The 144179-nt window shown below is 37.1% G+C and overlaps 5 protein-coding genes and 1 long non-coding RNA gene across 11 annotated transcripts; 1 reads left to right on the top strand and 5 right to left on the bottom strand.

Moving 5' to 3' along the window:
- Positions 1-6215: 6215 nt before the first annotated feature.
- Positions 6216-14877, bottom strand: alkbh3 (alkB homolog 3, alpha-ketoglutarate dependent dioxygenase). The gene is made up of 10 exons (XM_084094081.1): positions 14771-14877; positions 14271-14364; positions 13075-13145; positions 12952-12986; positions 12800-12847; positions 12591-12697; positions 10638-10726; positions 10334-10543; positions 8735-8833; positions 6216-6728 (listed from the first exon to the last, which is right to left on the bottom strand). The coding sequence occupies exons 2-10, from the start codon at positions 14344-14346 to the stop codon at positions 6624-6626; spliced, it is 840 nt and encodes a 279-aa protein (XP_083950207.1). The 5' UTR covers positions 14347-14364; positions 14771-14877; the 3' UTR covers positions 6216-6623.
- Positions 14878-15988: 1111 nt separating this feature from the next.
- On the bottom strand, positions 15989-32573 carry hsd17b12a (hydroxysteroid (17-beta) dehydrogenase 12a). The gene is made up of 11 exons (XM_084094996.1): positions 32266-32573; positions 23257-23303; positions 22106-22181; positions 20336-20443; positions 19942-20010; positions 19852-19892; positions 19382-19416; positions 18842-18923; positions 18355-18420; positions 17763-17912; positions 15989-17111 (listed from the first exon to the last, which is right to left on the bottom strand). Exons 1-11 carry the CDS (start codon positions 32441-32443, stop codon positions 17004-17006), a joined length of 960 nt encoding a protein of 319 aa, XP_083951122.1. The 5' UTR covers positions 32444-32573; the 3' UTR covers positions 15989-17003.
- Positions 32574-34160: 1587 nt separating this feature from the next.
- Positions 34161-49251, bottom strand: LOC311070796. Of its 2 annotated transcripts, XR_014603714.1 has the most exons (6): positions 48504-49251; positions 48249-48266; positions 42891-42998; positions 39386-39523; positions 36210-36305; positions 34161-35884 (listed from the first exon to the last, which is right to left on the bottom strand). It is a non-coding gene; the product is annotated as an uncharacterized lncRNA (long non-coding RNA). The 2 variants fall into 2 exon arrangements; XR_014603715.1 differs by lacking the exon at positions 48504-49251 and having other exon boundaries at positions 48249-48496.
- Positions 49252-56108: 6857 nt separating this feature from the next.
- On the bottom strand, positions 56109-66328 carry api5 (apoptosis inhibitor 5). Of its 2 annotated transcripts, none has more exons than XM_084094352.1 (15): positions 66254-66328; positions 64689-65079; positions 63353-63514; positions 63165-63258; positions 62989-63054; positions 62689-62840; positions 61907-62134; positions 61394-61498; positions 61118-61207; positions 60810-60988; positions 59242-59335; positions 57543-57599; positions 57359-57450; positions 57127-57269; positions 56109-57037 (listed from the first exon to the last, which is right to left on the bottom strand). In XM_084094352.1, the coding sequence occupies exons 2-15, from the start codon at positions 64758-64760 to the stop codon at positions 56958-56960; spliced, it is 1614 nt and encodes a 537-aa protein (XP_083950478.1). In that variant the 5' UTR covers positions 64761-65079; positions 66254-66328; the 3' UTR covers positions 56109-56957. The 2 variants fall into 2 exon arrangements, with proteins under 2 accessions (XP_083950478.1, XP_083950479.1); XM_084094353.1 differs by having other exon boundaries at positions 61928-62134; positions 66254-66312.
- Positions 66329-66446: 118 nt separating this feature from the next.
- Positions 66447-77177, bottom strand: prr5l (proline rich 5 like). 3 transcript variants are annotated; one of them, XM_084094354.1, is made up of 10 exons: positions 76944-77177; positions 76468-76504; positions 74874-75021; positions 73304-73384; positions 72134-72182; positions 71300-71357; positions 71088-71179; positions 70858-70992; positions 68609-68729; positions 66447-67262 (listed from the first exon to the last, which is right to left on the bottom strand). In XM_084094354.1, the coding sequence occupies exons 3-10, from the start codon at positions 74990-74992 to the stop codon at positions 66907-66909; spliced, it is 1011 nt and encodes a 336-aa protein (XP_083950480.1). In that variant the 5' UTR covers positions 74993-75021; positions 76468-76504; positions 76944-77177; the 3' UTR covers positions 66447-66906. The 3 variants fall into 3 exon arrangements, with proteins under 3 accessions (XP_083950480.1, XP_083950481.1, XP_083950482.1); XM_084094355.1 differs by having other exon boundaries at positions 76468-76586; positions 76944-77122; XM_084094356.1 differs by lacking the exon at positions 76468-76504 and having other exon boundaries at positions 76944-77158.
- Positions 77178-91711: 14534 nt separating this feature from the next.
- tafa5b (TAFA chemokine like family member 5b) lies at positions 91712-140989 on the top strand. 2 transcript variants are annotated; one of them, XM_084095702.1, is made up of 4 exons: positions 91712-91942; positions 127563-127712; positions 137869-137996; positions 139947-140989. In XM_084095702.1, exons 1-4 carry the CDS (start codon positions 91834-91836, stop codon positions 139953-139955), a joined length of 396 nt encoding a protein of 131 aa, XP_083951828.1. In that variant the 5' UTR covers positions 91712-91833; the 3' UTR covers positions 139956-140989. The 2 variants fall into 2 exon arrangements, with proteins under 2 accessions (XP_083951828.1, XP_083951829.1); XM_084095703.1 differs by lacking the exon at positions 91712-91942 and adding an exon at positions 108089-108687.
- Positions 140990-144179: the final 3190 nt, after the last annotated feature.

Below are 144179 nucleotides of genomic sequence, written 5' to 3'. Positions count from 1 at the left end.
GTATTTTGAACACTTTAAATAAATACAGCACGGGACAGCTGGGTAATCCTCAACAAACTTAACAGTAGACAGGATTTTAGGAGCCTCTCTTCAACCTCAAGATCGAACCCCTTGCCGATGTTACAGAACCAATGTTACAGAAGCAAGCAAATGATTTACAAATCAACAGTCTCATGACTCGTTTTGTCAAACTGGTGCTAAATCTAAATCTTAATTGTACGTTTTTACACTTGTTTTAGTTTATGATTACAGTTGCTTACCTTTTTTATTACAAATTGTATGTTTTCCTACGAATCACATTGCATGAATATATGTACCAAATTTATACTTACTTACGTTTTCTTGTGATATTGGATTATTCTAATTTTCTCATTCTAATTATTTTACATTTTTAAAATGTCTTTAATTCCATAGTTTTTTATTAGGGTTTCAAGCGCGTAGGCCTATTGTAATTGTTAGAATTTCCAAGGATCAGCATTGTCCCCTAAAAGTGATCGGGCAGACCAAACCGTAAGTCATAGAGACTTGAAACTTTGAGGGATGGTAGTACTCACCCCATCTACAACGTCATCAAGGCTCGTCCCAATCGGCCTAACGGTGGCGCTACAGCGATCAAAAGTACTTAATGGCTAATAACTCAACCATTCGTCGCAGACTCAAGTGTCTTATATCATTGGAATCCAATTAGCTCAAGGCGAAATATTTTTTTTTGCGAACTAGTCCTAGTTTTTAGGCTCAACTTCGATAAAAAGCTATAAACCATATATTTCCTAGGTAAATTGTCTGTTTTGGCTGTAAATGGTCTTTTCCATCTATGATCTAGGTGGTTACAGACTTGCTAAATAAAACAGAATACCTTTTTGCATGTAAAGGCCTTAAAGCGCTTGAACCCCATAAATAACTTCTTGCAGCTAACTTAACATATTTTGTTAATTAAGTATATTTAAATTAAATTAGTTTTTTTGTATTTTTATTTTCTTTAAAAAAAAAGTTAGACAAAGCAAGAAGATCTGAGTCTGAAGATTACATTTTTGGTTTGGTGTAAAAAGACCTGGAAAAGTCATGTTAATTTATAAAATCTTAAAATGATTTTATCGGGTAGAAATCGGTATATGTAAGTAAAAAAATAAATAATTAAATCACAAAAAACTGGAAGAGTCATGTAAATTCATTGGTAATAAAAAGTGTAAACCCACAAGAAAATTCGGTTATTTAAACAATTCTAATTTTCACTTTAATTTTAGTAAAAAAAATTTGATTTACCTTATTTAAATATTGTGAGGGGCCTTGGAGTCTAAAAGGTTGAGAACCACTGGCCTTACTGACGGGGTTGAGGGGGTATATAAGACAAAAAAGGAAAACAGGTTTATAGAACACAAAAAGTATTAACATTTTTTACATATCAATATCATTTTCTAGATCAAACTGGACACACATTGAACCATTACATTAAATGATAACATTCAGCAACAAAGCAAAAAATATATCCCCAAAACAATAAATCCCCATGCTGGCTCAGGGCCACTGCGGCTTGATTCAGTTTGTGTCTGTGTTTATAAGGAGCATGAACAAATTTGTTGTCACATTAAGAGGTCTGTCTGTTAACATAATTAAAAAAAAAAGGTGAAAATACCACCGAGCCACTTTATTTTCCATGGACTTGGCCTCATTACAGGGGACGAAAAGCCATATATTTATAGCACAACATGGACACATTCCCATGTAGGCCACTCGCTCGACATAACATCCAAAATTAGCAGAGGCAACATACTGACTTCTCCATCACGGACCAAAACATTTCACTCCTGTAATGGATAGCACATAAACATAAGTTAAATATTACCTCAACAGGTTATTTATAACCATCTCAAACATGTCAGTATATTTGAGGATGAGAAGTATAAAACTATGTATGCTAAGTATGCTAGAACTTTGATTACTTGAAATGAGATACTATTTTTGTCTAAATTAATAATAAAAAAAAAAAACTAAAAACCAAAGTCAAATTGTTTTAAATGCTAATTTATGCATCACACCATTATAATGTACAGTATGAAAAATGGATAATAATTTTGAGATTTGAGAGTCTTATAAATGTTATAATAGAGTGTTAGATGACGGCAAAGGTAATCTAAATGTAAAAATAGAGAAAATGAGCATGAACAATTAAATATCCATTCAGATACTGATAAATCTGATAACTGATATGGTACCGATATATTGAGCATGCCCAGATGTAAACAGTCAGAAATTAGATATACGTCAAGCAAGATAACATCAGGGCCTAAAAATGGATTCCTAGATATGCCTCCACAAAGCAATATTTAGTCCATCTCTTCCTGTAAGTAATGAAACAAATGACAATTAATTAGCTCTGTTGCACTCTGCATTGTGGAAGTAAACATAATCCTTATCTAAATGGTGGTGAGTGCAATGTACTCGGAAAGGATGTTGTTTTTGTTCCAGAGTTCTGCTGGGAAAAGGAGGAGTTTTCCCCTAAGACAGAGGGAGTCCTGGGTCTTAGTATTGGTGGGAATGAAAAGACAGGCCTTGACTTCAACAGACACAACACTGCTCAAGTCTAATGGATTTGTGCCGTCGCCGCACATGTTGCTGTTAGCCTTATGCGTCTAGACTCGTGATGCAGCTCTCTGATCTGAGAATTAGGAGGAGTGGGAATGTGTCTTCATGAAGCTCAAGCACAGGTCAGCCAAGCGAGACAAAAAGTTGTGTACTTTGTAAGTAGTCATTCAACAGATGCTTCAATCCAAAGCCACTTTAAGCTTGTTTGTTGCTCATGTCAACTCTAATCTCTTATTGAAAAGAAACAACTTCCACCCCGTTGGTTCCAAGTCTAACTCGTATGACAAAGAGGGGACGGGAGGCATGGTTTGAATGACTCTGATGTAACATGACAGCAGACCCTTGCGGTTGGACACAAGGGACCGTTTCCAGTTCTGAGGCAGGTGCTGAAAACAAATCCATGCGGTCTTGCTAACCAAGGCCACTGAAAGGCTACTGGGAGAGAGGATCCTGGCAGGACACGGGTTATTGGGCTTCCCAAACATGCTGTTTTTCTGTTGGTTATGATCCCAGTGCAATTGAGAAATGTTGAAAGCATACTGGACACTATGCCAAAAGTTTATTTAAAGGGGCTCTGGAAAGAGGTACCATGAAGGTTTTAAAGAGTGTTATCTTGAAAATCCATCTATGGTAAAGGGTTAGTTAACCCAAAAATAAAAATTCTCTCATCAGTTCTTCACCCTCATGTCATTCCAGACCAGAACAAACCTCATTGGTTCTTACGGAAACTCAAAGGTGTTTGCGCGACACACGTGAACAAACCTCATTGGTTCTTGCGGAAACTCAAAGGTGTTTGCGCGACACACGAGAACAAACCTCATTGGTTCTTGCGGAAACTAAAAGGTGTTTGCGCGACACACGAGAACAAACCTCATTGGTTCTTGCGGAAACTCAAAGGTGTTTGCGCGACACACAAGAACAAACCTCATTGGTTCTTGCGGAAACTCAAAGGTGTTTGCGCGACACACAAGAACAAACCTCATTGGTTCTTGCGGAAACTCAAAGGTGTTTGCGCGACACACCAGAACAAACCTCATTGGTTCTTGCAGAAACTCAAAGGTGTTTGCGCGACACACAAGAACAAACCTCATTGGTTCTTGCGGAAACTCAAAGGTGTTTGCGCGACACACGGGAACAAACCTCATTGGTTCTTGCGGAAACTCAAAGGTGTTTGCGCGACACACGAGAACAAACCTCATTGGTTCTTGCGGAAACTAAAAGGTGTTTGCGCGACACACAAGAACAAACCTCATTGGTTCTTGCGGAAACTCAAAGGTGTTTGCGCGACACACGAGAACAAACCTCATTGGTTCTTGCGGAAACTAAAAGGTGTTTGCGCGACACACGAGAACAAACCTCATTGGTTCTTACGGAAACTCAAAGGTGTTTGCGCGACACACCAGAACAAACCTCATTGGTTCTTGCGGAAACTCAAAGGTGTTTGCGCGACACACGAGAACAAACCTCATTGGTTCTTGCGGAAACTCAAAGGTGTTTGCGCGACACACCAGAACAAACCTCATTGGTTCTTGCGGAAACTCAAAGGTGTTTGCGCGACACACGAGAACAAACCTCATTGGTTCTTACGGAAACTCAAAGGTGTTTGCGCGACACACCAGAACAAACCTCATTGGTTCTTGCGGAAACTCAAAGGTGTTTGCGCGACACACGAGAACAAACCTCATTGGTTCTTGCGGAAACTCAAAGGTGTTTGCGCGACACACGAGAACAAACCTCATTGGTTCTTGCGGAAACTAAAAGGTGTTTGCGCGACACACGAGAACAAACCTCATTGGTTCTTGCGGAAACTCAAAGGTGTTTGCGCGACACACCAGAACAAACCTCATTGGTTCTTGCGGAAACTCAAAGGTGTTTGCGCGACACACCAGAACAAACCTCATTGGTTCTTGCAGAAACTCAAAGGTGTTTGCGCGACACACCAGAACAAACCTCATTGGTTCTTGCAGAAACTCAAAGGTGTTTGCGCGACACACGAGAACAAACCTCATTGGTTCTTGCGGAAACTCAAAGGTGTTTGTGCGACACACAAAATCACTTATGTTTCATTAAAAATAGCTTAATTTGTGTTTTGAAGATGAATGAAAGTTATATTTGTTTGAAACGACCCGAGGGTGAGTAAATGATGACAGAATATTCACTTTCAGTTGAACTGTCTCTTTAACTGAGCACAGGATTTGTTTCTCAGTAAGAGCTGAGAAGAGTTGTTGCACAATGCACACACTATTTACCCTAACCCAACAGATCTCCCTGCACACTCTGGGAATGAAACTTATAACAAAGTTAATTGTAGTGGAAAAATTAATGGCCAGTGATCCCATAACACAGCGAGGGTCCCTGCATTCCAGAACAGAAGCACCATTTCCATGTGCAGGTCAGTCTTTATGGGGAAGCTCTGAAAGGCATTGCGTTGCCAGCCAAGCAGAAAGGAACACCAAGTAACTCAAATTAAAGAGCTCCGACAAATCACTGAAGTCACAAGCAAGAGCAAGAGATTCACGGTTTGCAGTGTCTAAACATTTTGCAGTTCTCTGGATATTATCTGGCATTTGGAATTGCAAAAACGGTTGCTTTCGTTTGATGGCGTTCCCATATTAAAGGATATTTTCTTTAAAAGAGTGACATACAGTAACAGCCCCATATCTGAACCTTTGTGCCTTTAACTCCAGGGAATGAATATGCAGACATTTAAAAATAGACTCAAGAAAAGTTTTAAACGGTGGGTTATATAATATTTGTGTTTTCTTTGATAGCATTGCTGTGTATTGTTAAACTTCCACCGAGTTAACATGGTCTTCGTCTCTCGAGGTTGGTGGTAATGTGTGTGGACACAGAGACATCCATTTAGCTCAACCAACCACACAAGGACTCGACCGTGACTCATCAATTATGTGATGAGAATCTTACCAACCATCTGCACAGAAAACATGGGATACATGTTGAAAAAACAAACGTCTTGGAAAGACTGGCAGCCCTTCAAAAATATTATAAAACCTCATAATATAATAAATACAAAAATAAAGGACATGGATAGTTGTGTTTGTTGAAAAGGCTAGTTTTGAATAAAATGTTTTACATCACCCATGTGTAATTTTAATTATAAAATTGTATAATTATATAATTATGAAGATATGCACAATGGTTCAAGGTTTTTTTAAAGAAATTAATTATTTTGTTCAACAAGGATGCATTTAATTGGTCAAAAAAGATATTTATAATAAATAAAATATTCATCAAAGAATCCTGAAAAAATTTAGCAGGATTTCCATAAAAATATTAAGCAGCAAAAATGTACAATTAAGTTTCCAAACTTTCAAATAATAAGAACATTTATTAATAACTGAGTACCAAATCATGTACTCGACACTGAAGACTGGAGTAACGATGCTGAAAATTCAGCTTTGCATCACAGGAACAAATTACAGAAAACAGTTATTTTAAATTGTAATAATCTCTCAAAATATGACTTATTTTTACTGTATTTTTAATCAAATAAATTCAGCCTTTGTGAGTAGAAGAGACTTTTTTTAAAGCAAAAAAATAATAAAAAAATCTTACCGACCCCAAACTTTTAAACGGCAGTGTAACTAAACCCCATAATGACATTGAACAAATGTTTGTAACTCAGTTTTATTCACCACAAACTATAAATTGAAAAAATTGCAGAACATGCAATATTTAAACAGCAATTTACCTATAAAAAGAGCCTTTGGGGGGGGTTATAACTGAAATATGAGCCACTTGGCACCATTTATTTGACATTCTCCAACGTCATAAACAAATAAAACCTGCAATTCTTGGAACAAAAGCTATTTTGTGGACAGCTGCTGTGAGAAAATAATCATTTATGCAAACAAAAATACAATAATGCCAGTCAAGTTTATCATTGTTCAGGTCTTTGACTGAAAGTGAACCTAAATAAATAATTAAATTGAACAGAACGTATGTGTTTAACAGTATAGTCTGTGAATGAGACAGACCTCTTCAGATCTCTTCAACCCTGCGGTCTCTTCTCTCAGCGATCATCTCACAGATCTCCAACTGGGACTCTCTGGCTCTGGGTATATGGTGCGGAAAGTGAGATTTATCCGAGGCCCGCGGTCATGGTACTCCTTTGCGACCTGGTGCTATTCAAAAAAACATAAATAATGTTAAAACTGCACTCACAATGAGGCAATGTAGCCACTAAACCAACTTAAATAAGGTTAATCAGCCTTGGCGTCCTCCTCTAAAGACAGCGGTGATGCATGATATGCATTTAATATTTCAAATACACGATTACACATGGTGTCATGTATATTTGGACAGACAGATGATAAAGAATGTAGCTTGACTACGCAAAAGTAGTATGTTTACATGCACAGATACAGCGTTGAATTGGTGCCAACAGTTATATATTTTTGACGCAGAACGTCCCACTGACAATTATGTAACAGCTTTCAAAGCCTATAAAAATGTTGTGATCACTTTAAAGGAACCTTAGTTAACTCTATTTTGACAGGTCAATGAGAGTTATGTCAACCTAATAAGATCGCCTGAAAGCTTTTTGGCACAATCCGTGAGTGACCTTTCTTAAACGGTTTTGAGATGTCGCCATTAAATGTTTTTGACCTTTATCTATTCTTTGTGCCTCACCAAAGGCCTGTGGTTCTTCTTGGAGTCGGATTTCTAAAACAACTCTTAAACAGGGTTAAAATAACTTCCAGCAGGTTTTTACATTAAAATGCAAAAAACAAAACAAAAACAAAACATTTAGTTTTCTAAGTGCACTCATCTACACTGTGTGTATAGATATATGGCGTCATGACGTGTCATTTGACGATTAACTGCTACATAATCAATAGAAAATGTACAAAAATGCAAAATAACCCTGTTAAATGAAATTAAAAAGAGTAAAAAAAAGGAAAAAAAAGTGAAATGAGTTTTCAAACATGTAAAATAACTTGTTAAATAAAACTATCAAAAAGTAGGGGGAAAAATCAGTTAAATGAAATTACAAAAAAAAAAAATATATATATATATATATATATTTTTTTTTTTGTAATTTCATTTAACTGATTATATATATATATATATATATATATATATATATATATATATATATATATATATATATATATATATAAAAAAAATATATATATATATATATATATATATATATATATATATATATATACACACACACAAATGTAAAGAACAATTAAATGAAATAACAAAAATTAAAAACCAAAACAAATTAAAATTGTAATTTATATTTAATATTATTATGTCTATATGTTGTTGTTGTTTTTTTTATCACAATATCATAATATTCTATTATCATTACTATTATCATGAAAAGTCGAGTTTACATTTTACAGAAGCATGTTTGTGCTGAAAAGAGTGACTATCATGACTTAATTTAAATGAAAAGCATTGCTATTTTAGGGCATTTAGCTCCCGGTCAACTAGATTGCGAGGGGGTAGGTTTCTGCTCTGAAATATAGTATGTTTTATGATTTCTCTCCAGTGTCTGTAGTATTTTATGTGCACTGTTTTGCAAAGTCTTTCTTGGAAACACTTTCAGCTTCAGTATGCTGTGAAGAAACACGTACATTTTCCATCTTTAAACAATTACACAGACTCTCAACGGCAAACGGTGTGACCGTTCCAGATCATCCCAAATACAGTTTTCCAGAATGTACTGTAGAGCCAAAGCAAAGGAACACTACCCCCCCCCCCCCAACCCCAACACACTGATTTAGCCATTTTCAGCCTTTCTTCACAGTCTGGCTTATCAGCAGCATTTTTAAAGCAGACTGTTATTAACTGGCAGCTTCACCGCTCATTTTAGACTAAACAAATGCTCCTGCCAGTTCTTAGAGTCACATTAAATCTCGAATAAACTCTCGGTAAAAGTTCTTGTAAATCGGCTCAAATTGTTTCCAGGAGGGTGATTCGATTTACTGATACTGATCTCGCCAAAGACACAATCACTTCACACCATCTAAAATACCAGTGAAATCTTAGTGTTTTTCTGCTCCCGTTTGAGCTTGTGGTGCAACTTAGCAAGAAAACAGTGCTTAGATTTCTGACTCTGGTTAACTGATTCTGTTGTGTTTATCAAAATCAGATCATTTCTTCAGAGCAGTACCTGCCAGTCCTCCTGTGTGCAGCCTTCCATGAGCAGGAGGGTCCCGTGGGCCAGCGGGATGCGTATGCGCTCCACATAGCTGTAATCTCCGTTGTCCTCCTGGAACACATACACCCAATTTACCGTGACCTTCAATTCATTTAACATCCAGACCTGTTGGAAAACAAGCTCAAATAATGTTTTACAAACATTTTCCATTCATACTTAAAATGAGACACATAATGGAAACATAATCAGGGTACGCAGACTTCAAAAGCAAACGCAGTTTGAGTCATTCTAAGGGCTTAAAAGAAGGAGAAAATGACTAAATTACAATAGCGCCAGAAACTTTTACTGACATTATAATCAGGATTCTGATAAAAGTATTAAGATTTGCCGTTTTTAAACTAGGGTTGCACTGATGTTCAAATTCTGAAGTCCAAAAATTTGATTAATTAAAACGGTAAATTCATAAAAAATAAAACACTAAAATAAATGCTACAGGTGAATTTAGGCAATACAACATTATACATGTACAGCATATGAAAAATGGATATTCACTTATAGATTTGCTAAACATTACATTAAACCGTGTTATTTAATTATTAAGTGTTTTTTCTGATAAAAAATATTGTCTGCAAATAAAGCTAGTTGGCACAGCTGCACAATTTGGCCAAAACATTTGAGATTCTACATATAAATATGACTATAATAATAACAACAACAATAATAATATTTTGTATTATGATTAGTATTACCATTATGAGTTATGACTAAATCAAAATAAGAAATATTACTACTGTAATATTCCACTGTAAAATAAAAAATGAAATTGAAAAAAAATAAAATAAATAATAATACCGGCAATTATCATTTTTATTATTAGTATTATTATTACTATATAAAAATAAACAAAAGAAGAATTAATACTAATGTAATAGTTCACTGTAAAATAAAAAATGAAATTTAAGAAATCATTATAATAACTATTATTTATTTATTTATTTTACAGTACAATTGTTAAGATACAATAGTAATATTTATGGCTACAATAAATAAATCGATTAAATTTAACAATAACACTATTGCCTTCAGTAGAGCTGCTTATAGCTGAATTGAACTCATTTTAAAATTATGAACTTTGCAGTATTGTTGAATTTAATTGAATCAACACTGAGCTAAATTGAGCAGAACAATGACATTATTGTCTTTAACAGAGCTGCTTTACAGTTGAAATTGAATTTGTTTCATAATTGATCCATTTTTCGACATCGGCACTGTTATTGAACTGAACTGAATCAACATTGAACTGAATTGAGTTAAATAATGACACTATCGTCTTCTGAAAAGCTGCTCATAGCTGAGTTGAACGCGTTTCAAAATTGATGAACTAACATTGTCTTAACTTTTTTCAGTTCAAAACTTCAAATGTTAAACCATCAAGCTCTTGTCCGGTGGAAAACAGCAGATAAAGCTGACACCCATATCATGATTTTGGTTTTATTATGATTAAATCGCGCTGCCCTAATGCATCGTGCATCCTTGTGTAAACACCATAATTCCCATCATTTAAACCCTAGTATGACTGTGACGAGTTATAAATGGCCCATTCACACTCACAGGAAGTGGCTGCTTTCGGAGACTGAACACTCTAGTGTCACCCAGACTCAGAGAGGCGATGGTGGGCTGGGGTCCTAATGAAGGCTCGCTGTCACTGTGCCAGCCAATACTGTCTTTACCGTCCCGGTACAGGTTACACAGCAATGAGTTGAACGTGTGGCCGCTCTTCTGCTCAACAGCCAGACGCAGAGAGCTAAGAACTGGAGGCCACTATAATAAAAGAGAAATATGGAAAGAGATGCTTTAAGATGTCATTTTTGTTTGCTCACTTGCTAATGTAAAAGCAGCAGATCATACGATTTACCTGAGCATTGGCCTCCATAGTGGAGCGTGAATATGTGTATGGCAGTTCTCCATACCAACAAGTGAGTCTGGGTTCCTCGTATGCATCACCTGAAGTGCAAAACACAATGAATATAAAGTAGGTTCTGCTATTTGTACTTTCAATACTACTTAACATCTATTGGGGTTTGAAAGACAATTCATATCCAGTAATACTCAGTTACAGTTGGTAATCTGACTGCACTGACACTATTGAATGAGAACAAAACCTCAACTGAACTGAGCTGGATATTGAACTTGAACTGAATTGAATCATTTCATTTATTTTCCTATTTATTACTGTCAAGCTGCTTCAAAACAATCTGTAATGTATTAAGCGCTGTATAAATAAATGTGACTTGACTTGATGATGTGTCGATCTTCAGCGCACCAAATAGGGGCCGAAAGTTCACGGAACCAGAACATATTCGTCAAAACAAGTCTCGATCAGTCACAGTCATACGTGAACTACTCCTGATCCAAAGCAAATGTTTCAACATTTGTTATATTTGGGACTTTTAAAAAAATGATGTCGGCCCTGAAAGGTAAACAGACGAGAGAACTGAAGGCGGTGGCATTCCTGCCAATTTACTGATGAAGAAGGGCTGGAAAGAGTGAGTCACTGTGGGAAGTGTACTTCGTGAACACGTCTGAGTGGGACAGATGCAGAATGTCATTATATGCTTATTTTCATTCTCCTGTTTAGCACCAAAGCTCAACGTATGCTACAGGAAAACATTTTTTTGCTGCTTTTTCAATATGCTTTATTAAAATGAGCATTTGATCACTTATCAACTTAATTTCATTGTGTTCAGTCCACTTATACTGTATTTAAAAATTGAGGCTTACTTAAATCATTTGTGTTGGGACTACATGAAACATTTTTGCTACATTAACTGAAACTGCATGGGTTGATTCTTAGTTCCCAGCATGCTTTGCATAGAACTGAATTGAAAGGGTCAATGTTAAAATTAAGTGTTATTTTATGCATTTTTGAGTAAAGGCTTGATGTTCAGTTATGTATGAGTTTCTGACTCACTTTTATTTTTTATCTACTTTTATAGACAAATTGACATTTTTAAGGCCTCTAAATTATCAACATGATCAACACTGCTGAAAAAACGCTACTACATGCCTTCTGTCATCTGATTGATAGTTTATATTTTTTAAGTAAGTAAAAGGCCTTGTATAATTGTAAAAATGTCCACCTTCAAGTCGCGGTTCACGTGTTTTTTAGCTGTGATTTTTTTTACTGATTTTCATAAGTAAACATAATAATAACTTTCATATTGTTAGTAATTCAAGATGAGCACTTACTGGACTGAAGCAACTTATGTTTACTTGATTATCCATCTTGGAATAATGTTAAATAATGAATAATGTTAATTAATGAGTGTCAATTATGACCCATCAGGCTTTTGAGAGATGTTTATTTGTTCATCTCTGAATTATCATAGCATTATATGTTTTGCCTTCACAACGAAAACTACAGAGCTACTTTGATCATAAGACTAAGACATTTTATTGGGAGATATAGAGTGACAACTGATATTTATTTGCATTTTATGAAAGTATTCTGCTATACTGTTAAAAAGATATTATTGATTTTATTACAAGCTATCAGAATTTCATCATACTTTTTGACCATATAAATATCAGCAAATGCACCAAATTGAATTTTTTTTTAGATTAAGGTGCTTTTCCTCCTCAAGTATGAGCTCTATATCACACTATATGAGCCAAAAAAGCCTGATGCACCACATTTTTTTTCAAGATGTTTTTAATATTTTGTCTAAAGGTTCAATAATTGTTTCACTTTCAAAGAATTTGATTTTCTGACTATTATTTCATATGTCAAGCTTTACGGGGTTAATCTTGAACATAATCTCCAGAGGTTAAAACCCCTCAATTTACAGTACTTCAACATGCGACTTACCCATCATCCTAAAGTTGGTCTTTTGTGACCAGGGCAGTTCAGCGAGCAGCTTACTAAACATCCAGTCTGCCTCCTCCTGCTGTAGGAACCCCGGTATGAGCCGCAGTCTGGGCAGAAACACAGTAAACAATCACCTAAATGCAGGAAATGTTCTTTTGAAGGTGATTTTTTTTTTAGTTTATGCTACTTTAAACTCTGAGTATTCCTACCGGGACACACCAGTAGGCCCCTGACTAATCTCATAGTCACCGGCATTTCTGGGAAAAAGAAAAAAACAACACAGTGAATATATATATATATACGTGGCATGTCAATCAACAGGGTTTTATTGCTTGAAAGTGCCTTGCACTGAGTCACTCACTCGATCACTTTCTCTGCAGGAATCTCTCTGATGGGCTGACAAAAAGACACAGGATAAATTAGAGACACTCAGATGTGAGCACTGTCCAAGAAAACAGCATAAAAGCTACAGAACGGCTCTTACGTCAGGCTGATTGAACTCAAATGATCGCGGTCCGTATTTCCATGACCCTGACTGGACATCTTTAGCTGAAACTTAGAACACAAATCATATTAATTTAATGAACCATTCAGGAATCACACTTATCACTGTAACAAACAGACCAGAAGCAGAAAACAATACACTGATACACTGTACTTCACCTATATTGCCTGTTGTGTCTTCTGAAGTGCATTTATAAAGTTAGTCAGTGTTTTTTGTAACAAAACAAAAATCCAATTAAGTTTTATATAACCTTTCATACTTTCTCTGACCCTTGTATTTAAACAGGCTGTTTTTGCTACTGTACCTTTAAGATTTCTATATGTAAATGATCTGTTTATGATGATTGTATTGGGTATTGGCAAAAGTTTACAGTGTGGGTATTCAAGGGTTTTTTTGAACAATGAATTTCCATGACTTTTCCAGTCATGTAATCATTTGGGCAAATTATTTATTTAATCATTTATGTTAATAATAATAAGAACATTTACTTAATCTCTTAATTTAAAAACAGAAAATAATTTATTTAATAAAGTTTCCATTACTTTTTCACAACTTCTCAGCTTATTTGATATTACTGCTTAAGGATTTTGGAAAATCATTTATTTGATAATTTATGTAAACAATCATAAAAAAAATCGAAATCATTTGCTTAATCACTCGATTTAAATGGAAAATCAAGTTTATATATTACTTTTTTTTTAGATTGTATTAATTTACATGATTTTTCCACAACTTTTCAAAGATTTTTGAAAATCATTTAATCATTTACGTTAAAAAAAATCAGATAAATAAAAATAATTTACTTAACTTGTATAAAAAAAATCCCTTGTTTAATCTTTCAATGGCTTTTTAAGATTTTATGAATTTCCATGACATTTCCACAACTTTTCATTTTATTGCACAAGGTTTATATAACCATTTACAGAAGAAAAAAAAATCATAAAAATAAAAAATGATTTATTTAATCACTTTTCAACTACCCTTTTCAAGATTTTATTGATTTCTATGACTTTTACAGGCCTGGAAATCACATTTATTCTCTCAAGACTGTAGAAACATGTTGTGGAATACTAAACAGATGTGATTATGTAAATACTGTATATGTCATTCCATTTTTTGGTGTTTTTTAGGTGTACATGTATTATAATAAGTAAACTCTTGGAAAGCTGTCATACCAGTCGGCTGTTGTGGTTTGTGAAGAGGTTTGGCCCAGGAGCCCTGGACCCTCGCTCGCTGCCTTTTATCACTCATCAAAAGCTAAAAAATTATCTGACAAGACAAAAACATATGACATCCGTGGGCTTTAGTACCTAAGAAGGACACCAATATATATATATATATATATTTTTTCCTCCCAGTTTTACAAATGATACATAAGGATTTTGCTGCCATCTTCAGGTATTTTCAGCAAATCACTCATTAAAGGATATCACTCCTATTTCATTCTTGAATGTGGTTATGGGTCAGTTTTTAAAACCAATCACTTCAAAAGTAAGATGAGCGTATAGAGAGCCATATTATAAATGCATAAGCATGTTTGATGTAAACAGACTGATGACATCTAACGTTATACTTACAAGTTACATTTGCACACTTCATAGACAGAGACGTGTTTTAATAACTTTTTAATGACCTGATAGCTGTCCCAAACATTAACACTTTCAATAATACTTACACACAGTCGTTTCGAGTCGATTTTTCTCGTTCTTCAACGCGTTTGAACATTTGTGTATTGTAATACAATCAGTTCTGGTGTTCATCGAAACGTGTCCGGGTTACTACAATGACCGATGAAATATGTCCTACCTTCAGATGATCGTTCCTCCCCCTGCCTTCTGTAAGTACACTGCTATTTGAATATATAATATGCATCATTAAATATGTGTATTATACAAATATAATATTGTATATTTGTTTAAAAATCAACACTAATGCTATAGATAACCTACTAGACTTTCTATTTGTTTTGTAATATTACAACTAACCTTTTGTAGGAAATATTTAGAAGCCTACAAAATTATACTGAAAAAAGAAACGCAGACTTGCATAAGGAAAGTATTTGCTCATTTTCAACATAGAACTAACTTTTAATCAACATTTTATATTAGGCATTAAGCAAAGTATCTTCAAAATGGTTAAATACCTGATAAACAAAGTGAACACCTGTATTCAGGTGCATTATGTCAGGCGTTGCCATTTACACAGACTGTTAGGTAGATTTTTTTTAAAAAAAGCAAGATTATTACATTTTTAAGAAGTAGAAGATAGCTGTAAAATGCTTGGCAAAGCCTTAAACCTTGAAGTTTTACTGTGCAAGTGTAAACACTGATTGGCGCAGATCTGTTGTGCTTCACTCAGGAGAAATTAATGTTCTTTTAGTAAATTAGATTCTGTAGGATTGAGTTCAGTTCCATAAAACATTTGTTTTGAGAATAACAAAGCAACATTTATCTATAATTCTGCCCTCCTTAAAGGGATAGTTCACCCAAAAATGAAAATTCTGTCATTTATTCACCCTCAAGTTGTTCCAAACCTGTATGAATTTCTTTCTTCTGCTGAACACAAAAGAAGATATTTGTGAAGAACATAGTTAACCAAACAATTGATGGACCCCATTGCCTTCCATAGTAGGGGGAAAAAAATACTATAGAAGTCAATGGGGTCCATAAACTGTCTAGTTTACACAATTCTTCAAAATATCTTCTTTTGTGTACAGGTTTGGAACAACTTAAGGGTGAGTAAATGAATTTTAGTTTTGGGTGAACTATCCCTTTAAGTATGCAAAGTGTCAGAGCACCTCAAAACTATTAAGCCATCATAATTTTGTACAAGTAGATCAGTACTGGATTAAGGACAGACATTAATAGAAATCTAATAAGGAAAAAAACAAAACAAATCTTCACAGTTTTATTAAATTTATTTAAAAAGGACAAATACAAGATAATTACAGAAAAGTCATTTTTATTAACAAACAAGCACTTCAGATTGTCATGCATCAGTAAAGCAGCACATTGTGTTCCACTCTTCGACACCCCTGGAATGAGAACATTCAAGTTAAACCAGGGATGACTAATGAGGATCAATCACCTGGATGTTTCAACTTGACTGGCACTTGTCCATAAACAATCATACAGAGATCCAAGCTATTGAGGTAATCCTCAAATCCATCTTTGGATGAAACCCAAGACAAACTGGTGACATTCCACCATACCTTAAAGTCTTCAGCAGAGAAAATATTGTAAACGTGCATTAGATCTCCTTTCAATAATCGTGACCAAGTTTTATGTTCTATAAAAAGGCACAGGGTTTCAATAAACCAAAGCTGACAGGTAAACTTCCAGCCTGAAAAGGCCAATGTACAAAAATACACTTAAATCAGACCTTTGATTTTATATCGATACAGTACAGGATTCAAAAAATAGCCACCATTGATTTGCTAAATATGATAAATTAATGATAAGAAAGGCCAGCACCCATTTATCACTACAAGGCATGATTGCAAACAAGTTTTTTGGAAGTTAACAAGAAGAGTGCAAGTAGATCATCCAAGATAAAAGGAAATATATCTATAATTAGTAATTAAATAAATATAAAACACCACCACCATATAAATAGCCCTCTGCTTACAACAGCAGTGGTCACAAAACCCTCCTCCAAAATGTAATACTTTGTTCACCCTATAAAGAAAGATTGGTCCTCCCATTTCAGCAACAAGTCATTGTGGAACGTAAGCATGTCCAGATATTTATACATGTATATAAAAAAAAAAGAAGAAAAGAAACGATTGTGTGTTATAAGAGGAAGCACTTCAAAGACGCGAGATCCAAAATGAATCTCAAATCTCAGCACATATATATTCTATAAAACATCTTGTCCTGTTTGGTTTCCCATCATAGAATGTCCTCGACCTATCGCAGCTTTCTCCTCCTGAGGTATCCTCCGCGCTGGGACTTGTTCAAGCGCAGGCCCAGGCAGATGACCAGCTGGATGGGGGCCAGGATGGCGATCACCCAGCCCTGCGGGACACGAAGATAAGAAACAAGGTTAGGGTGACAAGCATGCTTACTAGCTAAGTTTCCATCCACCTATTTTAATGTGTATTTGGGATATCACATTAAAAGAAGCTGGATGGAAACTGCAAGATGCACAATCTACAAAAGAAACACATTCACCAAAAAATTATTTGATGCGCATCAAAAAAAAAAAGATGTGACTTTGTGATGGGACGGCATAACTGGACCAATCAGTGGACCGATCTTTTTGCACAGCATCACCAACTCCGTTTTGGTTGTTCTGAAATGCCTGAGCAAAATCTATCAAAGTGTTTCGGTATAATTACCAGCCAGAACTTTCTTACACGATTGCGTTCCTAAACAGCAGGCATCCGCCTCCAAAAGCAAAGTGCAAGTACTTTATTACATACGTAAATTATTATTATTATATACAGTGGATTCTCCTACTGCTGCAACTTCCATTTATCTTAGTGATATTTAGCGGAAGTTTATCAGGAAGTGACGATTTTGTTCTCATCGACTCATTTGAATAAATCGCATAAAATATTTGCGAATAAAGCACAAAGTTAAATTCGCAACTTTGAATGGAAACATGGCGAATTAATGACTTGTGTTGAATTTGAGATTTGAGGCGAGACATTCAGGCAGTCGTACCATGACGGCGTGAGGAAAATATCCGTTGGTCTGGTCCTGCAGTCCCACAGTGTTCAGTTCAGCAGCCACGTAGCGTTCAGGGGTGGGCTTGTCTAGGGTTGGTTTCCTGATCCTCGTCATCTTGGTGGCCACAAAGAAAGGCAGCACACTCTGCGGCAGGGACAGAGAGGTTTGTTAGTCATTAAAAACACTTTCAGCGATTTTTTTTCAGATTTATATATATATATATATATATATATATATATATATATATATATATATATATATATATATATATATATATATATATATATATATATATATATATATATATATATATATATACACACACACACATGCTATATGCATGCATCTATCAAGTGTCAAGTATTATTTCTATAGCACATTTAAAAGCAACAGAGTTGCACCAAAGTGCTGTACAAAACATTGAGCATATAAAAAGCATAAAAAGAAACCATGCAGCATACAAAATATAATTTCTATCCATCCATCCATCCATCCATCCATCCACTTTTTCCCTCCATTTAATAATGTTTCACTCTTTAATAAGGCACATTACAGAAGTAAAGTAGCATTTAATGGCAGTTCTCACCTGGATGATGATCCCTTTGCTCTTGTACTCTGCATTAAGTCCACGAGAGAAGTAGTCCACAAAAGCCTGTAGAAAGATGACAAGTAAAAATCATCCTCGAAAAAACCTCCTAAAAATTAATCAATTTCTAAATGCAAGTGAATTTAAGCATTATCACATTATAATGTACAGTATGAAAATTGTATACTCACTTATATTTTATACTCAGATTTTACACATTTAGTGTTATTAAATTAATGTTTTTAAAGATTCACTTTAAGTGAGCGTTAGATGATGGCAAAGGTAATCTAAATGTAAAAATAGAAAACAAAATGTGCACAAACTATTAAATATACATTATCTACCAATACTAATAAATAAATATAATACCACCGAATTTTTAAACAATTGAATGAACAAGTTAACTTCAGATTGTTCCGTATAAAAACTTTATTTTATTTCTTTCTGAAAGAATTATGAGCACTGATTTTTCTGTGAAGACACTTGCCTTGGTGGAGGAGTAGATGGTCAGCAGTGGAAGGGGGAACATGCCACTGGCAGAGGAGATATTTAGGATGACACCTTTAGCTCTGCAATGAAAAAAAAAAAGGCTAACTTTATTTCAACCGATCACGTTTGACATTGACATCAAATAAGGTATTTTTTCCAGCTGTGGAAACCTGAAAGCAGCCCTCACATCAACACACGTCTAATGATGGTCGCCATGCGTGTTGCCATGGCACCAGTTCTCATGCAGTACCCCTGCAGCCGCAGCAGAGTGCTGGGGAGTGCAGAGGGTTGGACCTATTTGTACAAAATTTGCCCAGCTCCGTTATTGGCCCCAGAGTTGCATGTGACTTCAGAGTAGCCAATCGGATCAGTGCATTGTTGCTTTTCAATTTTACACAAAGAGTCGGGGAGGAAAACAGGAGGGGAGCGACGCTCAGGAGGAAAAACCCTGTTTTGAAAAAGCTGTACTGAATTCCCTTTTAGTGACAGCGGGCGTGTTAGGAATTCCAGTCGCAAATAATGAAACATCAGGACTCACCTTGCCTCCATTCTGGGCAGAACCAAACGAGTCATCTGGCAAAAGAAAAGGGGACCAAAAAAAAAAAAAAAAAAAAAGAGTTAGACTCAAATCTGAAATGCTAATATTGCATTAGAGAGATAGAATGTGTGGGTGGTGAGAGAAAAAAAAAAAAAAAGGAGAGAGAGAGAGAGAGAGAGAGAGAGAGAGAGAGAGAGAGAGAGAGAGAGAGAGAGAGAGAGATGAGAGAAGAGGGGAGTAGATGAGAAGAGAGATGAGAGAGAGAAGAGAGAGAGAGAGAGAGAGAGAGAGAGAGAGAGAGAGAGAGGAGGAGATGAAGAGAGAGAAGAGAGAGAGAGAGAGAGAGAGAGAGAGAGAGAGAGAGAGAGAGAGAGAGACATGTTGCAGTACTTTTAAAATTTCTAATTAGAATTTTCAAAATTAAGAATTCCGAAGCCCTTCAGCAGCACAATGCGTTTGTGTCTACTTACTTGGCACACTGAGGTGATGTTGACATTGATCATGGTGCTTCACAGTAATGTGGCTACTAATATGTAAACCTCCTCAGATGAAGTAGTTACTCACGTTTTCCAAATCAGGGATGTGGAGGAAGAATTCGGGGTATGTATAGGAGATTCCCACATTGTTAACTATGGATCAAGAGACAAAAATAGAAGATTAGATGTGGTTGAATGCGATTGAGAATGTGTATCTGAAATGTTCCAAGAATCACCACTATGTGGCGATAAAGCATCAGGAATGAGATGCGAGCGCTGAACAACACGGACATAAAAAAACTCAATCACGATTTCAGGTGAAAAAAAAAAAAACTTCTGAGAGGATGAAGCCAAATAAAAGAGGTTTCAAACACAGACAGGGAATCGTGAATGAAACTTGCGCGCGTGTTAGCTTTCTGACAAGAGGTTTGTGTTACTTTCAAGGCTCTGCGTAGAGAGAATTTTCTTTTTAACTTACCAAGGATTCCAATCTCCAGTCCAGCGAGACCCTTTTCGATTTTAGGATAGATATCAGCCTGACTGTAGTCCACTGCGATGGTTTTTGTTTCCACCTTATATGTGCTTTCTGTAATCAGAGGCACAAAAAGACATTAAACGCAGAGAAAAATACGCAGAGTGCTGAAGACCCCCCCCCCCGAAAACTGCTGAAATGGTCATCGTTCCAGCTGCAGACCTAATATTGGCATTGGAGAACTCTGTCCAAGAGCAGGCATCCCTGCTATTGCTGCTGTTCTAAAAATAACTTCTCTGGGACTTTGCCCATTGCACCAAAACACAGATTTCTGGCCAGCAGGGGGCGCTGCGTACCAAGAAAAAGCTGTCAGAGGAACTTCCTAAATCCCCCCCCTCCTCCTCCTTCTCCTCTGCTTGTTTGATGTGCCTGCAGCAATTAGAATTTATTGTCCAAAGGCTCATTTGTCTAAACACTGTTCCACTGAGTTATGAGAGGAAAATTCCTCGCAGCGAGAAGCATTTTTTATATATATCGAAGGGTTATTTTAAGAACAAGAACACACACATAAATGAGCTCCAAAGACTTTTGTCCTAGGGGCTTGTGGGATACTGCTATCTGTGACTTATAACACCCTAAATGGTGGGTGATCAATGCAAATGTTAGGTTTGAGAACTAGGTTTGGAAAATTACGTCCCGGTTCGTGACTAGCCATAGCGTTCCCCCCCATTCTGTGTGTTGCTAGCATGACTGTGGTACTGGGTTTTTCAGCCTTCTAACCTCTGCAGTTAAGTGCTTGCATTTAAGACCGCTAAAAAGTTGATTTTAATAACATTTTAAAAACCGCATCAGCATAGAGAGCTGATCATGGCCGAGTAAGACTATCAAGGCATTGTTAGTTCATTATTCAGTACACACATTGGGGCCAAATAAGGACAAGACAACTCCTGTTCACAATCTCACAGCCAGTCATGATTCATTCATACTAAAAGAAAATTGAGGATGAAAATGAAGTTATATATATATAAAAAAAAATAAAAAAAAAGTATAAAAAAAAAAAAAAGACAGACAGTACCTTGAACACTTTGAGAGGATGTGGGGGGAATTAATAAAATTCAACAACACTATTTTATATAATATATACTATACAATATTTAAAAATTCAGTGTTGTACTTAACTAAAAATCATTTTCAGTAACTGAAATCTAAAAAATGCTAAAACAATTATGTATTCTGTTAGATTGTATTATAAAAACTCTGTTTGGTTCATTGCATATAAAGAGATTGAAGAGGAAACTGCTTTCACACCAAAAGCCTTAAACGAATGACCATAGTACAATTAGATGCATAGTAGAGGAAACGAGTCATGCTCCACACATCCGACTGGTCTAAATGGTCGATGTTTGGTCATTTAGCACTTGGTCGGGACAGATGGAAGGACCTTCATGCTATGTGTACATCATGTGAGCACTGATCTAGCATCCAAGTAATTCACATTTACTGGAACAGGAAAGGCAAACAGTGGTTCGACCTTATTCTGAGAAGTGTGGTGCATGACCCCTGGAGCTTGCGTGGACCTTTGACTGTGCACTCCTGCCAGGCTGCATCAGCTCTGCGCCCAGCCAGTGAACCAGGCCCCCACCCTGCCTCTCAGGCCAGGGATAAAAATAAAGCCTGTTTCATTAACATCAGGAGGACTGTCGGTCATTCACAGAGATGAGCACTGCAGTTTGCCAACACACACACACACACACACACACACGGCCGAACACTGACCGAGAGACTTTGCCACGTCGTCGAGCTTCTCCTGGGAACGGCTGATGAGCATCATGGAGAACCCTCGTCGAGCAAGCTAAGAGAAAGAGAGGAGAGTTTGAATCATCTCATTTATGACAGAGAAACAATGCAAAGTATTTTTGCTAATAACTGCCATGAAAACTCCTAAAAGTGATCCATGTCAGCTTCTTTGGCTATTTTCAGGGCAAAACCAAATTGAGTATTAAAACAGAAACTACACAGGATATTCAAGACTATTTTTCCTGACTAGACTAAATCTTTCCAAGGGTATCAACAGAATATTTTTCCTCAGAGAAGTACAAATATTAAAATGTTTGACAGACAATGAGCTTTTGACAAATTTAATATTTGCATTATTATTTTACAAATGCATAACAGATAAAATTTTGTTAAAATATTCTACCATTCACGTTTAATATGTAAAACCAACTATAAATAAGTTCGCAGCGCTCGTTGTGTTCCGTCTTCCGGTTTGTATTTCCACAGCATCTTACAGATTTATGAATTAACCGCTCATTTTAAAATCTTCCCGGTATACTGACATTTGTTATGACAGCCGCTTCAAACATTACAATGCTCAGGATTACTTTCGTTAACTGTACAATAAGTAAATCCACTTCAAATAATTACCCTTCGACAGCGATGCCAAAGAAATATACAGAGCTACCGCAGAAACGGAAGTTCAAACACAAAATTCTAAGTTTCTCTGGCGCATAAAATCTATTCACACATTTTCAAAATCTTTCCATTTGAGAATTCTGAACAGCACGGCAACCGTGGCTCAACCAATGGTGTGTGTTTGGGGGTGGGGCTAGCTGTTTGTTTGACCAATGACACATGAGTCTATTGTCTGAGGGGGAAACCTGTTTGAAAGCAGTCATGCTTTCACATTTTGCACAATGGTGGATTACTCCAATTACTTTTAACTGTTACGAAAAAGCCAAAGACGAAGCTTGATGTTAGCTTTGGAGTGAGCAGTGACTTGAAAGAACTGTACGAGTTATGAGGTAACATAGGAGTAGTCTTCTAGTCACCCTCCTTCTCTTGGCCTCAGAGTGAAACCTCTGTCTTGTGATGAGTCACTGTGCTTTCCGTGGAGCGAAGAGATAAATAAGAAGAGAAACCCTTACCTCCTCCGCATAGGATTTCCCAATCCCATCCGTGGCTCCCGTCACAACTAGAAAAAGTAGAAAGAAAGACAGGATCAGTTTGCGGCAGCTCAATTACAAATTTTTCACCAAAAACAAGCTTATCAAAAGGGACATTCAGGGCAAACAGGTACTCGGATACACTAGGTTCAAATCAATACAACCTTACACCTGCTAAACTTCCAACTTTATTGATGTCAACACTTCCTATATTTGAACTTCATATGCAAAGACTGTTCAAAGTATCCATTTGTAGGTTGATTTCCCTGAAAAGTGTAAGCGCCAACTGTGAATTTTCAAAACAATTCTTTGATGTTAAACTACTCACATATTAGCTTGATATATAAAGCCAACAATTGGCCATTTCTAAGTTGACATCCTCAAAAAGTGTGTACGCTGACAACAAAATATTACTCTGTACTCTTGAAAATACTAATAAACCCAACACGGTAACACTGGGTCAACCAATGGCGTGGGTTTGGGGCGCCCAGACAGCAACAGCGTCGGCCCAGATGTGGCCCACATCTGGTACGCGGGGAATCCACATGTGGATGTGGCTGGGATCTGGGCAGACACTATGTTGCTGTCTAGGGAGCTATCCGTTTGACCAATGGCAGACGAGAACAGCGTTCAGGAAACTGGTTGCTTTTGTTGTTGCTTTTAATTAGATCTTATCAAAAATGCTTTCTCATATCACAGCTCAGTATAAATAAAATAAAAACTAAGAAAGCCATTTGTAGGTTGATTCTCAAAAAGTATAAACACTCTGACTAACATTTGTAAATTTCACAATTCCGACCGACAACACTGCCTCAACCAATCGCATGAGTGGGGGGGCGGGGCAATCTGTGCAACCTATGTCTATATCCAGATGTTTGAAAACGGTCATATTTGACATTCCATTTAGTGATGCTAGCAGCACAGAAATGACACCCGTCACAATTACGATTATGCGTTAAAAGCCTGCACAACGAAATATTACTAATATAACTAAGACCATCTCAATGTCCCATAATGCTCTTGTTTTACAAAACACACACGGAAACACAAAAAGCAAACAATAAGACAAAATGTGTGATTCTGATCAAAGTGTGGCATGGGCAGTGGTCATTGGCAAGAACAGGGCTGTGGGGGAGAGAACGGGGGGTTATGACGTCTGTAGAGCACGACAGCACAGGAGGGGTGAGGAGGGATCCTGGGGGCTGCTAAAAATAGAAACCAGAGGGAGACTGCGCAAAGTCAGATGTGGGTAGAAAGTGAGAGAGCACGACAACGGGAGTGAGAGCACTGGATCGAAAGAGAGAAGGAACAAGGTGATTCACAAGCTCCTTTTCAAATTCATCCCAAGAATGAAGCACGCCTGTGTTTGTCTCAATGGGACAGATTACATTAAAGAGATAGTTCAGCCCAAAATGAAATTTCTTTCGTCATTTACTAACCATCATGTTGTTTCCAACCCTGCCTGGTTTTCTTGTGTGGAACATAAATGATGATAATATGAGTAATGTCTGGTTTTTTTACCAATACAATGGAGGTCAAGGGGTACCAAAACTGGTTGGTTACCAACATTCTTCAAAATTTCTTTTGTGTTTTGCATAAGAAAGTAATTCAGGTTTTGAACAACATGAGGGTGAGTAAATTAATTTTCATTTTTTTAACAACGGCAAGAGCTTGTGAGGATATGGCTGTAGAAAAAATAAATAAAAAAAATATTCAGAACAAATAGTAAATTCTTCAAGACATAACTCCATTCCTCTAACAAAGCAGCATTTAAAAAGCAAACATCACCAAAAATTACCGCACACCAAAAGATTCCGCGCATCGGGCTACATTTTACAAAAGATCAGCTATAGGCGTTTAACATTTTCCCCAAACGTAAGGAATTCCAGACTTAAAGTCAATTGTGCACATACACCAGAACACTTCAAACTGTCCCCAAGTGAGGAGCGCTTGGGGACAATTCCCAGAATTCCACGCAATGAATGGGTTATAGACACGAAGGTGGCGAGCACATGCTCAGCCACACTGTTAAAAAAATTATATGATCAATAATTTAAAACAACATGTTTTTGCATTGCTTTAACTCAAAATAAGTCAAGCAATTTTCTACTTTTGTTTATAATTTATACAATATTCAACTCCAAGTTGAGTATACTTTAAGGCAGCAATTTTTTTTTTACAGTGCACACTGTAGGCCATCAATCCAGCCTCTCTACTGTCAACAACCATCAAAAATGTACACAAAATCCAAGACTAATCAACATATAGATATACAGGGACCATTCAGAGGATAATTTAATGCAGAAGACAGATCATGAACAGACCGCTGCCCATCAAAACCCAAGTCTAAAGGTTTCAAAAGGGTTTTTTTTTTCCAAACACTGGGTTTCCCAATGAGCCTTTCAGTGAACGGTTAAAAAATAAATAAATAAATTCTTAGTTTGAAGAACATTTTAATAATCTAAAAACCCTTTTCCACTTTAAAGAACTGCTTGTACAATAGAAAGGTTCTAGGAGTTTTAAAGGTTCTTTTATTGGCATCAATGGTTATATGAAGAACCTGAGAGTGTAGCATGAACAGTATTAGCAAGATGCTACACAAAAGCATGGAACAAATGATTAAAAACAGGCCCAGAAGCAGCTCCCTGAGTGAGAGAGAGAGAGAGAGAGAGAGAGAGAGAGAGAGAGAGAGAGAGAGAGAGAGAGAGGAGAGAGAGAGAGAGAGAGAGAGAGAGAGAGAGAGAGAGAGAGAGAGAGAGAGAGAGAGAGAGAGAGAGAGAGAGCAAGCAGTCGTGCTCAGGTACATTCACGAACAGTACGTTCAGAAATATGGAGGCGCACAGGCGCACTGGCCCTCCTCCGACTCTATATTCCAGAGCTAAAAAAAGCAGCCGAGTGAGTAAAAATAGCTGCCTCGTCTGGAACAGCCGCAGCACTTTGAATACCAACAAGATGCTGCCCGCTCACCCTCAATCTCCCTCTCTCTCTGCATCCCCCAGCAACCCAGCTAGAGACTTCGGTATGAAAAAAACCCAAAAATGACCGGCTCTTATGGAACACAGATATTATGCTTGCAGCAGAGCGGAGGACAATCGTGAACGAAAACCGTGCTTAAAGGGATAGTTCACCCAAAAATGAAAATTGTCATTTACTCACCCTCATGTTGTTCCAAACCTGTATGAGATTCTTCTGTTGAACACAAAAGATGATATTTTAAAGAATGTTGTGAACCAGACACCCATTGACTTCCACAGTATTTTGTTTTTCCATCTGGTTACCAACATTCTTTAAAATAACATTGGTGTTCTACAAAAGAAAGAAACTCATACAGGTTTGGAACAGGTTTAGGCGAACTATACTTTTAAAAACAGGGGGGGGGGGGGGGGGGTGGGGGGTTATTGGAAGCTAGTGTAGCGCAATTAAAATGAGGGATGAGGGGGGATTCTGCAATCCACATTCAGACCGCTACTGTATGCAATCTGTCGCATCACTCTCTCTCCCTCAATGAATGAACTGTTCTCGTTCTTGGCTCGGTAGCACTGCAGAATGATAACACCTCCGCCCACTCCCCCCAAAGCAGCATCGTGCTTTAAATAGCAAAAGCCAGTCACATGGCCAGCAGGAAAAAAAACTACACACCAGAGCAGTTCAGCACCCAAAATAGCATCTATACTCGGATAAAGGTGGATTGAAGGAAAAAAAAAAACAATGTGGGGGTGAGAGGGTGCAATATCAGAAATAGCAGCAAAAAGCCACATGCGTACCAACACAAAAAAAGAAGTGAAAAATCAATAGTTCTCCCTGCAACAGTTTCCTCCTCGCAAAAAAATAATTAGAACAGAAAAGGGCAGAAATAATTCAAAACATCTAAACATAGACCTGGTATATTTTTGGACGCCAGTGCAGAGGTAGATGCATTAAATATGTGCAAACGTAACACGTGTCATGGACAACTAATGTCAAAGTACTGTATGAAATTAGTGTCTTTAGGACTGCATCATGAAAGCGTGTGTGTGTGTGTGTGTGTGTGTGTGGTAATATCCAAATTGTTAAAATTAGTCTCTTTTAAATCTTAGCCAAAGAGATCCAAATAAACGTCTGCTACACGCTGCTCACAATGGGATGCGAATTGTAGGTGTAATGTTAAACGCCAGATGGAAGATTTCCTTTTCCAGGAAATAAATAAATAATGGAGCAGAGTCGTGACAGAAGAGAAAAAGGGAGGGTGGGGGTTCGCAGAGGGCGAACAAACAGATTCAGGAGGGGAGGAAAGGGGTTCTTACTGAGGGGATGAGCAAGAGATGGAGGATGGAGATAAGCTTAGACAGAGAGAGGAGGAGAGAGAGGAGGAGGGGGCAATTTTACCCAGCATCCTCTGCTCCGGCACGTGGCAACAAGCGTGTTAGTCACATGAACGGCAGCGTTCTCTTTGAAGACCCCCGCCTCTTCAAAGAACAGTCACACGCTGTCATCGTTCACGCCGCACACGGGCTCACACATTCACAAGTTGCGCAGCCGACATTCACTCTCTCACGCGAATACGTTTTCATTCACATTGTCCCATTTGGCTAGCGTGAATGGGCTAATGTTGCTATTCACAAACTTGTGCATATACAGCAAGCAAGAAAAGAAAAGTTGAGCATATTATTATAACAAGGCAACATGCTGGCAAGTTTCAACTAGAGTGAGAAAGGCCCGGATTTTAAACTGAAAAACCTTTGATTTGAATGTCAAAGCAAGTTTGTGTGACAATCGCCCCCATCCCCATGAATGACTGCAGCTCTATTACATAACTGTGAGATTTTCAAACACATTCAGTGTTCTAAGGAAGGATGAAGTGAGCCACTGGAGGACAAGAGAGATGGGGAAGGGTGGGTGGGTGGGGGGGGGTGAAGCTCTAATTCTGGCTTCCTAGCGCTGCTCGGTCAGCATCACAACTCAGCTGAGAGAAAGGCCAACCTACCTTGTTCTCACAGTACACTGCACCAGTCATAGAAACCTAAAAATACTCTTACAGTCCTTATACACTGATGTCATTTATGTTGCATGCATCTATGATCTATGATGGATGTCTCTTCTTCGACATTTAAATGTGAATCCTGTCAAAAACAGGTATAGGTCATACATCAACCCTAAATAAAAAAATAATAATAAAAAAATATAAATTAAAAAAAAAATTACACTTTGGTGCTTAAAGAAAATGGTGCATTTCTTGAAAATAATGATAATAAATTGCCATTTTTTCTCAGTCCAGGTGGAATAATATACACACAAAAAATTTTATTTTTACTTTTATTTTTATATATATATATATATATATATATATATATATATATATATATATATATATATATATATATATATATATATATATATATATATATATAATATTATATTATATATAATATTATATTATATTATATTATATTATATATATATATATATATATATATATATATATATATATATATATATATATATATATATATATATAATATAATATTATATTATAATTTATATATATATATATATATATATATATATATATATATATATATATATATATATATATATATATATATATATATACACACGCGTGTATATAAAACATACATAATTAAATCAAGAATATGAGGACAAGAATCACCAATGAAAAAAATTTAAGTTATTCTTTGTAATTTGGGGGAAAATGTTCATATTTGTAGTCATAATGCAAAATAAATCTTACTTGATCTAAAATAAATGTCCTTTATGCAAAATATAAATTCTCTTATGATTTTTGGGCATGAGATTTAACTTTGGAAACCGTCAGATTAATATCTGATGAATCTCAGATCCTTATTTATATAAAAAATCATTACGGGAGCACAGGAAATATGTAAAAATATATTTCCAATCTCCCACGTTGTATTAACTAATTTTTTATTTATTTAAATTAACTCAATTATAAGGCAACCAGGTATCTTTAAGTTAAACCAACAATATATTTTAGTGCAAATTCACAAGCAAAAAAATTATGTAATGCATAAATAAATAAATAAATAAATAAAAGTGACATCATAGATTTATTTTAAGCTTTAACAGTTCTAAAACACATCTGGGATTCCTTATAAAAGAATGCTGTCTGGGTTTCCTCTGTAATATGTATAACTTAATGCTGAGAGAAAGAGATAGAGAAGCCACATCTGACTAACAATGGTCTTAAAAAAAAAAAAAGGAAAAAAAAAAGTGCTTCCAATCCTTCAAGAACATCATGCACAATAACTAAACCACAGGCTTACAACCATGGTGGTGCAGTTCCCAAGAAAGACACCAGGAGTCTCCCGTAAGCGTCTCAGCTCAGGAATGCCTGGTTTTTCTACAGGAACACCACAGGGCCTTTCTCATACATTCCACTTCATGACTCACCTTCAAGCTACTGCATAGTCAGCACATTAGATCTTCAAAAACACATCATTTTTGACATTTTGTGTCCTCATACCGTCAACATGCAAAGACACAAGTCTGTAAGATGATGCGCTTAGCAAGAGAGGAGGCGGGGGAGACCGCAAACATGTCAAAGAAGCTTCAGTTACACTCATACTGACGTGGACTGAGTTTCGAGATCTGGAAACGCACTCTTGCTCAACCTGACAAGACCTGTGCTTCTGGACTGACAGGCAGAGGAACTCGTTTACCCCATCTCCACTTACTCACCGCCACCTCTAAAGCGCGTACGTTAACCTGAACGAGTCCGACTGGTACCCTGGTTTTTTTTTGGTTTCAGGGAGTGGTATTCATCAGCTTCATTTTTTACATCACACTTACAGAATGCACAGAAAGGAAATGGTTCAAAAAGTCATTGTAAAAGGGAGTGGTGTTGCCAAGAGCAAAGAGGTGATTCTTCTTATACAACCTGCCGAGGAAATGTGCAGGTCATATTTCACTCAAGAGAAACGAGTTTTAGCTTAAAATGAAACCAATTATTTTTTTGGCATTGTGAAATTCTCATGACATTGAGGCAGTTTCCCCCCACACTTATGTTAAAACATATTTCCAATCTCCTACGTTGTATTAACTAATTTTTTTAATTTAAATTAACTCAATTATAAGGCAACCAGGTATCTTTAAGTTAAACCAACAATATATTTTACAGTGCAAATTCACAAGCAAAAAAATTATGTAATGCATAAAAAATGTTATTTGAATTGTGAAACATGTTTACACTATGATAGTGTAAAATAATGGGGAGAGTTAAAGTAAAATCAGTACATTAATTTAATAGTAACACTTTACAATAAGGTCTCATTCATTGATATTAATGTATTAACTAACAATGAGTAATACATTTGGTACAGTATTTATTAATCTGTGTTAATGAACTAATGTTAACAAATACATTTGATTTTAATAAATGTTAAAATTAACTAAGATTAATAGGCTAAACGCTGTCGAAGTATTGTCAATTCTTAGTTCATGTTCACAATAAGAACGTTATTGTCCCGAAAAACAATGTCACAGTCCCCAATTCATTGTTTCTATACAGGCAAAATTAGTTTTTGGTTTGAGTGTTATTTTCCGATATTTTCTCACTTTTTCATATTTATCGAAAATTGGCTCTAGTTTAGTCACCTACCTTTAACCTACATTCAACAGAAAACCACATTGCTCACAGGTGATGTCATTGGTTCTGCATATCGGTTGTCAAACAGTTAAGCAATCAGTAAAAAACAAAACAGGCTGACTTTTACACAAAATATAATTGCTTATTTTTGGAGGGAAGTATCACAGGAACATTTTATTTACAGGTGAGAAAAACCCCAAAATCTAAAAGGTTGTAGGTTCAAACCTGCTGACAAGTGGTACTTTATAAATTAAAGTTATGAGCTAATAAAAATACCCAAATAAAAACCCAATTTGATCAGAATCAGCACACTCACTATAGATACTGCGACCCTCAATTCGCTCTGAATGTGCAATAACCGTGTCGACCGCTAGGGGCGTTGAGTGCTGGTGCACCTGCTGCCTATATAGACAACATCCTAGGCAGTGAAAGACTATGGCATGATGAGCCATTTCAAAATCTTCCACAGTGTGATGAGTTTTGAAGTAACATTATTGAAAGTGCGATTACGGTGTCTGGAGAAAATCTTCGCGCTGAACCTCACGGCTTTTGAACATTTTATACAAGTCTCCCCTCACATGCCGCACGTGGAATGGACCCGCATTATAATTAAGATTGGCGTTTTAAACTGCGTCATGTTGCCAAAAACCAACCTCAGTGCCCTAGTGAGGGGATGAAGCAGACAACAGCGGCCAGAAAAGACATCAAGTAGAAGACTAAACCGCATTTTACCCACGAAAGCAGTGTGGAAAAGAGCGTTTGTCGGGACAAACACTGGCACGCGCAGCCGGGAAAACTGGATAACTGGGTCAGGCCAGGCATAAACGATTGAGGAAAAACTAGAAATGAATAAAATAATCTTGATTTTAGCGAAATATCTGGTTGGTTATCAAGTATGCGTTTGAAATAAAATATAAGATTAAAAATAATGTTGTAACAATAAACTTTTATCTAATTGGTGGTATTTGACCGAATATAATAAGAGCAAGCTTATAAAAAATGTCAGACTGAAACACCTGAATGACTCATAGTGACATGCTTTCTGCGCATAATATATGAATGTATGGCGCAATCAGTCAACCTGAGACACACGTCGCCTCCATTGACCATACGCATAAAATACTAATGCCTCAATTAGTCTGCTGATCCAATCTTTCCTTAAGGATTATAAATGTACGTGAGTGGTATTCCTCCCTTCGTAAACGATCACAATAACGTGTTGTATTAAATCTGATGCGCAAAAAAGTTAAAATTATTAGTTCCCTCCCCCCAAATCCATGAAGTTGTGCTTTATTTAGTTTAAGGCTGCGCCAAATGCGCACTACATTTATCCCACCCATGTCCTGCCAGTGCAGGCGCTCATTCCCAAAGCATGTCGTTCAACTTACCTGCCCATTTTCCCAATTTGGGAGATATCAAATCCCCGTTTCCCAGCACCCATATCCTAAAGCCAGTGATGGCCATGTACAACAGCCACAGAGCCAGCGAGGCCGTGATGAGTGCGCCGACCCAGAAGATCGCTCTGACGGCAGGCTGTAGCGTCTCCACCACGGTTAACGACTCCATGTCTACGGCTGGCTGTGCGTGGTGGTGGATGACCTGCAAAATTAGTCGTTATGCACTGCTTTAAAAGCTTCAACGTGTGCGCCCCTTTATAAGCAGGTTGTGGCATCACACCCCTACAACTCCTCTAACGTACTAGTCTATCCAGATTTAAGTGCACACCTCCCACATACTCCATCGCCGCCCATGCGAGCCCACATCCATTGTTGATTGGTCGAAACTCGCGTCCGTCAATCGACACTTACCGCTTATTGGCCACCGTGCGCGTCAATCACAAAGAGCCCTTTCTCATTCATTCGGTTGCCTGTTTCAATGGGGCGGGACCAAAAACTATTCTGCGAGAGAAGCGATTGGACAAACATTACGGTAACCTCCATTCAAATAATTTCATTGGTTGTGATTCAGAACTGGTTTTTCTGTTTCAGTCAGGGTTACGAAACCTCCAAACCCACGCGTCCAACGATCACCCCCCACACTGTTTTATGAATGAAGGTTGTTACTTATTGGCCACGAGGACTCATATTGTCCCGCCCCCGCTGAGCAGTCGCTACGATTCTATTGGTCGGCACGAACGCCAGTCACATTCATTCAGTTGCGCTGTCACACCAATGAGTCATACCCTGAGAAAAAAAAGACTGGCATGCTTATTTGCTGCATTTTTCTTCGACAGGCACATGTATGACTCGATTTTTCCACTTTCTTGGTTCTCCGAAGAACATCAACGTTTGTGAATTAACTAAAATCCCTCAAATCCGCTAGTTTTCACAGTGCATTAGAGATAAAGGACACATCTATCTATCTATCTATCTATCTATCTATCTATCTATCTATCTATCTATCTATCTATCTATCTATCCTCCATGTCTATCTCCATGGCAAAATAAGTTGTAATGCATTTTCCACCAGTTCTTTGTAGTAACAAGTGGCTTACGCGCTTGGATAGGAAGATACGTGTTATTTTACACCGTAAATAGCGTACAACCTAAGTTAAGATGATTTGAACAGTGTTATTTCGGGAAACTCTGCTTATTTTATAATGTAGACACGCTTATTATTCATAATTCTCACGGTGAACATCCTCGCGCGTAAAACTACAATTACCACACAGCAGTGCTGCACCAAAACATCGCGAGAACTCTGGGCGCGAGTAACGCGGAAGAGAGGATGGTTATGTAAACACATAGGCACGTAGTAGGTATGCAGCTGAGCACCCTGTGAAAATACAATTTAAACTGTTGTGAAACACATTTTTAATCGACTGCAGGAATGAAAGCGATACGCGAGTGCTGTACGCGGTGAAACTCGCGTTTGGCTCTTAGCTCGTGTCTAGCTTGTCAGGTTGACATTCAGTCAGACTAACACACAGACTGGACCACTCCAACACATTCATCCATGTCTACTGTCGCCATTCGGTTCAATCACGACCCGAAACTTAACCTAAAATATAAGCCCACCGATTCGTGCACAATATAAGTAACGCATGAAACATGTAAACCACATAGTGTTTAGTAGAAAAAAGCATTGGCATCGTGGAGAAAAACATTTTAATGTCAGTATTTTGAATTGTATGATGCTCTGGCTGTGGAAACCCCTCTCTCTGTGTATTGCCCTCACGCTACTTTTTGCCTTTTTATATTTGAAAGGCTCATACACGAAAGTTTTCAGTATGTCAGTTTTGCAGATTTTTCCCACACTTACATAAAAATAAGCAAACAGTCTCTAAAATATCGCCAAACATTTTATTTCTACTGACATGGGACAGAGAATACAGATTACAAAATACATGATTCATCACAACTTCGTCACGTCAACAACAAACTTCCAGCTTTTTGATTTTGCAATATGCAGTCACTTTAATTACACCATACACCTACACCATACGTACAGCTTACTTCATGTAATAAAAAGCTAAACAATTAGTCAAATAGTTAACTCAGCATATGTTATCTAAGTGCTCTATATAGAAATTATATACAAAAACATAGGAGTGCAAAACTCGTTAACGTCGTCCAGCAAGCACATGTAACTCATTTCACACAATACAACTTCAGACACGTAGTGTTGCATGATACACAAAAACAGCAAGGCAGAAAAAAACAGTATAAAAATATAAATTAAATAAAAATATATTATATTAAATATAAAATATATATTTATATATATATAAAGACACGTAAAGCACAAATAATCTGATACATAGACCACTGTTATATTTTCTGTTTTTATTATACTACAATGGATATAATATAATACTTTGATAAATTATGCAGAATCTAGATATTTTTACTTTAACATCATTTGCTTATACAAACCTTAAAACACAATTATCGACATTACTTCACACACACACACACACACACACACACGCACACGTTTCCTCTCAGTCTTTCACGTAACACATTATATATTCATGCTTTCCGTCCTCGGCACTCACAGATCTACCACAGACATCTTAAGATGAACTCGACGCCTATAATCTTTATTTTTTTAAATTCAAACATATTTGCTTCTACCTTTTTCTGCTCTACCCAGGCCCTCTGACCCTTTGACAATTCAAACAAATCATTTTTCATATTAACTGTGCTCAAAATGGTCCATAAACACTAGTTATGAAACATTATTACATATATATATACGATATAATAAACTAATCTAGGGAAAGAACGTATAAAAACAGCGTAATGGTAATAAGCTCACTTGGGCCGTGTGAGTGATAGGTCAGCAGCAGCAGCGCGTTTCAGCACCACGTGCAGTGGACAGCTCCAACTCCCCATTCAACTGTCTGCATCTTCAACAATTTGAACAAACTATAGGATCCCAGAAATATGCAACCCTCGCAATTATAAAGCACCACAAGCTAAAAAAAACACATCCGTGTGCTGCGCCTGTAATTTTCATACTCTTCTACATACGCGGACGTTTAATGCGCTCACGTTCTTATTACCAGAGTCACAACAAATCCATTCAAGCTACATATAGACTATTATTTAATTAGCACAAATAAGATTAAATCCGACTACGTTTCCCTCCGCCTCTTTGCGTATTAAAACAACACAAGCGCTCTCGTACGTTTCGTCTATAGTTTTCCTCACTTTGGTGAAGAGTTCCAACAAATGCATCTATATATGAATTTATGTGCAAGTATACTTTTTTTAGTAGCTCAAACACTTTATACATTATCATTTTCATATCCCTTTAGGTCTCACGCAGCTCACACGTGACAGGCGTCTGGATGTGACAAGTAAGCAAAGTCCAGCTCATTTATTAAAACCCAGATAGTTTACAGACAAATATTGCAAATACCTGACGGTGTTATTGTGTTCCTAAAAAGAAATGAACTTGCTGAATATCCATTAACAGGTGTAAAGCAGTCTAACAGACGTTGGTTTGAAAGTTGATCTTCTGGGCAGGATACAAGGTAAAGTTTTCCCAGATTTTCTTATCCTATGGGGGGGGGGGGGATAAAATACGTTTTAGTATTTTTAAAAAGATCACATCTTCTGAATCATGCATCATTTATATATCACCAAAAAAAAGACTGATGGCATTAAATAAAACTAAAATATATATTTAAAACATATATTTCAGGTTTTTATCACCACTTCTGCTCATTCAGAAAATATAGTATTTTATCTATCAGTTTATAAGGTGAAAATCATACTAATCTCCTCTATAACATTTATTTATAGAGAAGTTCATATACTGTCAGCTTGACGCAGGCCACGTTATGTGGTTAAAAAAATACAGGCACTGATGAAATGCCACATACCTTTTTATTTTTCCCTCTCACATGTGAAAGTTCTGGATCAGACGATTAACCGTATGACCCCATCACGATTTTATCACGGCTGAGGCCTTTGCCACGCTAGACGGGTTTCGAAAGACAAAGCATGCAAAAACAGATAAAGAGTTATGATTTCAAATATCAACAGGGATTTTAGAACATTTACAATAATATAAATATTTCCTTAAGTTGTGTTCTTTAACAATACATATTTTCCACACAAATATTCTGAGAAGCATGACATATGCTGTGCACACACACACACACACACACACACACATAAGTCACATGCACATCCACATGTATCATGTCCACTTCCATCCTTGTGCATCATTTTATTAGATTTCAAAACAACCTTTTCATATTGAGCACAACTGTACAGATACCAACTATATAAAACAGACAACATCCTGTATTCCACATTAGTCCTGCTTTCTTAAACATCTGTATTTAAGATTAAAATGATATAGTGTCATTTTATCATTTTGTATTATAGAAAAAGCTGTAATTTAGCTCATTTACTTGTAAAGCAAGTTGCTTTGCTTCCTAAACACACAACAAACCCTTAAATATAAGATGCGCATTACATATATTTACAAAACTGTACATTTAGACTTATAACGCATTTAAAAGAAAATATAATCAATCAAAATGTAGCTACATTATCTTTAACAATGCATTCTGATGTGTTGTATTATATAACTGCATGTCTTTGGCTCGTCTGCCCTGCCGTCTCTTTCTCAAAGCTCATGCATACGTTTCACAACCTCTCGGCCATGTGCTCACAAACACACACACACACATACAGCCCTTTACATGTGCGCAGACAATTTAACGCAAGTATTTACACACACACTGCACTTACACACTCATATATGCTTGCATTCACACACAAGCGGTTTTAGGGCCTCTAAACAATCACATAAAGCCTTACAACATGAACACACACACATCCCTGTATGCTCTTACAGTACGTAAATACACAAACATAATCATAATATCAGTACAACTGACAAAAACACACACGTCCTTTAGACACACACTCACTCATATGTACGTTCATATTCACACAAAACATTTTGCACACACACACACACACACAAACAGATAATGATATAAAGCTTTCTGATATACACTTACACACATTTTGTTCATAAGCAAATGTCACATACATACTGTCTGTAATAACAGCAAAAATTAGCATGCTTTATATTCACTTACAAACACACACACACACACACACACACATGCCTATTCATAAATATCTATTCATGTATTCTTACGTACGTACAAGGTTTTGCAAACACACATGCACCTTCAAATAATACAAAGCTTTTTGACACACACTAACACATACACATTCCTGTACATTCATATTGATGTCCACACACACACTCGCTTCATCCGTCATATTCTCAAACATTTGTTATATATATATAACAATATATATATATATATATATATATATATATATATATATAAAAGTGCATTGATTTACAATGCACCACTTTACAATGGTATGAACACACACACCACAAGTTATACACACACACACACACACACGCATACTTTTATATACAAGATGTTTCAAACACAGACCAACACATGCACACATTTCTCATGCATTTTTGCTGATACGCTGTCTATACTGACAAAAACACACACATCTACCTCTATATTCTCTAACAAACGTACATATATATTCACAAGACATTTTTACACACACACACACACACACACATCCACAATAAAATGCTATTAGAAATAATTCTGACACACACTAACACTCACACACATTCCCAGAGCATTTTGTGTGGGTATGCAAACATATGACACAAGCAACACATCTCACAGTTATATATGGCACTGGATACACACACAGATTTGGCCTGATCAATGAAAATTTGCTCATGACAGTCATAAAAACAACGTCACTAAAGTGAAATGTGTTTCCTGAGACCCCCATGCTGAATACACACAGACTAGTTAAGAACTGACTAGGTACAATATATAGTATAAGTTACTGATATCAAATCAAACACAGAATCAATATTCAAACAGTGTATATACATATGTGTGTGTGTGTAAAATTAGAAATATAAATGTATATAAAATGGTCTGAGTTTACGTGCTTGTACGTCTGATGTTATTACACATCAGTCGCATGGCTCTACGTTTCATACAAACAAAAAACACACACAAAAAGTCCAAAAACAGGGAACATAACTATTTTAACCCTCTAAAAACGTGTGTGATGGCTTACAATGTTAAGGTGAAACTGAGTGACAGTGTTGATTAGCACACTGGTTTCTACAACTTTCCATATGATTAGTATGAAACTAGTTTTACTATGACATTTGTCTTATTTTTAATAGAAGTTTTTGCATTACTAAAGATAAACAGTTTAATACCAAATAAAACACATACTAAGCTTTTAATGTAAGTTAGTTGATGCATCATTAAAAACTTATCTGTAATACATTCAGAATTTGTTTTTATTGCATTCACTTTAACAAAGAAATGTGTTCATTTTAACTCATTTGTTCAGGCAACATTTACGTCTATGTTTTTGATGCATCCATTCTGCATTTCTGGTTTTAAGAGTTTGATAAAAGTGATTAATATTTTCAAATGTTCTTTAAAAAAGACTAGTTGTAACTTTATTTAAACAGTATTAATTTCGGTCAGCAAGACTGCAATAATATAATAAGCGTCTCCCTCTGTACGTTGTCGTCTTTTTATGTGCCGTTGGAGCCTGTACTTTCCTCGCGTCACTATCAGACCTGTTACATCTATATTGCTTTTTTAACATTATATACATGATTAGCGACCACTCAAACATTATTTTGTTCTTTAAATACATGTAATAGGGATCATTCCTCTTTTAGAAGATATTCCACTCTGAGCAGACCACACAGACACAACTGATTGTGAGCATTGAAGGTTTTGCTCACTTGTTTTTTACATAGAGAGAGTTATTTACATTTCTAAATGTGATTTTCAGACATCACACACTCAAAAAGCTGAATTTTGCTTCTTTTCTTATTCTTGCTAAGGTGTGAATGGATGTCAGAAAGAGCGTTTTTGTCATTATAACTATTATAACTAAGTGCGGGACACTCCCATGCTTCCCTGTAGGTGTGTTTGGTGTCGGTTGATACCTCGTTTATTGGTCAACTCCCTCTTTTTCCTCCGTCAACTTCCATTTCTGTCAGCCGTCCTTGTCCTTCCATGAGGAATGCAGTCGGTTCAGCTTCACAGCTCGCTTTTGCACAGATGTCTGGTCATCAGTAGTTTTTCTACAAATAAAAGACACAATTACCAAAGAAACCCTATAAAACATCCAGAAATGCAGCCAAACGCAAACACACACCCACACACACAGCATCTGCATTCTTTATCTGTGCTAAAATGGTTGATTCAATTAAGTTAAATACTTAATTATTCATATTTTTGTATTGTATTGTTTTATTTTATTTTATAGTATTATATTTGTTCTGTCGTTTTTTAGACTGCTCTATGAGTAAATGAATATGCTCTAACATTGTTAAGTTATAATTTCTTCTCCATTACAAATAACAATTTACTTATTTCATCAAATTAATTCTTACACACTTTATTTCAACATACTTTATATGATCTTTTTATAAATCTATATGATCAGCAATTAGATATCTTTTTAAAAAACATTTTTTTTGGTTCCATTTAGTGCTATTTTCTAAGGTAACTGAAAATTTCAGATTTACATTTAAATTAATGTATTTGATCAAAAGATCAAATTTTTACCAAAGAGTAAAAACATAGTAGCTGAATTTAACTGAGAAATGAGATGCATATCATTTTTATATGAATAATTGAATGTGTGTATTGCGGGTGTTTCTGCGGCAGTGAGGTCGTGACATGTTCTCATGACGGGACCACCCTCTTAGGTACAAGCGGACACTCCCCTTCCCTAAAAATTCCATCCGGAACTGACTCATCCCTCACACCTTCCCTGACTCATCCATCTATGGATAGAGGGAATGTGAGAAAAGAGGGAAAGAATGAACGGGGGAGCACATATTCATATATTCCGGCCTTCATTTGAGAAATGTTATTTGTTGTTACGGGAGGCTAATTAGGCTGATTAAAATGACAGTTTATCTCATATGTCATTTTGCAAACAATTTAGGAAAGTCACAGGATTCTTGAGATGGTAAAAAGGCTATATGTGTTATTTAGGATCACCATAGCATGATGAAATGTTTGAGAGGAGATTAAATAACATGACTTGGACACAACATGTGAAAGACCGGGGAAAAAGAGGGTAAAACAGTGAACAACATGAAAAAACTCTGCGCTTTGTTACATTAAAAGCTTGTTTGTCATGCTTTTGAATTCTTTTTTAGCCTGTTTTAGATTGTGGTTATTAATAGTTAAACATTAATATGTGAGTGTTAAAAAGAAATAAAAAACTCTATCTTTAAATAGTATTAATTAGAGAAGGAAAAGCAATTACACATCATTTGTTTAGGAAAAAACAAACACTAGTTTAAACTCACTATAAATCTAAAACTGAACAATAGGGACTTTTACTGAGACATGCATCTTTAATAAGATAAAACTGACTGGGTGAGAATACCGGGTGACGTCTTTTGCTCACCCAGTTAATCAAGCAATAAACGTATAGCTAATTTATAGAAAAAAACAAATGTTTTTAATAAATTGTGTAGGTTTGAATTCATTTTTGAAAGGGAGAGACGTATAGCCGTGAGTGGGAAAAAAAGTACCTAGGTGAAGATCTGAAAGTATCTCAAATCTCAGACTACAGGTATGAAAAAACTATATATATATATGATATTATGACAAAACTATTTGTTATATTTATTTTTAAAGAGGTTAAGTCTTCAAATTAAATAAATTGCTAAATGAAAATATCCCATTGTAGCCAGTGTCGAGTCACTATCCTCACTTAAATTATAATATAATGTCAGTAGAATATGACTCAAATATACAGAAAAGGAACAAAATAGTATTTGTGATATTACAGTAAAGTAATCTGTACCTAAATCTGTATTAAAACACTTTGTCTCTCATTGTTTGTCAGCATCTCAAACGTTATGTCGTGAAATTTCTTCTGGGAGGTTTTTAAAAGTTAATAACAGTGTTTAAAGACCAAAACAGACAATATGTAACCCTGGACCACAAAACTTTTTGAGGAAATGAAATCATCTGAAAGCTGAATGAATAGGTTTTCTATTGATGTATGGTTTGTTAGGATATGACAATATTTGGCCGAGATACAACTATTTGAAAAATCTGGAATCTGAGGGTGCAAAAAAAATCGAAACATTGATAAAATCACCTTTAAAGTTGTCCAGTTATGTTCACGATTTTGCTGCAGTCACTCACAAAAATAAATGTTTTATATATTTACGGTAGGAAATTTACAAAATATCTTCATGGAACATGATCTTTACTTATTATCCTAATGATTTTTGGCATAAAAGAAAAATCGATCATTTTGACCCATACAATGTATTGTTGGCTATTCCCACAAATATACCTGTGCGACTTATGACTGGTTTTGTGATCCAGGGTCACATATTGTGTAACTAATTCCATTAAAAAAAAGACAGAGAAAAAAAAGTTTGGTACCTTCGTACCGTCCAGCCTGTGTTAATACTCTCCCTTACTCTGTAGGTGATAAATATTTTTATGATACACACAAATATAAAACAATGAACCAAAATCATCCTGGACTTACTGTAAACTAAACTGCAATCAGCACGTCAAAATACTGTTAGATGTCACACGCTAAAATCTCTCAAACTAAAACTGTTGACGAGCCAATCCAAATATCAGATTTTCCACATACTAGCTTCATTTTTTATATTTTGCAGCTCAACATATCTCATATAACTTCAGTGGTCATTTCACTTAAGACTTGCAATACAAGTCAATAAAAGTAAAGGCATGCAGTGAAAGCTACTTTAGTGCAGACACAGAAATAATAGAATATTTTCATGTCCTTTTGTTTTTCTTAAAAAAACATTAACTACCTTTTCAAAAATATCTACATATGCATACAGATATGAAATCAGTGTGTGTGTGTGTGTGTGTGTGTGTGAGAGAGAGAGAGAGACCCTGTGCCTATGCACATATCAAGTATATACCTGTGAGAATATGTTTGTATTCTTCCTAATTGTTATAGCAATAAATATTGAATGTGTATTTAACATAAATAGCCTACAACATACAAACCCGAGCAGTGATCCAATTCACAATAGAAAAAAACATCATGCCATATTTACCATCTGCAAAACCAATACCAAAAGTATTAATATGCTTTTCTATCAAAACTTAAACTTATATATTAACAGAAAGACATGAAAATGTAATCGGAATTGTCCTAACACACAGTACACAGGGCGCCACACCCACCTTAGTGACTTTCGGGTGGTTTCATTGTAAACTACAACCGGAGCACTTAAGGCCTGAAACCGTCGAATCCAACGGTTTCATAGGCGTAATAATAACAAAGAAAAAACCCTTCAACAGTTGAAACCTTGTAATATTGACAAACTCAATCACTGCAGCAGCTTCAAACGGTTACTGACAAACAAGGGCAAAAGCAGAGGCCACTCTCGCTCTCGCAAAGGACTGAAGCGGAAAGAATGAACTTACGAAGACGGTGACGTCACGATCAACACCGTTTGGGAACGTTCTGTGACTCGAACCGTTCGTTTCACCTTCTGTACTTGACATGATGGATCCCTCAAGTTTGGTCCTGCCCTATACACAAACACAAGAACACAAAGTTGTACATAAATACCAAGTGGGATCGTTTGAAAAGCGCGGTTTGGACATGAACGGCTTAATGTATAGGCCTACAACACGTTTAGAGTAGATAATGGGGCGAAAATAAAGCTTGGGAAAGCCATTCGCATACATCGTGCCATTCATTCGACAAAAACACGTTTGATGCACTTTTCAAGTAAGTTTACATACGCAGAGATTCACTCAATGTAGAGTCTACTGTACTAAAGTGACGTAAATGTGCGTCACGAAAAGTTTCGTCAAATGAATTAGACGGTACAAAAACCCTATAGGCCATTAAACACTGTGAGAAAACTCAAACTAGCAAACTTTAAAGCTTAAGAATAACTGACGGCATTATGTGTTCGTTAAGGAAAGTTCACTGCACTTTTTGACCACTTGGAATTCAGTTACTGTGCATAAATCTTGTGATATCGAGTTGAAATCGCAGAAATTATCGGTACAAGTGAAACGGATAGAAAAAGATACTTTTTATCATAAAGAGAAAACATTCTGCTCGGCCTATAGAAGCTTCCCCCTGACGCTGTTTATACACCATTGTAATGTTTCTAACCCTATTTAATTATGAATTCCTGCAGTCAAACATGTCATAATGATATCAAATTATAAGGCCACCAATATCCGCTTTTCTTTCCATCCGAAAACCTGTAAATCCCCCTTCAGTCTTCGCTGCTCACCTGGCCTCGTTCGCATGAGCATCAAATGAATCATTTGGATTAAAAAAACATGCAAAACTTGCATGATTGCATATTACATTTTAGCTATCAGCAATAGAGTTTTAAAATAAGGACTGTTTTTAAACTTTAACCACAATGTTCTTGAAGTATGGACAACTTTTTTTTCAAGACTAATTCAATAATCAGGCTACGTAATATGTTAAACTCCATTAAGTTAAAGTTTTCAAATATTTATTAACCAATGTCAGGAGAACCTCGTCTTGACGTCATGTTTTATTGCTCTATTTATAATCGAAGCAATGCATCTCTGTTATATGCAATAATGTGTGAGGGAACACACGCTTGAGATGGAGTTACTGTTAGTCTGTCTGACCTGAGGAAATTTGGGGTTGTCGTCACTAAGGGACTTATGAGCCCTTTCCAAAATGCTGTAGCACATAATGGGGGCATTTTTATTTGCACTTCCTCTAGCATATATAGGACAGGGGACAGGTGAATGTCACCGAAAACGGGAAATGACTTATGAGGCACTTGGGGGACCTGACTTCAAGATTGTAGTGACACGGATCGCGTCACTTCTCAGCTGTTGAGAATTTCTCAATGGACTGTGTCTGCATGGCATAAAAACTTTATCACCCTGTGTGTCTACATGTTATATCCAGAGTGTGCGTAGGTGTGTCATATTTCATCGAGGTGTCATATTTCCAAAATACTGTGTGTGTGTGCGTGCGTGTGTGTGTGTGTAAGAAAGGGAGAAAAGAAATAAAAGAAAAGAAAGTAAGGAGGTTGGGTGAAACCTTGTTGTCTTTGGGCACCTACGGTGACGTGTTTTCTTACACACACTCTCTCTCACACACTCACATACAAACACACACACACTCACACACACCATGACACTCTGTCAATGGGCTGATATTTTAATTTTAAACCTGTGTAGAACTATAACTGCGTCCGGCAGGGTTATACAGCTTACATGTTATTGCGAACAGGGTGGGGTCATTTCAACATTGTTTGGCTTCTAAGTGAATAGCACACTAACGAGATGGCCCCCTATCTCTCTCTCCCTCTCGCTCTCTCTCTCTCTCCCCCGAATGGACCACTGTGTTTTCCCACGTGCAAACTGGGAGGCTCGTTGGTGGAACTGTGGTTTTGTTTGGGTGACTTTTTGTAATCGTATTAACGAGAGCAAATATTCTGGCAATGGAGACGCCAGATAACTCTCGACAGGGAGGGATCTCAGACTTTGGGGACGTAAGTGGGAGAGAAGTTCGGCTTTACATTTGAGCCGCAATACAGTGATGACATTTTTGAAAGAAAAAAAAAGAACAAAGTATTTGTAGAAAATAATTACAATAATAATAATAATAATATTAATAATAATAATAATGCAAGCATTTAATCCACGCAGCGTATGGAGCATCAATCGGTGAATGCGCCTTCCGCAAATGCTTTTTGGGGTAAGGGCTTCCCAGCTAGATACTTATGAACAGCAAGCCCAGACCGCAAAAAGATTCGCGAAAGACAAATCGCAGTCTGAAGTCCGTGACATCAAACAGTGACATCCAGGTGGCTTGTGCATGGCTCTGGTTTCCCAATCCTATTGTGTCCAGACATCGGGAAAAGCGAGACAGCGAAGCCCTTTTCCGTGGCTGAACTGTATCCAACTCATTCACATTCTACGAGCATGGGAAGCTTTGAGAGCAGCCAGCATCCAAATGCCTGTATTCTGCGTGCGAGCGCTGTCCGCGGTGCTGAATTCACTCCTTCCCAGTACTTTATTCTCGCTGGCTTTTCTCGTCGCTCGTGCCTATAACGACGTGCGCTGCTATAATTACATCTAAACAAAAACACACATATGACACAGCGACCATTGAGCTCATTTCTATTTGCTTCGCCGTTTTGTTGCTACTATGAAATATATCCTCTGGTTCGTGATGCCGTTTAGTGGAGAGCTGAGCAGATGAAGCGCTCTTGGTGAGGAGAGAGCAGTCTGTAATCTGCTTGCAATAAATAGAGAGCAGCGAGAGATCTTATTGGCGCAAACAAAAAATCGTCATCCACCAATCGGTTTCTTGCTTATATAGGGACCCCCCTTTTTGAAAAAAAAAAAAAAAAAGAGAAAGGAAGAAAGAAAGGGGAAACCAAATTGTATCCTCGTTGGCGCAAGTGACCAGAAATATTCCGTGTAAGACAATAACATTTAATGTTTTCTGTTTTTAAGCCGAATTCGTTCGCCATGTCACGTTTCAAAATGTCTCTCTCTCACACACACACCACGTCGTGCAATCACGTCTGCAAGTGCATCGTCGTGTGTTCATTCAAAACAGAGATATACACATTAGAGTCATTTTCAAAACGGAGGCGTCCAAACATTTTGGAGGCGTCGGGTTTTTTTTTTTTTTTTTACGTGCATGTAAAACAAAACAAATCGCCAGCACGACGACGACAACAACAACACGACAGGCTTCTAAGAGCAATTTCATTTCATGACCACAGAGAGTTCACTGGCTGATACCACTTAGTGAGGACACGGGGGTCTCTAAACTATCAGCAGAACATAACAAATTCTATACATTACAGTTGCATCACATCTGACATCGCCTGCAGGCACAGCAAACAAAACAATGGTGCGTTATACTAAGCTATATTGGCACCACAAGAACTTTACACAAATGTTCCACAACTTACAACACAACAACATTTGGCAAATGCATCAACAGCAGTCAATTCCTCACCACTTAAGTGAAAAACATTAATAATGGCACGAAAACACCACACAAGGGGGTTCTCAGTGATCCCTCTGGCACATATTTTGGCCGTTCACTAATTCCAGCTGTGGAATGTGACTTCATTTCACTTACCCGTGAAGTTCCACATCCACGCGATCATTTGTCAAATTTCACAAGAGCGTCTCTTCTTGGAACTATGCAAGAAACAATACGAAGTGGGAGGGTCACGATCTATATCTGGAACCCCCCACCACCACACACACACACACACACACACACACATACATACACACACACATCCCTCCCCTCCCCTCCCCTCCCCAGACTAAATTCATCCCGAACCAAGACTCCCCCTCCCTTCCTCTTAATCACTGATATTCTTCTTGCGCCTTCGTGGTGCAAGGGGAGGTTGAAGTGGCTAGGCAAAAGAGATATGGCTTGAGATGTAACAGGTGTAATAATGATAATAATAATAATAATGATAATTAAAAAAAAAAAATCAAGCCCAAATGCCACCATTATGAGGATTTTATTTAGTGGTCGCATCATTTGCGGACGTCTCCAGTCAGTCACGATTCTCCACCTTCTGTCTGCACCGCACAGCGACTGCATCTCCTGACGCAGCCAACGCGCACATATTACTCACTATAGCAGTCACGACTCGGATAAATCCGTGTTTCCACTAAAATTACAACGCCAGCATTGACTTAAGAAGATCTTGTTATGTCTGGGATAGGTGTAGAGAGCCACAGTGTCTTTGAAAAGGTCAAGGTAATGAGTTTTTTTTTCCTGCAAAAAATCCGCGGTCATTCCTGGACTCACTACGACTTCAAGCATTTAAGCGAACTCGCATGTAAATTTTGCAGGGAACATAACCCCTGAACAGTTTAAACCGTGTGCACGCTGGAGGGTTGAAATTAGACACTTATTAAAAGGTGCTTTGATTAAAACAACACTAACGTGATTTTTTTTTTTTTTGCGCAACTGCACAAATGGTGTTGAATGCAACGCGAACGCGTTAGTTTTGGCACAAGATCAGTAGTATAGTCCACAGCAATAGAAAACAGTCGATTGCAGTACTGTATAATGAAAATGACGTGGGCGGAAGAGTAATCCATGTGAATCCGCCTATAGCTACACACAGTCTCGAGCAGATCTGGTGGCCAAGTGTTCAAACAACGCACGCGGGAACATTTGCGCGCACACACACAAAAAAAGTCCTAAAACTTAAGTCGCATTTTGAGAACGTGTGCCTAGTGGCATCCCTTTCACGGGTGGTGGCCAAAACAAGGGCTGACCATTTAGGGCGATTTTGGATGCACGGAACCCCTTGACGCCACACCAGGGTTTCCCTCGTCGGCTGTTGCTGGTGTTTTTCCTTTTGGCGCGGCGTCTTCCACCTATATTTATTAGCCTATTTTCCTCTTCACATATTTTGAGAGATATGTCCCCTCACTCTTCTAGTGTTGTCGGTCACACTTTCAGCTGTAGCGAAGAGGCAAAAATTGACTCAACAGCGCCGTCAGACAAAGGAGTTTGGATTTGCTTTTTTTGCTTCACTTATTTACCATTCGCGAGGTTCCTGCTCTGAGGAGAGAGTGGTTTATTGCATTTCTAACAAGTGGATGAAAACAACAAGGCACCTGTTTGACAAGAGCACACAGTATGCATGAAGCAAATGGTTGCACTCTGCTCGGTGGAGGGAATGGCACGTTACTCAATACATGCAACAAATCGTGCAAAAACAAAAACAAAAAAACATGTAATCGAACCAAAAATCGCTGTGAATGTGTACTTACCAGTGCAGCGAGCCCTTGCTGAAAGCAGGGGAAACACAGACATGAGTTTAAACCATCATACGTGAGCATGTCACACAAAAACAAGCAAGATGAAAATCAAATACTGCCCTTGATACATATCTATCCCCAGCAACACGTCCAAGTTTTCTCAGAATCGCAGTCCTTTTTATACAAGTGATACACTCTTCCTATTTCTGGACCACGATCAAACACTGATGCTATTTTTAGCGCCCAGTAAGAAAAAAACACACTCACAAAGACATCGCTCAGGAGCGTTACGTGGAGTGCATGTAATGTACATTAATTTTGCCTCTCCAACTCCATGCGAGGGCTCCGACTCGCCTCCGATGCATCGCTGCAGTGATTTTCAGTTTTTTTTTTTTTTTAAACGAACTGCCTCAGTGCCCTTCTCTCTTATGTGCTAAATATTTCTAACGTTCGCTTGAGAGTCTCTTTCTTAGCACAAGTTGTTCCCGCTCTCCTCGTTCCTTTATGTCGCTCACCATCCTCTTTATTATACGCGTCTTACGCGGTGTGTCTCCATGCAACTTTCGCTTGGATACTCGGGACGGATTCGCTGCTCATAAAGAAGAAAACACACGCACGCACGCACTCACACAGAGACACATACGCGGGCTCACGCGCAGAAACAACCATAATCAGTTGCACTGCGAGCGGAATATGTTTTGTCTTGAGAGCAGTACACAAACGATGATAATTAAAGCTTGCAGAATCTCTCTCTCTTTTTTTTTTTAAAGGGCTGCGTCAGTTACTAGGCATTGACGTCACGTTTAGGTTTTCCCACTTCACAATCCATGGCTGCTGATTACAACCGTCCCTGATGTGCTCGCAGACAGCCTAACGCTAATGAAAATGGCTCGAAGCAAGCGAAAACGGGCTAAATAGGTGAGAGACGTAAAGTGTCCGCTTTGCAAGTGACCACAGCTCCGGTTTTCGAGAGGGAAACCACTCCTTGCAGTCGCCTGGCGTCGTGGAAAAAACTCACTTGCCAATGGATTCCGTGGCAAAAACGCACCACTAGCATATATATGATGTTTAAGCATGTCAGTTGTCCCATTGGATGCTTTGCACATGTTCTGTGTACATTGTTTAGGGAGATCACTAAGAGACGTGTGTAAAAAGTTGGTGTTGCTATAGGGTTGCACACGAGGAGATGTGTGTCCAATATTTTCGATTTCAGCTTTAAGTCAATGCAATGTTACAAACGACCGTGCAACCCGGACAGAAAGACTATGACTCCTAAACCTGTCGAATTGCAAAGCATACCACTTAAAGTGAATGTTCAGAACACAAAGTAATTTTTACCAGTGCGGTAGAAACATAAGGGGGGACCATCTTGCCGCTTGGTGTCGCCAAACTCCATTCAAGAGCTGCTAAAACTAGTGGTAGTTCACTTTAAAACTGCTTTAAAAATCGCATTAAAATAGTTATTCGCTTTTGTGTGGTTATTTATTAAATTACTTGTTTAATTAACAAAATCAAATGGCGAAAGGCACGCGAAGTCGATGGTTTTGCGACTCGGGCGTCGCTGTCCGTGGTGCTGAAACGATCGGGTCAAGCTTTCTCAACAGACACGAACTTATAATAGGCTACATTTCATGCACCTCAAGGTTGTTTCTATTATATTAAGCACATGAAAACGGCACGACCCTTACCATGTCATCGCCCTGACATGTTAGCTACAAGTGTATGAATGAATAGAAGCTCCTATTCATAAAACAGTGCGATGTCCTGATCCTACCTTCGCGACAACACGGGATGTTCCGGAGTGTCGTCGGACTCCTGCTGCTAAAATTGGAGGATCGTGAATGAGCGGGCGGTGACGAGTTGTGTGTGGGGGGGACCGAAAATAGGTAAATATTTAGATCAAGGGCATAAATATAACATTTGTCATCATGCTTCCCTTAAAATAAATCTGTACTGCAAAGAGTGACATGAGTGGCGGCTTTGATCTGACAATGAAGCTGGACGTTTGCACCCTCCGCTAAATCTAAAAATACCTCGATTTCGGCTGTGTGGGCTTGATCTCGCTCAGAGCTTCTACTCATTGAACCCACCTTGCCAAATTTGACAGGGACAGCAGTCTCGAGTCTGTGGCTCCAAGAGTGAAAATCACAAACCTGCAAAAAAGAGCAACAATTCAGGCGTTTTTAATATATATGTATAATTATTTAATATATAATTAAATCTAATATATAATTTTATATTTATAATAATTAAATATACATTCAATTGTAAATAAAATAAAAGACTAAAATAATGAGAAAAAAATCAAGATTTGTCTCAAGTCTGATCTGATTGGCAGCTGCCAGTCAATAGCAAATTGAGCACTTTAGAAAGTGCCACCAGTGGTGGTACAAAAAGTCTTGAGTGGAATTAAACTTATAGACCAAACAAAGCATTCACCCTTATATGCAAGATTTAACGGGGTTTCTCTTGCCAACCAAGAAACACCATGGTTTCTATAAGTGCATAGCACAAAATGCCAATAATTAACCCAATGTTGTGTTGAATGATCATAATTATGAACGTCAAGTTTTGCTTTGCTCAAATGTTTAATGTGATCTTTGACCATCAGTATCCTTGCATTTACCTGACCAGATATGAACGATTCAGTATTTACGGAGTCCAGAATTACACTGGATGGACATGGTCAGAAACAATACTCAGTGGCATTTAAACGATGATCAATTGGTACGAAGGGGCCCAGAGTGTGCCAAGAAAATATCCATTACACCATTACACTACCAGCAACCTGAAACTTTGATACGAAGCAGGATGGATATATGCTTTCATGTTGTTTACACCAAATTCTGACCCTACCATCTGAATGTAGCAGCAGAAATCAAGACTCATCAGACGTTTTTCCAAACCTCTATTGTCCAATTTTGGTGAGCCTGTGTGAATTGTAGCAATGGAAACAGGTGTCACCGGTGTGTCTTGCTGTAGTCTATCTGTCTATCTCAACATGTTGTGCTCAGAGATGCTCTTCTGCAGACCTCGGTTGTAACCAGTGGTTATTTGAGTTACTGTTGCCTTTCTATCAGCTCTAACCAGTCTGGTCATTCTCCTCTGACCTTTGGCATCAAGGCATTTTCACCCACAGAACTGCGGCTTACTGGATATTTCCTCTTTTTCGGACCATTCCCCTAGAGATGGTTGTGTGTGAAAATCCCAGTAGATCAGCAGTTTCTGAAATACTCAGACCAGCCGGTCTGGCAACAACAACCATGCCACATTCAAAGTCACTTAAATCACCTTTCTTCCCCATTGTGATGCTCAGTTTGAACGTCACCAGATCTTGACCATGTCTACATGCCTAAATGCGTCGAGCTGCTGCCATGGGATTGGCTGATTAGATATTTGCGGTAGCTAGCGGTTGAACAGGTGTACCTAACAAAGTGGCCGGGTGAGTGTATATGCTGGGATGAACGCATCTCATCAATCTTTATTGTTGACAGACAAGTGCTCACATAGGAAGTCTTGGCCATAATCGTCCTCAAAGTCCCATTAATAACATAATCCAAAATATTTGCTTTGGCCTTTCGTCACATGTTTCTTTTTCCTTTGTTTGATGTCCCCCCCCCACCCATCCCTATCTCCTCGATTTGGTTCCACTACGACCAGAGACATGGATGTTCTAGGAAACGGACACTTCTCCCGGTGGTTTCCATTGGAGAGTTGAGAGGGGAATCAGAATTGATGAGGGTTTGTTTGAATTTCAAGCTCAGATTAAGAATCTCCGCCCTTATAGCCCTTTCTCTCTGTTTATTTTTCCGTCTCTCCTGCCTAAATGATGTCAATGGAAGCCGAGCTATAGAGCTATTTATAGAATCTCCCCCCCTCCCATCAGAATCACATGGTTCAGAGCCGAGGCACAATGACTACCTCAAGAGAAGAGTCTGCATGAATAGAGACGGTGAATATTTATGAACGGGCAAGCTGTCACATTATGTCCCTCCTGCATAACATGTTAAGAATGTCATGTGCACGTTCTCACCATCTCCATAAATTTAGCCGTCATTCATTTATTCATTAATTCATGCATTACCCCCTCTAGTAATCTATTAATTCATTCAAGAGTTAGTTGGGACCTGAACTTCCCAGATGCATTACAACAGCAAATGGCAGAAGAACCATCAACAAACTAACTTGTGCATCCAAAACCCCGAGGGTCCAGCCTCGTTTGCATCTCTCAGCTGCTGCTGCTGCTCGCATGATCCTTCACGTTTCATCCAGCCCCTTGTCTCCATTCACATACATAGGCCTATTACATAACAAAGCTGCGCGCAAGAGAGAAAGGTATTAAAATGCATTTACGGTCAACATAACTTAGACAGGGGATTTGTGCAGGGTGAAGTGACATTGATGAGCAACAAGCCATCAGAGCAAGCAAAAGGCACACACTGATCCATGTTTCTACGGTTATAAGTTATTGAAGACATGTCGCATAGTCTATTTATAGCACTATGTGTACAGCCACACGTGTGGAAAGCACTTCTTTCGGGTTCCTATTTGACATGTTAACACTCACTGGTTGCTATATTTAGTAAGCCTGGCAGTGCTGTTACTATTCCAGGCATTGTACATGAGGGGGCAGATGGTTCTCTTTCATGAAAAAGAGGATAGCGTTCCTTTTCTTGCAGTTCTTCAGCCATACTTCTGTCGCGTGTTTTTGCAGGGTGCGATAACTCGTTTCCAACTTCTGCAGAACATTGTGAACAAATTAATATGTATGGCATTTAGTTGAATGCATCATGTGTTCTAAAAAAAAATAATTAAAGGTATAGGGATGCGCATCGTTAAGAAATGAACGATTCTGGTTATGATTCCGATTCACAATCGATTTGTTTACTGTTCCGTTAACGGTCCTACTTTTGAAGCAGAAGCAGAAAGGAGGAACTTTTAGAAAAAAAAGCTATTCTTATTGCGTTTACTCACCCCAGTGTTCTGTTGCACGATGATGAGATTATTTCAGATTTCATCAGAACAAACTAGAAATAAATTCTTGCAAAAGCTGCATTGACATTTAAGAGGCGGCACAAATACAAACTATTAATTGGTTCTCAACATACAGTATGTTAAATAAAAAATGTGAACATATAAAACATATTTCATTCATTCTTTGGAATTACCATACAACAGAACTGTTTAATGTATATGAACGACCATGCGACAAAAACAAAAAAAACAAAAAAAAAACAGTAACTGCTTCGACTGATTCATTGGAGTCATCAAGTTTTCGAGAATCGGACTACACTGGCGAGGTTACGTGCTTTTTATTCAATAAAAAAAATAATCGGTTCATATGAGTCATTTTTTTGGGAATCTGACTACAATGGTTACCCTGTATGGTTTTGATTCGCTAAAAATAACTGGCTTACAAGAGCAATTGCTTTCAAGCTGATTGCTTTTTATTTACTAAAAAGGATTGGTTCATAAGAGTCATTGGTTCATTTCTTTGGGAATCTAACTGCAACAGCAACGCCATTTGCATTTGATTCACTAAAAACAACCGGTTTATATGAGTCATTCAATTGGAAATCCGTCTAGGCCTACTCTTATCGTGCTGTATGTTACATTGAGTGGCGGTGTTGTGGTAAATAGCAATGCAGGAAATACTTTACGATGCTAGCCTACTACATTTGACCTTCGCGACCGCTAAAAAAGTAGTATGTAATCTGGAAGTACTACATCCGCCAGCCATGTTGTCATTATCATGTGACCTACCAGCGTCAGTTACGTCGCTTCACTGCCATTCACAAATCATCTCCCATGGCCTCATGGGATAGTAAAGGCTGCATACTTCCCTACTAAATAGAAGGCGAAAAACAGTAGCCTATGTGACAAAAGAAGTATGTTCGAATTCACAGTAGTCTACTCATAAAAGTATAGACAAAAAGTAACCAAACGACCTTCTTCTTCCAGTGAGATTCTGAAGTGTGCAAACAATAGACACTTATCCTATGAGGCCACAGGAGAAGATTTATGAATGACAGTGAAGCAACACAACTCACGCTGGTAGGTCACATGACAATGACATCATGGCGAATATAGTAGGCTACATCCAGTTTACATTCATCCTACACAAATTCATACTATATAACATACTTCTTTAGCGGGGTGAAGTAATTACTTTTTCAAAATAAGTAGCCTACCTATTCAAGAAAGTATGCGATTTCAGACGCAGCCAAAGTGTCCATTATATTCTCACAAATCTCGTCTTAAGTAGTAGGTCATTCGGGTACTTTTCGTCTACTGTTTTATGTGAATTCGGACATATTACTAGGTTCACATACTGTTTTTCGCTTACTATATAGTATAGAAGTAGGGATATTCGGACGCAGCGCGAGTATGTAACCTAGTACGCTTTTAGCGGTTACCGGAAATAACGTCACGAAAATCAGTTCCAGTATTTTCTTAAATAATTTTTTAAAACACAGCATCAGTGAGCCTTGTGAAACCTCATGTGACCTGTTAGTTAGGACATATGGTGTATTAAAGTGGCACATTTAATGCAAATAACGTTGATTAGTCGACTTGTTGTGGTGGTTTTCCACTCCATCCTATACAGCCACTGCTGCCCCACCTGCTCACTGCAGTATCATGAACATTTTGTTTGATATCGTACGCTTGTTGTGCCAGCCTATATGCCCACCTCATGATTGGTCCATCGATTTATCACGTCTTACAAAAATAGCCGATCACTACCGGACGCCTAATGTTGCACGGCGTGCTAGATTTTAATCGTTCCGGCCTTGTTAAACGACAAAGGCAAAGCACGTCTTTAACACGATCAGAATCATAAAGAGGTTTCTTATTCAGTCACTTTATCTCTTGCGGTGAGCGTGTGAGATGGCGCGTGAGGAGCTGAAGAGCTACAGTGAGTGATTTGGGAAATACCTAGTCACGAGCGCGCCACGCTGTGTTTGAGTGGTCTGATAGCGCCACCTGGCGGTCAAGGGCTGAACTGTTGGAGTTTGGCGAACACAAGTCGACACATTTAACCCTATAAATCCAGTTTTGTTTGCTATACATTTCACACGACGCTGTTATGTCAACAGACTTCATTTAATCATGTGAACTAATTTTCACATTTAGGTAGCTATTTTATATTTAAATAAAGTTGGCTTTATGTAATAAGGCTAGTGCTTTCTATGTACATGTTTTTATATTAAGTTAATGATATTGTTTATCCTCGAACTCTACACATACCACTATATTTAACCATCCCACAAACCTTTGCATTTTTAGATTTTTCACATTACTTTTCACTGACATAAGAGTTTAATTTTATCTCGTGAGATGCATATATGAATTCTATGCATATTGGAGTTAACAACAATAATTGCACAAGACTAAAATGATCTTAAATGGTTTAAACTTCCTTTCTAATATCTTAAATCAACGTTTCGTAATGTGATTTTTTCTGTTTTAACCTGTGAACGTAGATGGCCATCTAGTGGTGCGATTCTTCCAGACTACTACAGTTATGACCTGTGGTTAAATTGTTTAACATTTCTTAAATTTGATGATTGCTCAGCTGAACATTAAACACACATTAACTCTGTAAGCCTACATATGCTATAGCTCAAACAATAGTGCAAAACCAAGATCATGGGTTCAATTTCCAAGGAAAGCAAGAATTGAGAAAATGCACCTTGCATGTAATCCAAGTCCCTTTAGACTGATCTGCCAAATGCATAATTGTAAGTAAGGCATTTGGGAGCAGTTTATCTCAAGCACATGAAAGTTGGTAGAGAATATGTGAATGCAAGAATATTGGCACATTCGGATGAAATATTTCCCCCAATATTCACAAATGAACCTACGAGAATCTGCTGAAAAATGCAAAAAGATTTTTAATGTGGGTGAACAAACTTGTTTGAAATGAAAACAAACAGCTGCAATACATAATTGTCTAATCTGCTTAAATCAAAAACATTTAAATATCTTCTACAATCTAAGCATGCACAAATTTTTGAAATTGAAAGTGAACTCAAATCTACGCAAGCAATATTTGAAAACGTTTGGTTGCTTCAATTATTTTTGTAATAAATTGAAAAGACAAGGCATTCCTACTCTAAAAGGACAAGTTCCACAAAATATTTTACTTCTCTCTTGGGGAGGGGGGATGGATATCTATATTTTAACTCAATATAATTAAGTTAACAAACAAACATCTGGTCACATGAGGCGTCATACAAACTTAAATATTTATGTCCTGAAAAAAAGAAAAATAGCATAAGATTTGACCCACACAAGTTTGATAAAATTCAGAAGGATATTATTTTTTTACGTCTTACAAATTTGTGATTTTTGAACCAACAAAAGCTCGGAAAAATTAAAAAGTTAAAAAAAGATATAAAGGATGCATGTCACCATACAAAAACACTTAAAAATCAAATACACCTTGGCAGTCTTTTGCTCCACAAAGATGATCCAGAAAGAAAAACAATCCACACATTTGTAACCAAAGGGATAACCACTGAAAAGAGGCTGTGTAAGGATTTTCAAAAACACACCCAAGAATACAAAAAAAAAAAAAACAATGTGGAGAGGAACAGAATGGATGGAGGTCTGTGAGACGCAGGAAGGACGAGCGGGGAGAAACAGTGTCAACACAGCAGAGATATTGTTGTGTTGTGGTAATGCAGTTGCATGGGTATAGAAACATATGCAGTCCTCTTAATAAATCCGGCCTCGGCTTCTGTTCCCTCTTCCTCCGAAGCCCCGGCCTCTGCCGCCTCTGAAGCCTCCTCGTTGTTCTGAGGGCACAGATGACATGAGAGATCAGTTATATACACACACACACACACACACAGTACTACTGCATAGGATTTGATTAGACACTCACCATATGTGAAGTTCCCAATGCTGGCACTGTATTTCCCGCTGGGCGGATTGTATATTTGCCGGGCGTCCCTCCTGGGCAAAGTTGTGGGAAGCTTCTTTGTTGTCGCTGTTGTCCCCATGTCTTCTCCAGAGTGCCTCTTCTGGCTGTAGGATATACAGAGATCATGGCAAAAACTTTAATAAGCAGATTAACATGGCGATGTCTGGATGCCAAAGTTGATCCGTGGACGTACCCAATTACCGCTGCCGCCCCCTCGGTCTTCTGCACCGGTTTCCAGGACAGAGTGACTGTGCTTTTATAGGATGGAGGGTTATGAAACAGATCCTAGTGAAGATAAGAGAAAACAAATAAGATCTTATGTTCAAAATTCTATATAAAAACTGCATAGAAACTCTATAAGAATAATTCAGTGTTACCTTGATTAAAACATTTATGTTGTTGGTGATCTTCAAAGCCACAACTTTGATTTTATTCTGTGAAGGGAAAAAAAAAGCAGCGATTGAAAGTTATCATTTAGAGCTGCACGATTCTGGATAAATTGAGACTCATGATTTTTTTCTTTTCTTTTTTTCAAACAGAGATACCAATTCTCCCACGATTCTAAACAGACAACCAAACAAAACATGTAATTTACTGGAGATTCTGACTAAATGTTAATTGCTGCAGTCTATTTCAAATATTTAATTAATCTGAATGATTCAATGACAAACACAGAACAGTCAATTGTGGCCACCTGGTGGTGTAACAATGTAATTGCTCAAATTGTTATAGACCTTTATCACAGCGGAATTGATTACTGGAAGTGCTTGTCGAAGCAGTGTATCAATTCTTCCGGTTATGTATATTTTCCTAGTTGACCTAGTTGAATAAACGCCTCTTAAAATGAGCATCCGCAGGATGATTTCAAAATCCGGACATTTTCAGAGTCAGGAGAAGAGATATTCTGATGATTACTGTGTACAGGATTTTCCAAACTCAAACTCAACTCTTTACTACAAATAAAACCTGGTTATAGTTCAACGATGGTAACCACAAATCAACCATGGTTTTGCTAATCATAGTTTAACCATGGCATTTGTAGTAAAACTGAACATAAAAAAAACAAACACATGGTTACTACATTTTTCTATAAAACCATTGATTAATTTTCGTATGGGTGTTTATCAGTCAAATTCAGTTAAAAATATAAATTCAACAGGTATGAAATATGATCATTAAGAGAAAAACACTTATGAGAAGACGAGCACTGGACTGCGCCAGGTTAGTTTGGAAATAAATGTATTTATTATTCAGAATGCACATTTAAAAGGGAAATATATTTATAGGAGGAACATTTCAGCCGGTTGAAGATTTAACGTAAACATCCTTAGTTTCGAAATGCTTAATTCTACTACGCACGAACATACTCCTAAGAGCGAAGAGCCTTTATCCCACCCATGCTTTCCTCAATTCTTTTTGTGTGGGGAAATCATGAAAACTGATGTAAGGGTGTCTTTGTTTAGAATTAGAGCAGCTGGATGGCTACAGTAACACTAACAAGAGGATTCAGGCATTAGTTGTGATTGTGTTGTGATAGTACCGGAAGAAGCGATACACTGCTTCGTTTACGGGAAATAGGAAGTGTGATAAAGGTCTATTTGAAGGTCTATTCGCCTTGTTACTTTCAAAAGTAAAAAAAAATTGCTCTATTTTGATCGCTACTGTAGACATCAGTGTTAAACTATAAAATTTTATTCCAGTATTTCTGTGATATGAATATTTGTAACAAAAATAATGAAACTGTGTTTGAAAACCTATACATGACAACTGCTCTCTCTGGTCAGCGGCAGTGTGAATACAGATTTGAATGTTCAGGTGTGGTTTTGTCAAAGGTTTAATAGACACAGGCGAATGATCCTTTAGGAATGAGATCGCTGCTTTTAAACGGTTAATCGTGCAGCTCTATTGTCATGTGACTTCTTTCACTATATTTTCCCAGGTTTTTTTTTTTTTAACAACTTAGATTTGCCAAGTAGAATTTAATTTCTGCAGTGGTTTTAGAAATCCTATGAAGCTTTAAATTATTTCTATTACTTTTACAGACCAAATATCACAGCAAAAAGTGTGATGACATACCTCCTCTGTCTTCAGTGCATCTCCAGTCTTGCCTTGCAAAGCAACACGCAGTTGTCGAATATATACTTGCAGTCCCCGTGCAAAGTACTGTAACCTGTGAAATAATAATAAATAATTTAATGCACTGTTGACCTGCTCTTCACAAAGCGTGTATATAATCAGGGGTGCAAAATAAACAACGCGTACAAGAAAACGTGGAGGGAAGCCCTTTTGAGTACCAACATTTTTGGGGACAGGGACACGTTTACTTACTGGAGTAGGATTTTTATCCATCTCTGGTAAGACAACATTAATTACTAGGGGTGCCATGGTTACATGGTTCGGCATGCATGTGATTCGCGGATTAACTGCTCAGCTTAACCAACATAGAGTGAAAGTTTATAATTTTGACGTATTTTGTCTTGCCAATTTACACATTCAAATGATTTTAAATGCGGAGGAGGGGAAAATCAGGACTTGCGCACGCAGAGAGAGAGAGGTGCGAAACAGACAGCGCTTGAACACCGAATTGATTCGTCTTTACTTGAGCTTGAACGGACACAAAATTATGTCAAAATTCCCATCTCGGCAAGTATTCTCTCGGTAATGTCATAAATTAACAGTTGAGAAAGAAACTGGATGTGTGTCGGTATATTCGGTCCTTGCATACAGTTCTTAAAGTGACAGCGGCCTAATATTTCTGCTGTTGTCTGTGCCATTAATGTTAATAAAATAAAATAATAACATGATCTACCATGTCGGAGAGAAAAGAAGATAGTGAGGAGAGCAGTCAGGAGGAAAGCTTGCAGGATAAGTGTGCCGTGTAAAGTGTGAGTATCAAGCAGCGTCTCCAGGTGCTCCCTTGAGAACCAGACCAAAAAGGTTATGTGCACCCCTGTATATAATTTAGTTGTTTAATAAAAAATAATAGCCAAATAATGTAAAAGTTTGGGGTCAGTAATTTTTTAAAAATATATTTTTGAAATGAGTCCCGTCTGCTCAGCAAGGCTGAAGTTATTTAAAAAAAAAAAAAAAAAAAAAAAACAGTAATACTGTGAAATGTTACAATTTAAAACAACGATTTTCTATTTGAATACATTTTAAAATGTAATTTATTCCTGTGATGGAAACATCATTAGTCCAGTCTTCAGTGTCACGATCCTTCAGAAATCATTCTAAAATGCTTATTTGCTGCTCAAGAAACATTTATTATTATTGAAAACAGTAGTGCTGATTAATATGTTTGTTGAAACTGTGATCATTTTTTCTCAGAAATCATTCAAAATGACAGGAAAGTTCAAAAGAACAGCATTTATTTTAAATAGAAATGTTTTTACTGTCAATTTTGATCAATGTCCTCGGTGAACAGAAGTATTCATTTCTTTGTGTGGTATTGTGTACATATAAAAAAAAGCCTTGTCTTTGCTGTGGCATCGAAATTGGTTTTGAGAATCATGAAACTTAGTATTGGTACTAATGATTTCTTCATATTGTAACAATTCTAGTAATGATGCAAATGTTTCGAGATTTTAGATGTTTTCAGTAGCAACACATCCGTTGTCTTTCTGCTGAATAATGTGAGATCTGACCTGATCTTGAAGTCCTTCAGCTTCTCTGCACTGATTTTGTCGATGAGGAAGTCAGGTAGCTTTTTGCCCAGTTGGTGGAAGCTAAAGAGCAGACACTCCACGTAGCTGAATTGTAGTTTTGGCTCTTCATTCGCAGCGTTCTCTCCATTCTCCTCCTCTGGTGGCAGGGGCATGAACTCCTGAAGGCATCAGGGGACAGAGAAAGGGAACAAAAACACAGAATAAGAGGATGTTTGATGACAAAGAAGTTGAAGTGGAAAACTTTCAAAATTCCTGTGTGAGTTCAGGAGTTTAATGTATGCCTTTACCAGGAGCTTCTCAAAAAGCATATTGAGGTTGACCTCCAGTTTGTCCATGTCCCCACAATACGGACTCATCTCTGCTAACAACTTTAGTACCTGCAAAGCAAAAATATTTTCTTTTCTAGCATTCTATGAATATTTGGACATTTATAAAAAGCATGTAATTTCCCCCCCCATGTAAAATCGCTTTCATATCCAAGCTTAATATACAGAGATTATATGTAGGGTTCAGACAATTTTTGATCAATGATCCTTCTGTGATTTCCATCATGTGATACACACCTCAAGCTGGATGTCCAGTTCGGCTACAGGGCTGGTGAGCAGACTGAGGTTGGGCAGAACAAATTCACAGAAGTATGTCACAAAGCGAGTAGAATGCACATTTTTCTGCAGGAGACAAGGACAAAAAAAAAAAAAAAAAAAAATCAATAATTGTGATTTGCACCATTATTAGTAAAATATATTTGTGGAAGACATGACCAAAAATAACACACAAAAAATAAAAAAAATTGGAAAGAATGGAAAACATTAAACTATAAGACAAAAACATTAATACAAAAAAAATAGTTGTGTGAAATTGTTTATATAAATAAAATTGAGGCTACACCAATTCAAGTTTTGCATTTTTAACAGAAAATGCCCCTCATTAGTTTCAGATGCTGAACAATGCATTCAGGCTTCTGAGCTTTTGCCAGAAACTGACCAAAATTCAATGGCTGATTATTGGAAAAACAAAACTATATTGATTGATCACATCCACCACGGTGTGATGCATGAGATATTTGAAGTGCTGACCGTTGCTGTGGTTTCACTCACAGAAAAGAGTGGCAAGGCCTGGCGCGTGCACTGTAAGAGCCGGTCGACGCTGTCAGCATCTGCGGGGTTAAGCGCCTGCTCCAGGAAGGCCTGCTCCACCACCAGCTCCACCAGCTGCTGCCGCCCGCTCACGGTCTGCATGCTCTTCAGCCCGGACAGGATACGCATCAGAAGCACAAACTCCTCCCCCGTCACGTCCTCTAGCACCTAACAGTGAGAGAGAGACGGGTCAAATGTGAGGACGATCCAAAGGTTACAAAGGTAAACTTTATTCATCACATCAAAACTCACCTGGTGCAACCAATTTGACCTTTCTATGACAAGGCAAGGTTAGCTCAGGTTGTAAAATGTCATGTGGCGTGACTCTCCAAAAACGTAATTTTTCTGCATTTATAATTCATGATATTTGTTTAAAAATAACTTGAAACATACACTATTATCTATTTCAAATAAATAGATAATAAAAAATGTTTATTGAGCACCAAATCATTGTATTGATGTGATTTCTGAAGGATCATGTGACAATGAATACTGGAGTTATTATGCTGAAAATTCAGCTTTGCATCACAGGAATAAATTACATTTTACAATATATCCAAATAGAAAAGCAATTTTGACATATTTCACAATTACTGTATTTTTTATCAAATAAATGCAGCTTTGGACAGCAGAAGAGACTTCTTTTTAAAAAGTTAAAAATCTTACAGACCCTAAACTTTTGAGTAATGTGGGAAATAAAAATATGAATTGAGTGCAGGTACCTTTTTTGTCTCTATGAAGATGTAATCCTCAACCTCCTTTGTCATCGTGTCATCTGGCATCATTTTCAATTTAGTAGAGAGAAACTTAATCGCTCTCTCTCGAACAATATCTTCTCCCTGCAGGATCTGACTGAACAAGCCTCCCAGAGTTCCTTTAAAGAAAGACACCAGGGTAAAAGAGGACAACTTCACCTTCTGACTTCATGACTGACAATACAAAAATAAACACTATTTTATATGTAGAATTAACATGAAACCACATTCTACACAAAGCACTGACAGCATTACGGAAATGGATACCTTTTGCGTCAATTTTGAATATGGAGATCAAAGCTGTGTTAACCTGATTGAATTCAGCAGAATCATCTAGAAGAGATGACAAGAAATGTCTAGGATCAAACAGCATGTCATTCAGATGCAATAGTTTATGCAGGAATGATAGCACTTTATCGAAACGTGAGATCTCTGTAGGCTACCTGTCTGCAACAGCTGTGTGAGGATGTCTGCGACTCTGGGTAAATTCTCTCCTGATGCGAAACGGGGGAGCTCTTTGATAGCCTGCCTTCGGATCTGTAATCAGAAAAGAACCACCAACAATGTAGAGATGCGTTTTCCGATATCACCACCACCCACAACATGCACATCCCTGACGTGATGCACTCACGGATACATCCTCGTCCTCACACAGATCGAGCTGTGCGTTGATGGCTGCGTCGGCCAGCTCTGGAAAACTGCTGAAAAATTTAGGAATGAACTGTGCGGCCAGTCGCTTCTCCTTTGCGCCTCCTTTCACGCCGTCCAGAATGACCTGATAAGCATCTTTGTGCTGAAAAACAATACATAAAAATAAGTGACATTTAATAATATCGGTAACACTTAACAATAAGGTGTTAACATTAATGCATAAATTAACAACGAGCAATATATTTTGACCTCTTTTATTAAAGGATCCTAAAATTGTGATTGTAAATGTTTAGATTAACATTAACTAAGATTAATAAATGCAGAAGTTCTGTACATTGTTAGTTGATGTTGACTAATGTAGTTAACTAATGTTAACAAATCAAATGTTATTGTAAAGAATTACCATGATAATTACAAGCAATGTTTTTTTTTAAATGCATTAAGTTTAATAGGCCTACATATTTTAATACATAAAGCATTGAGTTACGGTATGATTAATAATACACAACTGATCAATAATTACGTTTTTAATGTTTACTTTTTGAGAAAAGTCTTTCTTATAATGATATATTTTAAATCGAGTCGATTTAAAATATTTGTTTTATTAGAAATTATTTTGAAATGCACTATATTGCTGTGATGAACAATTATTATTAACTGAGCACCAATTATAATCGATTCAGCTTTGCCATCTTATGAATAAATTAAAATAGAAAATTGTTATTTTAATTTGTAATAACATTTCACAATATTATAGTTTTTTACTGTAATATCAATCAAATAAATGCAGCCTAGGTGAGCAAGGATCAAATTTTTTTTTCTTGTAGAATATATAAATACATAACATGCATTCCTTACAAAAATTAACTATGGTTTTATAGCAAAATAAGATTTGCATAATGTAAATTCCCTCATCCTTCCTCTTGAAAGACTGTTAATTATTCATCATTATTACAGTGCGCAGAACAGCGCGAACCTGAATTCACAAACACGCTACGCTAACAGCGTAGCGATAGCCTTCCTTAAACGCGATGGCTTTCTCTTAACAAACCTCAAAGAAACCAAAGTATTTCATCAGTTGCATACAGAATAAAAACTTCGAGGATGCACAGCTTCCCTAAATGCACGTATATGGCCATGTTAGCATGTAGAACAACTAACGCAAGCTATTATTAGGGCTAATGAGCCAGTGGTCCGAGGAGGCCTCGCAGACACACCAGTCTTTAATATTTTTCACATAATTCCCACCCAAAAAGAACATATAAAGAGTATTGTTGCTATTGAGCGACAGCACAGATATACGAGGCTTTGTTTACCGTGCTGAGATCCTCTTTTGCGTCGGCGAGGATGCCGTAGTTGCGGTAGAGATCCTCCACTGTCGCCGCCATCAGCGTGTCCGACTTCACCGCGGGGGTTTCAATGAATTTCGGCAGTTCTGCTGCTCCTTCTGTGATATTATCGCTGTATCCGCTCGAGATGTGCTCAAACGCGTCACGCTATGAAAGCACAGATGTGATGTAGGCCGTGGGTGTGCTGTTTTTTTCACAGTAAACGTTGCTGTAGCGTGCAGTTCGCCAGCTTGGGTTTGTTGCTCTGTGCGTGCGGCGGCGGGATGAACGTCACTTCCGCGCTTTTGGGACGTGAGCGCCATCTGCTGGATTGGGTGTTTGATGGCGCGCACATCCATGGTGTTTTCCCCCCTCCATACTATAGAAGTCATGTCAATGTCAATGGGGAACATCAACTGTTTGGTTACCCATGTTCTTCAAAATATCTTCTTTTGTATTCAGCAGAATAAAGAAATTCATACAGGTTTGGAACAACTTGAGTGTGAGTAAATGGTCACGGAATTTTCATTTTTGGGTGAACTATCCCTTTAACATTCATACTATTGTCTAGCCCCATTGTAGTCATTCTCTATGTGAAAAAAAATAGAGCTAAATTTGATCATGTTAGTATTGTCATGTGAGCTAGGCTATAGTGTGAGTTGTCATTTCTCTCCTTTCCCATTGTCTATGGGATAGTAAAGTGGGTTACGCTTTACTTTACAGTACAGATCTGTGTATTCAGACACGGGGTGGGTGTCTGAGGCAAATTCTTGGCTCAAAGCAACAACAAAAAAAGTCACTTTAAAAAAAAAAAAAAAGTAATCCATAAAGTTTGAAGAAAATAAATATTATTATTGACAAAAAAGTATCCAAAAATAATGTGTTGAGTCAAAATTTCATAGGAAATAAATACAGATCAATTTGACACTCTTTATGCATTCTTTTTTTTTCTCATCTTAGAAAGTGATTTTCAAGAAATCTGATTTTTTTTAAAGAATTCATGGAATGAGTAAATAACATAATCCTTCAAAAATCTTTCTAATATGATGATTTATTAATCTAATCTAATCTAAAATGTTTAAAAACTTAAGTGTTTGTAATTGCGATTGATCACAGAAAAAAAAATGAGATTGATCTAGTTATTTTTTTAAATTGATTGACAGCACACACACACACACACACACACACACACACATATACATACATACAACTGTTACCCATAAAAAAAAGTAAAAAACAGAAACTAATTTATATTGACTGTGAGTTGCAATCCAGTACAATTGCCAGAAGATGGCATCAAAGATCAGTAAATGTTTCTCTTTTTTATTCTTACATCCAGTAAAATCATGCCCTTTGGCAGCTCAATGATCATATCTTCTTAATAGGAAAACCAGACTGAACTAATCACCTCAAATAAGATTACACTGAACACAGTCACAAGAGGAACTTCCTCAGTGAATCTGGCACCTTCTCACAAATCTGACAAATCCGCAATACTTCTGTCTAAATTACTGTATATAAATCCACAACAAAAACATACCAACCGCTCTTACCTTCCCCAAGGTCAAATGTTCTTGATCCAAAAAGCTCTTTGGCAGGGCTCACGTGCTGAAACACAAAGGCTTTCTGAGGCTAACAACGTTTGAAAACAGCACCTAAAGCTCCTTAACAGCTAATCTGCTAAAGGAACTCTGAAGCCGCAAAGAAACGTTCACTGAACAAACAAACGGCAAAATGAGTTCAAAATCACTTTCTTCATCACATTTATTACTACAAAATATATACAGCATTATTTTACATCCACACTCGAATGCATTTGTTTTTAAATTACCATAATATTAAAATTCCATAAAACTAGAACTATAACAAAAAATATCCATAAAAAGACTGAAATGCCAGTTTTTCTTCATATCAGCATGTCTGGTTTCCATGAGCTCACCAGGGCATCTTTTCACACGTCTTTACCACCTCCACGGCAAGAAAAAAAAAGTGTGACTCTCGGTGCGCTTTACAAGAAAGGGCAAAACCGTTGACTTCTTCAATCAACCAACTGACAGGCCAAACAGTATTTAGCACACAAACCACTGCATATTTCCACAGCGGTAGACTTCAAATTGTCTTAAACGAACAGGTTCTAACTTGTCTCAGTTATCATAACTTTAGAAGATTGCAGTGGGCGTTTTGTGTGAGAGACAGAGAGAGCTTTCTAACTAGTTAAGCCACACTTCATCTCTGCAGTGCTTTGCCCTTGAAGGATTTCCACGCCACCTGGCCGGGAGTCAAAAAAGGCCGGTTCGCTGTAGAAACTCTTAGGTGTCTTTTTGCTCTTTGTCGTCCTGACCTTGACTTTTTCTGAACACATCCTGTTTTTCATGGACAGGAGCTGGATGTCCGAATGCACATTGGCGACGGTGTGGCGTCGGACGCCGCAGGTCCTTTCCAAATAGGCTTCGCCTTCGTGTTCGATTAGAGGTGCCAGGAAAGACTCGTGGGCAAAGTGTGTCACCATAATCTCGGGTTGAGCGAGGTGTGGGGTGTTAACCAAGCCTTCCAGGCGATCCTCTGCGGGGGAAACCGTGATGACAGTGGTTAGATTCAACATGCAGAAATTAAACTAGGGTCAATGACGTAAAAAATAAATCTAGTTTTGCTAATGTACTTTCTGCTTTTTTTTTTGGTGTTTATATGGGTTTAAAAAAAGTTTCGTTTTATATTTGATGATACACATGTCATGCGGTGTCGTCATGTCAGGATTATGCTCTGTTCAGTGTTTGTTCCTAAGTTTGACCTAGCTTCCCCAGTGTGTTTGATGAATGATCCTGTTCACCTGTTGCCTATTTAATGATCTCATTAGCTCTTTTGTTTGCTCTGTGTTTATAAGCTTTGTGTTTCCTCCATTCCTTGTCCTGCCTCCTTGACTTTAGTGGATGTTTAGTCTGTTTCCTGAGTTTGTCCTGCCTATCCTGTGAGTTTTTGGATTAAAGATGACTTGTGTTGTACTCTCCTGAATAATATACACTACCATTATCAATAAAATAAAATAAATTCCTTACACATTGATTACATGTGAAAGTAGACATCTTAATCATTTTATTTTTTAAGTTTTTAGATATAATTTTAAAGACATTTACTCAAATAACATGAATTATTAGTTCATAAATATCATTAGGCTACTTTTTTGGGTAGTTTCACCATGTGACATTTGTTATGACATGCTTTGTCATAAAAAGGTCAAATTATCTTACATTGTTGAGACTTCTTGATCTTAACACTCTTAATACTTTTTTTCTGCTGGTTACACCATATGACTTTATTCTTCTGGGCAAACTTTTTAAAATTATTATAATATTAATAAATAGTAAAGCAGTTTTGTTAAAATATTTTCCTCTAAGCAACAATACTGGCTTTTTCCTTCATTATTATATAAGGACAGTTAAACCACCTTGACATATTTTCCCTAAAAAAATGAATTTTAATTCCAGTTTAATTTGTTTAAGATTAGTTAACTACATTAGTTAACATGAACTAACTTCTACAGCAATTATTAATCTTAGTTAATGTTAGTTTCAGCATTAACTAACACATTTTTAAGATCAAATGTTGTATCTGTTAACATTAAACAATAGTTAATAAATGCTGATAGTTAATAAATGCTGTAACAATATATTGCTCATTGTTAGTTCTGTAAGTTAATGCATTAACTAATGTTAACAAATAAGACCTTATTAAGTGTTTCTTCAAAAACTACATTAAAAATGAAAAAAACGTGCTCATCATAGCAATAGTGTGTATTCAGTTCATTGTATATATTAATTGCATTTTTATTGCATTAGATTCAGACAAAAAAAAGTGCATCATGTCATTGACCCACAATGCAAAAGAAGATAAAGCATAAAATGAATGATCACCTGAAGAGGAATCGCTAGGGCTCGTGTAGAGGTAGTTACTCAGGTAAGGAGATACAACCATGTCCACCAGTCTCTCCAGTCGGAAATACTCTTGTGTAGGTCCGTTAGGCTCGTGAATGCCCTGAACATAATGAAAATATGAATCCAACATAAAGACTGCTGGTAGATGAATAGTTAAATATCTGGGTTCAATCCCATGACAGCTGACGAGTGGGAGTAATTCAGGAACAGAGGATGCATCACCATTATACCCTTAAGCCTGACACTGTATCCCTGTGGTACTCGGCATTGATCAGGAACAAAGCTGACAAATTTCTTTTGTATAGAGGAGCCTGATTTTAAAAATGAATGCTGGGTCAAAGTGCTTGGTATCTGGTTTGAGATTACACCTGCACAAAGCAGATATGAATATGTTCCCACACGGTCACTCAGGGAATATTCTCACAATGTTCAGTATTCATCATCATATCTCTGCTTCTTATTCTCACCTGCGTGTTAACAAATGTTTGCATAACGTTTATGGACATAAACAGTGGTTGATTTTTATTAAAATGGATTTCAACTTTTCTATTTGTCATATAAAGCAGTGTTATTGCAGTATTATTTATATTTATTTAAATAGTATATAATTTAATACATATTTTATATAATTGTATGACTTTAATATAACTTTTTTAGTTGAATATTATATATTTTTTAATTAAATATTACCCATTTAGAGGTCACTATAAACTGTTGTTTGGAATAGAACTGTGTGAAAATTCTTTAAAATATTCTTCTTTTTTTCTATGCAAAAAAATAATTAAATAAATAGCAGTGTGAAATGAGGGGAGAGTAAATAATCTACTATATTATTTTTATATTTCCAGTTGTAGTTGAAGTTTTAGACATTTTTTATGTTTTTTATTTTATTTTAAATATTTCTATTTAGCTTTAATTTACTTTTTAATTCGGTTTTAGTAAGTTTAGTACTTCAACTGGAACTATTTATAATTATTATAACGATTATTTGATATCAATTAGTTTGCCACGGCAACATTTCAGTTATAGTTTTCATATTTATATTGAAATTTATTTCAGCTTTATTTCAAAAATTATTTATAATACTTTTACCTAATAACAATCCTGATATAAAGGTCACATCAGATGCCTTCATCATTACTTTTGCTACTTTTGTTATATATAAATTACCGTGCCTGTAAATCTAAAAATATGAAAATAATCATAAAAATATAATATTTTTTTTAGAATGATGATGATCTAAACAGAGTATAATAAACATAAACAATGTCAATATTTACTGTGTGAACATTATTTATATCTACTTTTTACACAAATTATAACTGTCTCTCACTTGTGGCTTCATCTCAACAACTTTTTTCCGACAAATATATATTTTTCTCCAAATGTTACTGTACAACAGTGTCAGTAAAGAGCATAAGATGATATATGAGAGGAATGATGCATGAAAAAACCCCAAAGTGTCCCAGAAAAAGAAAAGTCTACTTAAAAATGTTCAAAATGTAATTTCCATCACAAAATTTTAGATGTGGTGGAAATGTTCATGATGCTTCAAAAAACTTGGACATTATTAAAGAGTAACTTCGCCGATTTTCAACCCGCTTTGCATTGTAATATCAGTAATATACGTAAATGAACAATGTTTAACTTGTTGTCCGTGCAACACAAGTTTTAACAGCTTAAGGACTTTCATGAAAACGGCAGCTTCTTTCAGTTTTTCCCATCTGTTTGGCATAAAACACTGTGTTCGTGGTCATCCAGTTAGCAAATGTTGACTACAAACACAGAGGATTATCAGTTTTTCCATTGTAGTGTTCTCTCCGTACAACTCTTTAGCAGCCTTGGATCCTTCTCTGGAAACCGAACGTAACTCACTCCTGCTAAACGTTTACTCTTTGAATTCTTACACCTGGGAACAATACACGTCGACACCATTTTAACTAAAAGTTAGCCAAGAAGCATTTCCTACTAAAGCATTTGAATCTGGTAAGAGTATCTATAGCAGTCTGCTGGGAGTATCATTGGACGGCAATGTTCCCAGTGCATTATGGGTGTTGAAGTTTTCCTACCCATTAGACAAAAGGGAAGACAACAGTCTTTTTTCTCTGGTCATTTAGCACCCATTTCAAAATGAATCTCGCCAGACAAATTTAATTGAAAGCCCATTTTGCCAGCGGTGAAATGCTCCTTTAAGTGTACAAATGAAATAAGCGATAGTGAGACCTCACCTGCAGGATCAGCAGCATCTGTGTGATTGGAGGAGGGTACGAGGAGCCCTGAAACATGTTCTCCAGAGGAAGCTTCAGCAGAACCATGTTCCTGAAGCCTAGCAGAGCCATTTGCCTCACAGTCAACTCCTGACCCTACATGCACACAGCCAAAAAACACCAGTCACCATAGAGTCGGTAACTTGACACTGACCTACTACTTCCAATGGTAGGTGAGATCATTTTAATACCTGCACGGGGTAGAAAATAGCTTGAAGAGTTGGCAGGATCTCTGTGAAAAACCTCACCCACATCTCAGACAGCGCTTGGAGCCGATTTTCATCTGGCCATGAGAAAGGAGAGAAGAATGCAGGGAGTGATTGAATTACACACATCTGTCTAAAACCTTATTAACGCGCACGCTGGCCATGAAATGAGTAAGAAATTCTGGTTCGGCACTCACCATTATGAAGCTGAATCTTCTCCAAAATATCCGTCAGACCCTTGTTCAAGAGTTGATCCTGGATAATGTGATTGATGCAAGTACTTTAAAGCAACATTCTGGATTGATTGTGAGTTAAGCTCAATAGGCAGCATTTGTGGTATAATGTTGATTAGCACAAAAAATATATTTTTCTTATAGTGAGGCACTTAGAAAGGAAGTGAACAATTTGTAAGCATTAGAATACTCATATCAATAGGATAGCCATAAGAAATAAACAATTTAACACGATTTTAGTCTAAAAAAATTGCCGTAAACCCTAAAACAACTGTAAAAATGGTGGATAACACTTTACAAAAAAGTTTTATTTGTCAACATTAGTAAACTACATTAATTAACAGGACTATGACCAATGAACAATACTTCTACAGCATTTATTATTCGTAGTTAATGTTTATTTCAACATTTAATAATATGTTTAATAATATAAGTTGTCTCTGGGCAATTCCACGCAAAACTGTCACATCCATAACGCCAACACAATGCCATTGTATTTAGTTGGCGTTATGGATGTGACAGTTTTGCGCGGAATTGCCCCTCTGTTAAAATTAGGTAATGCACTGTGAACTTGGATGAACAATTTTATTAATTAATATTAAGAATAGTTAATAAATGCTGTACAAAATATATTCACACACACATATCTATGCTTTAAAATGCTACAAAAATTGGCCCGCTCACTTTCATTGTAAGTGCCTCACCATAACTTTTTTGTTACAACTTAAATTGTAACAATTTTTACAGTAACTTTTGAAATTCACTTCATAATGTCTTTAAGACTGAATTACATTTTACCTGAAAGTACTCTGCGATGAATGATCCCAACTCGGTCCTCAAAAGCCACCTATTAAAAAAGTTTAATAGCTGAGACAAGCCCTTATAAAGTACATTTTTACATTTTCTGAAGAAAATGTGAGAGATGCTACCTTGTACAAATATCACCAGCACAAAGCTAGGGTGTTGTGGGTGGTTGCTAAATGTTGAGCGGTTTCTACGTGGTTTCTAGCTTGTTCTGGGTCATTGCCTACTTACTCAATTCAATAAAGTCAGATCGTGACTTGATTAGAGATCAGAAACAGGGCTGCCAACTCTCACACATTCAGTGTAAGACTCACAAATTGACACCATTCTCACACTTTCAAGCCACACCTTTACATTGCGTTTCAAAGAATAGACAACGAATGTATGAATATGATATGAAACTAAGTCTCAGCTTTTTATAACTAAATTCAAACAATGTATACCGATAGAGGCGGCACGTGAACCGATCAATCTTCCGCTTTACTACTAGTTACAGCATAAAATAAACATGAATGAACATCTGATGGTGTTGTAAAATACAGTACAACTTACAGAAACGTATCATGACTAATGTAATCGTTCAGTGTTCCAACCGCGGAGAGAAGCCAATAAAACAACTTGTAACGTTACATTTACCTCAGAAAAATTAACTCTAGGCACTATATTACACATTCATTATACTTTTACCCTCATAACATTAAAAAGTTATTATTATAAAAAGTGCCTTATTCAATTAATTCAATTAATGATTGTATATTCATTTTACCTTTAATAATCATGTAGCCTACCAACTGACAGGGTTACGTGTTAGTTTACAGCAGCTGAGAGAGAAACATTAATATGTACTTTACCACATTCAAAAGAATCGAATTGAATCGAGATTGGAATCAAACTGCAAGCTTATGAATCAAAACCGAATCGAATCATTAAATTTGAAAACCCAGCCCTAATAAAAACACAGTACTAGTCATTGTACCATGTAAACACTGTAACGTGTTGTCAGTAAGCCTACTTAAATTCTGTTCAGTTATCAAATGTTTTGACAATCACAATACTTCTTGCAAAAAAACAAAAAAGAAAACACCCCCTCCGCCCTGACCTCAAAAGTTGTCAGCCCTGAAAGTGAATTGAGTTCATGGCTGGTTTTCTCTATTGATGTCTTACCGTATGCTTTCATTCAGGGTGTAAAGCTCATTGGTCTGCAGCCCCCCTCCCTGGAAGACTTTAATTACAGCCGTTTGAACACTGCAAAACAGAAACGACTTAGAAAATCATTCAAAGAGGCCTAACCTCTGATTTGCAAGCTAAGCAAATTCCATGCAAAACATGCCTTAAAAAGATGTCAGAATCAAGCAATGTCATCTGTGTCAGGGAAATTGTCTCTGTTGTTCATATCTATGGTCAGCATTTTTTGTCTGCTTGCCAGCAAACTTTCACTGCCAACCGACCACATTTGACTAACATCCTGCTCTACACTTCCTGAGAGAGGGGCAGCCGGGGTCTCGTTTCCATTAGGAAGTAAAGGCAAAGGCTGCTGTCTGCTTCCTTCTCCAATGCCTTAAAAACTTAAATACTGTCTCTAAAGGGTTTTTCCCAAAGACTAAATATGGCAAGCTAAGTGTGAAAGTCATAAGTCACAAAGCAAGGTTCCAGTTTTGAGTCAGCAGTACTGTAAACATCGCCCCTTTTAATGCAAAGTGTGTGGCTTCCTGAAAACTAATTTTAAAGCTAAAGACTTTTTTTATCAATTTAAATGTAATCAATTATCAATTTAAAGGGATAGTTTATCCAAAAATGAAAATTCTGTCATTATTTGGGTCAGTGATTAAAAAAAAAGAAAAAAGTATTCATGCATTTCTACAATGACTTCTACAGTGACTTCTATATATGAGGATGTTTTATTTCCCGGTCCTGATATTATAATGATAAGAGAAAAGAGAAAAAATCCTTTCCCATTAAAATAATAAAATTGGAAAGAAAAGCATAATCTTTTATTATTATTTCTTAGAAAAAAATATTTTAACAAAATTGGTACAACTTTATAAATATTCTAAAGACTTTTGTCTGCCAAATCCAAAGGCACGTGGTAAAACTACAAATAAATACAGGACATGATGTCATTGAGAGGACTTTTCTTGAAAATGGTGTAAAAGTTTTTCAAACCCATATGAAACCAAAATAAAAAACAATACATTTCTAAGAACTTGCCATGTTTTATAAAAAATAAGGTTAGTTCCGGTTGCAAAATGTCATGTGGTGCCACTCCCTAAAAACTAAATAATATCTTGAAATAGTAAAAAGAAACCTTTTTAACTTATTATACATATTATATTTAAAAACCTTTTGGAAAATAATAATTAAGATGCGTACATTCACATGTATTCAAGGCGTAAGGAAAATATGTCATTAGTTTTTACTTGACGGTTACAATACATGACATTTTTAGAGTCATTAGATATAAACTTTTCTTGAAAATGGTATAAAAGTTTTTCAAAACATATGTAACCAATATAAAAACAAAGAGTACATTTTTTGCCATGTGTGTTTATGATAAGACATTTTAGTTCAGGTTATAAAAGGTCATGTGGTGTCACTGGTGTGACTCCCCAAAATTACTTTGTAAAAAATCTCTGTTGTGTCTATTAAAACGCAATAAAAATATCCTCAAATCTCATGGCAATTGATGAAACAATGCCTTTTCTCTTTTTCGTCCTTCGGAAAGAGAACCACCCACCTGTTCCAAACACTAGCGTTGGACAGCTGCAATGCTGGCGAGCTGGCATGAAAGCGGGCAAGGTCTGACAGCACAGGCGAGCTCATGAAACGGGGTCTGGGCTTCCGGTATGACCCCATGCTTCAGGTGTGATGAGGACAGGCACGTGCTAGAACAAATGTGAGATACAGAAAGTCACGTTAGAGGCAAAACCTCCCACAAGGTACACCAAAAGCATGACGCAAAAAAAGAACCACACACACACAAAACCACCGCACAGTGCAGTTGTTTACACGGTTCATCTGCGGTGACTCATTTATATCGATGCCTGTGTCATAGTGAAAGCCACACAGAACGTCTACCATACAAACAAGCACGCTTCCTTTGATGAGAAGCCTGACATGAGACTTCCTGGTGAACTTATGGCTGCAGAGGTATCTGATAATCGCAAAAAAATAAAAAAAATTCTGTAAGGATGCAGTTAACCAGATGCCTGTATCAGATGCTGACACGTTCAAACACCTCTCCTCTTGGTTTCCTATGCATGCATGCTTCCCAGAATTGTGACTAAAGCTGTCTTTGCTCACAGACTCACCCTTAACGGCATCACAACTCGAACCCACACACATCTGATACCAGATAGCAACCGTAAACTTACATATTTATCCCAACTGCCTAATAATAGGTTCGGTCTGTTCCCACACTGACAAAATCAGAGCAGCAATGGCAACTCTGGTACCATGAGAAGGCAAACAATGGCTCCAATTATAGGCTGTCTTTGTAAAGCCTATGATGGGTTAAATTGGTACTTTATCCACCCAGCAAGATGGCAATGATGTCATATCAGATGGCACACCGAATCTGTTCTATCCTGCCGCTTGCTGCAAGAAAGTGAGCTCATTCACAGTCTAACATTATGAATGAAAATTTTATGCATCCATACTCCCCATCTGCTAATTATGAGGCCAAAAGCAAGCCATGCTGCAGACTCCCACTGCCGTTGATTCATTCTCTGCACTCGCATACATAATTTGCATGAATTGAGCTTATGGAGCGCATCTGGTCATAAATCACACTAACCAAGACATCACGCTCCTTAAGAATAATCTAATTCTTTTAGCTCTGGTTTATTAATTCATTCACCAAGTGCTTTGGTGAATTAGGGCTTGGATTGTCTGGTTTGATGGTTGACTGGTGAACTTGTAATAACAGACATGAGCAAGTACTCAGGGCAGTTAGGTAATGCAATTAAGGCTGCAGCATCTCAAAGCATGACCAGAAGAGAGTAAACAGCCTCATTTATCATCCGCGTCCAACTGCTGACCCGGCTTAAGTACATTAAGCGGACTCTCAAAGTCAGCCTCAACTTTTTGAAGGCCCATTTACACTGAGGAGGATAACTATAATGTTTAAAGAATCATTCTAATTCTATGAAAGCAGCAAGTCCACATCACAACTATGACTAGTTTGGTTTTAATTTTGGTGAGCCCGAAAACTTTTAATGAAAGCATTGTTTGGGTTATGAAAAACATTCTTTCAAAGTTTTCCTTTCTCATTCATTTAAAGGAACAATTCACGCAAAAATGATAATTCTGTCATCATGTAGGCTACTCACCCTTGAGAAGTTCCAAACCTGTATGGTTTTCTTACTTCTGTGGAAGATAAAAGAAGATATTTTGAAGATTCTTTTTGTTTTTTTTGGTCCAAAACAAAATTGGACCCCTTCGACTTTCACTGTATGGACAAAGAGACATTTTTCAAAATATCACATTTTCTGTTCCACAGAATATAAGAAAATTATATTAGTTTTGTGTGAACAATCATTTTAAGTCAAATGAAAAAAATGCTTATAAATGAATGGCCAAAAATGTTGTAGCGCAGTTTTGAGGCACAGCCAAAGAAGGAACCTATGTTGAGAAATCATCTACATCCCAAGAATCCCATAAAAAGTTAGCTTTATTCTGTAACACTTTCTAATAACATTCATTAATGACATTAACTAACATTATATCCATTAGTTACAACGTAAGAAATGCTGGCATTAAGTTCTGCACGTTTTGTTAATCTTCTCTGAGTAAATGTTGCACTTACCCGCTTGTTCTTCTCAGTCCTAACTGAGTGTTTAGTTTGGCCACATTGTAAATTCCGCGACAGTTCTCACACGAACGAACGCTACTGTAAAAGCCCATAGGCTACACACAAAAGCAAAACTTCAACCCTCAAGAAGCCCGTTTGTCAACTTAGTATTCATCGTGTGAGTCAAGAATGAAAGATGCTCCGCTGTGAAGCGCCGCTCGTGGGCGGTCCATGGGAGGAGTTTTCTGTAACTGTTTCACACATGCAACAAGTGTGCTGTAGTGAGTCCGAGTCATTTCTGGAATCGGTTCTTTTGAGCGGTTCTTATGGGGGCAATTTCAGACACAGCCCGGCTGCCCGAGTAATTTCCGGAATCGGTTCTTTTGAACAGCTCGGTTCGAGTAATTTTTGTCCGTCATAGTTGGCTGTGTTCAAAATCGTTCAAAATTCACTATTCCCTACATTACTCCACTAATTTCGGCCACTTGAAGGAGTGAATGAAAACGAGTGAGTGAATTCGGACACTTAGTTCATGCTTGCCGTTTAATAATCATTTTATAGTTAGCAAACTGCCAGCTCCAGAAGTAGGCCTATTAATTCAAAGATTTATCTTGAATTCTGTCATGGAAATTAGCATGTATAAACCTTAATTAAACAATTTAATAATATATTAAAAGGGATTTATACCTGTATGATATTATGCTGTAGCCACATTGGACCAGCGGTTCGGAAAATGGATGGATTATTCAGATTATTCGGCACGACCCTCACAGTGCATTATGGGTATTCTAGCTGTTAAGCGTACATCATACATTCGTTATTGCGGTGCATTGTGGTATTCAATAAGTGCACTAGATGATGTCCGCTATGGTTTCGGACAGCTCTACAAATGGCTGTTCCCTCAAATAATGCCCTATTTAAGGGTTTGGGGCCGATTTCGGACACAACCCGGCTGCCCGAGTAATTTCCGGGAGCGGTTCTTTTGAACAGCTCGGTTCGAGTGATTCTTTTCCGTCAAAGTAGTTGTGTTCGATCGATTGGTGTATGACATCAAAGTACTGCTGTCTGCTCTCTAATATATCGCTCTCGCGGTAGTCAGTACTTTGATGTCATACACCGACTGGTCTGCGCAGCGCCACTTTAAGTCGGACAAAACTAGGCTAATAGGTGTGTTGTACTGCTTAATACAGCGTCTGTTTGTACAATAATAAAGTTCAACATAAGCCTATCAATTAAGTGGGGTCTACGTTTTTTCTATCAATTTTATTTTAAAAAAACATGACACAATATAACATCGCAACAACTACAAGAAAAGAACTTTTACTGTCATAAAAAACAGATTTGTGATGAAGGTGTGAGAACATGAAACGTTATTGGTGTCATGCGGTAAATTCGGCCAATCGTGGAACAGCTGTGTCGTCATCAGAGCAAGAATCTGCGCTGACAGAACCAGCCGGCTGCTCTCGAATCGCTCTCGCGGTACTTTGATGGCATACGTCACAGTCACGTGGCGTTGGTGCTGTCTCAAGTCGGACAAAATTTCTAACCCGCATTCACTGCTTCAAGTAGCCGCCGATTCAAGTCGAACACACCTGTTGACTCTAGAACCGTTTAGACAGAGCAATTCAGTCAGACCGAATTTGTGAAGTGATTCACTAAACACGTCCGAATCAAAATAACTATTTGTTCACTAATCGAACATTTAATTGTGTTCAACAACATGCGGACGCTCTGTTGTGCGTTTGGCACGCATTGTCCATGTCTGCATGACTGGAATTTATCATGTTCATACTCTGTGGTTTTCTTTAATCCCCAAGCATCTTCATCATGTAAGCTATATAAGTTCAAATAAGGAGTCCTAAAAGTATCATATTCCTTTAGGCCATGTAAGCTTTTTTTTTTTTTTCTAAGACGAACTGCTGACCCGCATACTGGATTTAGAAATGAAATGAAATGAAAGATTTGACAATAACAACAGGATCATCTGGCCAATACTTTGAAATGACTTTTTAGAAATCCTCTAGAGGGCAGTATTGCACTGCTCGTGAGTTTTAGTAGCATTCAGCACATTACAGTTACTCAACACGTTGAAATGGTGAATACATTTTATTTATTTTTTTGTGCTGATTTACCATTGAAATATCGATCTACCTTCAAAGGAAAGCATACAGTAGCATATGCAGGCATTAGATGATTTTTTTATAAGAGGCACATTTTTCTTTTGACATCAAATTGTAATTTAGGTGCATGCTTGCTTAACCTTCATAAAAGGATGATTGTCAGACTCAGAAGGTCAAACTAAATAACATATGAGCTATGAGTTTTATTTTATAGCAATTTTACAGGACCCATGTCTCCAAAATTTCTGTCTCCAAGACACAAAACCCCGATTTGTGTAATTTTGCAAATGTCTCGCAATAAATTTCAAAAGTAGGGTAAATAGGCTAGATAAAATCAATACTATTTCAAATAAATAAACTATCAATTGTAGATCATACCTAGATCTATGCAGCGCTAACTTATTATATAACTAATTGCAAGCAAACAAATGCAAAAATATTTATCACCTTTTGGTCAGGCAAAGGACAGTGAATGTCTGAACCAGAGCAGGAAAATAAAGAAGTTGTTCTCTGCGACCGGTGGTCCTCTCATTAGTTTTGGCAAGGCCCTCCTCAACAGGCACAGGGGTCCTGTTGACCTTGATGGCAAGAGTCCTGTGTTAAACACTAATGAGAGAGAGACATCTCCAAGCTTGTCTACAGCTCCGGCCCGATCAGACAAAGGGGAAGTGGTCTAAAAATAAACAGAACACATTAATGACTGATCTGCAGGTGAAGGCAGTGCTCTTTTGTTTGTTCTTCAGTGAAGGTGTGGATATTTATGTGCTTATGGGAATTTATGGGTTTCTGGCTGAAATAATAAAGATCTGTCCATTTTTGACCTTCTGCTTGGAATACTTAGATCCAGAAAATGCTCTCCGAGGCTGCTCCTCAACCTTTTCCCTTTCAAATTGAAATTATTGACATGGTTCCTCTCAAAAGGTAAGAATCTAGGAGATATGCCAGCACAAAAAAATAAAAATAAATAACAGCTATGAGAAAAAGACAATACGCTGCTCATGTTCCAAGCCCTCCGCGGGCAGGAAGAAAAAGTGGCAAATTCAAAGAACAATTAATTTGCACAATATAATCCACTTCTATTCCCTGCCAGCAGGATTTATGCCAACTCTGCACATGAGAGCCATGAGGCTCTCTCTGGGCAGGAACAATTTCATCAGCCCTCTATGATTGATGAGGAGAGCAATGAATCTCTGGAGGAACAAGGCAGAAACAGCCTTTCCCTCTCTCCCAGTCCCTGTCACCTCTGTTTCCCTGGCGATTCCCTGCTTTCCGTGATTCTTCTGCTCTCGTCACTCTCCGTCATCTCATATTCTTCTCTGGGCCAATGTGCTTGGCATATTGTCTCATGTTTATGGAATACAAATCTAGTTAGTGAAATAATTGTAGTCAATCATACTAAATGTAGTTAGTCATAATGTAATAGGGGGCAACATTCATTGAAAATGATTTAAAAAAGTAATCTGATCTTCATTAAAGTTTTACAGATAAATAAACGAATCATAGATTAAAAATAGATGAGATAATGACTCCAGTTTTTAGTGATGCTGCCTCAACTCCACTTGGTGTCAGTATAAGTCCAAGAGACTTACGGTACGGTCATGTTATCGTTGTTCCCCAGGCAAAATCCAGGAATTACAATAGGTATCCACTCAGGCCCGGGGTGGGTAATCGGGAGAATCGGGAGAATTCCCGGTGGGCCGCTTCACTTTTGGGCCAGTCAAGGAATTTTCTTTTCTTTTTTTTTGTCACGTTAGTTACATTAGGCTACACACGTCAATCTTTTTTGCGAAATCTGTGTCGGGAAAACTTTCGCCCTTGAGCAAAATTCACAATCGCATGATTCCTACTGAAATTTCACCTGTGACAATTTGCTTAACCCTTAAATGCATACCTTGGGTCTTTGGTGACCCGGGACATCATTCACCACCCTCCTCCTCATTCATTTTTCAAAGTTAGACATCAACCTTCTTAGTATTCCTTAATCAATTCATTATAAACAATAGGCTATAACAAGAACAAAATTATAAAAGAATGCCTGCTTTCCCATTTATTTTTTGTAAAAAATTGTATAGTATAAAAATGTATAATCGACTCGCTAGCGACCAGAGGTGTGTAACTGTAAGTATATATTTTTTTCTGCACAACAATAATTAAATCTTTGATGAATGAATAAGTGCAAATCATCTTTATTCCACAAGGTGGCAACGTCTGATACACGATGAAGTGACGTTTCACTCATTGTTACGCAGGCAGAAAACAAAAGAATAGGAAGTATCATCAGCAAAACTTGAAATGGCTCAGTGATTTACTGCAGAGCAAGTACTGAACGCAGTTAAATATTAGTGGCACTGTCACTTGATGGTGGATCTGGTGAAGAAGCTGTCAGCGATCAAAATATTGATTTTGAAAATGTTGAAAATGATAGTTTTGAGAATATGGTTGAGATGGCGAATATGAGCCAGATGCTGAATGTACTGGGAAATGAGCTCTGACGAGGACAGTGATGATGGTATAAAACATCTGCTCAAACGAATCCCTATATAACCCGAAATATTTTATACTTCAATAATTGTTACTCTAATATAATACTATCGCGACAGGTAGAGATCCATCCGTGTTAGATATAGATCACTAAAGACCCGAGTATGTAATAATGATTGGTGAAAAATTCATGCATTTAAAGGTGCTCTAAGTGATGTTGGGTGACGTCACTTCTTGTTTACATTCGAAGTATTGTCAAACAAAACGGAGGCTAGCTCGACCCTCCCTCCTCCTCATCCCGTCCCCTCCCCCTCCATTCCGTGCTTTTCTGATGTAAATTCGGGACTTTGCGCGTTCCTTCTCTTTTTTTCCCTCTTCTTTGCTATTTGTTCATCGGAACGTCGTCTCTTTGGTCATGTGTCGGCCATATCAAAATTCAAGAGAATATAATTATAACGTTAGTTGTTGTTGTTGTCTAGGACACCTCTCCTCTAGGTAACTTCCCTCTTCATGCTTCTCTCTCCTCCACTCCCCACACCCCCCTTCATGTGCACGCGCACTTACCCCCCAACCCCCACCACCAAATCATTCTTGTCGGTTATTGGCTGTAACACTGTTTGTTATGTTTCGTGGTCCAGGCTGGGCCAGTTTGTTTTTGTTGCTGTTTGTGGAGCCTAGGCTGTCTACAGAGACCGCGTTTTTTTACAGTGTGTTCAGGGGACAGGCAGCTAGCGGATAGTGAGGAGATGTTTGCTGTATGTGACAAAAAATGTTTCGGCCTAAAAAACGCGTGACATCGCTTAGAGCACCTTTAAGGGTTAAAAAAGGTCAATGTAACAGCACCTTAAAGGGCCTTTTCACCTGAGCGTGATTAAGTGGCGCAAATATATGACACGATGACACTCCGTCCAATTAGATTTGAGCTTACCTGAACTTACAAAAGTGTGAAAACACTCAGTGTGAAAGACGGGTATAAGACGGGTGAGTGTTTGCGAAACAGTTGCAAGTGGCGCAAAAATGCACTTCACCTTCAAAGTCTGGACTTTTTTAGTAAAACATCAGTAACAGCTAGAATAGAAAGTGACATGAGGGACAGATAATCGTGTTATTTTGTTGTTGAGGCCACAATACGGTACTGTACGGGTGGGACTCATGTTGACATTATCCAACTCCAAATTTAGCTCCATTATTAAAATGACTATAATCCATCAAAGCGAATCAGCCCTGCGCTTGCTTTCACTGTAAGGGAGGGACAGTTCACAATGAGGACTTTGATCTGAAATGCCATTAAAACGATGACTTAAGGAACTTGCTTCATGATTTCAAAAGCTTTAGAAAATAAAAGTGTATTTTTCAGCAGTTGGGTCTGGCTAGCTAAGGTTGCTGGCCTCAGATGTCATGACTGATTTATGAGGTACTACTGCCTCAGTGACACCGCCCTCTTCTGCACTTCCTCCATCCCAAACAAATCCACTTTTCTTTAATCCGCAGTCAATATATCTGACGCTTACAAATTTTAATGATATATATTATTTTAATATGTTATATGTGACATATAGCCTATGTTCTTTATTTTATTTTAATGTATTATTTTATTTAGTATGATGATTCTGTTCTGATACCAGTGTTATTATAGTTTTAATAATATTTTGAGTTAGCATTTATTTTTGTTAATTTTACCTACATTTTTCAGTAATCAGAGTGCTTATGTATTTTTAAAAATATATATATATTGCTTATTTAGTGATTCATCTTAAACTTATTTTAGTTTAATGCCAAGCCAAAGTTTTTCAACTAACATTTCGATTTTATTTTATTTCAGCTTTATTTCAATCAACAGAAACATTTTAAATAGTTGCAGTTTTAGTTAATGATAATTACCCTGTCTGTTACAAATCTCAGTGCACTGGTGGCTAAAGAGCCACTATACACTGCAAAAAATGATTGAAATAAATTTCAAAATTAGAATAAGAAATAATGTGTTGTTTCGACTTAAAAAAGTATGTATTCGTGCTTGACTTAAAATATTAAGTTTAGTTAACTTAAGTTTAGTGTAGTTAGGTTGGATATTTAATTTATCTCAACAAATTTTAAGTTGTTATAACTAATTGCAGCAACATTTTTTTTACAGTGTAATGCTCACAAATTTTATTATTTTATTTAATCAGAATGATGTTTATGTTCCGATATAAATCTGTTTGGTGTCTTATATTTTTCTTTTAGAGCTCACCTGACCTAACATCTTATTCAGGTGCAAAGGTTTCTTCCGACCTTTCAGTAGAAAATAATGTTCCTGGCAATACAAAGACCAAGGTTGATCACTGCCGCTGTGCCCTCCAATTGTATGAACACACATCTAGTGCCCTGTTGACACTCCAGGAGAAAAAGGACTGATAAGAGTGAAGAGATAAAGAAGAATGGCAGCTAGGAGGGTCCTCTGGGCAGGCAACCAATTACAGATGACAGCATCAGATTGTGTGTAGTCTCTTTCACCATCAAAAGACAAAACTCCCATAAAACTGGCTACAAAAGGACCAAGGACACCCTGCTCAAGAAATGGAGGAAGGAGGAAGAGCATTTTCTGGACTCTGAAAAGTTCTCCTGAGTCATTTGTCCGTTGCACTTCACTTCACTTTCCGTTTGGGCAGAAAAAGAAAGACCAGACTAATGATGTAGCCTACTGTAGTTGATAGTAGTAGTTGTAATGAATGCCTTGCCTTTGGCTATTGGTCTAGAATATTTGGAAACATTTCTTTAAACAGCAGTATATGCAGAATATTCATATAATCATTATTATCTTGTTTGTTTTTATGATTATGTTTTTGAAAGAACTCTTTTATGCTTACTAAGGGATCATTTAAATAACACAAAATACAGTAAAAACAGTAATATTGTGAAGTAGAATTTAAAATAACTGTTTTCTATTGGAATATATTTTAAAATGTAATTTATTCCTTTGATGGCAAAGCTGAATTTTCAGCATCATTACTGATTACACCATTTTATATATTATATACACACATTATGTACATATATTACCAATGAGTCAAAAAATTATGACCACCAGCCTAATATGACTCATCGGACCAGGCGACCTTCTTCCACCGCTCCAAGGTCCAGTTCCGACACTCGCGTGTCCATTTTAAGAGCTTTTTGGTGGACAGGCGTCATCATAGGCACACTAGTTTGGTTTACGGCTATCCCATTACACTGCAGAGTGTGATGCACTGTGTTGTGACACATTCCTCCCATAACCATCATTAAAATTTTGTGTGACTTGTACCTTTATTGCCCTTGTGCTTCAATGAGCCTTGACACCAGTTTGAAGTTCATCCCTCCTCTGACACTGTTGGTAAGTTCTCAGCACTGCTGACCGGGAGAAACCCACAAGTCGTTTCAGAGATACTCTGACCCAGTCGACTTGCCATAACAATTTGGCCCTTGTCAAAGTCACTCAGATCTTTATTCCTGTTCATTTCTCCTGCATCCAACATGTTGATTATGAGAACTGATTGTTTGTTACCATCTAATCTACCCAGACCTTAATATGTGGCCTTGTTAAGAGATGATCAATGATATTCGCATCACCTGTCACTGGTCATAATGTTTTGGCTCATCCATATATATATACACACACAATATATTTATCAAACACTCACCCCGTCTTCTATTGTTTGGACAAACATATTTCGCACTAGTCAGGATGCTCAAATAAACAGAACAGTTTAGATAGCACAACAGGACCACAGTGTTTACACTTTTGAGGAAAATCAACTTACAAATGTCTTATTTACAGTTCTCTATCTAGGAAAGAGAGAACAGTTTTACCATCGGAACATATGAGAGTTTTAGTGCTACTTTCAAGGACTCAAATTATTGTGGAAATAAATAGGCCAAGTTTTTATTTGCATGAATTTTGCAATACAAATAGACGACTTAAACGGTAAGACTTTAAAACCTCGGGAACCAGATCATGTAGGCCTATGCTATCTTCCATTCAACACGCTATGTCAATATAAATGGCTTTTAACAACGCACTTTATGAAATAATAATGAACAGGGGATACAGGAATGATATTATCACTCCGCGTTATTTAATTCCAAGCGGTCTCAGGATAATAAACAATTCTGTTTAATTCAAAACAAGTAATGAGAAAGGAACGCAAGCGCAATTAAGTCCATGCTAAACAATAATAATAACAACATAACTTTTATAATAACTGGTTACATAATCATGTTGGATGTTAGATTCATTTCTACAGGCTGTATGAAGACATACTTCCTGTCAGTCACTCGTGCTTAATCCATATCATAATAAGCAGAGTGACAAGGACCTTGACTGCTCCCTCAGGTCCTATCAGATTGGTGTTGTGCATCCTCAATCCCTCTTGTGGCACACATTGCTTTGAAGGTTCCTACCTCTTAAGTGGCTGAGTAATGTTATTCTCTCATGACATCTCCTTGCCCCTTTCCACTAAATGCAGTATATTGTCTCCTCACTGAAACCGCATGACGCTCGCACGCATAGACAAACAATTTTGATACGTGTCCAGAATGAAAGCAAGTGTAAAAACTTTAATGAGCTGTAAAACAAGAAAATACATGCCTGTAAGAAAGGAGTCTGGACTCACTTACTATGTTACAGTTACCTGCGAAAAGAGAAATATAAATTCATGGTATTATAATACCGTCAACTTGTTTCTGAACAATAAGAAGAGGAAAGTTGGTGCTGAAGGTCGTTTTCACACAATCTCATTACAATTCACACAGCAGCTTTCACTGGCCAAGGACCACCCAGAGGCAGTTTGACTGACATGTAAAGCAACCACTCACAGTTGTTGTTGTTCAAAATGTAAAGTCGGTGTCCCTAGCATGTAAAACCCTTGGACATATTTTAAAGAGTCTTTGTCGTGAACTTTACATACTCCCTTTTGAAAATCCAGTGTTTAGTTGAGCATGATAAGCACTCATTGGCACATTTGTAAACACCACAGGTTCATTTTCCACGAGGGGGTTTGACATCACGACGGCTTTGTTGCCAGGCAGACCATTAAAGAACGCAACATGTACGTCCCCCAGAAATCCTGTTCAACCAATCAGATGACGACTTCGAAACTCCTAAAGTATTTCTAATTTTGTGTGACATATGCATCAGACATTCCGATTGCGCCAATTCCAATTAAAATAACTGGATTTCGCTCAAGGAATTTAGCAGAGCATCGGTAAATGTGACCGGACTTTAATTCATACGACTTCATATGATCTCTTTGTTTTTGTACAATCTGCTTATGTTTAGGGTGGGGTTAGGGGTGGACCTAATTCTTACTTTTTTTCTAAAACTTTTACATTTTCATATGATTCATATTGTACAAATTAATATGAAATCGCCATGTCGTAAAAAAAAAAAAAAAAAACATTTACCTTTGAGTGTCCTGGAGAGGATGTTGTGATCGAAAGGCATGAAAAATTATACAGTTTGAAATATTTCTTCTCCTTTCCTTCAGCAGGCCGCTTTGAAGTAGTTGTGATTTCCCTTGGGGGTGGCCCGGGGCCAGGGGTGGACACCAAGGGGTTTAGAAAGAGGTGGGTCTAGGGCTGTCTGCTATTGTACACAATCATCTGAGTATCCCAGCAATCCAAGCTCTAGGATTATGAATTATAGACACGTGCCAGACACCATCGTCTACTCTTTGCCCCAGGAACCCACCCACACTTGATCTATTGATCCTTCAAAGGAATGAAACTTAGCATGTCATAAATAAAACCATCAAACACCGTCATCTCTCACGTGGATGACGTAGGAAAACAAGGCTTTCCCATGAGGACACCAGTGCTGAGGGCTGACTTAATTAAACTGCAAGTTTTCCACCCTGCATTAGTATTTGAGTCCCATGTTTGTGACTAGTCAAGTTCATCTAAACGGTTTGTATATTATATACAAACAGCACTAAGTGCTATATCAAAGTTTTATCAAGACCATTTCCTCTGGTCTCTGCTTGGATATTATGTTGGTGTCCACAACTTAAGGTGATGTTGAATTCAAAGGCTTATCGCGGGGAAAAATGCTACGTAATGTTGTGAATACTAAAATGCACACAGTGAGATAAATGCATAGCCTGTCAATGAAAAATGCAGATGTCTGAAAGGATACACAGGATAAATCTTTTTAAAATGTACTTTTGAGATGCCAAGTTTAAGAAATGGAGTCTTTTTATTCATGTTGGTTTCATACATTTTTGAAGTGTTTATGACATATTCAACAGAATTCTTGATTTAGTGGCTCTAAAATGCCAGGTGGCAAAAAGTAAACACTGAAAAACTTTCCTTGCAACTTGATCATTACTAAACACATATTTTCTTTAAATTACATAAACACACACACACGCATTTATGGGAACCTCTAATTTAATATTTAATCTTTTCTAAGTGAAGGTATAACATCAAATCCTGAAGCCAGTGCGATGCTTTTGGTGGGTTTGTAGATTTCTAATGTAATAAAACCCAGCTGCCAATAAGGATGCAAAGGCAATAATGTTTAGTTGTCTTTGAGTCAGACTCGTTTCATCACCTGGAGTACCAAATATAGCAAATTCAGCACATGGCTTCAGTTGTACTTCACATACTTTAGAAAGTGTATCAAATATGGTTGACCAGTAAATAGTAAGTGTGGGGCATGTCCAAAACATGTGAGTAAGATCTGCTTCTCCAGTGTGACATCTTATACAGGTCTTGTCGAAAGTAGGATTAAAAGAAGCAATACGTGTTCTGCTTAGGTGCACACGGCAAAACCTTGAATTAAACTCAATTGGGGACAAGAGGTACTACCATTCACTCTGCGTAGCGCACTGCTCCAAAAATCATCTGAAAATACTATTCCAAGCTCTTTCTCCCATCCACTTTTACAGTTTTTCTCAGTCGCTTTGGTGCATTTCTTAAATCATCCTTAATATTTGCAAAGAAGTATGTGCATTCTCAAAACAATTCGTACAAACACACTGTAAAAATGAATACGCTATATTTACTCAATAAAATTGTGGCAACAGATTACAAGCAATATTATTAATTAAATTGAACAAATTAGAATTGAGTAATAATTAATCAAATTAATTCCTTAAAAGTTAACCATTTAAAATGAGTAAAATTTACTTTTTTTTTAAACAAAAATATCGAAATAACAGACAGACGTCAAAGATGAATTAAGAACTCTTTATTTTTTATTGGCAACATTGAAGACACCTGATGTTAACAAGCAGAATCACCGAAGGAGAAAACCGTAAATTGTAAGTCGCCGTTATGGTGATCAGTGTTTTCTTTAGTTGGGCTCTTGGCCTTAAATCATTAACTTTAGATTTTGTTTGGCTGCTGTACCTGAGTTATAACAGCCAGATGAACAACGAGAAAAGGTGATCTGATGGTGTTGGTTGTGTTTTAACAATCATTATTTCACCTGAACTCATATAGAGCCCAATGTCTGAGTTGTGTTTATTTTATTAATTATAGCAAAACTGTCCTTGTACAGCATAATATGTTTAGCCTTTTCAATGAAATCCAAATGACCCAAAAAAAAACAAAAAAAAACAAAAAACTTGTTTTTTATATAGGCACACACAGGCATCAAGATTTAGTGTATGAATCTCAGCAATGGTGACAAACAGATCACCTCTGATCATAAGCTCATTATTTATTCATGCAGCAATGCATGATGGGAGCTATGAAAGAGTTGTGATTGGTGGAACCCAGAATGCACTGCAACATGCTTTATAAATGTCACCATTGTTGAGATTCACAGGCTGATTCTTGATGTCTGTGTGTTTAGAAACTAAATTAAATTAAAAAAAAATTTTTTTTTTTGTATTTTAGATATATTAGATAGTTAATTATAGCAGCTCTGTCCCTGTACAGGATCATATTTTTAACTATATGAGTCCAGAGATTCAGGTCAAATGATTGTGTAATAATGATTGTTAAAACACAACCAACACCATCAGATCACCTTTTCTCATTGTTCATCTGGCTGTTATAACTTAGGTACAGCAGCCAAACACAATCTAAAGTTATTGATTTAAGGTCAAGAGCCCAACTAAAACAAACACTGATCACCATAATGGTGACTTACAATTTACGGTTTTCTCCTTCGGTGATTCTGCTTGTTAACATCAGGTGTCTTCAATGTTGCCAATAAAAAATAAAGAGTTCTTAATTCATCTTTGACGTCTGTCTGTTATTTCAATATTTTTGTTTAAAAAAAAGTAAATTTTACTCATTTTAAATGGTTAACTTTTAATGAATTAATTTGATTAATTATTACTCAATTCTAATTTGTTCAATTTAATTAATAATATTGCTTGTAATCTGTTGCCACAATTTTATTGAGTAAATATAGAGTATTCATTTTTACAGTGCAGCACCACACATTGGATTACCTGCAAAAGCCTGTAACTTACACAATCTTTAGTTCATCTTAAGTAAGAATTTATGTCAATGCCATCAGAATGAAAAGTCCTTGTGTCATTTTTCACAAACAAAATAGTCAAAATGCTTAGTCATGTTGTCAATAAAACACTGTCCTCTGTTAGTATTACCTGATGTAAACTATGGCAACAGTTTGGATGACAGATACTGTATTGAAATGTACAAAGCTGCGCTTCTTCTGTAAGCCATATATCCATTTCAAAAGTACAAATTTACACACTACTATACGTTATTGATTGATTGAGTTATTGATTGAAAGAGACTGGATTCACAGTTACAATTTTAGTGGTCTGACAAAAAAAAAAAACGTTACAATTTTATTGTGATATAGAAATACATTTTTAATACATTTTGAGCAACATGGCATTAGCAACTGATAATGTAGGAAACCGCAGACAATTGTACATAATCAATTGCATGAATGTACCGAAGTAATCACAACTTGTTCAAAAGAATGAGAAACTGCTTTTATGATGTGCACAAGTGACAAGATGATGTGGAGGTTGAACAAGTAGTTTTGAGAATTTCATTTCTGATCTGAGAAATGCACCAAAGCGACTGAGAAAAACTGTAATCTTTTTAAAGACATGAGAATTGTATATATTCTTGAAATAAAACATTGTAGATGAAGGGGAACTTCAAACAAAGAGTCTACAGAAGACTTAGATGGAATATATGGAAATGATGGGCTTTGGGCATTCACAAAATTACGGATCTGAAAATAAAGAAACCGGTCGGTTTGATTACTGTAAGATTGAATTTGGAACACAAATCATTAAAACTAGCAAAAATACCATCAATATAAAGATCACCAATCTGAGCAATGCCCTTATCTTGCCATTGTTTAAATGCAGAGTATAGTTTGGCAGGGAGGAATGCATGATTATTATATTGGGCTGTGAAGCAGAAGTGCTTGTCTTAACTGCAAATGCTGGCTTAGCTGAGTCCATATTTTAAGAGAATGAACAACCGTATTCGATTTATATTGTGCTATTTTAATAGGTAGGCTAGATGTTACTAGGGCTTGTAAAGAGGTTACTGTGCAGGATTTAGATTCTGTTTCATTCAAGTCATTTTAAGTATGTTTTTTTTGTTGCCATTTATTATGGAAATATAACTTTTTTATGTAATATTTTATTTAGTATATCCAGGCAAACAAAATACTGCCACTGCCACTGACCCATGTAAAAAAATATTGTTGGTTTTGGTTTAACTTAAAAAAAGTAAGTTACCTGGTTGCCTTAAAATAAAATTTGAGTTAATACAACGAAGGAGATTGGCTTAATCAACAGAAAGTTGTTGATTTGACTATATATATATATATATATATATATATATATATATATATATATATACATATATATATATATATATACATATATATATATATATACATATATATATATATATATATATATATATATATATATTCACTTCAGTTATCAAGCACTTTTCTGTAGAACGGATGAAACGGCAGCATCGCTTCTCTCCAATTCAGCAGCCCATTTCTTTTTAAAGTTTTACAGTTGCAGTCTATTTTTTACCCCAACTTATCTCTTTTTAAGTTATCTGTCGGTTAGTAGCTCTGCGAGACATGATTTAGCCTATTTTTCTTTAAAGTGTTAGCTTGAATAGTCTCTAACGCATCGCTGATAACAGAGGATCTTCTTTTTGCAGTCTCATTTCAGTGCTTCTCACGGATACGTTCGCGCCGTTTCTCCCTCGTTTGTTTCTTTATGGCAACTTTGAGACGAAAGCTGACGCGTGAATAGCTGCTGGCTATATGAGCCAGATTGGAGGCTAATTTGACTGGAGAATTGAGGCTGACTTTGATGGCTTCGCCCTTTAGGAAGAGGACTAGACGGAGGAATGCGTGGCTGACGATGTCCTCAACTTTCTGGGTTGTGGTGTTGTTGAGCGGTCTGCTGATCCTGTACTGCGGTAAGTAAACTGCTCTCCTGCCTTATGAATCTTTCATTTATTCCCATAACTCGTCGACAATCACGCAATTGTGAGTTCAGAAGCAATAATGAGTTCGTTATGTGATAAGCTCGATATGAAAACAGGATAAATCAAAACGAAGAGTTTTGGTTAGAGCATTTAACCACAAATGCTGTTAAATAGTTTTTACATATAATCCCCCCCCCCCATTTTTTTCCTCCATTTTTTCTCTCTCCATTTTTCCATTTTCTATTTCCCCATTTTTACCATTGACAGACAGACAGATAGACATTTAGACAGATACATACATAGATAGATATAACTATAATTTCCCCTATTTCACCAAATGATATATAGTAGATAGTCAAACAGACAGACAGATATATAGATAGATATATAGATAGATAGGCAGTCAGACAGACAGACAGACAGATAGATAGATAGATAGATAGATAGATAGACAGACAGACAGATATATAGATAGATAGACAGTCAGTCAGTCAGTCAGACAGACAGACAGACAGACAGATAGACAGATCTATCGTTTTAGACAATAATTTCCCGTCACCAATGATGTATAGATAGATAGATAGATAGATAGATAGATAGATAGATAGATAGATAGATAGATAGATAGATCATTTTAGATATTAATTTCCCCTTCTTTACCTATAGATAAATAGATAGTTAGATAGATAGATCTTTCATTTTACACATTAATTTCCCCTCATTTACTAATGATAGATAGATAGATAGATAGATAGACAGTTAGATAGATCTATCATTTTAGATATTAATTTCCCCTCTTTTACCAATGATAGATAGATAGATAGATAGATAGATAGATAGATAGTTTTTACACAGTCATTTCCTCACTTTTACCAACCAACTTTCCTACAGTCTATGCTACTAGAAAGATAGAGAGAGGTGGAGAGAGAGAGAGAGAGAGAGAGAGAGAGAGAGAGAGAGAGAGAGAGAGAGAGAGAGTAAATGTCCATTTAGTTACTACATTTAACTTAATCAAGTTCTTTCCCGCTATATGACTAGATTACTGGTCTGGTGTTTGGGGACTCAGGAGTCAAGCCCCACTGTACTGTGGCTGTCCCACTGCCTGAGTCTTCATTAGCGTCGTGTTGTCCTATCGATTCCATCTATAGCACTGCATTTAGTTAGAGGACACAGCAAAAAACAGACACTTCCTCCCCAGTGGCCTTTCAGCAAATAGGCAAAACCCCTTAATCAGTTTTATTAGGGGATGTAGCATTTCTGGAGCAGACACCCAGAGCCCATTGTAGCTTTCAGAAGGGCTGTATTCTTGTCTGAGTCACCATTGCATATTGACTTGAGTACATTAAAATCTTTAGTTCTTTCTAAGACAGGCCAGCAAATGGAAGTCTTTATTGATTGCTCTGCGGAGACAGCATTCACACAACATTTTAACCTCCGAACAGATTTTGGGACTTCTAATGTGGGGGCCTAAAACAGCCAAATCATTTCAATAAAAGCAACAAGAATCTTTTTCCATGTATTTGAGCTATTATTTATCTTTTAAAAGCTAGAATGCACTAGCACCACACTAGAGTCCATAACTCAGAATAAGCTTGGAGACAGGCCATCTGTTCAGTGCATACAAATAATACACATAAAAGAAAAAACACCTAAAATATGTTTTCTAACCAGCAACTGTAATGCTCAAAACAGTTGAATCAACAATTTCTCTGCATGCCATTGACCTCAAATTATTCATACTGAAAATTTGCAGTATATTGAGTGGTGTGTTGAGTCAGAATACAAAATAATGGGGTTTCAAAAAGTCTTTATTCCAGAGCTGACACATCGTACTCTTTTAATCCGTCTATACTGTTCTCTGGCTTTTGAAAATCAAGTTATGCAATGGCTGTGATGACCAGCAGAGTGCGAGTGGCTCTTGACCTACAGACTCATTATGCAGAGCATCTATAAGCCGCTCATGATCAAGTACTTGCATAAAAAGCAACCATTTATTGTTTGTATTTCTACACATTTACCATGCTGTGCAGGCATATGCTTTATTATGCATGTGATGAGGAATGAAGACTGCTAGCATTCTTTAAACTTCCTTTCAAACAAGCAAGCTTAAAAAAATTGAATTTCTAAGAACAATACCTTCTAAAGTACTTATGAGACATTGGATCCCTCTGACGGCATTCACTGTTCAAAAGCTCTCTTGGAGTCGCTTCTTTAAAGTTTTAAGAGCATGGATGGGATTCATTAAAATGGCTCTTCAAATGCAAAGGGTGGAAAAGACTCTCAAAGTAGTCGAGCAGTTAGAGAGCCATAATACTAACTTTAGATTTCTATTACTTGAGCTTCAGCCCCCAAGTGAAAACTGAGGCAGATCATCCAGGAACTCCTCACACTGCTTTTTTAGAGAGATTTGCAAATATCAGACACGCATAGTTCCCATTTGTATCAAATAAAGTATTTTGAAACAAGCACACGGGCACTGTTGGGGAAGCTATTTTAAATCTAGCTTGCTAAGCTAAAAACCCTAGGTAAGGGCTTTTAGCAATAGGTAACTACATTGAACAATAAGTACTAAAATAAGTACTATAAAACATTTGGTAACTACATTGAAGGTAACTACATTGAAGTTACTTAAGAAGGCAGTGTCTTTTTAAATATATAACAATCTAATGAAACAATTTATCCCAATTAGGGTGAGATTAACTTGGGAAGATAACTTTATACAAAATACAACTAGCTAGAATAAATCCTAATAACTATAATTTTACAACAGTCTGTCCTTAAATTTGATTGGATGAGCGACGTTCCAACTGTGTTTATACTGTATTCAATCCAGCAAGACAGTCAGTCTGTGCATTAGTGATGGGGATATTCAATGATTCCTTTTGCAAGTTATATCCTTGAGACAGTAGGTGGCGACAAGGGACTGTCTTATGAGTGATCAGAATCATCAAATCATTTATGCGATTCGTTCAAAAATACAATTTCATTCAGGAACGAAATCAAATGGTGCATTCATAACATGTCAGAAACATTGTATTTATGAGTGGAAAGCACATGAATATCACCACAAAGTCAAGACTTTAAGTTAAGACAAAGTTAAGACTTTCTTAATTCTTTAAAGATTCTTTAATTCTTAATTCATTAATTCTTTCTTAAGACTTTCATAATTACGAATTTCCCTGGAAGACTTGAATGCACCAAAATGACCATTCATATAAACGAGTCACTGAATCATTCAGTTATTCATTCAAAAACACTTATTCATTCAGGGACAAAACAAGCTACTTTCTTTGACTGAGCCATTGAATAATTTTACTCAACCGATTCATTCAAAAACACTGAACAAAACAAGTGAACAGCTTTATGAATGAGTCACTGAATCATTCAGTCAACTGATTTGTTTAGTCAACTAATTCATTCAGGAATTAAACAAATGAGTCTTAAAATCATTCTCTCAACTGATTCCCAAGGAATGCATGAACTGATAAAATATATATCTCCAATGCAAGTGACTTTGGATAAAAGCATCTGCTAGATGGAAGTTTTAAAAAAAATCTTTTAATTTACATGAACTATCTGAATGAACCGAATCACTCAAAATAATTGAATTCAACTGAATGATCACACTGTAAAAATGTTGCTGCAATAAGTTATAACACCTTTAAATTAGCTGAGATAACTTAAATATCCAACTTAGCTAAACTAAAAAAAAATGTAACTTAATATTAACTCAAAAAATTAAGTTGTGATAAATAATCACACCAATATTTTTTTATAGTGCAGTTTGGACAATTTGATTACTAAATCAGCTTTGTTAGTTGTACAGCATACACAAAGTGACATTAAAAACAGCAATGCAGAGTTTTGACACACTACACATCTACTCACTGCACAAAGTCGCTTGTTACTGCAAAAGCTGACATGTTTTCAAAAAAAATGGTACAAATGCAACTACTGAAAATGTAGCTCTAAGATGCGAACGCTGTACAAGAGGAAAAATGGCATAGTCATAGAAAGAAAGAGTGTGTACTTAAGTTAAACATACACACACATACATATACATTCATACACAAAGAGCAAAGCTAGTCACTTTGAAGATGAGAGAGCACAAAAGTATGCCTTGAGAAAAAATTCAAACTTACATGATTTGACAAAGACGTTTTTTAGTTTGCAAAATACTAATCGCCCAAGGTGCTAGGCAACTCCACTGTGGGGGCAGGGCAAGCCTTTTTTTCCTCTAAAGGAAGCACTTTTTGGAAAAAAACAAAACAAAACAAAACAAATAAATAATAAAACGGGGAAACGGAGAAAAGAAGCAAAAAGAGACAATCAAACTAAAGTAGATGGGAGTTTTTTTTGGTCCAACGATTCGTAGCCGATGAAATAAACTACTTTGGAAAAATAAACAAGTTTGATAGCAGCGCCAGGAAAGAAATATGAAGTCTGGTGCACGACAACTAAATGAGCTGCTATTTTAATAAAGCCGGCGGATAATGAAGCCGCTCAATTAATGTGGTTTATGGTGTAGTTCTTTTCCGAAGCTTCCGTTCCAATAATGCACTGACATTGAGATACCTTCTACACTTCCACACAAGCCAACAATAGATCAATCAGGCCGTTTGCAAAACCCATTGAGGGTGAGAAAAAGAGCGAGAGAGAGAGAGAGATTGAAAGAGAGAGAGAGAGAGAGAGAGAGAGAGAGAGAGAGAGAGAGAGAGAGAGAGTGTTTTTACAAAAGTGTGTTTACAAGAGCTCATTCAACGGACACAGGGGAAGAGAAACCCTGAAGATATTTATTTAACTGGAGCAGTGTAATTCCAGCTGATACATTCATACATTTTGAAACATGGCTTTGTTAAGCTTCATTGGCTGTCTCAGAAAAAAAAAAAAAAATCTCTCTACTGCTCTATTCCTGAAACCTTGGTTTCTTGCTTCTGCTCTTTTTCTCGGGAGCAATAAATGTTAGATTGTATTGGCACTATATAGTCCCGGCCAAATCCTATTAATATGTGTTATATTAGGTTTTTCATGGCAATATCGAAAAGAATCTCTCTCATTCCCAACGTTCACCCTCCAAAGTTTCAGCGGGCGCGGTTCATCATCCGCACATATAATACTTTCAGACCCAAAGCATTGTTGCAATTTCGGACAGAAGGTCAACGGCGTTTCGCGCCACATGTAGACCGCAGTGAGTACTGTTAGTGACTCTCCTCCCTGCTGTCTGGCAGGCCACTCTATCCTCAGATTCTTGCTCTCCCAGCTTAACTAAATCAAGTTCAATTTGAAAGCAGGAGACGTGCCAGAAATGCCATTGTGTAAGTCTTGAATAATGTAAAGCAGCTGATGCCTTTGCTTGTTGCGGAATCTCTTTGTGGCTCAAATAATTTAAGAAAAGCTTTCAGGAAACGCTCTTGCAGCAGCGTTGGAATGCTTTCTCCGGTCTCTAAAAACAAATTGTCATATGCAAAGTGCCTGGCTGCCACCAAGGTCATTTTGTTCATTTATTCATCTTTTTTTTTAGCCCCCCTCCTTTGCAAGTATTTGTCGGTATTGATTGCAGATGCTACCTGCTTGTTTATAATCGGCCTTAACTTCAGGTCAAGAGCTGAAACAGTATCATTACCCTGCATTTCGTATCCACTATATGACGAGCTTCATTTTTCATAAGCTCAACGAACGCTGCCAGAAGTAAACAAGAAAAATCACTTTGTTCTGTAGGTTCCTGAGATGTTCCTTCATAATCCCTGACATGCATTTCATTAATTCACAAAACTGAATGGAACAGAATGCAGAGGTCTCGAGATTTGTCTGAATCTGTTATAAACCGGACACAGTGTCATAAACTCTGGGAATGGGATAATTGAGACGTCTGTTTATAGGTTAATGACAAATAAAATAACGGATATTTCAAAAATCTAGATTAGAACACAAAATCTTAGAAACATACCCTTTGTATTCCTGTTTGTTTCATATGGTTTTGAAAAAGGACCGTTTTCAAGAAAAGTTTCAATTTAGCGTCATGTGGTGTAATCATCAAAAACAATTTACACATATTCATAATTATTCAAAAATAAATTAATTATTTTTAAGGTAAAAAAAATAAAATAAAAAAAAAATATATATATATATATATATATATATTCCTAGCATTTCCTGTCCTCTCTATGCCATCATTTCCTGTCATTTCCTGTCCTCTCTATGCCATAATTTCCTATAATTTCCAGTCCTCTCTATGCCATCATTTCCTGTCATTTCCTGACCTCTCTATGCCATTATTTCCTGTCATTTCCTGTCCTCTCTATGCCATTATTTCCTAGCATTTCCTGTCCTCTCTATGCCATCATTTCCTATAATTTCCAGTCCTCTCTATGCCATCATTTCCTGTCATTTCCTGTCCTCTCTATGCCATCATTTCCTGTCATTTCCTGTCCTCTCTATGCCATCATTTCCTAGCATTTCCTGTCCTCTCTATGCCATCATTTCCTATAATTTCCAGTCCTCTCTATGCCATCATTTCCTGTCATTTCCTGTCCTCTCTATGCCATCATTTCCTAGCATTTCCTGTCCTCTCTATGCCATCATTTCCTAGCATTTCCTGTCCTCTCTATGCCATCATTTCCTAGCATTTCATGTAATTTCTGACAACATTGTCTATCATTTCCCGTCCTCTCTATGCCATCATTTCCTATCATTTCCATTCCTCTCTGTGCCATCATTTCCTGTCATTTCCTGTCCTCTCTATGCCATCATTTCCTATAATTTCCAGTCCTCTCTATGCCATCATTTCCTAGCATTTCCTGTCCTCTCTATGCCATCATTGTCTATCATTTCATGTAATTTCTGACTACATTGTCTATCATTTCCTGTCCTCTCTATGCCATCATTTCCTGTCATTTCCCGTCCTCTCTATGCCATCATTTTCTGTCATTTCCTGTCCTCTCTATGCCATAATTTCCTATAATTTCCAGTCCTCTCTATAGCCGCGTTTCCACCAAAATTACCCGGAACAATTTGTCCCAGGAACTTTTTTCCCAGGAACTTTTTTTGCCCCAGACCGGTTGCTTTCTGCGTTTACACCGCGGTCTAAAGTACCGGGAAGGTAAACTGCGCGCAACTGCTCCTCCCAGTCTGCGACGGACAGTAATCAGTTTTGAGCGCCACATTTATAATAAATATGGAGGAGATTCAAACTGTGCTGCAGTTATGTATTGGTTTACTAACGAGGTAATTAACAAAACAAAATAAACGAGCACTGATACTAAAGCGTGTTCAGAAAGCTCGTATGCGTATAAAATTAGACAACGTAGGCTATGTTATCAGTTATTGTGAGATGCCTGGGACGAACGCGCAAAAATTCCCTCTTTCGCAAATACGCTTAAAAAAAGCCTGAACCCAGTCTATCAATCATAAATAGTGACAGTCTTGTAAATAGTTGTTTGTTACTAACCTCAAAGCGCTATTTCAGTCCTGTTAGTAAATTTATAACATGGTTTGGAGTGCCTTGCAATAGATGACAATGTGTAAACATAATGACTTAATAATAAAAGCTGTGGCAGAAAAGAGACGAGCACTGATAAAGCGTGTTCAGTAAGCTCGTAATGCTAACGTTAGATATAAAATTTGTATGTTATCAGCTATTGCGGACATTGACTGTGAGATGGCTGGGACGAACACGCAGAAAGTTTCCTCTTCCACAAAATAAAGCCTGAAACTCGTCGCCAGTCCACCAGTTTTTTTTATTAAATTCCATATTTGCAGACAGACAACTCTTACTGCATGAAGCCACGACACGAACCGCAATAGATTTTTTAAAAAGGGAGGTTAAAAATAAATAAAATGCTGCGTGGAGTCATCCAACCAAAATGCGGCGTAAACACAACCAATCAGCTTGTGCAGCGCACAAGTCCCACCCCTGAAAGTTCCTGAACTTTGAAAAAGTACTACCTCGTGAGCAGGGACTATCGGAGGGGGAAATATTTACCCGGAACTTCATTTAGACCCTGGTTCCTGCGGCTTATGCCATCATTTCCTAGCATTTCCTGTCCTCTCTATGCCATCATTGTCTATCATTTCATGTAATTTCTGACAACATTGTCTATCATTTCCTGTCCTCTCTATGCCATAATTGCCTATAATTTCCAGTCCTCTCTATGCCATCATTTCCTAGCATTTCCTGTCCTCTCTATGCCATAATTTCCTAGCATTTCCTGTCCACTCTATGCCATCATTTCCTAGCATTTCCTGTCCTCTCTATGCCATCATTTCCTGTCATTTCCTGTCCACTCTATGCCATCATTTCCTATAATTTCCAGTCCTCTCTATGCCATCATTTCCTAGCATTTCATGTAATTTCTGACAACATTGTCTATCATTTTCTGTCCTCTCTATGCCATCATTGTCTATCATTTCATGTAATTTCTGACAACATTGTCTATCATTTCCTGTCCTCTCTATGCCATAATTGCCTATAATTTCCATTCCTCTCTATGCCATCATTTCCTAGCATTTCCTGTCCTCTCTATGCCATCATTTCCTAGCATTTCCTGTCCTCTCTATGCCATAATTTCCTAGCATTTCCAGTCCTCTCTATGCCATCATTTCCTATAATTTCCAGTCCTCTCTATGCCATCATTTCCTAGCATTTCATGTAATTTCTGACAACATTGTCTATCATTTTCTGTCCTCTCTATGCCATCATTTCCTGTCATTTCAACATCAAGTTTCATAAAAAAGTAACATTTTGAGCAAAAAGCTGAGAAAATCGCATTTTTGTCAAAGACTACATCCAGTAGTCTGCAAAGACTACATACACACATACTTATTTTGAATAAGAAGTATGTTCTATTATAGTATGAATGTAATCTGGACGTACTATCTTCGCCATGTTGCCCTTATCACGTGACCTACCAGCGTCAGTTACGTCGCTTCACTGCCATTCATAAATCCATTGAGTGTTTACATACTCAAACAACAAAATATTCTTGGGGCTCGCTGGCAACTTTGTTTTATTTTTTATAAAACTCTGGCGTGGAAAGAGTTAAAGTTTTTCTGAATAAATTAATATATTCAGACTAAAAATGAGCATCATGTCACTGACCTTTATATAGACCAATAATTAAAAAATGGCATGTCCTGAGAGAAGTATTAAAGGACAGACACACACATACATACACACCTTTTCAGAATTTTTTCTCCATCTACTGAAGGGCAGATGCTTTATGATTTGCCTTGAAAATGTTCTTGTGTGCTTTGCATAGCAACGACGGGAAACTGGTATAAATTCTGCACTGAATATAGAATGAATGTATTCCCATCTGACCTGTGGGCAGTAAAATTCATAAAGTGGCCCATCTTTTACAAGCACATTAACTTTTTTCCTCCTCTCTTTCAATGCGGTGGTAATGCCGCCAACAGTTTGAGAAAATAGAGTTACCCTCAGTGGAATGCCTTCTCGTGATTACATCTCTGGCCTAAACAATATTTTTGTCAAATCTGTATTTCATTTTACTGATCCTTTACAAGATATTAGATTTTAATAAGCAATCTCTTTTTCAGTCTCTTTCAGTCATTGCTCATAGAATCATCTGACTGAAGGGTTTCCTTTAAATCCCTGCATAGTGATAATGTTATGAAATCTGCAGTGTTTCACTGTGCCGAATGATGTAGCACTTTAGAAATGTGGTCACAGAAGTTAAGTGAATTTAGCATTACAACTTGATCATCTACCCCTGCATCATTCACATGAAAGCCTTTTTAAGCTCGGTTGCTTGCCCACACTACACCTTGTCTGAATGATTTATCCAAAACGTTTGTCAAAAACTGCTTACTATCAACATTTACGCCGCTGTGGACTGCACATTTGAATCTGTCAATAATTAATTTCACACATGCTATCCATTTCATAAACACTAGCAACAAGGGTGCATCACTGTCAATGCACAAAATGTTAGTTCAGTCAAATCAATACTGTCCTTAATAATACTGGCCTGCCCTGCATGGAAAACCCTTCAGAACTAGAGAAAGATCTGCTTTTCCATCCTCATGCACTTTTTGACCCCCCCCCCATCTTTTAAACAGACCAAGCCACTGCTGTTTCACTCAGTAAATATTGACTTTATGGAGTAATTTCTGTCATGTAGGAGGTTACCTTTTGAGCAGACTTTTAGAAATAGGAAAATAGAGTAGGATTGATAGTTTGCATGAGGGTGTCAACTTGAAGTTAATTGTGATAATTGTTTCAGAAATTAGTGCAAAACGCTCTGAAACATGGCTCTAATGGCAACAATTATTCAAACAGTATTGAACACATTTAAAATGTTCAATTAATCCTTAAATCACAAGTCTTAAAGTCGGCATCAAACAGAAGTTACGATTTCTTTGCATTGCGATGTATACGAGGAAGAAGAAAAATGTGGGGTGGGACTTGATTTTGTCCATTGGGAATTGATTGGATGGTTGTGGTTTGCTATTGGTCGATCTCAAGTGAGTGACAGGTTGTCCCGCCCTCATGCCAATAAACACGCCATCAGAGGAGAGAAGAGATGTCGTTGCAAGAGGGAGGGAAGTTGTTTTGATTAAAGATTATGAGGGCACATGAATTTGAAATGTGCACGGAATAATCATTTATAATAAATACAGGAATATTTTTAAAAAAGGATTGACAATTTTAATGGTGAACTTAATTTAACACCATCACACCATGAATAGTTAAATATTATCGCAATAAAATTTCAATGTAATATGTTTCAACCGTACAAATTGAGTTTAATATTTTAAGCCATACATGTATATGATAGAGGAATGAAATGTAGTGCACTGCAGGACTCTACAGCTTTACACTGGCCTGTCAGACCATTTCTCACTTTTCCTCTTTTTGAAACACAATGTGAAGACCGGCCCAAATTAGTCTGTGTAGATTGATTACAAAAGTCTTTGCGGGCAGGCGAGAGAAGAAGAGCCCTTCCTTCTTATCACTCAGCGTATCTGGACTTGTCACAGTTTCCCACCTCTCTTTGATTGGGATCTCTACTATCAGCTTTTCTTTTTCAGACTGTCTGGGAGTAAAACTCTGAGGCTTAATCCAATCTGATTACCTCTGACAGCAGAAACGCATCACTCATCGCTCATATCAAAAGATACAGTTACAGTTTCACAATGTAGTTTTAAATATATATGGTTCCACATTAGCTAAACAAGAGTCAGAGATTTAAATGCCATATGGATCAACGTATCTTGAAACTGGGGGATAAACATTGCTAAAATGCAGCAGATTTACTGGAATGTATATTGTGAAGGCGGATGTCACATTTAATGGGATTCATCCAAATTGGATTGCACAACCCAAACTGTAATAAGGATGCGCTGTGCAGTTTAGACTTTGGTTGGTGGTGGAATTTCCTTAAGTGTACCATTTTCTTCTCCTCTTCAGGTTTCTTGTATTTTATTTGGTTAAAATCTGTCTTGACTAATTATGCTGAATTGAAATGAAGGTTTCACACCGTAGAAGCCGTGATCCTGTGGTTCGAACACCTGTCAGAGCAGAAAGTCTTACATCTGCACATCAGTATTGAAATTAGTTTGATTTTGAGAGATATGAGTCATTTCACCTGCTATTCATTGTCATTCTGATAGGATGCTCTTAAAGGTCTAGTTCATACAGAAATTAAATTCTGTCATTATTTACACACTTTCATGTTGTTCTGCATCCATATGATTGAAGAATATTCTGGCCACTTTAATATAGAGAAAGTGAATGATGATGACTGGAGCTGTCAAGCTTCAAAATGACAAAAGCATCATTAAACTATCATATATTCAAGTTCTATCCCAGCTAACAATAATACAGTATGTTCTAAGAACGGCTAGCTAACGTTCCAATTAAGTTATGAAAACTTCTTATTTCTGAATGGTAAAAATATCCATTTTTTCTTAACATTTAGGGAACATTCTTTTTGATAATTTTGCAACCATTATTGATATAATGTTTTTTTTCCAATGATTAGACATGAATCTCATTCATGTTTCATTAACCAATTGTTCTTTTAATTCATATTCTTTCATATAATCAGCTGATTCAGTTCACAAATCCAGTTTGGAAGCTCTTCAGCGCATTCAAAAGTATCTTTTTAAAATGCTTTACCCAATTCACTCTCATGGCATTTTGTAACTATTTTACATGTTCTTGAATTGGCATGTAGTTTCGATGAATTTGAACAATCTCAATTACAGGTTTTCGTACGATCTGCTTACGCCCCACTGAGGGTTCGATTTTAAACCTTCACGCTTTTTCATAAAATCTTTATTAATGAAATCATACAAATTCGCTGAATTCTATGTTTTCTTATGAGATCTGGATGGCTTTTTCCAAAATGCACTTTTGTTAAAAATTGAAGAGTTTGTTCATGACATGCAAAAATGTCACATTAGAGACCGAGCATCATTGTACTACATAACTTAAAGGTCCCGTTCTTCGTGATCCCATGTTTCAAACTTTATTTAGTGTGTAATGTTGTTGTTAGAGTATAAATAATATCTGTAATATTATAAAGCTCAAAGTTCAATGCCAAGCGAGATATTTTATTTAACAGAAGTTGCCTACATCGAACGGCCCGTTTGGACTACATCCCTCTACTTCCTTCTTTAATGACGTCAGTAGAACAGTTTTTTGACTAACCTCCGCCCACAGGAATGCTCCCTCAACTCTACCGAAATTCGTGTATGTACTTGCGCACTTCTTATAACTTACTGTGTTTACTCAGCTCTTACGGTGATTTTCTGAAGTAAAACTGACGCTTCATCTTTTGTGTGATGTACAATAAACTTTATTAAACTCATCAGTATGTTTGATCATCATTTGGACCTGGTCCGAAACAGCAGACTTGTAGGCTATTAATAAATAATGGATACATACAAGCAGATGACAAATACGTTATAATAACCGTAATTAAACTACTAAACTATACCTGTTCCATCTCTATACAGCACTCTGACTCTGTAGGCATTATTGTCCGACTCGAAATGAACACCGTGACTGAGAGTTTCTGATATTATCATCATTCTGTGAGATGAAATTGTCCTGAGAGACTGAGCGTGAGCTCATGAAGCTCCGCCCCCTGGGTCGTCCAGCAGCAGCTTATTTGCATTTAAAGGGCACACACTAAAACAGCACGTTTTTCTGAGCCCCAAAAAATGACAATTTAAACATGCTGTAAAAAATGATCTGTTGGGTATTTTGAGCTGAAACTTCACATACACACTCTGGGGACATCAGAGACTTATTTTACAGCTTGTGAAAAGGGGCATAATACGGGACCTTTAAAGTAATTTGGAAGAATGGAAACTGCTTTTGTCCATACAATGAAACTCAATGGGGTCCAAAACAACTCCACTGGTCCCCATTGACTTTCATTGTGTGGACAAAAAAAAAAATTTTTTTTCAAGATATCTTCCTTTTTTCTTACACAGAATAAAGAAAGCTATACAGGTTTGGAACGACATAAGGGTAAATGATGACCGGATTTTTGGCTCAACTATCTCTTTAAATGAGAAGTATTTTGCAGATCACTCTATCACTTTTACAGAATCATTGCTTTGCTCACTTGATGTGTGTCCTCTAGACTTTCATTCAGGTAGCAGGTTCCCAGGGTCAGTGAAGACGGTGGCCCTGTGACTAATCCTGACAATGACAAAGATATTGATTATAACAAGACACACCATGTCAGGCGTATTGTGAAGTGGAAAGTGCACTTTAGGGACATTCTGCAGTCAAGCGGTGGTCTGCGCTTTGCTCCCCCAGAGTGTTGCAGTGATAACGCTGACAGGAATGCTGCATAACATTACGGTGCAGGTGAGAGCGCCCTTGGCTCTCAGACAAGAAGATTGTGTAAGTCAAGATGCATTAATATGTTTTTATGTTTCCCCTCTTTATTTTTACCCCGCCTCCAATGCACATTAGCACGTGCTGTTCTTAAAATACCCTGAATTTCATTCAGACTATTTTTATACAGTTTGGATCTCAAGTTCAACTGATTCACTGATCCGGTTAACAGCTCACTGCAGGGGAAGAATGTCATTGAATACGGACTTAAATTTCTGTCTCTTCACATAAATCTATCACATGACACTTTTATTATACTGCTTTTTGTCATTATGGAGCTTGACAGAGTTTTCATATGCAGGGATGCTTCTAATGCTCTCATTAGCATGAGATAAATGTTTAGTAGCCCAAGTAATCTTTATCATTTCAAATCTAAAGTTTGGTGCTGATGTTCTTATAGCTATCTGTTTAAGTTCTCTGAACAAATTGATGCCAAATCCAAGAAAAGGATTTAGATAAAAAGGGCAAACAGTGGCTTGTCCCTGCATTGATCTGAGAGATTAAGTCCATGAATTGAAATTGTTTTGTTTTTTTAATGGAATTTCAACAATTCACACTGTTTATTTTCACCATAATAGCTGCTAAATACTTGATGAAAACAGTTCAGAATAAAATATTCATACTTGGGTAGTCGTCATTCGCAGATTTTATAGCTGGAATTAGCTTGGTGTGATTTTTTTATCCACCAAAAATAGCAAACAAAATAGGGTACTGAGTCTGGCTGATATTGTTTATATATCACACCAATATTGCTTTCCGGTGTCTCCTCTGAGACGTTGCAATTACTATGGAAAACAAATGTAAAAAGTAAATAAATGAAAGCTGGCTTAATAAATTGGAACCAGGTCTATTGTCCCACCACATTTTTTTCATACAGCACCGCTAACAAACACTGCAGCGTCAAATATAGATATTCCCCTTAGACGAGATGGAAATTGAGAGATAGAGCGGGAGAAAATGCTAGATCTGTAGGAGATATATTGGCAACACAGGAGGAACATGTTATTATAGGGCAGGATATTTCAGTAGCAGCTTGACTTTGCAGTGCTGCGGTATTCTGAACATATTTAATTGGGTCCCTGCTGATTGATTGCCATTCTTCCTCTGAAGCCGGAGTACGTGAAAACAATATGAGAATATGATGGGATGTCATGTGTGGACAGCTGTACTTGGGGGTAATATGAAAAGTGACATTTACAGCAGAGAATTTAAATCTGAATATATGCATTAAAATAGATCATTATTAATTATATCATCTAGAGACAAAGAAAAGAGCTATTCATCACTGGATGAAGAAGCATTTTTAGGGAAGATTAAGGAAATAACTGAAACTAATAAACCATGAGAAAGCAAGTCTCCCTCCTGAAATGCATATGCATGCATTCAATTTGAACGTTAATTTAGATTGTGTGTGTACCGAACCTCATGTTGATCCAGGGGGATTACTGTCACTGTTATAAATAGCCTGTACTGTAAATGGCTTCGGGTAAAAGCATCTCCTAAATGACAGCTTGATATTTACATATAAATCTGAACATCAGCATGATATTTAACATTTCCTAAGATGGATATCAGATGGGAAATGAAAGAAACTAATTTTGACCTGTATATGTAAATTATGAAGTAGCCTACATGCAAGTCATGTAAATTAAAACATTTTAATACAATTTTTTACTGTAAAAATGTATTAGAAAAAAATATTAGCTATACAATTTATGGATATATATACACACACACACATATATGTAGGCCACACACACACACACACACATATATATATGGTCCTGGTGTGTTAATGTTTGTGTGATTATCTTACAGAAACTGTGAAGTTAGAAAATAAAATATGCAGTCACCAAAATGCTTGTAATATCATCACTTTATTTATACAGTAAAGTTATGGCAACCACAATAGAAAGTAAATCAAATAAACTATTAAAACTATTAAAATAAACTATTTCATAGTGTATTAATATTAATGGAAACTCTCCTTTTTAAACAGCATAATAAAAGTGACTTTTTGATTGAAGATTAAACACGCTTTAACTTATGTATTCATGTCAGGTGAAAATAAAAAATGAGAAAGAATATAGCAAAAAGTACAAACTGTAGCCTACTTATGCAGTTTAGAATATAACTGGTGGCCTGTAGCCAGGTATGTCTTTCTCGATCTCATAAGTGGAATCGCCCGGAGATTGACAGATTTAACATTGATGACGTCGATTTTCAACCAAGATGAAACTCGCGTGCAGACCCGCAGCCTCAGTTAAATAGGAGACGCTCAGACGGGGATCACCGCGCGCTTTCTTGGGATGCACGCGCGTCCGCACAATTTCTGCTGGGAAGTCAACAGAACAATGCAGTAGTCTAGAGACCTCTCGCGTGATGCTGGACATATTGAGGTCTTTTCCTGGACTTTAACGGAATTCCGTGGGCGAAAGTTGTTTATATTTAGTTCGAGGCTCGTGCGTGGATGTGTGAAGACATGCGGCGAATTGCCTGTTAAATATTTCGGGACGAGAATTGAGAGAGAGACTATGCTGCGGTTAATGGGACACGAAGTGACAGATGCCGCGTTGAAACTCGTATTGAACTTTAATCTCTCCGAATAGAAACCTGTCGCGCGAGCAGTTCCACACGTACCAGCATAGGCTTTTCCGCATGGAAAGTGTCCTTACCGATCAGCCTGTTCTTCCTGAGAATAAGGGAATGTTTAATGCGTGTTGAGTTGGGATGGATGTGCTGTTGTGAACGCGTCATATCTTCAGAAAGATGCAGCATCTTCGTGTGGCGTGGGCGCTCGCGGGAGCGGCGCTGGGCTTTTTTCTGCTCTTCTGGATTCAAGCGCATTTCTTCGGCGAAGGTAAGCCGTACTCTAACGGTCAACTTGGCAGAATTAACTGAATGCTGAAAAAAAGTGCTAATTTTACGATAAATGATTAGGCTCATAAGAAAAACATGCAGTTGTGGTTGCCAGAACTTTACCGTAAATATATAGATAGTGATGATGTAAACATTTTGATGACTTTTGGGTTGCCTATTACGCGTTATTTATTTATTTTTCATAACTGTAGCCCATATACGTCATTAAATCATACAATATTAATACCAACCTATTTGAGTATTAAAAAATTTTACTGTGAAATGTAGCCTACTACTGATATTTGTACAGGTGGAACAATGGAAGGCCATGATGAAACGTCAATGAAAATTGGCCTCTACAGCAACTATAATAATATAAAGAAGACAGACCAGTGAGACCACAGTTACTTACAAACATCAAACATCATCAGACACTAAAATAATACAGTAAACTTAACATAAAATGCAACAAAAAACTTAAACGTACATTTGTGTTTAGGGAATTGTGGGATGGGAATGAAGGATGATAAGGTGGTTTCTAAGATTTACTTACAAAAATATAATTTCAGCAATATCTTACCGTAAAAGTATACGTACTGCCTTGTTAAATATACAATTCAGAATTTTTACTTTTCAAAAGCATTTTGTTTAAAAAAAAAATATTTTTCAGTTACACAAACTGAACCATCAGACAATAATGCAGTAAACTTGAACTAAATAACATAAAATACAACATAAAAACATAAACGTATGGGATGGTAATGCCTCTTTCTCCACAAATTCTAAAGGAGTTTCTAAGATTTACTTAAAAAATATAATTTAGGCAATATCTTACCATAAAAGTATACACACTGCCTTGTTGAATATGCAAAATGAGAAATTGTTAATGTTTTAACAGGTGTTCTTTTTCTCTTAAATGTAATATTTTTAGAGTGCCATATAACATATCAGGGTTGCACTTGCACGGTATACCTGTACCACGGTAGTATCGCGATACCAAAGCTTCAAAATACTGGCGATAAACAGTAGTACGTAAGTAATGTTGTATTTGCGGCAGTACAACTATTCGAAACGTTCATTTGAACACTTAATGGCTGCAAAAACATTACAATAGAGTCTTTTTGAGTGCCATTGCCTTTCTGCTGTCCCCTGTGCAGTAAATGCTGTGTAGAATTTGCACCTTATTGAGTGTAATCCTTCAAAAGTGCGTCTGATTGCAGCTCATTTTGCAATGAAACGTTATACGTCATTGATTGCCCTGTGGTTTATCAGATGAAAGGGTATGAAAAGATTTTTTAAATTAGAAGCTCAAACATCTCTATTCAACATCATAAGATCTTTATATAAGAATTTATTCTCTCAATTCGTGCTCTTTTGACCACTTCTGTAACAGGTGGTTTGTTTCTAGAATCATGATGAATGGAATTCAATTCATCAACAGCATTCGCACTCATTTCTTATCAATCATTTCAAACGTAATTAAAATATGACTTGCTTTATAGCTCATTTAGGCTATAACATGATAGTCTAAACATAGTTTAGCAATATGCCACGAGCAAGAGTGCTGTTTTTCCGATTATCAGCACAATTGCAGATGTGACTGATTTTATACAACAGTTCAATAAACAAAAAGTTATTAAATGACAGTTTAGACAATATTTTTTTTTCCTATGAAAATAGTTATTCTAAACAAAGCAGAACGGTTGTACTTCTCTAAGAAACACACAGCGGGTGTTTAGTTTCTGAATGAATTCGTGTTTTTGAATGATTCAGGCGTGTCAATGATTCAATGAGTTGTTCATAAAGACAGTCACTTGCTTAGTTCCTGAATGAATGTCAGCCGTTTTGAACGAATTGTTTGAATGAATGATTCAGTGACTCAGTCATTAAGACTTGCTGCCACCTATACTGGCGGTTTTAGTTTCCCATTTAAAAGAAGGCCCACTATTTGATGTTTTTAAACATTTCATATTTCTAGATTCTATTTCAAAATATTAATCTCATAAAATTATTGTTAATTAATAATCTCAATTGTAATTACAGTGCTAAGATAGATTTTGTTTACACTAATTTCATTTGATAAGTAACAAAGCCAGTTAATTCTCATTAAGAAAGAATTCACATGGAAATCGAACCTATTAGTTTTCATTTACATCTATGTATTTATGAGAATTTGGTCCATTTTGTAGATTTGAATCATGAATTAACTACACAATACATGGTATTGTGATATTACTTGGTATTGGTTGATATGTTTATGCTATCGTGACAACCCTATAACACATAATTGCTTATATCAATAAGTCAGTACAGTGCAAACACAATGAGATGGAAAAGAGACAAGAGTAATTTTGAAGAATATTACTTTTTAAAGAATTTAATGTATTTCCTTATTGCACTTGTAATTATTATCATACACATAAATGTATTTCTTATGTGTATGACACATAGTGCATGCGTATGTGTATGCCATGTACGTGCATCAGTGATACTCTGTATTCATCTGGCATCAGCATTGAAAAAAAAAAAAAAAAAAATCCTTTAATGTACGTGTGCACTTAAATAGCTTAAGGCCAAACCAAGGACCATCTGTTTGAATTGCTACTCCATTTATTTACTTAAGGAAATGCCATATTAATATCAATGTCATTTACTGACTTTCTTTGCAACTGAATAACAGTCATAACCTACTTTGGAGACAAATGATGCATGCTGATATCAAAATTATTCGGTTTTACAAATTGATTTACTATCAATTGTTATTATAAATGATCTTGTGGATAGCATATAGACTGGATTGTGATATGCATTGTAAAGAAACCTAAAAAAAAAAGACATATCTGCCTATATTCCCAATCTGACAATCCTTGAGCAGACCTGCATTGTGGAACCACTGGTGTCATTAAGGGGATAGATAGATAGATAGATAGATAGATAGATAGATAGATGTGATACCCTAGATCTCAGTCTGACATCTTTTGTCTTCTATACGCTTTGGAAAGAAAAAGTGAGAAAATTCTGCCTCATAAAATTGATCCATGTTGCATAAGGGTCTCAGTATAAGGAACACTGTGAAATAGTTCAGACATGTTCATGACCAGTGTCTTTTAGCTCAATTATTTTTCAATATTCAAGAACTTTCTAACTACAGATCTTTAAATACAGCATAAGGCAAGTTGGGATTGCATTTTAATCGACAACCCTTACAGATGTCTTTAGTTTTAAGCAATCAATGGACTTCTAAGTGAACCAATGCTATCATTAAGTTCAGAGTTCTTTCTGTGTGCGATATCAGTATAGGTGTCAGGTTCAACCCAAGAGCAGTCACCCATTATGTGTGAGCTAGCTTTGAACGGCTTAAAGGTTTGAGTTGGCCTGCCGCCATGGCAAACAAAACATGTTGGCCTGGTTGCCACAGTAACTGGGCTTTTAAGGAAATAATTGGAGAATGCATGGGTTTGCTTCTCACAAAGTGCCAAGGAATAGAGCAGTGACCTCCAGCATAGTGATAGAGAGAACCACAGGAGGCATCTGCCCAAACCCTTTTCATTTCCTACATACAGAGACTTAGTGCACTGTTGGGTGTTTGATATTATAATGCACCAACCTCAGACCGTAGCTCATATTTTCCAACATTTCTCCATTTATTTTTTTCTGTAGGCCAATTTTGTTTATGCTCAATTTAGAATTGATTATCCTATGGCTTTAAAAATATAATTTACAGTGACTGTTATAAAGAACAAATAAAATTAACAAGTCAACACGAAATACAAACTGATCATATTTACTTGCCTTATACACATTTCTGGTGTTATTGTGAATTATTTAACAGTGCATTCATTACAAATAACTTGCTTCATCACTGAAACAACTTTCCTTTTTAGATGATGCCACTTTTTTTTTTATGTTGCTAATAGTCGCACAATTCCATGCCAGTTAAAATGAATTAAATAAACACTTTCCTTTTTAGCTGATGCCACTTTTTAAAAATCTTGCTAATAGCACAATTTCATGCAGTTAACAGTAACGTAGTATAAACCCACTCTTCCTTTAGGATGATAAAATTAATCCTTACATTTTTTTTCTTTTAAATATCCTGTTTAACTCAAATATGTAATATTATAGAAGTCAAACAGTTTGCGAATGCAAGCTATTTTAAGCTATTAAAGCTCATAAAAATGTATTATTTTTTTATTGAGGCTCCATTTTGGTCTCATTTGGTGCTTTGGATGTAATGTTGTAGTACTACTGATACACTCTGCACCCTTTTTGCATACTTTTTGCAACCTCCTAACAATTCTTCAATGCCTTATGAGTTTGGAGAACAAGAGATTAGACACCATTCCTCCTTAAAAAATCCCTCCAGATCCTTCAAATTCCCAGGTCCATGTTGATACTCTCCTCTTCAATTTTCTATAGGATTCAGGTCAGGGGACTGGGACGGCAGAACCTTAATTTTGTGCTCAGTGACCCATTTTTGTGTTGATCTTGATGTTTGTTTTGGATCATTGACCTGATGGAAGATCCAACCACGGCCCATAATAAGATTTCTAGCAGAGGCCGTCAGGTTTTTATTTTTTATGTTGATATTTGATAGAATCCATGATGCCATTTATCTGAACAAGATGTCCAGGGCCTCCAGAATAAAAATAGGCCCACAACATTAAATACACACGTCCTCTTCCAGGCAGATTCATAACCTTTCCTGTTGTTCGGAACTTTTTTATTGCCATGGTGGTGGAAATAGGGATTTTCAATGCTTTTCATGCCACTTTCTGTTTTGTGAAGCTCAACAATCTTTTGCTGCACATCAGAACTATATTCTTTGGTTTGACTCATTGTGATGGATGCTTAAGGGAATTTGGCCTTTTGTTTCTTCATATTTACACTCCTGAGAAACAAGTCGTGGCTGGATAATTTCATGTTCCTACTCACTCTGGTGTGCTAAAAATTGTAAATATGAAGGGGAATATAGGCTACTTCAGATATATATTTTTACTTAAGAATTAAGAATTTCTAGAGGTACCAATAATTGTGGCCAACGTGTATTAGAGAAAAATGATTTATTTCATAATGTGATTTTTCCTCCACACTCATTAGATTTAGCCTACTTCAATAAAAAGTTAGATTTTTGTGATTTTTTTTAATGAAAGATCAAAAGGATAAACAATGCAGATTTATTCTCACAGCCTTCTTTGTTCATATTAATTCATATTCTGACCACGACTGTAATACAGTATATGAAGGGCCTGACATAACCTTTTTAGGTTCTATATAGAACCTTTTCTTATATGAGTGTTTATATCACAAAACTGCAGTTTTGATGCCATTGGCTGTTCAGTTCATACAAAATCTCCTCTGACTAATGATTCAAGTCATGATGACAATGACAGTGAACTGAGAGAACTACTCAAAAAACCAATGCACAGCTAAAGCATTTCAAATGAACAGTTGGCTACAAAGATTGCCATTACTGTGGCCACCTGAACTCCCCCAGCAGTTGCTAATTGATGGAAATAGCTTGAAAGAGGATGGATGCCAGACTAAAACCATGGAGTGATTAACAAGAGGGCTGTGGAAGGCTTGCGTGTCTTAACAAAGTGTTCTGCGTACGTTTTAAGTATTCTAAATAAGTTTAAAACACTCCCCAGGAGTCCGTACAAGCAGACGTCTTGCAGTCACACTTTGCAGGGGCTTTTGGAATGATTGGACTGTGGAAGCAAAGATTTTGGCTTCCTGCTGAGCCCAGAGGCCAGCCAGACTGACCTGGCATCAGGTCCAATCTCAGTCTGACTGTCATTACCGACTCTAAAGGAGACCCTCGTCCCCCGCCAGCCCTCCCTCTGACTACTGCTCCAATCTAGACAAGGATAATAGGTGTATAGGATGACAGGAAGGAATATAAACTGCCTAGATAAAGTATCCTTAGCCCTTAAGCAAGTTATTGGCAGTTGAAATTATGATGGCTGAATAGTAGGGCTTTTCATAAAAAATGTTGACCTAAAATATATGATACAGGATGTAAAGTCCTCAATTTCAGGTTGCAATAATTCTGTCTACTCAATATAAAAGATGTACTCAATGTTTTTATGGTCTTGGACTAAGAAGATGGAATCAGATTTGAAGACTTATGCAACATTTTTACAGTACATTCATGCATTTGGCAGTCACTTTATACAATTTATACACCTATGGGAATAGTTTGAATAAAATTAAAACTAAATATAAATTTTCTTCTTCAAAAAATACATTTATCTTGATTTTATAAAATATGGTTATTTTACAAAATAAAATACATTAATTTAATTTAATTTTGTAGTTATTTTATTAATAAAATAATTAAATGGACATTTGTTGTAGCTTGTCTTTCATCTCTCTCAATTCAAAATCTGAATTCTGGCCAATTATTTATTAAAATAATGGAATTGCATTATATTTGTATTATATTATATACATTTATGTTTTTTTACTCTAATCATTCCAGACTGGTATGTGTTGTCTTATATGACCTTTCTTTTTTTTCTTAAATTTGACTTCCTGTGGTCTTTTTTATGGTCTCAGGCTTGTCACAGGAGATGGAATCCAATTTGGTAACACTGACTTGCATTCAACATTTTAAGTTTACATTTATGCATTTGGCAGTCACTTTTATTTCTTCCCTAAAAACCCAAGACTTACACATTGATTTGGCATGTACTGTTTGAACTAGGAATAAGTCTGAATAAAATAAAATGAAATATATATATATTTTTTATAAAATAACAGTATTTTAGAAATGTATTCATTTTATTTATTTTTTAAAAAATAAATAAAAAATAAATAAAATTGTAGTTATTTTTAAACAAAAATATTTTTTTTTAATCTTTAAAAATAAATACATTTATTTTTTATAAAAAAATACATCTATTTTATAAAAACATTTATTTTAGAAAATAAAATACATTCATGTACTTTTATTTTATAATTATTTTATAAATAAAATTAAATAAAATGACATTTTTGAAGCTTGTTTTCAACATTTGCAATATCTTTTCTTTATATATATATATATATATATATATATGTTTTTTTTTATATATATATAGTTAAAAAGTCATGGTTTCAAATCATTAAAGACTTTGTGTTGTCTCATATATGACCTTTCTGGTTTTTGTCTTGAATTTGACTTCATGTGATCCTAGGCTAAACTCCTACTCAGAATATGACACTGGATGTCTATATCAAATATCCTAATTGTCTTATCAAAACTACCGTAGCAGAACATTACATTATTCATATGCTTTTGTTACTGGTGGTGTTTCTTAATGAAAACATCTTACAGTTAAATGAGGCCAATTGACTTGCATTGGAAGGCAATAACTGCAGCATAAAGCTTTCGGTTATAGAATTGAACTGAGCGATCTTGGCATGAGAATGAAGGCTGATAGCATTGTGTGGTGCGCTGGTGGAGTCCAGCATCGGTCCCCTGATGATAGACTCCCTTTTCACTCCATCACTTTTCTGACAGCCTGTAAAGCATAGCTTTTGAATTTCAGATCAGCACAGCCAGCAAGTCTCCATCTCCGCGATGCATGGTTGGCAGCTCTTTCATCCCTAAAACGCATGCACTGGAGTATACAGGAGATCCTGGGGAGAGAGAGGAGAGGTTGAAGATGAATCAGACATTTCATTGTCAGCGGGGCTATTTAAACAGACAGGGAGGGCGTATCATCTATCACAAGTTGCGCCGCTTAACACGTCTAAGCTGCAGCACTTAGAGGCGTTTTAGAACAATGCGAGCAAATCTGAAGCTTATTTGAGCGGTGTGGCTCCGTGACCATTAGCAAAATGTTGATTTGTATTCTTGCCGTGTTAATGATGTCATAATGGCTCGTCCTGGAGTGAACCCGTCTCACATTCGGTGTGTTTAATTGTGTTTTCCTCTGAATTATCTCAATGGTCGTACACTATAATGAGCACATTAGCAAGCACACCAATTTACTGATAACTCACAAAAAACTCAGGTTACGACTGTAAAGGGAACGAGATTCTGCATTGGAGATTGCAACGCTATGGGAACATTTCTGTTTGATTGGGTTTTGAAGCCATCATGACCAGGAGGCTCTATATAAATAGCGCCCTGACCAAACAATGGCAGGTTCAGTCAATCATAGGCATGCAGGAAATATAGCAGAGCAACGCAGCATCTCGTTCCCTTTTAGGGAACGATGGTTAACAAACTTTATTACTGTAACCTGAGACAATCCCTTTCAAGTGAACTTGTGCTGTCATAGACAGCAACGGTATGGGAATGATAATACCCACTCCGTTGTACTGACAAGTGCCATACTGTGAATCATGGCTAGCACAACTAAGACATTAGCACCTGGCATCACACACATATTGTAGGGATACCCCTGACAATACGGTTTTTGAAGCCGCCATACTCCTATTCGAATGAGCTCTGACAGCCATTGCTGAACGGATAGCCTTGACTATCCACTTGCTCATTCTTTTCTTGGATGCTGGGGTCCCTTTTCTAGGCAACCCAAAGCAAACAAACAATTGATCAGTCTTATGCCACAGGGCAGCTCTGTGAACATAAATAGCAAATTTTGCTTTTCCTGGTCCAACGTCCGAAAGGGGGGAGGACAAAAGGCCTGAAAAACTATAGATTGTGCCACATTAGTGGGGACATACCTTGGTCTAGGGTGTAGAAAGGCTTTCACCATACCAGGTGCAAAGCCTCTAATCAATACGGCGGAAATGCGACACCAATGGATTTCTCCCTAATGACTCCCCACCCAAAGGTGCATGGTAAACAGCTATGGACGCCACGTATCCTTCAGAGTGGAGGGCGATAACCCTGCAGAGAACTGATCCTGCAGGAGCTCCAAAACAGTACAAACCAGCTATAAACTGGGTCCATCTGGCAATTTATGCACCATAAAGTGAAAACTCTCCACTTCAAGGCATGTAGTTTCCTTGGTGAGGGAGCTCTAGAGTGAAGTATGGTCTCAACAATCTCAGTTGAGAGACCAGACAGTTGGTTTCCATAACCCCAGGTGGGGGTGAAGGGTTGAGCCCTCTGCCTGAGACAGAAGGTCCCTTCTGACTAGTGTTGCTTTCGTCAACGAAAATTATGACGAAATATTGTCGTCAACGAACCGTTATCACCTGACGAAAACGAGACGAGATGAGACGTAAATGTTGGTCATGTGACGATGACTAAAATACATGTGTAATGCAATATCGTTGACGAATAAAAACGAGACTAAATGTGGTTTACAAAATAAAAACTATGCTAAAATGTCTCTTCATTTTTGTTGACCAAAACGAGACGAGACGAAATGTCACGACGAATGAGAGAGTTGTGCGTGAACCCATAGCTTTGTCGGCTTTAAATTCTGGTTTGCGATCTGGTCACCCGATTATCAGCGAATTTAATAATAGTACTCCATTAGTTATTCTATTAAAATGTCTCATTGATATATTTGACACATTCATAATCATTACTTTTGCCGGTTCTTTGTGACAGCTGTATGTTATTGGCAGCGTCTCTGGTTACATGAACGCGTCACCGCATCAGCACCAGAACATGGAGATTTTATTTTAGAGAATAATCGCACAACCTATTCGATATTCTATAATTAAATAAACTAATCGAATATCCAAAAATCATGACTCATCCCTGCATGGAATCTCTTGTTTCTTTTCCCAAATCTTCACTCGCGTCATTTTCTAAAGGGATTATAAACGTTTCTTCATTGGTTCGCTTTTAATTAGACCTATTACATTCGTATTCTTTACTGTGGTAAAGTAGAAAAACGCTGTAGGACAGATAACCTACATTTGTACTTGCATGTCAAATTCTTTTCAACACAGTTTGTGCTTGTTATATTAGACATAGGGCGCGTCAAGTTTAGTTGTAAAGCGCGTTTCACACGCGCAGGTGATTTTTAGTTTCACTTTCTCTGGCAGCGCAATCTCAAACATAGCCTAAATATCTCGCCCTTGTGGAGGATAAAATTCGCTCTTCAGACCAATTTACATCAAGTAGAAAACACGAAGATGCAGTGGGGAAAAAAGTATTTAGTCAGCCACCAATTGTGCAAGTTCTCCCACTTAAAAAGATGAGAGAGGCCTGTAATTTTCATTATAGGTACACTTCAACTATGAGAGACAAAATGAGAAAAAAAAATCCAGAAAATCACATTGTAGGATTTTTAATGAATTTATTTGCAAATAATGGTGGAAAATAAGTATTTGGTCAATAACAAAAGTTTATCTCAATACTTTGTTATATATCCTTTGTTGGCAATGACAGAGGTCAAACGTTTTCTGTAAGTCTTCACAAGGTTTTCACACACTGTTGCTGGTATTTTGGCCCATTCCTCCATGCAGATCTCCTCTAGAGCAGTGATGTTTTGGGGCTGTCACTGGGCAACATGGACTTTCAACTCCCTCCAAAGATTTTCTATAGGGTTGAGATCTGGAGACTGGCTAGGCCACTCCAGGACCTTGAAATGCTTCTTACGAAGCCCCTCCTTCGTTGCCTGGGCAGTGTGTTTGGGATCATTGTCATACTGAAAGACCCAGCCACGTTTCATCTTCAATGCCCTTGCTGATGGAAGGAGGTTTTCACTCAAAATCTCATGATACATGGCCCCATTCATTCTTTCCTTTACACAGATCAGTCGTCCTGGTCCATTTGCAGAAAAACAGCCCCGAAGCATGATGTTTCCACCCCCATGCTTCACAGTAGGTATGGTGTTCTTTGGATGCAACTTCTCCTCCAAACACGACGAGTTGAGTTTTTACCAAAAAGTTCTATTTTGGTTTCATCTGACCATATGACATTCTCCCAATCCTCTTCTGGATCATCCAAATGCTCTCTAGCAAACTTCGGACGGGCCTGGACATGTACTGGCTTAAGCAGGAGGATACGTCTGGCACTGCAGGATTTGAGTCCCTGGCAGCGTAGTGTGTTACTGATGGTAGCCTTTGTTACTTTGGTCCCAGCTCTCTGCAGGTCATTCACTAGGTCCCCCCGTGTGGTTCTGGGATTTTTGCTCACCGTTCTTGTGATCATTTTGACCCCACGGGGTGAGATCTTGCGTGGAGCCCCAGATCGAGGGATATTATCAGTGGTCTTGTATGTCTTCCATTTCCTAATAATTGCTCCCACAGTTGATTTCTTCACACCAAGCTGCTTACCTATTGCAGATTCAGTCTTCCCAGCCTGGTGCAGGTCTACAATTTTGTTTCTGATGTCCTTTGACAGCTCTTTGGTCTTGGCCATAGTGGAGTTTGGAGTGTGACTGTTTGAGGTTGTGGACAAGTGTCTTTTATACTGATAACAAGTTCAAAAAGGTGCCATTAATACAGGTAACGAGTGGAGGACAGAGGAGCCTCTTAAAGAAGAAGTTACAGGTCTGTGAGAGCCAGAAATCTTGCTTGTTTGTAGGTGACCAAATACTTATTTTCCACCATAATTTGCAAATAAATTCATTAAAAATCCTACAATGTTTTTTTCTGCATTTTTGAACCTGAGTTGAAGTGTACCTGTGATGAAAATTACAGGCCTCTCTCATCTTTTTAAGTGGGAGAACTTGCACAATTGGTGGCTGACTAAATACTTTTTTTCCCCACTGTATCATAAAGAGATCGATGGTCTCTTTCCTGCTCGTGTCCCACATCCCTCTCAGAGCGCAGAGTATCACGCGTCTTTGTGTGGAAATATAAAACGAGTTTTTATTTTTTTATTTTTTTAAATAACCCCCCCAACCACCGCCGGTAGTTGGTCCATTACCGCGGTGGTAAAAAAAAAAAAACTGCCACCGTCACAGCCCTAAATATAGACTAAATATAATAAGATAACCTTGTTTGAAATTCTATATTGACTGGGTTAAATAGAATTGCATTACTAAAAAGAGACTAAAATACAATTTTCATTGACTAAAACTAGACTAAAATGTCATCAGTTTTCGTCGACTAAAACTAGACTAAAATGTCATCAGTTTTCGTTGACTAAAACTAGACTAAAATGTCATCAGTTTTCGTCGACTAAAACTTGACTAGACTAAAAAGAGTATGAACGTGACTAAAACGAATAAAAACTAAAAGGACAGCTTGACACAAAGACTAGACTAAAACTAAAATTAAAACAGGCCGCCAAAAACAACACTACTTCTGACCAGAATCTCCCTTGGAGAGCTGCTGAGAAAGGACACCAGGTCAGAGAACCATACTCGGGATGGCCAGAACGGGGCTACTAACAATAGACGGACCCCGTCCTGGCGGAATCTCCAGAAAGCGATTGGGGAAAGGCTTACAGACGCAGCCTCGGGCATGTCTGCACCATAGGTTCCAGTCCCAGTGGAGCTGGAAACGTGAGGGAGAACCAAAGCAGACAGTGTGTCGTTTCTTGATGCGCAGATAGGTCCACTTCCGCCTGGCAGTACTCCCTTCAGATCAACTCAACAGGCTTGACTAAAAAAGGGGCATAGCAGTACACTTAGAAAAAGACTGAACAAGTATGGCATGTTTAGAAGGGTTGTCAGAAGAAAACTTCTTCACAGCTTAAGTTAGCAAAGTTGCATCTGAACAAACCACAAGACTTCTGGAACAATGTTGTTTGGACAGATGAGACCAAAGTGGAGATGTTTGGCCATAAATCTGCGCTTAAATCTGCAGTAAAAGTGCAGTCACATTTACTGTTGCTCTGTGAAATTTCGCTGGTGAAATGCAGTAATTTCAGTAGGGAGCAAATTTGGAAGTTTAGTGTGAGGGCAAAAAAGTTCCACACGAAGATGTTGCTTATTTTAAAGTTGGTCATGCAAATTCACCACTAGAAAGTGACTTCTGTGTGAGCTGTGCTTCATACATTGCTACGCTACTGACAAAATACCTTTTTGGCAACAAAATTTTGCTGAAATATCGCTAATGTGACACACCTTAAGGGGCAGATTTACTAAACAGGGCAAATTAGCATGAGAGCGGAATTCCAAAACAGTGCCGATGGGAGAGACAAAGTTCTGGGGGGGGGGGGGGGGGGGGAGAATAATGGCGCAAACACCAGTACATTGACGAGCGAAAACATTTGTAAATCACCTTGCGTGATTCATTTAAATACTGTCCTCCCATAAATTGCGCCTGAAAGCGAAATTCCTACAGAATCTAATGCAATAAGGTCAGCCACAAAAATTACTTTTCAGCGCAAATTTTTCACTGCATGTCTTTAGTAAATCCTGACAGTAGTTTTTTAACGCCTAAAGAGGTTTTGCGCTGACGCAAGCTGTTAGTAAATCTGGCCCTAAGGGCGCTTAACCACACAGCCAGATATACGCACTACAATAAGCCAACAAAACGCAAGTTAAGGTGTACACATGCCAGGTGAGGTAATAGGCAAAAATCTAGCGGTGTCAACCAGTTTATGCTGAAGGCGTTATTGACTTTACTCTGATAAAGGAAAATAGATTAACATGTTTACACGACCACACACATTGTTGGCTTATGCATAATCAGGTTAAGAACATGCATGTAAACACACTGAGTGATGGTTTACTCTGACTCACGGGACATAGAGGAGAAAAAGGGTGGCGGAGGAAAGGAAGCTACGGTAAGGTGGTGGAAAACAGTGGCCGTGTTGGGTATGGTCATAAAGGGTCATAAAGCCATGGCAGGGCCGAATTAATGAGTGAGAGATTAAAGGAGGGGCGCTCACAGTCTGCATTCAGTCACTGCAGAACCAGACTTTGCTCCTGGCATGCTGATTAGCCTCCATGAATGGCTCTATGGACTCCTCTCTCCGGGATCTATCAGAGCCCAGTCATTACGGCCTATTTGGGGCTGAAGTTGGAAATGAATGGTGAAGCTTTTTTCTTCCAGCTTTGGAGTAGGGCTCACCTCTAGGGCACCGTGGAGAAAGAGAGAGAGACTGGGTGTTGTCAAACATGACAGGAAGAGAAGATAACGTTTTTTTAGAAAGGGGAAAGCCAGTGCACTGATTCTGTGCCACATTTTTACCTGCATTTGGTTTTAAGTATGATATTAGTTTGATATTAATCAGAGATGACCACTTGAAGGTTCTTAACACAAATGTAGCAAAATGTTGTCAAAATTAGAACATTACATTATCTATCTATCATTACATGTATACATTTGCAAATATTTATTATAAATATTTGACATGAGAGCACACATTACTTTTTGTTTATCTGCAGATGGCCTGACACATTATTTTGACAGCAATGAAAAACACAATTTGTGTGAAAATGGAAGCAAGATATCCAAAATAATTCCTCTGTACATAAATGTCTGTTTTTTCAGTTCCATAACCCGTTTTGTCCCACGTCTCGAGAATCAGAGAGTTTATTTTGAAGAATACATTATTTAATTCAGAGCAACTTTGATAACGAGGAGTTTCCACCCACATCACCGCTCTCATTTCCTGTGATATTCTGTGATGATGTAATTATGAAGTATCTGCCCTGTCATATCAACGATTTCACTTTATTCAAAGCTTCAGTTCAATTCAGTCTTTGAAGAGAGAAAAAGCAGACGTTCACCTATTAGAGCAGACACCAGAGCAATGCCTTCTGATTATTGTATGCTGATATTTGATTTTGCAGAAAGAGAGAAGCAAGAGCAAGAGAGTGAAAAATGATGTATGGAGAAGAGAAAAACAGATAGAGAGGGGAAAAAAATCAAATCACTTCTTGAAAATGTTCCAATAATCACTAAAGCGCTCCAGCAACTGAGTTGGCCAAAAATAGATTGAATTGAAAGTTCTCTTGGTGTTTTATGACGAGAGTAGCTCGCAACAAGGGTCGTCTGGAGAACTTTCCTTCAAACTCTTTTGTTTATTTTGGCAGTTCTGACAAGCCTGCAATAATTTCTTCTCAGTTTCAAATGTAGACTGAAATATTGGGTGTAATAAAAGCCGATGGGCTTCGCATCCTGATGAATCGATGATGGGCTGAGAGAGGAGAGGAGAGCCTCTGAAAATGATGGCTTCTTTTCTCTAGCGCCCAGGGCAAGCAGATTTTCAGCTGTGCTCATAAATGTAAAAAAAGAAACAGGCTGTATTTTTTTTTATTTATGTGTATAAAACAGATATACAAACCAAACCAATCCAGCCTGGACGTGGTTTTACATTCAGTACCTCTTCACTGGCGGTGGAAGCACCATCCATCATTGTTTGTGTTGGACCTCATGCATGTTTGGTCAGATGAACCATTTCACACACTGTAGATCAAACTTCAGCTGCATACATATACAGACACACAGGTAATTTTACATGCCAATAATTCCACCGGCCGCCATATCTAGTCAAGTAGATGCTATAATCCATCATGTGCTATAGACATACACCTTCATTATGTCTCTCACAGCTACACTAGATCACAGTTGCCCTAAGACTACATACTATGACTGCATTCAGAGCCGACCCTGACCTCCCTGGACACCTGACACCCCAGTGGTCCCACTACAATCCTCCCTCCTTAAACTAGTACTAATGAAAATGTAATTCCCGATATCAGAAATAGACATTGTTACTAGAAAAAAGTACAAGAATTCACATTTTAAATAGTACAAATTTAATTATTGATATCAGAAATGCATCCTGTGAATGAATAAAAGCTAAAATGGCTTGCCATAGCATGTCACTGTGTTTTAAATGATAAAAGCAATAAAGTTTATTACTTACTGAGGGATGTGCATCCATATTGATCAGTATGCCCAGCCAATCAACATTTTAAATATAGCCTATAAATCAATAGTCAATGTCAATACATTGCTTTCTTGCAGAGTTGTAACTAAACTGACTTGGAGACTAGATAATCATTGTCTTGTTTTAAAAGTATGTGCGCCTATAATGAGGAGTGTCATCACGCCCATATATTGTATTGGTCCCCACAGATGTTTTGCTGGAAAGTGCGCGTTTCATTTCGTGCACAAGCATATGAACGCATGTTAATGCGCGACGCGGCCGGTTATCTTTTATAAACAAACACCGTTGCCCTTTGTCGTTTATCAAACGTAATACATGGTTGTATTTTACTCTCACTTTTTTTTTGTCAGGCACAGAACACAGCCCTGGAAGTGGTGGCATTAGCAAACAAGACACAGACAGACCAAAAGATGCTTAGACAGACTAGAGAGAGATGCACATCAACTTAACTTTACTGTTCTTTGCTGACATCAAACCTGGAGAGGAGAGAACACAAGTTTTTTTCTGTCTTTTCGTGACCAGAAGGATTCCGCTTAATTTTCTCATCGATGTTGTAAACTTTGATTGACGCGCTTTGACACGAGGGGGAGACGGGGTCTTGAGTAATTTGCGGGGCCCTACACAACTTGCGTAGTGTGTGTATAGGGCTGATCGGCTCTGACTGCAATACTCAGACACACTTCTGTGATTGAACGCTTCTTTCTGTAGTGAGCGTAATTGTCTCTATCTGCAGCCATATCACAAGGAATCACATTTTCTTGGATCTTTTGAGATAAAATTGCTTGAAGTGCTATGAAACATACTGTGACTTGCTCAAACCTTCCCAGTCAAGAAAGATTATTATTTTTTTTCAAAATTTTTTTTTCAATATCCTTGATTATTTCAGTGTAATCTTAACATTTATGTGGCTTATTTTAATATGAACTGCAACTTGCAGAACTCAAACCCAGTCAAGAAACAATCTTATTTTGTTATTTTCTTTATTACTTTATTTTATTTCATTATTGGCTGTGGATTATGGACATTAGTGTACATTTAACAACATTCCTGATTATTTCTTTTTGATCTTAACTGTTTATGTGGCATATTTTTATTATTATACATTAATAGTATTAATGATAGTTGTTATGATTTTTATTACTATTAAGATTTATCAAATTACAACATTACTATACATTTTTGCCCTGAATTCCTGTCATGTTAGTAAAGCATTATTTATTTCTTATTATTAATTATACATTTGTAATATTAATGATTATTATTATTAATAGAAAGAAATGATGTGGAATTGCTTGCTGGATGTGTGGTAATATAATATAATAATAAAATAATAATAATCAGATTCCTCAAAGGGATACCTTGTCCATGGCACGCATACTCTTTATTATCAGCGGTAGTGTTTAGATGTAGATGTTTTTGTCTTGCAGGTAATGCGTAGGCCATTATGGCAATTGTGACAGACTGCCTGTTAAAAGCTTGGCAAAGGATAACCTAACTGTGTACATAAGCATTGCTTTGTAAGAGGGTTGGGGTGTTGATGCATCCCATCGCTGAATTAATCATCATCTAACATAAGCGATCTCTCAAGAGGTTGTACGCTGCTTTCTTAGCCATCTGTCTGGACTTACAGTGGGGTTTGTGGAAGATCTGCAGCCCACCCTGATGCATCAAGCTTTTTTCCGCTGACACGTCACTGCTAGGACATGATTCACTGTCGCAGGTCCATATCCAACATATTGCACTGGCTTGATGAAGCCGTGTATATAGATTCCTGTTTATGCAGGTGCAGGATAATAGAGGAACATTGAACAATGGCCGCAGTGTGCAGCTTCAGCAGAACTTGGTCCCCATCAGTCTGCTAACAAGGGTGATGCCTCAGTCTACAATATTAGTAGGGAAACTAACAGCTCAGCACCGTAAAAATCCATTTATTCTGTCAAAGCTGTGGGCTACTTCCAAATACAGAGTGGTGTGGTGTTATATGGGAGACGCTGGTTTGAATCTGGCCTGCGTTGTGTCATGATTCTGTTTCTCTCACTTTTGTGCTTATTTTTTGTCCTGTTAAATTGGCTATATACATTTTTTATGACTAAAACGGTTTTAATGATGGAAAAATGACTGCAATTTTTTAACATCACTACTTCAGTCGTTCCTCACCGTTTGCGCTGTAATTATGAGATTAATTAATGCGGCATGCTGAGGAGAGCTGTACTATTACTTTTCTTAGTGATCAGGCTTGCAATTTTCACCCGGTAGATGATAGACCGAACAAAAAAAAACAAAAAAAACATGAACTTGCATTGAAGAAGGGACCTGAGTAGGGCTGCACAAATGGGGGGGGGGGGAGACCTGTGATGATTGTGGGATTTTAAATGTGATTTACAAGAAAAAGAGCTCCAGGTTTGGTGTGCTTATTTGTAGGGTTGCACAATTTGGCCAAAAAGGTTGAGCTAGGCTATATATTAATGTGACTATTATGAATAATAATTATTAGCAGTAAATAATAAATAAATCAAATAAATATTACAATTAATATTATAATAATTACTCATAATTATTATTGCTAAAATTAGAAATAAGAACTATTACTAATTGCAATATTTTAATCTATATTTGTAATCTGAAAAATAAAATAATAGTTTAATTTTACAATACAACTTTGGAAGATGGTTGGTGCATGTCGTGTTCCCAAATGCACATTATAAGCGATCCGTTCATGTGGAGCAGCATTTACTGTGAACTGAGCCGCTCTGAGACACACTGAAAAAAACAGATCATGAGCTGCTTGCTTGAAAACACTGAAACATGCATCGCATATATTTAATTCATTAAATCGCAGCCTATGTCACAGTCATATCAAGATTTCAGTTTTGTTTTGATTAATCATGCAGCCCTAGACCTGAGCCATAGTTAGGGACTGGAATTACAGACATGGGTTAGTAACCGCCTAGCAACCACCTTGAACACCCTAGCAACCACATATAAATGTGCTAAAAACCACTCAGAACATATTAGCAACACCCTGGCAACCAGCCACAGCATTCAAGCATTGTGGCGGAGAGTTTGGCACCACTGACGTTTTCTTAAAAAGATTTGATTGTCATCCTGGTGTTATTGAAAGCTCAGCTGACATTTATCTAAACTCTTTGTCCTTCATTCAGGTCAGCTGGTGGCAGGTACATGTGAAATCGTGACTCTGGACAGGGACAGCAGTCAGCCAAGGAGGACCATCGCCCGGCAGACGGCCAGGTGTGCCTGCAGGAAGGGCCAGATTGCCGGCACTACCAGAGCCAGTCCAGCATGTGTGGAAGGTAAGAATGAGGAGGGGCTGAGGTGGGACTCATCCAGGCTTTTGGAGCCACTGCCTCTAAGCCCACCAGAGCAGCCATAGCTGGGGCTTTCAGATTCCAGAGTGATCCATGAGATTACACTGCTCAGTGAGTGTGGCTGAAGTGTCAGTCACAGGATTTGGAATGTTGCCGCAGGTTTCATCAGTGCCTGAGGTCACGTGTGCCGAATGTGTTACGAGGTGGCGGACGCTGGGGAAATTTAGATTTGTGAGATTAGCTCCGAGCTGCCGCGTGTTATTTAATAGCAAACTTTTCCAAACACAAATGACAAGTGAATCTTGACTACATGTTGTCATATTATGAACAAACTTGAGTTTCCAAAAATCTTTAAATAAACAAAGTTGCATTAGGATTCAATCATAACTGAAAGACATGCAGTTCAGTAAATGAGTCAAATGTTAAAGTAATCAGTGCAATGGATTCAGTGAATACAAACCAGTAAGTCTATTTGAGTAAGTCTATTCATTAAAAGAACTGACTCATTTGAGTCAATTGTTCATGAACCAGAATTTTAAGCCTCGTTCAGACTGTCAGTCCAAATCGTATTTTTGTGCATATCTGATTGAAATCCGATCAGATTTAGCATGCGTGAATGGCAAAAAAATCACATGGAATTTCCGTTTCGAGCTACATTCATAATGTGGTTCTTGAAATCCGCTGTCTGACCGCTCTAATCGGATTTTGCATGGTTTACGTGACTTTCTCATGCCACGTAAAATGTAAAAGTCCGACTTTGTTATAGGAAACATGCTGAAAGTCGCTGCAGAAACAAGGTTGTGTTGTTGTAAAGTGCCTGAAGTCCAGTGCTATTTTAATGATTTATTAAATTTACTGGCTCATTACAAATCATTCATTCACAAATTTAGTCTATGTTAGTTGCACTGTACGTTATTTTTTATAGTACCAAACTTTTTGCAAACACAAATGACAAGTGAATGCAAATTGTATGTTTAACTACCGTTTGCCATATGAACAAACTTAACTTTCTCAAATCTTTCATTTAAAAGAACCAGCTTGTGGATCTGTAAAGTGAACACAATGGAAAGACGTAACACTGGCTCTTTTATTTCACCACATTCATTTCAGCTTGTTACTGAAGCTTTTTTAATGTGATTCAACTGAATTTGTCCACTTGAAGAAAATGGCACCACTTAATCGAGAGCTTTTTAAATGATATTTTGCACTTGTCGCATTCCCTTTTTCCTCAATTTAGTTTTAGTCTTGCATGGACTGGTTTTCAGCGTGACCTGCACTTATCTTCATGTGGTCGTATGTCTTCTTGCCTTCAGTTGTTGCTATGACACCCGAGTAATTTCAAGACATATTTCGTAAGGTAGGAGTTTCTTCGTGGCCAGATGAAAGTAGGTGTTCTTGAGTAATTGCTTTTGAAAGACACAGTCCTCCGTGTTTCTTCGACCTTACATCACCTGTAGTGGGCTACACCACATGCCAATCAGTAACCATGGCTGGAAAAATGTGGTAAAAATGCAAAAGCATGATAAAATAGCACAGAATCCAGGAAACGATAAAGATGAAAAAATAAAATTAGTGTAAACAGAACAGTGCACGTAGAAAAAAAATGCTGTGGATGTCGTGTTTCAGTAATTCCTCATTGCTGTTATTGGAAAATTGTCTTATGGCTTACAAATTGACAATAAATATCAGTCACTCTACGTTGGCATTTTCTAACAAGATAGCCGGATACAATTTCTCCATCGGTGCGAGCAGAGGTCTTGAGGCTTTGGCCTTTCAAAAATGCAGTTATATCCTAACAACCGATGGATTCTGCTCTTCAGAAATAAATTTAAGCCTTAAAATTAAAATCTCAGTGTATCCAATTGACAATTTACCCCCTGCATGTGAAGACAATCATTTCTTGAACAACACAGCTCCCTCAATATTTCCTCAGTTTGTTTGCTGTTTAACTATTTACTCCACTCGCTTTTAATTTAGTGTAATTTGGCTCTCGGAGTGTCTGCAGCTATTAAAGAATTATTGATTTCTTCAATCGTTTTGTTTCTTTTGAAAAAAAGCTTCTGCTAAATATAGCCCGATCTCTTCAAATGAGGCAAAGAGGCTGTTTTATCTTGTTCTGTGCCCCATGGCTTTATCTGATAAAAGGCAGGCAATCAGACAGGTTTTGATACTGAGAAAGAATAGCCGTCACGTCTGCCATTATGTATTAGAACTAAGACCGCCAGCTTTAGCTGCATGACAGCAGGTGCTGAGTAAACAAGCCCTGCTGATGGAAGGTGAGCAGACTTTTGTATTTAGCACATTTGAAGACCAGTAAAACAAGATAACACTAGATCACATCTGACTCAGTGGTTGTGCATGGCAAAGAAGGAAAAATGCCAAGTTCTTGTTCCAATTTTTCCTACTATCAATTGAATGACTCTGGTAGCCCTTCTTTTTTTTCCAGTGTCCTTGTTACGTGTTACATGTACTTACTGTAGTAATAACAGTAAATTATGCATAATTACATGCAACTAACCTAATCCAAACCCTTTTCCTAACCCTACCACTTACACAAGTAAGTACATGGTGTTAATTAATATTACTTAGTATTTAAAAAATATAATTACACTGTACAATGACACCTTAAAATAACCTTGGGAGTTGCACCATATAACATTTTACAACCTGAAGTATTCTTTATATATAATATATTATATATAATATACAGTTCTAAAATTTGGAATCAGAAAAATAGTTTAAAACATCTATACTTTTACTCATTAAGGATGCTTTAAATTGATCAAAAGCGACAGTAAAGATATTTATAATGCTACATTTCTATAAACCTTTGTACAAAAGATGTCATATAAATGTTATTTTGAAATTCAAAGAATCCTAAAAATCACAGTTTCCACAAAAATATTAACAATAAGAAATGTTTTTTGAGCAGCAAATCAGCATATTAGAATGATTTCTGAAGGATCACGTGACACTGAAGACTGGAGTAATGATGCTGAAAATTATACAATTAAATGTTATAATTTTAAACTTATTTTAAAAACGTTTGTATGGTAATATAGTCAAAACTTGGAGGTGTAGCATTGTATTCAGTGTAACAGTGGTGTTCAATATAAAATTAAGTACTCAAACATACTGAACCATGAAAAAAACAACATTCTTTGGCATGAAACCAGGCTGGAATTATGTTTAATTCATGTTCGTAGCATAATTAAATTTTAACTTGTACAAGTACACTGACAGGTCAGTTCTAACTGCAAACCGCCTCCATGTAATATGAATAGCAAGAAAAGCAGAGCCGAAAAAACATTTGCTCTCTGGAATCTGTTGAGATGTCTTGGGTAATGACATCGACATGACAATTAAAATGAATTTATCATCAAACCAACAGGAAATTAAACCATCATGAAGTTTTCATGTAGAACAGAATCAAAGTGGCCTGGAAAGTCTGGCATCAATATCAAATCAGACTGAAAAAGCTAAACGAGAGGCGGCTGCAGCATGTTGGGACTCAGAGGGACTGCGGATTCTGCCTGGAAGCGGGTACGAAGTGACAGCAACAGAACGCAATTCCCTCAGCTGGAGGTAGCGAGGAGGTGAGAGCCGACAGCTGGAATATGCCCCGAAAACTATGCGGAAAGTCAGGGGAAGGAGAGCATTTTAACAATTAGACAAGGTGATCGTCAGCCAGGTGTCAGGATAATCAAGTCCCGCTCACTGAGCACCTGCATTAATTCCATATCTTTTGACTCCTCAATCGAATTCGGAATGTCAGTCCAAGGATTAGTAATGTTTCCCTAGTCACACAGCCTAGATGGATGTGATAGGTCAGGGCTGACCCCAGGCAGCCAATTCAAAGCATCTGCCTCACATCGCTGGTACTATGCGGCAGCATTACAAATCGGATACTGGCTCCCCAAAACATTCGGGAGTGGCTAGAGAAGTTCCACGCCATCAATCAAGATACCTAAGTCAAGATGGAGCTCGTTTCATCTGGGAATATCACGTCGGGAACACCAAAAGCTAGAATTGCCATTCACGTTCTTCACATTTTAATATGGATTGCAGTTTCTGGCATGGCTTTATATTTTTGAAAGGACAGATAAGGACACAGAATATATCGTTATTTGGACTCACCTACTAAATAAATACAGTGGCTTGACATAAGTGGTCCCACTAGAAACTAATTATATAATGCATCCTCTGTGTTTCCACAATGCTCTAAAAATTAGCATGCCCTGTGATGAAGTGTCTGCAGGTGTGCCCATGATAACACAGATTACACAGGCTCTCCGCCTTGACTCCTCATATATTACTTTACACAAACATCCTCTCACAAAAATCCCGTCATTTTGTTTTCTAGAATCAATTAAGTGAGAACCAGCAGTGCACACATATCTGTGTATTTGGTGATTAATCCAAGTATTATTCTATTTCATTATCAAAGCAAGTTTTATGATGGTGTAATGAAATGAGAATAAATCTACAGTGCATATATATTTATAGAATATATAAATATAAAATGACTACAAAAATATTAGATTATACAATAAATTGAATTTTTAAAACATTAAAATGCTAAATATTATGTTACATTCAATTATAAATCATGTTTAGAATTTATTACAAAGAAACTGAAATTTGTTTATTTATTTATTTACTTACCATAACAACATCACTGTCTTGAATTTCGTTATGGCAAATAAATACATTTAATTTTGAAAACATTAAAATGTTATATATTAATAAATACTAAATATTGTGGGTATACATTTGATTATAAATAGTATGTATTAATATTATCATTAAACTCAAATTATGTTTAATGTTGTAAATGTAATTTTTAATAAGAATTTAAATAATATTTATTACAAAAACTGTGGCAAATTTGTATCGTGCACATTACAAAGAAATGCTATTAATTCAAGTACACACAAAATAAATTCTCTTGATTTTGAGTTGAATATGACTGAAAGTAATAACTTGTTTAGAATGTTTATTCAGTAACTGATTTGGGCTGCATTTCCCAAAAGGATCGTGAGCTAAGTTGATCGTAGAGATCATTGATGGCAATGGTTCTACGATCTGCTTTTGGAAAAAGCTGCCCTGACTGATCCAGAAAGCTCATTCAAAAAGGTTTCATCAGGCTTATTGTGAGTCTCCAGAGATTCATCCAGATTTCTCATTCAGAATTTATGATTTAAAACAATAACTTGTGAGCCTGTTTGACAAATTCATCTAAGATTTATTCGTTTGTGAACTGGTCGTAGTTTGTTTTTGAGTGGAAAATGTGCAATAAAAGATTCAGCAGTGTCTTTAAAAGCGCTGCAGAAAACACTGGTGTAAAACAATTGGCGTAAAACAATAGATAGAAAATATTAATTGTTATTCACATCCAGTTCATTATCTAGGCAATTTATGACATAAATCCCCTCACTGATTGCATCACAGTGGGGGGCTTAACATTGAGAACAGAAGGGGCTCGGTGAAGAAACTGTTTGGAATGTAAGCTCATGAATTCATTATAAAGAAGAGCATGTGCTACTTGTAAATTATGGACATTTCCTGTGTAAGCAAAGCTGATCGGAATACTAGTGTGTGACATTACCGTGAATGTTAAACATATAGAATTCTCAAGCAGTGTCTGCTGTAAAAAATGTATGGACAGATGTTTGATGTTCTCCTCTGTGCCAAACGTTTGAGTAATCGCAGTCCGCTGCAATGAGCAGCCCATCTCATTTATTGTCCCGATAAATCTTGTGTCCGGCCTCTACATCGGTCATCAGTCACAGCTAAAGTCTTAACTGGGGCAGGAATGACAGGGCCTTGAGGACTGGATCTACCTTTCCTCTGAACATTGTGAAGACCCCATTATAAAAAACAAATTTAGGTTCAAAAAATACCCAGAATTTGACCATTACACTGCTTGCATGTATGGGTCACGCAAGATATCTAATATTCACAATGATATTCACAGTGATGTTGCTGGAAATATAAAAATGAAGCACTATTGTGATGATTTTAATCTTTTTTTATTTGTCAATTAAAATAAATGCTGAAATAGTGTCTCTGATTTAAACTTAAGTCGCAAAAGCAACATTATAAATTTGATTCATTTCTGTGAATCAGTTTCAATGATTCATTTCAAAAGATTCAAATCTTTGATTCAAATGATTCATTTGTAACATTCCAGCTAGTTATTTTTTTAATTTTCTAATTGTAGGCTAATATTCATTGTGATTGGTTTTCTTTAAATCAATTTGCATACTGATTTGTGATTAGTGCATCTGCTTTTACACTGAAAAAAGTGTAAATTTGTAAATGTCAGTGTAAATTGACAGTGTAAATGTAATTTAGTGGGTTCATTCTCATATACATCCAACAAAACGTCTAAAACATACTATTCTTGCGCTGCCTTTCAAGCACTGATATTTCCTTCAGAAAATGCAAATCTGTTTTTTTTTTTTTGTATTGAATAATTTTGATTAATGATTAAATATTTGTGAATTGCAGAGCCACGGCTAAAAAGGCACAATGCATCTTTTATGTATACAAAAAAGAAATAATTTTGGGTGTGATAATGGAGGTATTCAGTGATCTGTCACAATTTAGATGCCATCTGTACCAGCATTAGAGATGCATGAATAGTTTAGCAAGAAAGTCTTCTCGCAAGAATTGATTGCAGGGATTATTTTGATATTTGTTTTTGCCTTTTTCTAATTTAAGTCCCAACGTGTGGATACTTAAAATATACAGATTACAATTCAACAGATTCAATTTCCAGCATCTAACAATAAAAGGAATTTGTAATTCAAATCTGTTATAGTCTGAGTTATATAAATAATAAGCAAGAATGAGATTTTTCCATTCAGAATCAGATAAAAGCATATTATCTGAACAATGTCACATTTTGCTCTCTGTAAGCAACTTTAATATTACTTTTGTGCCCCTTTGACCGAAACCACGAAGTTCCCAGAGTACTTTGATGTGTTGATTCGGAGAGGCACTTTGTGCACTCTGTCATAGTCTGTTTACCATCAGTGGAGTGACAGTCTCAATGCTCGATACCAGGAGACAGAGGACAGCTCATTAGAGAGCGAGTCTGAGAGCTTACGTGTTGTGCTGACAGGACTCTCTTCAGCTGTTGTTTGTGGATTTGTTGACTTTAGTTTGTTAAAGTGTTAAAATGTTGATGATCTGTCATGTGTCATGCATCATTGAAGGCTGGAGTGATCTAACGTAATACCAGAGACAAGCAGAGAATGAGTTAGAGGTGGGATGTGGGGGGGGGGGGTTCGGAGTAGCTGAGTATTTTACTGTGAAATAAAGGGTTTTGGGGGCATCATTATTACAGTGTGTTGGCTTGACAAATCCCTAATGCAAGACCAGACATTTATAAATGTAACGGCTCCTAGAGCTTTTCAGCTTTTCATGTCTTTCAGCCTGACATGGGATGCTATTACTTTACATTCTGATCTGACTTACGGTTTTCCTCGAGAGCAAATTGTATCAAAAAATCCCACATACTTCCAATGAATATCATGGATTATAATTCTATCTATCTATCTATCTATCTATCTATCTATCTATCTATCTATCTATCTATCTATCTATCTATCTATCTATCTATCTATCTATCATCTACCCATTCATCTATCCATTCATCTATCCATTCATCTATCCATTCATCTATCCATTCATCTATCTATCTATCTATCTATCTATCTATCTATCTATCTATCTATCTATCTATCTATCTATCTATCTATCTATCTATCTATCTATCTATCCGTCCATCCATACATCTATATCTATCTACCAAGTTGGGTATCTATCTAGACAACAAAGTTGTTTGTCTTGACAAACTTTACTTTTATGCACTCCTTTTACAGTTTTTCTCAGTCGCTTTGGTACATTTCTCAAATCATCCTCGACATTTGCAAAACAGTAAGTGCATTTCTCAAAACACTTCGTACAAATAGCAAAACACCATGGGTTACCTGCAAAAGCCAGTCTCTTGCTCAAAATCCCTAGTTCCTCTCTCAAAAGTAAATATCTGTGTCAATGAACATGTCAGTGCCATCAGAATGGCAAGTCCTTGGGTCATTGTGTACGGATAAGACATAGACATAGTCATGTTGTCAATAAAACACTGCACTCTGTTAGTATTACCTGATGTAAACTATGGCAACAGTTTGGGTGACAGTTACTGTATTGAAATGTACAAAGCTGGCTTCTTCTGTATGCCATATATCCATTTCAAAAGTACAAATTTACACACTACTGTACGTGAGTTATTGATTGAAAGTGGATAGGATTCAGTTACACTTTTACTAGTGGTCTGACAAAAATAAAAAAAACATTACAATATTATTGTGATATAGAAAAGAAAAAGAAATAGGGGCACAAAGGTGAAAATACAACATTAGAAAGGCAAACACAGGAAAGACCCCTTAGGCAGAACTTTGCTTTTGCATGCAGCTCTGTATATATGCTTGCCAATTGAAGGTTCATGAGATGCAACTGAGCTATTTCAGAGAACTGGTTTCTCATTGGTTGATCTACATTCTCTTCATTAGTGAAAGTCAAGATTCACCTGCACAATTCATCAATTCATGTCACATTTACAAAAAGTCTAATAGAAATGTGTAGAAAATACACATGAACTAATGACTAGATGTTTTGAGGGGTAAGACTATTGCACAGAGAACTATTTAATACATTTTGAGCAACATGGCATTATCAACTGATAATGTAGGAAACCGCAGACAATTGTACATAATCAATTGCATGAATGTACCAAAGCAATCGCAACTTGTTCAAAAGAATGAGAAACTGCTTTTATGATGTGCACAGGGGACTATGATGTGGAGGTTGAACAAGTAATTTTGAGAATTTCATTTCTGATCTGAGAAATGCACCAAAGCGACTGAGAAAAACTGTAACCATACTCTGTTCAAGCCCTCCAATCAATATAAAACCAATCAAGCCAACCAACCCACACCCAACCCTGAATTAATAAAAATTAAAAACTACATATAAGACTGATGTTAAATAGTATGATAAACTCAAAGCGTAGATTAGAGCACCACTGGCTGCATCCTACAGTTTTGTGAATCATGCCTACAGAAAGAAGACATACCAAATTTGCATGAAAGGCTCTTTTATTTGTCGTTATGGCCCAGGGCATAACAGTGAATACTAATGCTGGAGATTAGTAGCGGAAGCTAGTCCCTAGAGTAGACGCTGTGAGGGAAACATTCACTACATAACAAACTACTTTGAGTTTGGAAGCCATCTCTACAACTATTTTTTACCTTTAAGAACATGCCTTTTCCTTTGGTGAGAATGACATTTCGCATCCATTTGTATCTACTTGTTCCCCAAATACTTTGTTAGCCTTTCTCCAAACGTACGAATTCTGCCACCCTAATATTTATGTACTTTTGCTTCCCTGGGTTATATTTCACTCTGATTATCATTTTCTCTACCTCACAAATGTACTGTTTTTTCCTCTCTCTCTTTCTGTTTCATTTTCTCTCAGTTTGCCTCCTTTCCTCCCTCCCTTTTCTCTCTCTCTCTCTAAGGGCCAATTGGGGTGTCACGGTATGCAAATGAACATGTAAGGGTGCCCTAGTTATTATAAATAGACATTTATGTTTGATTAAGTGCAAAAACAATCTTACCTCAGGAAAAATTCTCACTGTTGGACCTTAGCGATCTGTTTCAAAGAGAAAGGCTTAGGATATTAGGCCAAGTGCTGGAGCTCTTTTCTTTCATTGCTCTTTTCCTTTGTTGCATGAAATGTCTTTATTCTACAATGTCTTGACCTCTGAATGACTTATGTCATATGACAATTTTATATTTATTAACTAAACTTGACCTTAATGGCATTCATATATAATGATAAAACTTGGTTTAATTTTTTCTACTATAATTTCAATTCTTTTGCATTTAAGTTGCACCAATTGACAGTCATATAGAGACCACGCTTTGATTCATATAATAGCTAATAAATAAGATTGTTTAATGTGTCTGTTTCACAAAGAAATCTATAGACTTACAGAAGTAAAATAGGTTGCGAATGTTGTTCTGCGTATTTAACTTCCTCTTCATATTTGTTTTCCTCTTCTTTTAACAGCGCATATTGTCAGGAGCAGACAGTGGTGTGAGATGATGCCTTGTTTGGATGATGAAGGCTGTGACCTATTGGTAAACAGAACGGGCTGGACGTGTGCGCAGCCGGGAGGCCGAGTGAAAACAACCACAGTAAGTGCCACAAAACAAAACAACAACTCAGGACATTGACTTGCTTGTCAAAAAGGCTAATGTCAAGCCAAATACCCCAATTGATTAACAATAGCTATGTTTCCATCCACCTATTTTTATGTGCATTTTAGGATATAGCATAAAAAACTGCCGGATGGAAACGCCAAGATGTGCATAAAAAACGTATGCACTCGTTTGAGTCGGATACATTTTTATCTGATAAAAAACCATGCACATGAACTACGATGGAAACGCATTTACCGAATAAATTCCTCGATGCACATAAAAAAAAATCATGTGACTTTGCGATGGGATAGTATAACTGGACTAACCAGTGAACCAATCTTTTTGGACAGCATCTGAAGTGCTGTTTATGTTGTTCTGAAATGCCTGAGCAAAGTCTGTCGTCAAAGTGTTTGGTATGATTACCTTCCAGAACTGTCTTACACGACTGCATTCCCAAACCGCAGGCACCTTTCTCCAAAATGTGTTTAATTACATTCAGTCTTTGCACTCTGAGATGCAAGTAATTTATTAAATGCAAAAAATTATCATAGACAATGGCTTCTCCAGCTTTTATTATATATTTAGCACCAGTTTACCAGGATGTGAAGATTTTAATCTCTTTGACTCACCGGATGGAAACGCTGCTTTATTCGCAAATGTTTTATGCGAGATTCTCATTTTGCGCATAAAGTTAAATTCACAACTTTATATAGAAACATATTGAATGATGGCCAACGTTGTCCATGATTATGTGTAGTAACTTGTGTAAGATATGTTATCTGAGCAGGTTAATCACTTAGCTTGTTAACAGCAAGAATGACTATCAGGGGCGTCGGACTGGGGCTAAAACCAGTACTGATTACCAGGGCCCGAAGGGGAGAGAGGGCCCTTGAAAAGTCTGGAATATATTCTATTTTACCTATATATTTTAATTTGCTAATTAAATGTCATAACGAATGTCAGATGAAATGTAAAGTTAGTGTATTGGCTGAATAACTTGGTTGATTGACTACATTTTGTATACAAAAAAGTAAAGACTACCTAAGGTCTCACGGTCCCACCCCTTGCTAATGCGCCAAATGGTTTAGTCCATCTGCACGCATTTTGTTTATGTTAGTTAGTTGAGCATCTGGTGGAGCGCAAACTTCTGCTGTAGAAATGTCTTGCTCAAAGAAAGCCAAATCAGGCCACCAAAAAAGAAAGGAAAGACAGGAGAAGGAAAGAAAACAAAATGAGGGGAAACAATTGGTAACTGACTTCTTTTCAAAGAAAGGTGAACACAAACTAGAACACAAAATCTATAGTGCTAAACTGCTTGAATATCTCCGCGATCGTTAGTGCTAAAAATGAACTGAGACAACCCATTGAAAGAGCAAAACATACACTTTCAGATGACAATTTGGTTATACATGCAATCTGAGGTAAAGGCTAAATAAATAAACTGTACACTAACAATGCTGTTTGCATACAACACACCATTATAATAGCCTGATTTTTAAATTAATAGGCTATAATATCTAACTATATCTATATCTGTTGAGGAACATAGGGGCCCATCAGGACTGCCTATGCATAGGGCCCAGGATCTTGTGCTACGCCCCTGATGACAATGTATAATGTCCATATTTGTTGTTTTAATTATATAAATGTATGTGTTAGATAATTTAAAAGATCTTAATTGATTTATTTTGCTGCTTAAGACTACAATCAAAAAGCTATTTTACAGATTTCTTATTAGATACTGAAAAGAATTTAGCCGTTAATATCACTGACATCAAGAGGGCTTTTTATTCAAATTAAAGAATGAATTTTTGCCTCTCCACACCTTGAAGATTTGTCTATATCCTTGGTTAGAGTCCAACAAGGCTTGGATTTGGGACAACACCAGAACCTCTCAAAAGTGATTGCGTTATACACCCTAACTGTTGTGTTGTTAAATCCCAGGTATCCTGACGCCAGTGGGGGAAGATTTTCCCAAGAGAGGTGCAACGTATGGAAGAACCTCGTCATTCTCCAAAGCTACAGCGGTGCGGGGGAGGGGAGCATTCATCATAGTCCTGTTAGCCCTGTCTGTCAGTCTCTCCATTAGTCCTTCAGTCTCATAAGATAAGGGGTGAGGACCTCTCGTCATGGAGTTTACGTGGACCGTGAGGAATGGATCCCCCTGTGCTGTCAATCAGAGTTGGAACCGGCCAACGCTTTGTTTGCCGATGCCAAAACGGGCAAGCGATCAGTGCGATGACGAACGCAGGATAGTTTGCGACTTGGATCGTGAAAAGTGAAATTTTACAGACCAAAGAAATACGGACAAACAATTTCTGTGGGGAAGGATTTCCAATATGAACACAAAATACACACATCCGCTGCTTCAAAAAAAACAAAAAACAAAACACATACATGAGCTTTGTAAGGAGTTTTTCCAACTGAGCACACGCAAAATAGACAAAGACGTTTACAACAAACCTGTTGACTTTTCTTCTATTGCAGTTCTGCTACCACTGTTGTGTAATGGACTGAAATCAGTCAGGATTTGGAAACGTAGCGAGCACGGCAGACGATTTGTCGAACCGAACATTATCTACCTGACCTGAAGAGACTAGCGGAGACTTGCGCTTCGTGAAAGACCATCCTATGTATTTTCAGAGTCATAAAGTTATATATATATTTAACAGTTTTATATGATGTACCTTTGTAGCAAACCTTATTTAACACTGACAATGTGATCCTATTCATAAAGGGTGAATTGAAAAACGTTATGTCCTGGAAAGTTATTTGCGCATTGCTTTCATCGCAGATGAATATAGGAAGGAAAATAGTGTACTTATGTATTTGTGAGTAAACTTTTGTTTTGTAACAACATTCAACAATATACACACACATAAAAAACAACTGTAACCCACCTTGACAAGGTTATATACATCAGTATACAGCTATGGGTCAATTGTGTTTTACCGCAGAGATTGTACACTGGTAAATTCATCTTATAAAAACTGTTTATGTGTCAGTCCTTCTGTGATATCTGTCATATCGAGACGGTCACCCCATTAAGATAATGGCCCTTATGAGATAATGGCCGTCCGCCGCAACGAGCGCCGTGTCCTGCGTGGTTTCTCTTAGACCATTACTCTGCCCTTGTTGGCCCCTCTCCTCCTCTCTCAGCGCCGAGCCTGTGGAGGAATGCTGCTGTCAGCCAGGCTTCAAGCTTCATTTAACATCACTAACAGCCTGCATTACACACGGCGTCTCTCAGCTACAGCCGCAGTGCCCCACAATATCACCCCCCGGCCCAAAACTACCCCGAGTGTTTATGAGGGTTTGAAGGAGAATGATGCTGGCTTTATTGAGGCTTTTAACAACTTGCATTAATCATTTTCTTTGGTTGTGTCACTAAATGTGGCCCTTCATACTTGAACCAGAAGCTAAAATATGCTAAAATACTTTCTTCTGTCTCATTTTAATATGCAGAGACCTAAGTAAGCCATTTGTAGGTTGTAACGTGTTTACAAAAATGTTTTTTCTGTTTGTTTGAGAACCGCGACCAGCCTGAAACGGCAACAGCGGCTCAACCAATGGCGCGAGTTTTCGACGGAGCTATCTTTTTGAATGCTGTTGGTTTTATTGTTGCGTTTAAGATCTTAAAAATCTACATTAATCATTTACTTTGGTTGTATATCACAAAATGTGGACCTTCATACTTAAATCTGAATCTAATATATGCTAGAACAACTGTTGTTTGAGAATTCGACAAGCCTGATATAGCAACAGTGATTGGGGCGGAGCTATCTGCTTGTTTGACCAATAGCACACAGGGAGAGTTGTTCAGTAGACCTGTTTGAACGTTTGAATGCTGGTGGTTTTTTTGTTTTTCAGAAGGTCTTGACAACTTATAATTGAAGTAAATGACTAATATACACTACCATTCAAAAGTTTGGGGTCAGTACATTTGTTTTTAAAGACTTTTCTTCAGTGAGGATGCACTAAACTAATCAAAGAAAAAAATACATCACGGTTTCCACAAAAATGTTAAGCAGCACATCTGTTTTTAACATTGATAATAATAATAATAAATGTTTCTTGAGCAGCAAATCATCATATTAGAATGATTTCTGAAGGATCATGTGACACAGAGTAATGATGCTGAAAATTCAGCTTTGTCATCACAGGAATAAATAACATATTTAAATATATACAAATAGAAAACAGGTCATTTAAATTGTAATTATACTTAACAATAAAACAGTTTTTACTGTATTATTTAATCAATTAAATTCAGCCTTGGCAAACATAAGAGACATTTTTCAAAAAATATAAAAAATCTTACCAACCCCTAACTTTTGAATGGTAGTGTCACACGAAGTGGGATCTTCATACTTAAAGATGAAGTGTGTGATTCTGTCAGACATCTCTAAGTGCATCTATTTGTTAGACATCTATAAATAAGTCGTCTGTAGGTCGATTTCCATAAAAAGTGTCAACACTGTGAATCTGTGGTGTTTTTAAAGTTTGTTTTGAGAATCCCAACCAGCCAGCCACAGCAACAGAGGCTCAACCAATGACGTGAATTTGGGGCGGAGCAATCAGTTTCTTTAACCAATGGCAGAGTGTTCAGGCTTTGGTTTGATTTTTTACTGCTTTGAAACATTTAAAAATGCTAGATTATGGGTTTACTCTGTAGCGTATTAATTAATTTGATCCATCCTGTTATAAAGGAGCCATTTTCTTTTCAGCAGTAAGAGTGTTGTCTAGTCATCTTTTATGTCATTTCGCTGATATCTATTTTATCCACTGAAAATGTCATCGCGAACAATTAGCCCTTTTTAGACAACCTGCAAGGAAGGTGGAGGCAAGAAACGAAGATGACTGGCTAAGGTAAAAAGGCTCCCTTGAGTTCATAATCAGGGTTTGACATGTCGCACTGAACCATCTCAAATTCCCATACAAATCTTACCGGCTTGGCTCACTCATCCATGGACTAAATGAGAAAAATTACAGACTTTGCCAGTTCCCTTAAAATCCCATTTACATTCTGTCAGCTCCTATTAAGGGACGAGGATCGTGACAATGGGCAAAAATATGCATGGGAGAGAAATCCAGCCCCAGTCCATCACGGTAATTCCGACCCTGCTTACCAAGGCGGCAGTTGATTTCTCCTCAATTTGGGCTTCCCTTCCCGCAAGCTGCACACTAAACAGGCCCTGATAAGCACCCTGCCTGAAAACCAGCTTTAACAATATCATACAATTACAAGCATCAGTAACAGTATCAGCCATAGATTAGAGGTACTAAATGCTGAGCTATGAATAAATTAGCCACAGTTTTTCGCCAAAGCAGAAAGAGTCGAAAAAGAATGAAAGGACAACAAGGCAGGCACTTTGATTTTCGTAGCCCCGCGCCTCGGCTGATAGTTTTCTGGAAATAATTTTGAATGACACAGATTATAATAGATTTCCAAAATAATCCGGATTATCGCAGTCATTACAGCCACATTTGATAAACGAAAAAAGTCTTTCTGCGGTCACACGTCATTATGTGCATTATGGCTCAAAGCGGATGGCGATCTTATTTCAATTAAAAACTGGCGTGCCTATCAACGTGATGCCTCTGTTTACTGAACTCTTTAGACAAAGACGTCATCTGCAATTCAAATGATTTTAATCAGTAGACACAGAGGCACAACATTGATGGGATTGCTTCATTCGTTTAGCAAAATGTCAAAGCAAATCGTCGGGTCTCAGCTGTGTTTGTGAACAAACTCCGTGTTTCAGATTTGCAGGAGATTAAAAAGAGATGAAAAGCAGTGAATGTGTAATTGTGTGAAATCTAAACCCAGGACCCTTTTTATAGTGCAAATTTCTGATTAAGGCAAAACTAAAGGAGAACTCCCCGCAATTATCGATAATTGCGAGTGGGCAATTATGTATTAGCATGATAAAAACAACTGCACACATAAAGGACGACAACTTTGCACCTGAGATGAACGGAAGTGGAGGGTTGCGGTTTGCTCACGAGTTAGGCGGATGTTGCTTCGAGTTCCTCCGGGTCCTTGTGGTGAATTATGGTCTGCCCTTCAAGCAGTCATACACGTCCGCCATTAATCATTTTTGCCCAGTGTCCCCATTCTCAAAAGAGGTCTGGAATGCGTTTCCAAATCTTACTGAGACCTGATTGTCACCCTGT

The sequence above is a fragment of the Abramis brama genome, assembly GCF_963993115.1.
Source record: "Abramis brama genome assembly, chromosome: 20".
In the NCBI taxonomy this organism is placed as follows: Eukaryota; Metazoa; Chordata; class Actinopteri; order Cypriniformes; family Leuciscidae; genus Abramis; species Abramis brama.
The sequence above is the reverse complement of the archived record's forward strand: the minus strand, read 5'-3'. Positions and strand labels throughout refer to the sequence as shown.

Bases quoted from the DNA above. Each gene is read 5' to 3' on its own strand.
- tafa5b (XM_084095702.1), top strand. From the start codon at position 91,834: ATGGCTTCGCCCTTTAGGAAGAGGACTAGACGGAGGAATGCGTGGCTG. The intron at 91,943-127,562 runs GTAAGTAAACTG...TCCTTCATTCAG, and splicing joins TCTGCTGATCCTGTACTGCG to GTCAGCTGGTGGCAGGTACA. The intron at 127,713-137,868 runs GTAAGAATGAGG...TTCTTTTAACAG, and splicing joins CAGTCCAGCATGTGTGGAAG to CGCATATTGTCAGGAGCAGA.
- api5 (XM_084094352.1), bottom strand. From the start codon at position 64,760: ATGGCGGCGACAGTGGAGGATCTCTACCGCAACTACGGCATCCTCGCC. The intron at 59,336-60,809 runs GTCAGATCTCAC...ATTATTTCACAG, and splicing joins CTGAAGGACTTCAAGATCAG to GTTACAGTACTTTGCACGGG. The intron at 57,451-57,542 runs GTAACACTGAAT...TATCTTCACTAG, and splicing joins ACATAAATGTTTTAATCAAG to GATCTGTTTCATAACCCTCC.
- hsd17b12a (XM_084094996.1), bottom strand. From the start codon at position 32,443: ATGGAGTCGTTAACCGTGGTGGAGACGCTACAGCCTGCCGTCAGAGCG. The intron at 22,182-23,256 runs GTAAGGGTTTCT...TCTTTCTCTTAG, and splicing joins GGAAATCCTATGCGGAGGAG to CTTGCTCGACGAGGGTTCTC. The intron at 20,011-20,335 runs GTAAGTTAAAAA...CTTGATCCATAG, and splicing joins ACTGGAGATTGGAATCCTTG to TTAACAATGTGGGAATCTCC.
- prr5l (XM_084094354.1), bottom strand. From the start codon at position 74,992: ATGGGGTCATACCGGAAGCCCAGACCCCGTTTCATGAGCTCGCCTGTG. The intron at 70,993-71,087 runs GTATTAAAATGA...GTGTGCATGTAG, and splicing joins CTATTTTCTACCCCGTGCAG to GGTCAGGAGTTGACTGTGAG. The intron at 67,263-68,608 runs GTGATCATTCAT...TTTCCCCCGCAG, and splicing joins CCCTAGCGATTCCTCTTCAG to AGGATCGCCTGGAAGGCTTG.
- alkbh3 (XM_084094081.1), bottom strand. From the start codon at position 14,346: ATGAGTGATAAAAGGCAGCGAGCGAGGGTCCAGGGCTCCTGGGCCAAA. The intron at 10,727-12,590 runs GTAAGTCGCATG...TTTGCACTTCAG, and splicing joins GACCAACTTTAGGATGATGG to GTGATGCATACGAGGAACCC. The intron at 10,544-10,637 runs GTAAATCGTATG...CTTTTATTATAG, and splicing joins CTATGGAGGCCAATGCTCAG to TGGCCTCCAGTTCTTAGCTC.